Genomic DNA, 144,179 nt, shown 5'->3' with positions numbered 1-144,179 from the left:
TTGGCTAAGGCTTGCGCCAAAGCCAGGCAGAGACCACCACTCTAGTCAGGGCAAGGGAGTTACACCCCAAATATAACCCCTGCTCACCCCCATGGTAGCTTGGCACGAGCAGTCAGGCTTATCCCGGAGGCCATGTGTAAAGCATTTGCGTACGCACAGAGCAACAACATCCTAGGCACGCCACAAAAGGAACCCCACACAAGGGTATATCAAAAATAGCCTTTGTAGTCTCATAGCACATTAGAATAGTAAACACATAATATACATTGTGCCACCTGGCACTAGGTTATATTTACAATGGATTATATACACCTGACAGGGCCCTCTGGACCGCTGTCAGAACCATCACAAAGTGAACTTAGTAAAAGTAAGACATATCAAAAACGTACAACCAGTAATCACTGGTAACCACTGTACTCAGCATCAGCCTGTAACATAAACAACATTATGCACAGTATCACACTAGGCGCGAATTACATTCTGCGCCAACCTCACCAGCATAAACACATTATGCAATCATCTCCTCAAGTGGGCCTGGCACCTCTGTGCCCTCTGGACTCCCCCCATGACTCTAAACACATGCCACCATTGTTCGGGCGGCCCTGTCTCTGGCGGGACCGCCCAGGCAACGACAATGTGCCTCGGTATGGCCCTAAGTCACTGGGGCCCTCTGGGGCTCTCTTATTCCTAACAAAAACTGCCCCAAGCATTGGAGCGGCTCACTGCCAGACGGGGCTGCTTCGACTCTCAGTACTGAGGTGCCAACACAAAGAGTGGTCACTTACCCGCTCTCCAGCTACCTCATCCTGAATCCGCCAGGCTGCTCTTCACCCAGGCCCCGCCTGGGACCCGGGACTCCTCTTCTCTGGCATCCGCCACCGCGGGGCTCTCCCTCTCTCATGGGAGCCCTGCTTCACTACTGGTGCCGGACTGCTCTGGCAGCGCGGGGCTTCCCTTCACTCTTGGGAGCCCTGCACTGCCATCAGCAGCCTCTGCCGTTTTCTGTCTTCACCCGGACCCCCTCCTGGGACCTGGGACTTTGCCCCCCAGAACTCGTGGAGGCGGGGTAGGCTCCTGTCCTCCTCTCCGCATACTGGTACGCTTTCCTTCACTTCCGTCAGTACTTCCGCCTGGCGCTCAGCCCACAGTCAGGCGGACGTCGGGCTTCCTCTTCGGGTGGTAGGGTTGCGGCGGTAGTTTCACTGTTGTGATAGTGCGGGCTGGGCACCCGTCAGGTTAAAATCCGCTCATAAGTGGGATGGGCACCTGCAGACCTAAATATTCAATAAGCGGGGTAGGCTCCCGCTCGGTCCTCACAATTTGGGGAATTCCCTATGCTGGGGATTCCCTCCATCTCCATATGCAGTACAGCACTGCTACCGCCCATGCTCTCCTCGCTCCTGAGTTTTAGAATATAGCGGTCACGAGGCGCTGGCATATCCAAGAAAGTCCTTTTCAAAGATAACGAGGCAATGCAGGGCCCAGGGAGGCAAGCCCTCATGGTAGCCCCCCCTGGGCCCCAGCAGCAGCATGCCCCGGCAGGACTCCGGAATAGAACTGAACATCTTCATGGGGTCACAGCCCCTATATTTTTACTAGCAATCCCTTTTGTGTCACAGCACAGGGCTTGGGGATACCAGTCAGAACTGGCTTAGGGGGGATTTGGAACACTTTGTTTTGCCCAGCTCCTCTCCCCTTTGTCAGGTGGGGGCTCAGTAATCAGACACACCACAGGGGGTGGATCCAGCATTGTACAGCCTGGGCACAGTTCTATTCAGAACCAGGGGATTTCTTCTCCCACTACTCTCAACCCAGGTGTCCCATTTAGCCTAGCTGACTCGCCCTGCTCCTCCTGGAGCCACCTACGCCTCTCAGCTCCTGTCACTCACAAGCCAGACATGCAATTCACATCAGGCAGACACACAGCACACAGAAATGCCAACTTCTAAAAGTGGCATTTCACCACCTGTCACCATAAATCTGAACACACCATTGCGCAGCATTTATTCTCACAAGTTCATACATGTTAAACTCGCCCCTGCACTCCTCTCATACCAGGAATTATCATGGACACACTTATCCCCATGCATTCCTATGGGAGGGCAGGTCATCGCCCCTGCACTCCTCTCATACCAGGAATTATCATGGACACACTTATCCCCATGCATTCCTATGGGAGGGCAGGTCATTTTTCCCACTCACACTCACAGTGCTAAAGTACCCAGATGACTAATACCACTACCACCATGTCAGAGCTTAAAGCAAAAAGTTCAGGGGTGAACCTGCCACAAAGGGCCAAGTCCATCAACAACGGTAGTGGCCGTTCTCAAGTCTACGGGCAACAGTCCATCGGTCTTTGCTTCACAAAACATATGAAGCATATGTGGTGCCAATTGGCCTGCAACACATTTGTACAATTCCGCGGGTAACCCATTAGGCCCTGCTGCTTTCCTTGACTGGAGGTCTCGGATGGCCCACTCAATTTCTTCCATCGTCAAGTCTGAGTACGTCATTTCCCAGTCTTCATCCGTCAAGGTCAATAATGTGTTGTCTTTCAGGAACTCTGCACATTCCATCTCATCCCTATGTGATTGGTACTGGTAAACCCCTTTGAGGCATTTGGCAAAAGTCTTGGCTATATCCGCACCTGTTCCCCGTACCACTCCCTCAAAAGTCCGGATCTCAGAGACCCAATTGCGGCCTATATCTCTCCTTTTCTAGCCATGCGATTAGTTATTTACCTTATCTCCCAGGTCATAGATACAGCATTGTGTGGTGGGCATGGGCCGCCCCCTCCTCTAAGTCCTAGAGTTCTTTCTGTTTAAGTCGGAGGAGATGTAAGGGTTCAGCCCAACCTCCTGACGACAGTCCGGGTGTCAAGTAAAGTAGTGCCATCTCTTGTCCTAGACTATCACAGGCTATTCGCTTTTCTTTTCGCTTAGCCCTGGTCCCTTGTTTTAAAAAAAGTAGAGCTCTGTGCGTTCCCCAAAGCCTTCCTGGAAGGACTGATCTCGAAATAGGTGGGGGTTCAAGCGCGAGGCAGAGACCATTCCTTCTCTGGGTCCCACACAAGTACCTCCACTGGGGAGTGGTCGGAGATGCCATGGGCCCTATGACAGCAGGCCTCAAAAAGGCCTGTCAAAGCTGCCTGCGTAAAAATGTAGTCGAGACATGACCCACTAACATGCGCCGCGGAGATGTGAGTGTATTGTCTAGAACTAGGTTTATGGAGGCACCAGAGATCCACTACCCCCCTTAGTTTTGCAAAGCCATTTAGTGGTTGTGATCTCCCTATCCTGTAGGAGCCAGTGTCACGGTCAAGGGCGATCTCCCTGGTCTCATTCATATCCCCTCCCAGGAGAAGAGTACCGTTAGCATTTTCAAAAGAAGGGATCCCAAACCTGGAAGTTATCCCATGCAATCTGGGGGGACCTATACAGAGCAGATGTTAAGGGTGAGACCCTCCCATGTCCCTGAAAGTGCAGCCCATGAGCAAGTGATCACCATGGGCAGCGCGTTCCTGAGTAAAATTGCTGTGCCCCTGGAGCCAGTCGTGAATCTTGCATGTGCCACCAGTATGTATCTGAATCTATTAAGAGCAAGATAATTGTTCCCCTTCAGGTGTATCTCTTATAAAAGCACCATGTCAGGGGAGTGTCGTCGTAGATACTGCAGCACCATGGTCCATTTGATTTTGTCACCTAGGCCATTCACATTCCAGGAGAGTACCTGCAGGTGTTTGTTACGACGTACTGTCATTTGGATAACACAATTGTCGGATCTCCTCCCTCAGTGCCCTTCCCGCTAGTGAATGTCCCCTCTCCCCCAGCATCTGTGCAGTGTCATGTGTCTCACCACATAAGCTAGCGTAAATATCGGCAATGATCTGAAGTAAATAATCCTCTGAGGCTGAGCAATGATTCTGGAGCCTGCCTAACCTAACTACCACAAAAGGAAAAGTAAACTATCCCCACCACAACACCCCCACCCTGCAACCCTGCCTTGTCAGTTTAGAACTAGCCACATCCCCAATAGCGAGCGCCTGTCGCCCTAATGAATAACTTTCTAATGCTAGGCTGCCCGGCACCACCACCCAAGCGTGCTCTCCCCCTGGACCCGCAACTCCACCCTAGCACCTGTGAGGACTCTGCAGGCCCATGAGGGCGTTGTCCACTCAAGTGTGTCCCGGACTTTTGCATCAGCATTCTAAGGGTGCTAATCCCTATCAACAAAAGAAGATCTATACCCTAGAGTCACCAACAGGCCCATAGCAGTTCACTCGGCAAAGCTGATCTCTCACTCCCCGGATTGTCTTGTGTCTCCCATGGGACTTGCAGACCGGGAGCTTCTGGACCAGGATACGGATCTCATCCTGTCTCCATGGTGGTCTGAGAGCACAGGAGAATGGTGTCTGTGTTCCGGTCAGTTTGACTTCTCTCGCTGCTGGTGTGTTTGGGGAGGACCCCCGTCCAGCCACTGTTGTACCTCCGCCGGCGTCGTGAAGAACCAGGATTTGTCGCCGTCCACGATCTTAAGTTTGGCCGGGAAGAACATCATGTATTTAAGTCCCCGATCTCTGAGGGCATGTTTTGCTCCTTTGAATGAGCTTCATTCTCTTTGGACCTTCAGAGTGAAGTCTGGGAAGAACCTCATCATTGTGTTCTTGTAGTGGAGGTCGCCGTGAGTTCTGGACGCCTGCAGGAGTGCGTCACGGTCCCGAAAGTTCAGGATACGGGCAGTAGTGGTCCAGGGAGGGGCCCCTGGTTTTGGCTTAGGGATCAGAGCTCTGTGCGCCCTCTCCACCGAGAATAGTGGGGACAGTCTCTTAGGCTTGAGGTGGTTTAGCACGAGGTCTTCAATCAAGAGTGGTTTTCCTGTTTTTAGGGAATGATTCATCTGGAGTTCTGGTCCTTCACTTTTCTAGATCTACAAGAAACATCTCAGGCCTTGTGGTGCAGGTTGGTTTATCCCAAGGCCACTCCCGTGCTTTCCATCCTCCCATGACGAATTACGATAGCCGGTAGTGCAGCTACACTTCCACTACCATTACTGAAACTTAAGGTGACAAGCCTCAAAGTTGGAGCCCTTAAATACCCTGTAAAATGGGCAGTGGTCCTTTATCACCTAGAACTGTCATTCAACAACATATGCCTCCTCTAAGAGACCAACCAGCTCCCCAACGATACCCACAGAATGGTTCCTATGGCAACTTTGGCCCTCAAGTTCTACTAAGCAAGGTGGAGTCGCGATCCTGCTGTCCAGGGTCGGATTGGGAAGGTGGGCAGTCGGGCACTGTCCAATGGTCCGGCACCTAAGTGTCACCGGCAGGCCATTTCTTTAAAGCCCAGTTTCATCTGGCCCACAGAGCCTTGCAATCTTTGGCAGTCCCCCAGCCAGGCCCCTCTATTGTAAGGCAGGCTGACTATCAGAGCAGGTACTAGGCCTGCCGTCGCAGACTCCAGCTAAGCCCCTTGGGGGCTCAACACCCAGACCCAAAAGCAGTGCTCCTTCTCCTCTGCTAGGCTGTCAGACAGAGTTGGGCGAGAAGAGTAAAGCAGCCTTGCAGGGGGTTCAGTGTCAGGTGATAACGGCAGATGGTCCATCTTCACCGCAGCCCCCATTGCCCCCCACCTCCGAGGTCGGCCCAGAAGCTTTGTTCTTTACTTCTTTCCACCTCTGCCAGGCCAAAGCTCTGAGGTTAAAGTGAGCTGTGGAGGAGGTAAGCAGGAAACAGCCAGGGGGCTCCCTGGGGGCCAGTTGTTCCTCTGGCTGGAGGGCCATTTTCACCAAACCCCCTTGGGTTCGAGACCAAGCCCAAAATCACTGTCTTTTCCCTGGCCCCTCCCCCACTGGGCCATCACAGCATATTCAAGCCTTGGTAGACGAGGAGGTTGAGAGTATTCAGAGGCTTTCTGCACTGAGAGTAAGGTGGTGTGTTGGTGTGTGTGTGTGTGTGTGGGGGGGGGGGGGGAGGGTTGCATAGGCCTAGCTGTGAGGCTACCTTGACCGGAGCTGCCAACTTTGGAACTATGTTGGAATCCAGACTTTAGCTCAACATCCTGTGATTCTGGGCAAATCCCTTCTTGTCCTATGGCTGAAAAATAAAAATGTATTGCTCATTGAACTAGATACAATGCCCTGGGACAGGTCACACTATATAAAACTACCAAAATTGTTTTTTAAATATGACTGGCCATTGTTCACGTATTCAAATGTTGCAAACGCAAGACCATGATAATTAAATATGAAACTTTAAGTGGAATAAAAAACCTTATTCTTTTTAACATGGCTTTTCTGCCTTTGTTAATTTGAAAAATCAGTCATGGGTCATTAAGGCAGCTTTAGAAATCAATATAAAGTGCATTTGCCTTACCTTTACTATTTCAAATACATACTGATTAGAGGAAAAATAGCGGATTCTGGTGATGTTTGTCATTTTTGTACAGGCCAAGATAATAAAATACCTATCAGAGCAGGCGTTGTGGCCCTTGGCCATTATATAACACCTTGCCCGCCTAGCCAAAACTCAGTGTTCCTAGATTGTACCCACGCTACTGGCTCTACAAGCTATAAAATGTTAAAACTACCAATCATTTCTATAAACATGTGCCCCATGAGACTAATCAATTAAATGGAAAGTCACGATCCGGGAATGTGGACCACTTTTTTTAGGAATGCATGGGCTTAATTGTGATCTCATTCCGAGTCTGCTGCTGGCCCGAAGTTTTTAAAGGTGAGATTCTCTCTAAAGTGGCAGAGACTAAGGGATGACTTCTGGCATCGAGGTTTCGGGTAAGCACTTTTCATTTCACTCTTGTCAACATTTACGCACCCAATGAACACCAAGAGACTTTCACAAGAGGCCTCCTGGCACGGGTGCTCCGCTCTCTAGACGATAACGGCTAAGCTTTCCTTCAGTTCCGGACACACTTTCACCTGGCACCCCGCCCACAGACAGGCGGACGTCAGGCTTCCTCTTCGGGCAATGGGGTTGCAGAGGTAGTTTCTCTGTGGTGATAGTGCGGGTTGGGCACACACAGGTTAAATTCCGCTCATAAGCGAGGTGGGCACCCGCATACTTAACTATCCAATAAGCGGGGTGGGCTCCCCCTCGGTTCTCACAATTTGGGGGATTCCCTACGCTGGGGATTCCCTCATTTCCATATGCAGCGCTGCAACCGCCAACGCTCTCCTCGCTCCTGGGTTTTAGAATATACCGCTCATGAGGCGCTAGGAGCTCCAAGAAAGTCCTTTTCAAATATAAAGGGGTAATGCAGGGTCCAGGGAGGCAAGCCCTCATGGCAGCCCCCCCTGGGCCCCAGCATCAGCATGTTCCGGCAGGATTCCATAACAGAACTGAACATCTTCATGGGGTCACATCCCCTATATTTATACTAGCATTCCCTTTTGTGTCACAGCACAGGGCTTGGGGATACCAGTCACAACTGGTTTAGGGGGGATATGGAGCACTTTGTTTTGCCCAGCTTCTCTCCCCTTTGTCAGGTGGGGGCTCAGTGATCAGACACACCACAGGTGGTGGAGCCAGCATTGTACAGCCTGGGCACAGTCCTATTCAGAGTCAGGGGACTTCTCCTCCCACTACTCTCAGACCAGGTGTCCCATTCAGCCTAGCTGACTCGCCTGCCCCTCCTGGAGCCACCCACACCTCTCAGCCCCTGTCACTCACAAACCAGACATGCAATTCACATCAGGCAGGCAGACACATAGCACACAGAAATGCCAACTTCTGAAAGTGGCATTTCTCCACTAGCCACCATAAATCTGCGCGCACCATTGCACAGCATTTATTCTCACGAGTTCATACATACTAAACTCGCCCCTGCACTCCTCTCATACCAGAAATTACCATGGACACACTTATCCCCCATGCATTCCATTGGGAGGGCAGGTCAATCTAACCACTCGCACTCAGAGAGTGCACACACTTTGCACTGGGCCACAGTGCTAAAGTACCCAGAGGCCTAAAACCACTACCACCATTTCAGTGCTTAAGGCAAAAAGTTCAGGGGCGAACCTGCCAAAAAGGGCCAAGTCCAACACAACCCCCTTCCAGACAAAATGCAGGGCAGACCAATCACCACTGTGATGGGCTTCCCTGCTTTGGGGCGATAGAACACAGACGCGGGCCCGTACTGCAGGGACACCCTCCGGTTCTATGCCACTCTGACCCCACATGGTTCTCTCTGAAAAAGAACTCTCAGGCTCAACTAGGCTACCCCACTGGCACTCCCTAGTTGTCCACGGCCAGGACCAAGCCCTAGACCACCCAGACATCACTGGTCCTTGCCAATCCACAGAGGGGGGGGCAGTAACCCCTGGCATCCAATAGCCCTTCTCCACTCTCCCTCTCAGTGTAGTTCCAAACTACCACTGATCCTCCAACCTAGGGTCCGCACCCAAAGGCTGACCAGAGGTCACAGGTGAAGTGTCTCCTCACCCTACCTCCCTTCTGGGGTTACACCAACCAGAACACAACTCTACCACCAGTCCAGGACCTCTCTCCGTCACTGGTCTATCACCTGGGATTCACATTCACTGGATACACCTGGGTCAGAGGCGAGGACCCCCTCCCACTTCACCCCCTTCCAGAGTTCTGCACCCTCCCACTGTAGAGCAGGGTCCCTTCACTTAAGATGGGCCCCACCTGCGCTCAGTGTAGTACTACCACATTCAGCCAGGGACCCTAATGATCCCGGCTAGGCCTGCACCACCCCTTCTGGGAACCAAAGGGTCATTTCCTTTAAGATGGGCCCCACCTGTGTTCACAGATGTACCCCTAGAAGGCAAACCGGCCAGGACACTGATTACAGCCGCCCTGCTGTCTAGGTCAGGAAACACCTGCTCCTGGCTCCCCAGCCCAGGGACGCTACCCTTTGGTCAGATGCACGGTGAAACCAGGACTTCACGGGGAGTATGCATGCCCCCCAAGGGTAACACATAACTAATGTGTTGTATAACAGTCTGCATGGTGCGGATATCACAACCTCCTGTCAATTTGAAAGTGCGTGCAGATCTCCCAGGACAGAAGTAGCATCACCGTGGCCAATCAATGGTGTCTCAGCCCTTCTCACTGACCCACTGGTTCCCACTGGGGACTTTTTCCTCCTCTCACCCCTCACTCTAAACCTCTGCACCCTCCCAACTGGAGCGGTACTGCTAGACACCAGCACTGCTGGAGCTCTGCTTACAGACACTCCACGTTCCATAGACACTAGGAGATCCTCCATAATTGGCCTATCAGCACAGCCTAGGCTCCCAACCTGGTGTTCCCCTCGGAAACCATCCAGGCCCTGAGTCGGGGTTTCGGGAACCTTAAGACACGAAGTTCCACACTCACTCCTTCTCCTCTGAGACAGGACGTGAGTCCCTACACCCCTCCCACTACACCTGGACCTAACTGGCATACTCTGAACCTCTTCCACCACTCTGGGCTGGAAGACACCTCAGCCCCTCCTTTTGGAATCACTCCCCAATGCCTCTGCAGGACTTATAGCCCACAGCTAGAGGTCTACCTCCCGTGCAAGCTCCTTATTTCAGAGAACTCACACTCAATCGTCCAGTGCAACACACCACTCATCCACAAGCCCCTCCCAGACTAGTGAGACAGTTCCTTACTGCCCCGGAATCTCAACCTGTATCCCTCTTGGTGAGCACCAGGTACCATACTCTGGGAAAGGGACTGAGACTTCTTGCACTGGACTCACTTCTGCTGCCACCACTGGATCCCACCCTTACTGGTGAATCCAGTAAATCCAGTAAACACTGCACTTAGGGGATAATCTACCCTCCCAAGCTATTTATTCCATACCAATTAAGTCCCCACTGTAGGCCAACCAAAGAACCAGCAAACAGCACAGGGGCAGTCACTCCTTCAGCATCAGGTCAACCCTAGAACGAGCACAATGGTCCAAGGGCAGTCCCTCCTTCAGTTTCAGGCCAACCCAATAGCAGTCTGCACAAGGTCAGTCACTCGTCCAGATTCTCTGGTTTCTGTCCTTGGCAGGACACCCAACTCATAATGCACAAGAAACACATTTCAACGAAATGATATTTAAAACAAACTTAGACACCATAATCCCTTTCCATGTGACTATCTAAAATGCTGAGTTTTGTAATGCAGCCAGTTGTCGCTGTGGTACTGCGCAAACGCAAGTCCTATCCTCACCGCTCACAACCAATGTTAGAAATGGGAGTTCTGGTTGGCTAAGGCTTGCGCCAAAGCCAGGCAGAGACCACCACTCTAGTCAGGGCAAGGGAGTTACACCCCAAATATAACCCCTGCTCACCCCCATGGTAGCTTGGCACGAGCAGTCAGGCTTATCCCGGAGGCCATGTGTAAAGCATTTGCGTACGCACAGAGCAACAACATCCTAGGCACGCCACAAAAGGAACCCCACACAAGGGTATATCAAAAATAGCCTTTGTAGTCTCATAGCACATTAGAATAGTAAACACATAATATACATTGTGCCACCTGGCACTAGGTTATATTTACAATGGATTATATACACCTGACAGGGCCCTCTGGACCGCTGTCAGAACCATCACAAAGTGAACTTAGTAAAAGTAAGACATATCAAAAACGTACAACCAGTAATCACTGGTAACCACTGTACTCAGCATCAGCCTGTAACATAAACAACATTATGCACAGTATCACACTAGGCGCGAATTACATTCTGCGCCAACCTCACCAGCATAAACACATTATGCAATCATCTCCTCAAGTGGGCCTGGCACCTCTGTGCCCTCTGGACTCCCCCCATGGCTCTAAACACATGCCACCATTGTTCGGGCGGCCCTGTCTCTGGCGGGACCGCCCAGGCAACGACAATGTGCCTCGGTATGGCCCTAAGTCACTGGGGCCCTCTGGGGCTCTCTTATTCCTAACAAAAACTGCCCCAAGCATTGGAGCGGCTCACTGCCAGACGGGGCTGCTTGGACTCTCAGTACTGAGGTGCCAACACAAAGAGTGGTCACTTACCCGCTCTCCAGCTACCTCATCCTGAATCCGCCAGGCTGCTCTTCACCCAGGCCCCGCCTGGGACCCGGGACTCCTCTTCTCTGGCATCCGCCACCGCGGGGCTCTCCCTCTCTCATGGGAGCCCTGCTTCACTACTGGTGCCGGACTGCTCTGGCAGCGCGGGGCTTCCCTTCACTCTTGGGAGCCCTGCACTGCCATCAGCAGCCTCTGCCGTTTTCTGTCTTCACCCGGACCCCCTCCTGGGACCTGGGACTTTGCCCCCCAGAACTCGTGGAGGCGGGGTAGGCTCCTGTCCTCCTCTCCGCATACTGGTACGCTTTCCTTCACTTCCGTCAGTACTTCCGCCTGGCGCTCAGCCCACAGTCAGGCGGACGTCGGGCTTCCTCTTCGGGTGGTAGGGTTGCGGCGGTAGTTTCACTGTTGTGATAGTGCGGGCTGGGCACCCGCCAGGTTAAAATCCGCTCATAAGTGGGATGGGCACCTGCAGACCTAAATATTCAATAAGCGGGGTAGGCTCCCGCTCGGTCCTCACAATTTGGGGAATTCCCTATGCTGGGGATTCCCTCCATCTCCATATGCAGTACAGCACTGCTACCGCCCATGCTCTCCTCGCTCCTGAGTTTTAGAATATAGCGGTCACGAGGCGCTGGCATATCCAAGAAAGTCCTTTTCAAAGATAACGAGGCAATGCAGGGCCCAGGGAGGCAAGCCCTCATGGTAGCCCCCCCTGGGCCCCAGCAGCAGCATGCCCCGGCAGGACTCCGGAATAGAACTGAACATCTTCATGGGGTCACAGCCCCTATATTTTTACTAGCAATCCCTTTTGTGTCACAGCACAGGGCTTGGGGATACCAGTCAGAACTGGCTTAGGGGGGATTTGGAACACTTTGTTTTGCCCAGCTCCTCTCCCCTTTGTCAGGTGGTGGCTCAGTAATCAGACACACCACAGGGGGTGGAACCAGCATTGTACAGCCTGGGCACAGTTCTATTCAGAACCAGGGGATTTCTTCTCCCACTACTCTCAACCCAGGTGTCCCATTTAGCCTAGCTGACTCGCCCTGCCCCTCCTGGAGCCACCTACGCCTCTCAGCTCCTGTCACTCACAAGCCAGACATGCAATTCACATCAGGCAGACACACAGCACACAGAAATGCCAACTTCTAAAAGTGGCATTTCACCACCTGTCACCATAAATCTGAACACACCATTGCGCAGCATTTATTCTCACAAGTTCATACATGCTAAACTCGCCCCTGCACTCCTCTCATACCAGGAATTATCATGGACACACTTATCCCCATGCATTCCTATGGGAGGGCAGGTCATCGCCCCTGCACTCCTCTCATACCAGGAATTATCATGGACAAACTTATCCCCATGCATTCCTATGGGAGGGCAGGTCATTTTTCCCACTCACACTCACAGTGCTAAAGTACCCAGATGACTAATACCACTACCACCATGTCAGAGCTTAAAGCAAAAAGTTCAGGGGTGAACCTGCCACAAAGGGCCAAGTCCATCAACAACGGTAGTGGCCGTTCTCAAGTCTACGGGCAACAGTCCATCGGTCTTTGCTTCACAAAACATATGAAGCATATGTGGTGCCAATTGGCCTGCAACACATTTGTACAATTCCGCGGGTAACCCATTAGGCCCTGCTGCTTTCCTTGACTGGAGGTCTCGGATGGCCCACTCAATTTCTTCCATCGTCAAGTCTGAGTACGTCATTTCCCAGTCTTCATCCGTCAAGGTCAATAATGTGTTGTCTTTCAGGAACTCTGCACATTCCATCTCATCCCTATGTGATTGGGACTGGTAAACCCCTTTGAGGCATTTGGCAAAAGTCTTGGCTATATCCGCACCTGTTCCCCGTACCACTCCCTCAAAAGTCCGGATCTCAGAGACCCAATTGCGGCCTATATCTCTCCTTTTCTAGCCATGCGATTAGTTATTTACCTTATCTCCCAGGTCATAGATACAGCATTGTGTGGTGGGCATGGGCCGCCCCCTCCTCTAAGTCCTAGAGTTCTTTCTGTTTAAGTCGGAGGAGATGTAAGGGTTCAGCCCAACCTCCTGACGACAGTCCGGGTGTCAAGTAAAGTAGTGCTATCTCTTGTTCTAGACTATCACAGGCTATTCGCTTTTCTTTTCGCTTAGCCCTGGTCCCTTGTTTTAAAAAAAGTAGAGCTCTGTGCGTTCCCCAAAGCCTTCCTGGAAGGACTGATCTCGAAATAGGTGGGGGTTCAAGCGCGAGGCAGAGACCAATCCTTCTCTGGGTCCCACACAAGTACCTCCACTGGGGAGTGGTCGGAGATGCCATGGGCCCTATGACAGCAGGCCTCAAAAAGGCCTGTCAAAGCTGCCTGCGTAAAAATGTAGTCGAGACATGACCCACTAACATGCGCCGCGGAGATGTGAGTGTATTGTCTAGAACTAGGTTTATGGAGGCACCAGAGATCCACTACCCCCCTTAGTTTTGCAAAGCCATTTAGTGGTTGTGATCTCCCTATCCTGTAGGAGCCAGTGTCACGGTCAAGGGCGATCTCCCTGGTCTCATTCATATCCCCTCCCAGGAGAAGAGTACCGTTAGCATTTTCAAAAGAAGGGATCCCAAACCTGGAAGTTATCCCATGCAATCTGGGGGGACCTATACAGAGCAGATGTTAAGGGTGAGACCCTCCCATGTCCCTGAAAGTGCAGCCCATGAGCAAGTGATCACCATGGGCAGCGCGTTCCTGAGTAAAATTGCTGTGCCCCTGGAGCCAGTCGTGAATCTTGCATGTGCCACCAGTATGTATCTGAATCTATTAAGAGCAAGATAATTGTTCCCCTTCAGGTGTATCTCTTATAAAAGCACCATGTCAGGGGAGTGTCGTCGTAGATACTGCAGCACCATGGTCCATTTGATTTTGTCACCTAGGCCATTCACATTCCAGGAGAGTACCTGCAGGTGTTTGTTACGACGTACTGTCATTTGGATAACACAATTGTCGGATCTCCTCCCTCAGTGCCCTTCCCGCTAGTGAATGTCCCCTCTCCCCCAGCATCTGTGCAGTGTCATGTGTCTCACCACATAAGCTAGCGTAAATATCGGCAATGATCTGAAGTAAATAATCCTCTGAGGCTGAGCAATGATTCTGGAGCCTGCCTAACCTAACTACCACAAAAAGAAAAGTAAACTATCCCCACCACAACACCCCCACCCTGCAACCCTGCCTTGTCAGTTTAGAACTAGCCACATACCCAATAGCGAGCGCCTGTCGCCCTAATGAATAACTTTCTAATGCTAGGCTGCCCGGCACCACCACCCAAGCGTGCTCTCCCCCTGGACCCGCAACTCCACCCTAGCACCTGTGAGGACTCTGCAGGCCCATGAGGGCGTTGTCCACTCAAGTGTGTCCCGGACTTTTGCATCAGCATTCTAAGGGTGCTAATCCCTATCAACAAAAGAAGATCTATACCTTAGAGTCACCAACAGGCCCATAGCAGTTCACTCGGCAAAGCTGATCTCTCACTCCCCGGATTGTCTTGTGTCTCCCATGGGACTTGCAGACCGGGAGCTTCTGGACCAGGATACGGATCTCATCCTGTCTCCATGGTGGTCTGAGAGCACAGGAGAATGGTGTCTGTGTTCCGGTCAGTTTGACTTCTCTCGCTGCTGGTGTGTTTGGGGAGGACCCCCGTCCAGCCACTGTTGTACCTCCGCCGGCGTCGTGAAGAACCAGGATTTGTCGCCGTCCACGATCTTAAGTTTGGCCGGGAAGAACATCATGTATTTAAGTCCCCGATCTCTGAGGGCATGTTTTGCTCCTTTGAATGAGCTTCATTCTCTTTGGACCTTCAGAGTGAAGTCTGGGAAGAACCTCATCATTGTGTTCTTGTAGTGGAGGTCGCCGTGAGTTCTGGACGCCTGCAGGAGTGCGTCACGGTCCCGAAAGTTCAGGATACGGGCAGTAGTGGTCCAGGGAGGGGCCCCTGGTTTTGGCTTAGGGATCAGAGCTCTGTGCGCCCTCTCCACCGAGAATAGTGGGGACAGTCTCTTAGGCTTGAGGTGGTTTAGCACGAGGTCTTCAATCAAGAGTGGTTTTCCTGTTTTTAGGGAATGATTCATCTGGAGTTCTGGTCCTTCACTTTTCTAGATCTACAAGAAACATCTCAGGCCTTGTGGTGCAGGTTGGTTTATCCCAAGGCCACTCCCGTGCTTTCCATCCTCCCATGACGAATTACGATAGCCGGTAGTGCAGCTACACTTCCACTACCATTACTGAAACTTAAGGTGACAAGCCTCAAAGTTGGAGCCCTTAAATACCCTGTAAAATGGGCAGTGGTCCTTTATCACCTAGAACTGTCATTCAACAACATATGCCCCCTCTAAGAGACCAACCAGCTCCCCAACGATACCCACAGAATGGTTCCTATGGCAACTTTGGCCCTCAAGTTCTACTAAGCAAGGTGGAGTCGCGATCCTGCTGTCCAGGGTCGGATTGGGAAGGTGGGCAGTCGGGCACTGTCCAATGGTCCGGCACCTAAGTGTCACCGGCAGGCCATTTCTTTAAAGCCCAGTTTCATCTGGCCCACAGAGCCTTGCAATCTTTGGCAGTCCCCCAGCCAGGCCCCTCTATTGTAAGGCAGGCTGACTATCAGAGCAGGTACTAGGCCTGCCGTCGCAGACTCCAGATAAGCCCCTTGGGGGCTCAACACCCAGACCCAAAAGCAGTGCTCCTTCTCCTCTGCTAGGCTGTCAGACAGAGTTGGGCGAGAAGAGTAAAGCAGCCTTGCAGGGGGTTCAGTGTCAGGTGATAACGGCAGATGGTCCATCTTCACCGCAGCCCCCATTGCCCCCCACCTCCGAGGTCGGCCCAGAAGCTTTGTTCTTTACTTCTTTCCACCTCTGCCAGGCCAAAGCTCTGAGGTTAAAGTGAGCTGTGGAGGAGGTAAGCAGGAAACAGCCAGGGGGCTCCCTGGGGGCCAGTTGTTCCTCTGGCTGGAGGGCCATTTTCACCAAACCCCCTTGGGTTCGAGACCAAGCCGAAAATCACTGTCTTTTCCCTGGCCCCTCCCCCACTGGGCCATCACAGCATATTCAAGCCTTGGTAGACGAGGAGGTTGAGAGTATTCAGAGGCTTTCTGCACTGAGAGTAAGGTGGTGTGTTGGTGTGTGTGTGTGTGTGGGGGGGGGGGGGAGGGTTGCATAGGCCTAGCTGTGAGGCTACCTTGACCGGAGCTGCCAACTTTGGAACTATGTTGGAATCCAGACTTTAGCTCAACATCCTGTGATTCTGGGCAAATCCCTTCTTGTCCTATGGCTGAAAAATAAAAATGTATTGCTCATTGAACTAGATACAATGCCCTGGGACAGGTCACACTATATAAAACTACCAAAATTGTTTTTTAAATATGACTGGCCATTGTTCACGTATTCAAATGTTGCAAACGCAAGACCATGATAATTAAATATGAAACTTTAAGTGGAATAAAAAACCTTATTCTTTTTAACATGGCTTTTCTGCCTTTGTTAATTTGAAAAATCAGTCATGGGTCATTAAGGCAGCTTTAGAAATCAATATAAAGTGCATTTGCCTTACCTTTACTATTTCAAATACATACTGATTAGGGGAAAAATAGCGGATTCTGGTGATGTTTGTCATTTTTGTACAGGCCAAGATAATAAAATACCTATCAGAGCAGGCGTTGTGGCCCTTGGCCATTATATAACACCTTGCCCGCCTAGCCAAAACTTAGTGTTCCTAGATTGTACCCACGCTACTGGCTCTATAAGCTATAAAATGTTAAAACTACCAATCATTTCTATAAACATGTGCCCCATGAGACTAATCAATTAAATGGAAAGTCACGATCCGGGAATGTGGACCACTTTTTTTAGGAATGCATGGGCTTAATTGTGATCTCATTCCGAGTCTGCTGCTGGCCCGAAGTTTTTAAAGGTGAGATTCTCTCTAAAGTGGCAGAGACTAAGGGATGACTTCTGGCATCGAGGTTTCGGGTAAGCACTTTTCATTTCACTCTTGTCAACATTTACGCACCCAATGAACACCAAGAGACTTTCACAAGAGGCCTCCTGGCACGGGTGCTCCGCTCTCTAGACGATAACGGCAATGCGAGGCATTTTAGTTGGTGGTGACAACTATCTCGTAATTGACACTGACCTGGACCGATCGGGCCAGCGCTCAGACCAGACTGGGGCCTTCAGTGCCCAAGTCCTCAGGTAGTTGGTGGATTGTGGGTTACACAATGTCTTGCGCCAACAGCCACCCACCGCACTGGATTACACATTCTATTCCACAGCACACAAAACATATGCCAGTGTTGATCACTTTTTCGCATCTCCCACCATGTAGGCCCTTGTAACAGAAACCTACATTGTCCCTCGATCCCACTCTGACCAGGCACCTCCATCTCTAGTGTTCCGCCTAGACTCCCACCAAGCCAATCACAGTTCCCAAGCCCAGTCTCCATATATAGTGGCCTCGCTTCTCAAGGTGATCTCTGACTACCTACAAACTAATGGCAATGGAAAGACGTCCCTTGCCTCTCTTTGGGAGGCTCTAAAGCTAGTGGTTCGGGGAAAACTCAGAGCCATAACGGCAGTGGAAAGTCACTGCCAGAAAGAGAAAAGATAGAGCCTAGGACAAACAGTGTACGAACTTGAGGCTATACACAAATGCACAGGTGAACCGAGAGTTTGGAAAGAGTTGGAAAAAGTGCAACTTTCCCCAAGCGCCTAGATGTTGACAGGGCAGAATATGCTTTGATGCATCTGAAACACGAGCTCTACTTGGGTATCAATTGCTGTCGCCGGATGCTAGCACATCATCTTCGGACCAAAATACCCACTGGGTTGGTTCATGTAATCTGACCAAGTCGGACTAGTGAAGCCATATTGACACACAAATTGCACTGGTGTGCTAGACCTTCTACAGCTCACTGTATGCAAACTCCGATAGCCCTGGTGGCTATCCTTTCTCCTACCTGGACGCGGTTCCCCTTAGCTTACTCCAAGCCCATAAATCTGAAGAACTGGAGAAAACTATCCAGACTGATGAGGTGGTCTCTGCCATCGCTCGCTTAAAGGTTATAAAATCCTCAGGCCCATAGGCTTCTTGTCCTGTTCCTATAAAGTCATTTGCCAGGAATTGCTCCCACTGCTCAAAGGCCTCTATAGCACCTTTGTCGATGCAGGCCCGCTCACTGACCTTATTCTTGAGGCTTCAATCTCTGTCATCCCAAAGCCCAGCAAATACCCTGCTCTTTGCGAGTTTTATAGGCTCATCTCTCTCCTTAACATTGTCATGAACGTTTTCACCAGTATTCCAACCCACTGCTTCAATCCCCTCTGTCTGGGATAGTTGCTCTGGACCAAGCAGGCTTCATCCCCACTCACCAATGTGGGGATAACACCACATGCATTTTGCATGTAATTGATGAAATACATGGGTCCCGGAGAGAAACAATATTACTTTTCATCGACACTGAGAAAATGTTTGACAGAGTCCACTGACAATACCTGTTTGAAACTCTGAAACACATTGGCTTTGTTGATAAATTATGCAGATGGGTCCGCTCAGTCTATAGTGCTCTTAGGGTAGGCATTGGAATCATTGGGGCAATGTACCAGCCTTTCCCCATTCAACTGGGTACTCAACAAGGGTGGCCCCTCTCCCCACTTCCCTTCACGCCTTCTACAGGAAACACCTGGCCTTTAAGAGTAGGGCTAACCCAACCCTTGGTGGAGATACCCATCTCATTAACTTATATGTGGATTACATGATTCTCTCAATTACTGATCCGGCTCCATCCTCGTGACTGAGCTTCAAGCTTTTGGCAACATACCTAGGTTTAAATAAAATGCAAAAACCCCAGATCCTGAATCTATCCATTACCACATCCCAAAAGGTATATCTCTGTTCTCTGTTGCTCTTTTTGAGTGGGCAAACATACCCTGTCTTGGAATCAAGTCGGCACAATTGGTTTAGAAGATACTATCGCTCAATTATACTGCCCTTGCTTCACAAACACTTAAGGATTTAATCACTTGGCGCCAACTTTGTCTCTCATGGAGAATTTCTGCCAAAAAATGACTATACTGCCACACATCCTTCATCTCTTCCTTGCTTTTCCATTGACTTCGCCACAGCACACTCTGCGCTCCCTGAAACTCGAAATCAATAAATTATTTTGGGATGGGAAGAAGTACCACCTCCAGAAACACCTCCTATGCCAACCAACACAGGAGGGTGGACTAGCTGTCACCATGATAGCGCGCTACTTCCAAGCTTCCCAACTTCGCTTTTTAGTGGAGTGGAACCACTCTCTTTCTGAGAAGCACTGGCGCTTCATGCATCAGGCTGTAACAGCCTCTCACATATGGAAGGAACCATGTCTTCCCATAAACACCTAGCATGGTGTCTTTATTCTCCATCAGTGACTAGCTCAGTTTTTAAAGTATGGGGTTACTTTAAATGGGATCGATCGCAAACTAACCGCATATGTGGAGAATATTGCGGTTTTCTCAAGTCAACCGATAAACGCTCTGGCTGCTATAACCATCGAGGCACAGCGATTTGGTTCTTTTCCTGGCTATAAACTCAACCTGAACATAACACAGACATTACTGAATTTCCAACCTGATAATTTCCCAATGGCTTTACTCCGACCGAGACTTCCGGTAGCGCTAGAGAGCCAGAGAAGCCAGAGAGACAAGAGAGCAGCAGAGGACCGAGGACCAAGGACGGGCTGTGGACGGAGCTTAAGCCTGCTAACAAGCGAGCAGGCGAGCAGAGCCACAGGGCTACGAAGCGGGGGTGTAACCGCCCGAGAAGAAGCAAGCGGATCATTGAGGCGGACTAAGCAAGACTCTCGGGACTCCCGGACTTGAAAATACCGAAAGCCTAAGCTGCTCTGCACCGCACCGCACCATACGTGCGAGGTGCCGAGGAGCCGAGCCGAGCCGAGCCGAGAGTCAGGTGCGGGGGAGTGAAAGTGCTTGCTGTCTGCACCGCTCCTCACCACACGTGTGAGGAGTTGAGGAGCTGAGGCCGTGCCGCGCCGTGCCGTGCCGAGCGCTGAGCGCCGAGAGTCAGGAGAGAGGGGTCAGAGGGCCCGGAGCCCCGGACGTTGCAGTGACAGCAGTCTCCCTGACAATCAGTGGACATCTAGCGGCAGAGGCGACAGAGGCGGCCAGACCCACCAGCTGCTACTCTTGCTGTTGTATTCTTATTGTCACCTGTGGCAGCGGCAGCGGTAGTGGAAAAGGGTGACCAGAGGTGAGAGGCGGGCAGCGGGCAGCGGGAGCGTCAAGAAGCGAAGGCAAAGCGGAGGTGGGTGGGCAGGCAGAGGGCCCTCTCCGAAGCCGAGCGCGGCGAGATAGCCCACAGCCGCTCGCGGACCGCTTGTAACACGCGAGACATAGCCCGCAGCCCCTAGCCCGTGAGCGGTAGCACCGGGGTGTGGCAAACAGCGAGAAGTCGTGCTGCTGCGAATCACGGCAGCGCAACGCAACTGAGCATCAAGACAGCGGCCACAGCAGCGAGCAGCATTACAACAGCGAGCAGCACTACTACCGCGAGGAACATAGACGCGGAGATACGGAGGCACAGAGAGACAACAAGGGCTACAGAAAGGGATTCAGTGGACCACCATGAGGTCGGGAAGAGAAAAAAGACCTCCAACAAAGCAACCAGCCAAAAAAAAGAGAAATAACACAACCACGAGTTCAGTGTCACCGGAAAAGAATAAGCAAACATCCAACCACACCACAGAAAAAGACAAAATATTTAGTAACACCATCTTGCCGGAAATTAGCCCGGAAATTAGCATTAACTAAACCAAAATAAGCAGAACTGATGGTCCATCACCCGACAAAGACTCTGACCGGAGTCCTATTCCACTACCGGAACAACCGAGAAGCAGCAAAGGGAAAAATATCCACCAACTAATTAACTTAGAGGGACAGCAAACGAAACCAAAACACAACTTTCAGCCGAAAATTTACACAAAATTCGCCTTTTTAAAAAACCCAGGTAATGCCATCTACTCCACAAATGACTCCATCATAGGCCTTCAATCTCCACTGCAACCTGCCAGTATTAACAATGTTTCGCCTCAAATTAAAAACCACACAGCAGTAGAAATACACAAGGTGCCGACATCAAGGGAGAGAATGGACCCCACCGGAGGCAAGGCAGGCGTTGGGGACCGCTGGGCACAAGACACCAGAAGGCAAGAGTCATCAGAAAACGTCACCAGCCAAGCCCCTTCGGTAGAGGGACCCACCGAGGGATTTACTGCAGGACGCACTGAGGAAATAAATCAAACGAGTCCTCCATTAACGTGGGACATATCAAGAAAACACGCCTTAGAGCTGGACGGGCCCCTGGGGCTTCACAACACCAAAAAATACTATCATCTACCTTCAACCACTCCTTCTCCACACCCTCAGCAGGCGGTGGCAGAAGCAGCAATAAATCAAGAACCCGACGCACACCAAAACATAGAACAAATAACTCAAGGCCACACTGAGGTTCGCGACATACTGGAACCAAAACCCGACCCCGTAATTTCCTCACCAACCACTGGAAGAGGGGACCAAAGTTCCCCAGACAGGGACATGACCTTCCTGGTATCCCAAGAATGGAGCGAATTAGTGGCAGCATATAACATCACGCAACCTTCCAACAGCAACAGCGAAGAAAACTCCCATCTGCCCATAGAGGGGAGCAGAGACTCCGTCAACTCCTTTTGGGTGACCCTACTCAACACAATACAGCTATCATCAACGGCACTTCAGTACCAATCCGATAAGCTTGATCTTCAATTGACAGTCCTACAAAGGCTAGCAGAGGCCACTATGGGGATTGATAGAAAACTTGCCGACCTTAACAGCCTCATAAAAAGAAGACAAGATTCAGCTAAACTAATTCAAACTGAAAGAGCCAATTGCATCTGCTTGCCAATCATCGACAAATTATCATCTCTACCCACGATGCTGGGCAACCTCCTAGAGGACATTAAAATAAACACCACCAGGCCTCCTTCAACAAATGACAGGCCTGAAAAGAACGATACAGAATTAATTAAAACAAAACTCTCACCAACAGAGGCAAGTCCCGATACCCCCTCTAACAAAAGGGCATCAGGAAATAGCAAAGACCCCCAAAAAACCATCATGTAGTGGTGCCAGCCTCTAACTATTTCAACTACATCTGAAGAACCTTCCAAGAACACCCTCACAAGAGGACAAACCAATCCTCCGGAGAACCCATCAAACGCCCGGGCCTGACGTAAGCAAAAAAGAAAGGACCGGAACAAGAAAATAGAAGAAGCGGACAGCAGAGAAGAGAATAGTCCTCTTACCACACCTAGGGACAGGGAGTCGCTTGGCGACCGTAACCACCAAAGGGAACTCATAAATTCCCCACCATCACCTACAAACTCATTGAACACATTGACGTCAACAGCAGTAGGAACAGGAACCCCTACACCCTCAAAAGAGGCTCCCAGCCTCTACCTAGAGCTGAACCCTGCAGGTCAAATAGACAATCCAGCGACCCGAAGCCATCTAGATCTGGAACCAAAAGGGCGACGTCTCTGCCAAGCAGCAACAACGCAATCAATTTTGGGAGCCAGTAAGCAGGCCAGAGAGGAGCCCAAACTAATCCAAATAGAACCCACGTTAAAAAATCTCTCAAAAAAATGCACCTGCGACAAAACTGAGACCACATTTAGCGAAATAATAAAAAATTCCCGAACAACAAGTGATGCCAATACAGCAAGTAGCCAGACGAAGGAGAAATCGGAGGGGCTGATTCCCAATTGCAGATCAAGTCAAGTCAAGTCAGAAACACTTTATTCGATTGTTTTAAAATCATAAAAAGATGCTACAGAACCATTTTCAATCATACAGACAAGATTTTTAAAACAAGTTAAAAAGTTAAGAATTGCTATGCACATAGAAAATTCATTAAAAAATCATCTTTACAAACCTATTTACAGTAATCACAATCTTGTAATCCATTGACAGTATTCAAAATATAAATATAGTGCGAACTAGAATGTCTATTACAGGGATGCTAGCCGCCTGGGGGTAAAGTGCAAAACATGCAGTTCCTAAGTTCATATTTGACACATTTCATGGTTACATAAAAAAATGGTAAGTTATTCTATACAAGCAGTTGAATTACATTGATTATCTGACTTTAATCTTGCTTGCTTTGACCGGATTGACATAGTCAGAAAATTGGCTACCCCATACATTACTACTGAAGTTTCCATGAGTTGTAAGTACAATAAAGCTGGTTTAACCTGCACAAAACCTCTCAGAATTGGTTTAATATATCTTACCCTCCCATTCTTATAAAAGGGACAGAAAAACAGAAAATGTAGTATATAAATAGACAATCCAGCGACCCGAAGCCATCTAGATCTGGAACCAAAAGGGCGACGTCTCTGCCAAGCAGCAACAACGCAATCAATTTTGGGAGCCAGTAAGCAGGCCAGAGAGGAGCCCAAACTAATCCAAATAGAACCCACATTAAAAAATCTCTCAAACAAATGCACCTGCGACAAAACTGAGACCACATTTAGCGAAATAATAAAAAATTCCCGAACAACAAGTGATGCCAATACAGCAAGTAGCCAGACGAAGGAGAAATCGGAGGGGCTGATTCCCAATTGCAGATCAGTAGCTTTTCATATCCACCAGACAGACGGGAACACCCATATCGAGCAACAAATACACCAGCAAACATCGCCTCCCGGGGAACAAGGCTCGGATATAATTTTATTCATTCCCGAATTTATATCCAGGGGGAGAGTGGACACCCTAAACAGGGGCAACATTTTAAAGTTAATCAACTCAATAGACAAACTAAAAAACATAAAAACTTCTGATCTGATAACACTTGAGTTTCAACCAGCCCCTCACCCACAAGGAAACGAAACGACAAAGACCACATGGACAACAAGTGAGGTAGCAAATTTAATTATGAACGAATCTCCCAGATTTTCACAGTGGGGAATCAAGCTCGAAGCAGGTAAAAGGTTAGCCTATCCTACTCTGCTACTTGTAGAAAGCAAACAAGAACGCCCCCAAATGGCAAAATCAATACTGAAAGGAGCACTTAGCTACTCTCCAGGATTGGAAAAACACTCATTGTTTTCTCACAACCCCATCTCTCAGCAACCACTATCAAGCAGCTTAACAATTACACGTACTATACCTGGAGGTGACTTCAACTGACAAACAGCGCCAGCCTCAATCCCCGACACTGTGGTTCCTCACACTAACATCAAAATATGTAGCTGGAGTATCAACGGCCTTTCAGACAAACTGGAGGACCCTGACACATTAAATTATCTAAAATGTTTTGACCTGATCCTCCTCCAGGATACCTGGGAAACAAACGATATTTCCTTACAAGGCTACACAACCCTGACCCATCCGGCAACTAGAGGCTCTCAATATGGTCGAAGTTCGGGTGGTCTGGCAATACTTGCCTCAATATCAACCATTGGCACAATGAAAGCAAAAAAAGCAAACATTACTTCACCAAATGAAATACAGCTTATATCTTTTACAGTTAAAAACAATCAGGCCATTCAACAGTTACAAGTTATAAATACATACATACATCCGAAGCACAAGAAAACTGGGTCAAGGGAACTTGTCAAAGAATTGACAAAGCTCCTGGTTGAAGGGGACATGGAGAACACACTAGTGGCAGGAGATTTCAACGTTACCCTTTATGGAGACAAAACTAAGGACGATATGACAACGGAAATGGACACCATATGGAAAATCCCAAGCCAATCCATCCCCTCCCAACACAAACACACCAAAACCGCAACCCAGTTGATAAAGGAACTTGAACAACTAAACCTAAGAGTGCTCAACGGACGCTTCATAGAGGACATCCCCCCAGCACCAACATACTTCTCCCCAAGCACCTCTTCACACCTTGATTACATGCTCGTGTCACTCCCACTGTTCGAGAAAATAAACTCGTTCAAGATAGGAGAAAGTGCCCAAAGCGATCATTTGCCGCTAGAAGCCAATCTCGGACTGGCCTGTGTGAACGAAGTATTCGAAAGAAGATACATTGCCACAGAACACACAATCAACTATAGAAGAATAAGATGCAACCCAACTGAACCTGAGAAGTTATCAAACAGCGCAAAAACAATCATACACCAGACATCCAGTTCAAATAATAACCCATTTGATGCCTGGGTAGACTTTGTAACGGAATTAGGAGCCAAACACGCTACAGAGTTAAAAGTCCAAAAAGATAACACTACCACCGGGTTCATACATGGCAAACTACCAACCACAGAGATAAAAACCATAAAGCGAGAAATAAAAAAGACTTTCAAACAACTCCGAACACTCCCCAACACCGAGGATATCCAAATGAAACTACGTAAACTAAAAGCACTGTTAAAAAAGAAGACCTGGGAAAGGAAAAGGCAACTGAATGAGGACCTCTGGATAAAAATCCTTTATAACTCCAAACAGAAGAACAGCTTTGGCTTTTGGAAGATCATCCACAGCCTCCAACAGTCAGGTCATAAAGGTATCAACTCCAACATATCAGAATCCGACTGGGCTACCTACTTATCAGACCACTTTAATACAGCTGATACAGCAACGGTCAAAACAACAGGGGGAGACAGGTCAGAAGGAGCGCGACAGGGCTCTGACAACTTCGGCATACCCAACCACAAAGAGAACCAAGCTTATAGGTCGATCTCAACCCAGGACAAAACTCCAACTGAAGCCAAAGGCCCACCACCAACATTCGGCCCACCCGCAACTGGAGAAGATAATTCCTTCCTGGACACACCTTAAGAAAACTAATTCTAAAGGGGAAACTCGAGGGGCCCCCGGTCCCAACGGGAACCCACCAATACTATACAAGCAAGACCCTACCTTCTGGAGCAACATCCTGACACCAGTATTCCACGCAATAAGGGAAATAGTAAAAATACCAACATCCTGGAGTGGCTCGATAATAAGTCCGATCTACAAAAAGGGCGCCAGGAACGACCCAAGAAGCTATCGACTAATAGCCTTAATTGACAAGGAGGCAAAATACTATGCGGGCCTCATCTTGGAGGATTTAACATCTTGGGCAACAGCAAACAACATCATCCCAGCAACCCAAACTGGATTCCGCAGCGGTCAGGGCACCACGACAAACATCATGGCGCTAACCCTTTTGTCCGATGCAGTAAAGGCCTCCAAGAGCTCCCTCTTTATGTGCTTCATCGACTACAGTGCCGCGTTCGATCATGTAGCTCGGCCAAACTGTGGCAGAAATTGGACAGATGGGGAATTCCAGGCCCACTTCTACAGCAGCTGGTAATGCTACACACTGACACCTGGGTCAGGATCAAACTGGGACCCGGCACGCACCTCTCGAGACAAATCAAGACCAGCAAGGGTCTGAAACAGGGCTGCGTCCTAGCCCCCGTGTTGTTCAACCTCTTTCTTGCAGACCTACCTGGCGAATTAGAGACAGTAAAATCCCACGCTTCCTGATTAGGCAACATCACGCTCTCAAACCTCCTCTACGCAGACAACCTAGTCCTTATCAGCCGGTCCCCCGTCGGTCTGCAACATCTACTCAACAAAACCAATGAATTTTCAAAAACTAATTCATTAACAATTAATTTAAACAAAACAAAAGTCATGACAATGAACTATCACAAAAAACGGAAATCTGCATGGTTCCTGGATGGGCAAAGGGTAGACCAGGTCGCCTCTTACAAATACCTAGGAGTCATAATAGACGGTAATGGCTCCTCTAAACACCAACTAGAGGCCATACGTCGAAAGGGCACGACATTTCACCTATCGATAAAACCTCTGCAGAAAGTACTCCTCGATCAGTCTTTGGGCCCTCTACTACAGGTACTAAGAGCTCGCTTACAGCCCATGCTCACCTACGGCAGTGAGTCCATGAGAGGCAAGGATGCAACAACACTAGACAACACCATCAGCCGGGCATACAGGGCAATATTTCATCTTCCCACCCACTCATCGCCCGCACAAATCCGCCTTGAATTCGGCCTGCAGAAACAAGCGGTGGAGAGAAGAGGCGCATATATAAAAAGCTGGTGGAAAATTAGAGACGCCGATCAGGGCTCCCTAAACGCCCATCTTTGGACTGAACAGATCGGCAGAGACAACTCACCTGCAAGGACCTATTTAGAGGAATCATTGAAGACCTTAGGACTAACAGCTTTATGGGAGTCGGCAACCGACCTAGGCACTTTCAAAAAAGTGGTGTCGAAAGTCACCAAGATGGTCTCATTAATTGAGGACAAAGCCACCTTAGCAAAGAGAGCGCACGGATGGGTCGTGCTGAAAGGTTACAGTGCACTAAAAGCACAAGAGTATCTAACAACGGGCCTTACACAGAAGACAAAGAACAAGTTCCTTAACATGCGCCTGGGCAAAATCCCTATAGCTCCGCACCTCGCACCATGGACAAGGGAAAATCCTGCAAATCCCTGTCGTCTCTGCCTTTCAGGGAAGGAGGACCTCATACACATAATCTGCATCTGCACTAACCTCCGGGATATAAGGCGCTCTCTGCTTCGGGCCTCATGGAACCAGAAGGGCATAAGGAGTTGTAGGCAGGCCGTGATGCTTTGTTTTAACCCAGAAGAAACTCAGCTGAATCGCAGAACAACAAAATACTTCCACATAGTGGCCACAAGACTAAATGAAAAAACCAGAGGGATCACTCAGAGTAGTGGCCAAACAACACAAAATAAGTACATCTGCTTATCCTCTCCTTGAAAACTGGAAGCATTATGGCCACGCAAACCTAGTCGAACCCTAATCTGAGACTTTTATGCTTTATAGACTGGAGCCCCGCTCCCTTTTGTTTTAAAAGAAGTACTGATTTTTAATGTTTGTACGTTAATATTGTGAGTTTTTATTAACTGAACAATAAACTAAACTTTCAAACTTTCAATGGCTTTCGGCATCATAAATAATAGTCAATTCAGGGATATTATCTAATTGAACTACGAACATCTGTTGAGGAAAGTAGTTGCTAACTTACGGTGCTGGCATCGGCTCCCACTTAGTATATATGGGAGATGTAACGTCGTCAAAATGAATGTCCTCCCGAAATGTTTGTATTTTGTTTTGTACCATCCCACTGAAGGTGGGCAAAAGTTTTTTTAAGCGCTTGGACAGTGCTGTAGGTAGTTTTATTCGGGGATATCGGCACGCCAGGAGAACTTTACGATACATAAAATTATCATTTAAGCAGAGTGGTTTTAAACTCCCAGACTTTAAGTTATACTTTTCAGCTGCGTTCACTGGGTATATACAGAGTTTAGTCAAAGGACTTGAAGTTGGTCCCGCCTGGCTTTCATACCAGCTAGCTTGTGGATGTGACTCTAGGTATTTGCTATATAAAACATCCGATCCAAATTATTTTAAGAGGGTGTGATTTAAGATAGTAAGGGACATAGCTAGTACATGCCACGAAATCTCTAAGGCATACACATTTCCTGATTTGCACTTTTTTACTGTTTTATGGGGAATCCTCTACTGCCGAATATATTTCACGATCGTGTTGGAAAAGAATGGCAATGTAAGGGTGTGACTCGGCTGGGTCATCTCTACGATGGACAGGGTTTCTGATCATTTCAGTCTCTGAAAGAGGAATTCAGCCTGCCACAAAAATACTTCTTCAAGTACTTGCAAATCAGGGATTATCTTATTCGAGGCCAAGGTCTGTTAGATCTAGAGCTATCTGGATCTTTTACTTAGGTTTCGTTTTCATTTTTTGGGGCAGCCAGACGAGGTGCCATCAGCAAAACTTACCAGAAACTAATAGGGGGGGTTAGTGATGATGGCACACTGATAGCAGCTAAATTAAGTCGGATTTTCAACTGTAATATCATTAGGGAGGAGATTAATGAATCTCTGGAAACAATAGACTCGCCAGTAACTTTAAGTAATTTGAAACTCCAGCAAATCAGACACATTTTTATGCTCTATTATACTCCGGAGCGAATATCTAAATGGGCTATTAGCTCAAACAACACAAAATCATACTGTCTGAAATGTCAGGAATCCACCGCGGATCTATGCCATATGTTCTTTTCATGTCCTAAACTGAAGGAATTTCGGGCTGGTATCACCCTCGCTCTCGCAGTCTGAGCTGGATACGATAAAGTGGTCACTGAGAAAGAGCTGGCCCTGGGAATTTTCTCAGAGTTAGGCTCTCTTACGAAATCCTTTGCTTCTATCGTATCAGCTTGTGCTCGCCTATGTGTAGCTCGCTCTTGGATCCAGAGCAAGGGTCCGAGTGTTAATGAACTCTGGGGTCTATTAAGAGGTATCTATGAAATGGAGTTGGCATTAGCTAAAGCTAGAGGCCCTCGGTCTTGGCATAAATTTGAAAGGACATGGTCTTGCCTTCAATGGGATTGAGAGTATAATCTTTAATTTTTTGTAAATTGCAATGTGGCTATGTCCCTGTTTTCCGTGCATGCTTCTACATGCTCTCTGGCTCTGTTCTCTTTGGTCTTTTTCTTTTTCTTTCCCCATTGCTTTTTCTTTTTTTGTTGTTCATGATCATTATTGGTATAATGGTATATTGTCTACAAAATCTTCTGTCCATGTAACTTGTTTCAATTTTATTTCTGCTTGTGGCTATAAAATAAAACACTAAAAAAAAAAAAGATATGGGATGCTGTGGCTACCAAGGCGGGTTTGACCACCTTTCCCTTCCCCGTGACCCCAATCCTATCAAGCCCAAATTTCAGCCTAGAGATGAGCTATGAGAGTTCTGGTGATGGCAAGTGCCTGTGTGCAAGCTCATTCACAGCCTGTATGATTTTGATTATATCATTTCTTTTGAGCACTTGAAGTCTGACTATGTGCTTGAGGGAGGAGACCATCTCAAATACCTCCAGGTGTGATTCTGGGTGATGCATCCAGCCCTTAAACCACATGCAGGGAGGACCCTTCCCCCCTTGTAGAAATGGGTCATCCTTAAAAAAGACGACACCTGCCTAATCTCTTAGCTCTATGCCCTTTTAAGGAAAAGAATGTCACCAACTACACCCACGCTTCCGACTAGGCGGGAGACAGAACTCTTTAGGACAATCACTGCCAAAGAATTGGAGGACATTTACTATAGAGCTTAACACAATGCCCACAAGATGGCCAGCACCGAGACTGCATACAAAATATTGTCTTATTGGTACCTAACTCCTGCTTGTCTCCAAGTTCGGAATCCAGGAACACTCAAAAGAGTGCTTGCTGGGTGGGATTGTGGAAGTAAAGTAAAGGCACCCTAATTAATCTTATCTGGTACTGCATGAAACTGGGTTGTTTCTGGGAGCATGTATGGACTGGGCCTTCCAAACGTCTATTCCAAGATTCCTGCCTATAACCTCCGGAGTGTCCTAACCCCTTGACGTACCCACTGCGCTCTTTAAGGGGGAAGAAGATGGACCTCGGCCTGGAAAGATTCCATCAGGTGATTCTTTCCTTGTGGGTGCCACCAAGACCCCTGACCATACCATTTGGCTTCATAATATCTGGTACATACTGGGAAAAGAGAGGTTATTGTTAGCTGTTGAGCAGAGGAGTGAGACTTATTCCATGTTCCTGGCGCAATTCATCCAAAATCTCTTTAACAAGCTAACCTGCCCGACATATCTTAAGCTGCTCTGTTTGCTACCAGAGCCCACTTCTACTAACAATGCAGCCCGGTCTGAGTTCGCTGCCCACCAAGCACATTCACATGCCTAGTGCTTGTCTTGACATGCCACCAATATAGACCTCATAGCTATGCCTCAGGAAGGACTTGTGGGAGAGGGGGGGGCACTTGTGTTTGGTTATTAGTGTTCCAATGTTAATAATGCCTCTTAATGCTGCTGACCCAGATGAGAGCAGGCAGCTACATACTCAATAGGCTGCAATTGCTTTATCCATGCTGCCAGCCCTTTGGGTTGTAGGCGAGCAGCTTTGTGTGTCTATGACTCACTGTGGGTTTAATTACAGAATTGATCTTTAAATGCCTTCAGCAATGCTGCCGGCCCGTGGGGTTGAAGGTAAATGGCTGTGTTAATTTATATATTCAGACTGTGCATTGACGTTGCAATGGCAGGCCTGAGACATGTTTAAAGAGCTTTTTGAGTGAAAGGCACAATGAGTGCTGCGGGCCCATTAGTAAAAGATACACAAATGAAGGACAGAATGCGGAACAAATCAAACATTCACCCCCAGTCAAAAGATCTGGGTTAAATCCATGGTTCTTTTGCTCACCATGTCATCCCAGTTTAGAATCAGCCATATGCAAATCTGTCTTGGCCCTGCTCCTCATGGGAACAGTCCAGCCTGAACTGCCAAGCCATGTCCTCCCTGGACCAAAAACAGTAGTATCATTTAAATGACATGCCCTGGATACATGTGTTACCACTTTTATTAAATGTGCCAATTGGAATTAAGCCAATTATACCATTATGGAGTGAGCACACGCCCTTAAGCACTGGTCAGCAGTGGTAAAGTATGCTGAGTCCTAAGGCCAACAAAAACGAGATCAGAAAAATGGAGGAGTATGGCAAAGCTTCTTGGGAAAGACCACCCTAAGGCTAATAAGTCTCACACACACCCTGCCACCCCAGTGTGGAGCCAGTCATATGCAAATCATTTGTGATCCTGCTCCTATGGGAATAGTCTAGCACGAACTTCCAGGTCAGGTCTATCCTGAACCAGAACGAAAGCAACCTAAGGCTGGTTTTGTCCTAATTGGAGCTCTTCAGTATGGTGTAGATTGTTTCCAGTGGCACGGTGAGTAGTGGACCCATGCCTGGGCACACCTGTGGCTACTTTGGGCGGTGCATCAAATATAGAAATTTGACTAATGGTAGATCATTCATTGCATGACATTTTCAGATTGACTCTCCTGAGACAAAGCATCCATTGTACCATTATTATGATGTTTGAACCTAATCATAATCTGAAAACAACATGATTTATCTAGGCCTTCTGGAAGTTAGTGTTCGAGCCAATTTCAAATATTACCAATGTTTGGGATCTCTATATTTCTCTACAGAGTGTTTGGATCCCAACGAGAGAGAGAGGACAGGAATTGGCCTAATAGCTAGGGCGGGCGACCTCAAATTCGCAGACCGGGATTCGAGTCTTGGCAAAGACACGTAACATACTGTGATTCTGGGCAAATCACCACGTGCCTAACAAAAATAAATGTGTCCTCATGTAATGCAACTGATGCTCGTGTAAAGCAGTCTGGTACTCGATACCTCAGTCAAGTCTGTGCTATACAAAACGCTGTAAAAATTAAAAAAATAATGCATCCACCACTCATAGGATCTATTAAAAAGAAAAATCTCTTTTTCAGTGATGGTATAGTGTACCTGTTATGGAGAACACTTTCAAGAAAAATAATCTACTAGATTAACTTGACAAGTGCCTGAGTTTTTTTAATAAAAGGAAAACTCAGAATATGATGTGATATGAAGCATCTGTTAAAACAAATTGGGATATTTTCACTTGAAAATGTTCTTTAAATAAATAAAAGGGCATATATTTTTTGATCCCCTAGCGCTCCTGCAGTGTCACTTGTTATGTTGTTGTTGTATTGCTTTATTTCGATATAAAAACATATCATAAAAGCATTGCATTACAGTATAACAATTTGATAAAAACATTTAACGTTTGGTATTAAAAAAGAAGCTTCGGAAGCAAATTGGCAATACAAAAAATTAAGAAACTACAGATAGGCATAGCTTTACAAGGGTAGGTTATTAGCCAGATCATAAAACTCATGCAAGTAAAAAGGGACTCTACTGAATTAATAGCATCTTTGCAGACCTAATTCGCCAAACCCAACCCAAGAATTTTGCCATACAACAGGCTAAAAAGGGTCTGGCATCAGAACACCGAATGCGTAGGGCTACCAAGTGTGATCTGGTACCCAAGCTCTTACATAGTGGCTTAAGCCATCTCGACCTGGGGGCCGCATACGCATAGCACTCGAACAACAAATGGGCAATAGACTCTACCTTTGAGACACAAAAGGGGCAATATGGTATGGTTTGCAATGGTGGTTTCCAGGTGGAAGTAAACAGCCCCACAGGCAGGACTCCCACCCTGAATTTAAAATACAGTGATCTATCTCCAGGGTTGTGGATCAGGTCCAGGTAAGGTTCTCTAAGTGGGAGCTCCTTAATTAAAAGAAACTGAGCAGCAGATTTGCAGAGGTTAGGGTTGCACCTTCTCACATTAGCCGCCCACAACCAATAGACCTTCTTTAACGTTTGCTTAGGAGGAGCTGTTTTATTAACCCAAGCATCACCTAGACCCAATTCATGAAGGAGCCGCTTAACCTCCTTGAGCCAAATAACTTTATGCCAGCTCGGAGAAGATAGGAGTTCTCGTAGGGCATCGGCATAGCTACACAATTCTGAGTTCAACATGGTGTAGTCTATTCTGGAGGTGTGTCCGATTCTGTTATAGGTGTGGACACCCATAGGGTCGGATTTAGATCGACCATTGGTTGGTCTCAGATCGTGATCCATACAGAGTGCGTTGATGTCTATCGCACTCTGGGACCATTTGCGAATTGGATCAAGAGTCAGAATAGGGATGCCTCTCCTTGTATCCTCATCCCATGAGTCAAGAATGTCCTCCCTCGCGAGTGGCTCAAAACAACAATTAAAATCACCTGCAAGGAGGACATAGGAGTCAGTGCTACAGGCACTTAATTCACCATTTAGCCCTGTGGCAGGAAGCGATGATGCCCCACCCCTAGCCCCCCTTAGATAGAGATTAAAAACCTCTAGCTTCCTTCCCCCTTGGCAGCGTATGGATATCCTCTGCAGGTCTGGGGAATGAGTGAACTTTTGGCTTACGCTTAGACCAAGTGCGATGCTGACCCATATTAAAAGGCCGCCGGACGGGCGACCCTTGCAACCTAGAGGTTGAGATGCTGGGACAAAGTAGGATGTAAATCCCACTCTGTGCCTGGGTTCAAGGCACCAGGTTTCTTGCAAAAGACAGATGTTATAGGAGTCCAAAAAAAATTCCACTCAGGGATGTCGATGTTACGGGCAAGTCCTGCCACATTCCAACGTAAAAATTTTATCAGAGGGTCACCTGGGGTAGGAAGCCTTGGCGAATTATCAACACCAGCCGGAGTGCGTGCAGGGGTGACCGGTCCTACAGCCGCTATGGGTAACCTTTGGGGAAACTTGGCCTGCTGTTGGTTAGGAGCCCTTATAGCACCAGTTGAATTCTTATCTGTGAAAGAGAACTGCATGGGTAGCAAAGGGGTCATAGGCGGTGGGACCAACAAGTGTATTGCAACGTGGGATTCTAGGGAAATCGGAGTAGGCAATCCCTCCTCTATAGATGGGGCGTCTAGAATTTCTTCCAGAACTGGGTATGTAGTAAGACTCTGATCAGACAATGAAGGGAGATTATCAATGGGCCCTCGGGCCTGGGGTAAGGAGGCCTTTGCCAGAACATCAGTGTTAGGTTGCCTTGCAAGTCAATCTACCTCTTCAAGGCCACCAAACCTGTTCAAGGTAGAAAGGCCACTCCAGCACGCAAGAGGACCTTGATAGGTAGTGGGGTGGCTCCTCCATGCGTGGCGCTGCACTAGGGACCAATCATTTTTCCGTGTGTTTTTGGGGAGTGGCGGATAGAAGAAAGACAAAGGCCTGGGTATAACACGAGAACCTTCAGCGGTGGGGCAGGAGCACATGTGGTGTGCTGTAAGTGGGTCCTCAAAGGTCACCACTATGCAGTCCCCAACCACGGTTTTCTTTGTGGGGCCCACCCAGGGGACACGACGCACCATCAGGACTCTGCTCTTCCGACCATTAGGAATTGGGCGGTTCGCATTAAGCCAGTGCATTGTCTTATTCTTCAGGGACCAGTGGTTCTCGTAGTGACCGTTTTCGATCTGGGAAACGCCCGTCAAAACAACCACATAATCATTGGCCTCTGGGGGAAGATCGATGTAGCCCCCTCTAAAATTATTCTTGACAGGAGGGGCCCGAGAGTGTTGGGGGCGAGCTTCACTAGGGAGAGGTCTAAGAAGAGGGCCTATAATAGGCTTTAAGGATGGTTGGGGGGAGGGACGGGCGGGAACCTTAGATTTAGGAACAGCAGTAACTTGGTTCACACCCAGGGTTCGTGGCTTAGGAACCGGGCGTGCAGGCGCTGGTATGGGGGGAGGGAGATGTGATGCTTGTCGTATTGGGTCCTCTACAGCAAAGCCCTGGTTTTCAAGACTTCTCAAGCCAAGAGTAGCCAGAGCGATAATGCTTTTTTCCATCTCCAGCAAGCTGTTTTCGATGCATGAGAGTCTGAGAGCAAGGGGGGAAAGAAGTTTCTTCAGTGTTTCCCAAACTATACCTATAAATTCCCCATCCTGCCCTTCCCGACCCTCACCATGTGTGCCCCCATCCTGAGCAATATTAGTAGTAGGAGCAGGATCTGACCCCTCAATGGCCCCCTCTCGATGTGGCTGTTCCCTGAGAATGGTCCCTTCTGTTGCATTAGGGAGTAGTACGCTGGGCAATTTCGATTTCTGAACCACCGCAACTCTTGCCTTCTTACGATAATAAGTATACCGGGAAATCCTTTTCCTTTTGGGTAGGTTGCCCTTGCTAGTATTGATCTTAGATGAGCCAAAAATTACCGGGGCGGGGAAGTTAGGGCTGGCATCATGTTTGCCTTTGTGTGAGTTTAAGGATGCGGGGTTGGAAAAATTAAAACTGACATTCTGCATGGAAGATAACACAGGTGAATTCGGATCACCTGCGTCGTCAACAACTGGCCCTGGGGCTGGAAAAGGGGGTTGTGAAATCGGAACCTGATGGACTTCTGCCTGCAAGACTAGAGAGCTAGAAGGGGCGGGTGGCTCCGGGGTAACAGCAGAAGCTATGTGGTCCAATGAGGATTTTTTTGAGACTGCAATCACCTCCGATAATCTTCTTGCGGCAGCCAATTCTAGAGAGACACGAGTCTGCAATTTGGAAATTTCTTGGTCAATCGCAAGATTAGTACGAGTGATGAAATCATCCATTGGACCACTAATTGATGGGCCTCCCTTAACAGCCTTACTACGAGTTAACCTGGTACACATAGTGAGACAGGAATAGGGACCGGGGTAAACAATGCAAAAGATGACGAATTAAAGCCCAGTTAGTCAGTGATGAGAGATGGGCGAAAGAGGGTGGGCCAGTCCAGTCCTCTTCAGACCTCGAACGGCCTCAAACGGCCCGCTCTTAGCCCGGTCTTCGCCCGAGCTGCGTCCCGCGCTGCGGGAGTTTGAGATTATGATATAGGGGCGGGTTAGGCGGGGGGGCGGGGCCGGCAGGGAGAGCGGACCGGATGCTGGTACACGGTCTGGCAGGGACTCCTGGTTCTTGGAGTTCCCTGCACGCTCGCAGCCCCGCCGAGCCTCTCACCTACCTTGCCTCACAGGACCTCCCCTTTGGATGCTCCACACACACACCAGGACGCTGCGGCACCCGCGGAGCGGGTGCGGCGAGGTAAGGTCTTGGTCCGCTGGTGTCTCGCTGTTGGCTCGCTGTGAAATCCAATATGCCTCCGTTTAATGAAAAAGAACTGTGTCCCTTCGTATGATATTTCGGTGGGGCAGACCGTGAAATCATATCTATGAGGCCGCGGAAAGCCACTTTACGTGGCTTTGAATGGCCTCATAGATATGTAGTAATGCAAAGAAGCGCAAAACACTAAGCTCTGCTCGGAAGGCATTCCATGGGCATTGCCGTGGGTGTTCCCAGGCAACACCAATGGATTTTGAGACTACTCCAAATTTACAATACCATGTAAATGTACACCTAGAGATGTGCCAAAACCCTATGCCTACCGAGGCGAGGCGTAACGAGGAGAAATAACTTTATTTCTACTAGTTATTTCCTATTTCTATGCATGTATCATTCTGCAGCATACATAGAAAGTGGAAAAAAACCTCCCAGGATTGTTTTTGTGCTAGAATATGTGTTTTTCTGTACAACAAAAATCCTGCAGGCAACACAGGCACCCTTGTACAATGGTGCGAGGGAGCCTGAGTTGGCGGTAGGCTGCAGCAACTGTGCCAATTCCGGGCGGAAAGGACAGGAATGCACCATATTGGATAAATGCAGTGCATTCCTGCCCTTTCACTTTGAAGTCGAGCAGCACAACAAGGTGACTTAATGCGCTCCCCAAAGACAACAACCCCAGAAATGAGGGCCAAATAGTTAAAGTCTGGGATAATAAATTGGATTATTTTTTGGGGGGTGACTACCCACCTCAAGGAATAATCACAACCCTTGTTAAGTTGAACACTCAAAGTCACCAAAGTAACCTGAACTATACCCCCTGGTAACTATGGCACAGATCAGACAGGCTTAACTTAAGGTAATGTGTAAACCATTACTGCAGTACCAAAACAGTAATAAAGTTGAAATGCAGATCTATAAAAATACCAAACTTTATTAGATAATTAGTGCAAAATGTTATAAGTACAATGCCATGCAATTACAAAAATTCAATAAGGAGAGACAGGTATATGAACTTTTAAAGTTTAAAGTAAAAATAGTACCAAGTAGCACAAAGTGCCAATGAAAGTCAATGTTTGGGGTAGACCTCAGCGTAATTAAAAACTGACTCTGATGAGGTGCAGGTCAGATTCACCAACCAAGTTCCCCCTGGTCAAAGATTTTACATTCTGACTTTAGCGCTTTACCTCCCAATCCACCACAGGAGTACACTTCTAAACCCCCCCTTTGCCTCTGGGACGGGATTTAAAAATTCACAGTGAGTCCATTAGAAGCAGAACACCAGGGTCCACTCCAGGTCCAGGTGCCACTGGTCGGCTCGGCAATTGCAGGAAAGGCCTCTTTAGAATGTCAGCCTTATGGCCCATGGAGTCTCTTCTCTGACCACGGTACAAGAGATGGTAGGTCCATTCCTTTAGGGTGTTTCTCAGGCCGCAGACAGCAGGTTTAGTGCAGTGCTTTTCTGATCTTCCTTAAGAGTGTCCTGACAAGGGTACTTAGAGGTACTACATTTATGTTAGGCACAAGCTAGTGGGTGGAAATAATGCCTAGGCACACCCTAAGCAATGGACAAAAGTTCCTGGGGCCAACCTTACCCACTTTAGATATTTTCAAGATGGCAAAAGTCTTTGACCACACTAAATGTGGGCTCTGAGGGCTGGGGGATATGCGGTATTATTAGTTTTCTCCCACATCTAAAACTTAAACCCAGTTTAGGGGCAGTTACTGTACCCCCAATAAACCCAGAAACAGATGTCTGGTAGCACAAAGAAGGGGTTTTCAGCAACCACAAGTCAATACTCAAAAAATATCTGGCTTCCTGTTCTCACCACTTGAAGTGCACACCCTCAGTGTTATTTGTAAAACCAAAGCAGAACGCTCAAGCAGAATTTTTGGTGCATTACGTGACACTTCAAGTAACCCAGCATGTTATTGTTGGCGGTGTAGGGTTTCAGATATGTTAAACTATTTCCTATTATGGCATTTATCAGGATTGAGGGTGAAGGAAATAATGTGCTGATCCTACAACAAACTTTCAGTCTTATGATTAGGGTTGGCAGCTCATTATTTTGATGTTCCAGATGGTACAAAAATAAACAGTCACCTAAAGCCGAATTTTCAGCACATATTTGTGCATACTTCGAACAGCAAATGTGAATAGAAAGCACTTTTAATTGTGTTCTAGGGCTGCCTCAATGATCCATGACTGATAATTAAAGGGAACAAAGACAGAAAAGTCACATTACAAATGAATACATACTTTTTATTTATAAATCTATTTAGTGTCAAGACGATGACTTTGCAGGCTCTTTAAACAACACATGGCTGGCATTTTTCTTTGGCCAATCCAATTTATATTCCTTGCCATGCAATGCATTCTCACATAGCTGCAAAGGAATAGGCAGAGTGAGGACCCAGGGGGTACCTGAACCAGAAAAAAACTAAGCCAAGTTTACCAGTTTACAAAGGTATATAAATATGCAAATGTTCGTTAAATAACTGTGAAAAACTCGAACGTGTCGGAGATAAGAATCCAGACACTGCCCAGCCAAGCCCACAGCAGCTCGAGCTGCAGAAGCCCTGGGTGAGACACACGATGGGAGGGCTGAAGTCCTCTTAACCCTATGGGCATTGCGCACCTGAGTCCAACCCTGATTGGGATTGAATCACTCATCCACTACTGACGTACCTACTAAAGATCTCAATGACACACACTAGGGTGAAACCTAATCCAGCTGGAGCGTCCGCTCCCCTGGTGGCACTCCAGCTGAGCCCCACTAGTATTAACAAAATGGAAAACTCATTGAATAGTGAGGAGATCACAAGAAAGAAACAGCTGTGCAAGTCTGACATGCAACCACAGGCCATTATCGAAAACAGAGGCACCCTGTAATCAGAAAAGTGACTTGTAGCCGAAAAACAAAGAACCGGTACAAAACCCCTATCATTAGGGTGCCCTGGAGTAGGAACCTACAACCACAGAGATTAAGCTGGCCCTTGCTCAGCTAGCCTGAGGTAAAATGCTCGACTCAGATGAGTTTCCTGAATACGCAACTTGCACTCTGCCTTATGGCTAAGAGTGAATTCACATAACAGGAGGGTAGGCTGCCCGAATCGATGAGAGAATCAATTAATAATAGAACTTATGGTACCTGGTTTGGATGCCGTAGACTTTCGATTAGAAAATTAACTATTTCAAACAGTTTTATTTAATGTATTTAAAAACACCTGCCATAAACTATTTTTATAGTGTACTAAAAGTTATGAATAGAATTAATTAATTCTAATTAATTTATATTGTTCTAAAACAATTGCAAGTTCAAAATGTTTTTTTTTAAACTTAATAAAACTTTTTTTTTAATTATATTTAGTTTTTAAGATTTCATAAAATATTCATATAATAATTAAAGGCAAAATACGTTAATTTGTTTTAACAATATTTCATATTGGGATTTATTTTAAATTCCTGCCTCCATTGTTTTTTATCAGCGTGTGATGCAGTACCTGGGCGTTGTCGTGTGCTGTGTTGGTAGTACTCTAAAGCTTGGCTAGAGTATATTTATGACTGTCTTTGCTTCTTTTTCATTATAGCACCTTTGAAAGTGTATTTGTGAATAGATATGGGCTTACTGCTTTTGTTGGTGGGTATGTGTCCTTCACTAAACCCCTCCTTAAAACCCCCTTAAGCACACCCAACCTCTCACAAGACCCTTCCCATTGTGCGGTAGGTATTCCCCATTTCACAAACACTCTCGTCCCTCGCACATTTACTACTAAAGCATAGACCTAAGTATATGGAGACCTCTACAATATGGGTGGTGATCTCCACAGACAAAATAGGAGAGGCGGAGGCAGAGCTTTCTGTACAATGGTTAGTGAATTAAACTTTGTAGTGTGTGAGTAGTGATATTGTGGTACTTCTTAAGCTGCAGCTTGAGAATAGGTCCTTCCATTTTTTAAGTTAAGTGCTGTGCATTTTCCGTGGAATAACGTCTGCATGACAGGCTTCACATCAATTCAATTGTTTCCTCTTGCTAATTTGTATGTGCAGAAAGACTAAAGATTCCTAGGAACTTAACTGTGATTTTCTCTATTATTAATTATAATGTATCTTTTAAAAGTACCGAACAAGTGAGTTCATTGTTTTTAATGGCATGTACCCTTATTGGACAGCACTGTTTGCTCTGCAGCGTGCTGCACTATGCACTTTGCCCCACCCAGAAGTGGGAGAAAAGGAAGGAGAATCAGACCTTCCGATTACAAATTAAGCCCCTCGGATCCCTCTCACCTCACAGGCTTCTGCTGTGCATGCGGTCAGCTCGCTAAATCCCAATAATAATGTCCCCTACATGCAGTTTCCTTGAATCTGCACTTGTGAATTTGTACGTCGTGCATCAGCGAGCATGCACTGTCTGCAAGACCTGCTGTCATCAATAATACCACTCTATTCCCTCCTCCTACTCACCATTGGTCAGACTCTTACGTCGCTCTTCTTTACTGCCTCATAACTGGTACAGCCAGCGATACCTCACTTCCCTTGTTCAGCAGGGGAGCACCAGCTAAGTACAGTATTGTTACCCTTGCAGTGCTTTTCTATTAGTTCAAGAGCACTATTGCTTTTTCACCAGCTTTATTTAGCAACACTTTCAGAGGGACTCTTTCATTTTTTATTATTTTTAGGCATGGGGAGAATAAATAATTTGTCAGCAATCACAGGATGTTTGAGCCTCGTGCTTTACTCGAACCTGGTTCCCCAGCTTCAAAGTCGTCCGCTTTGGCCATTAAGCCACATCCTCGCTCTCCCTCTAAAAAAGCATTTGAAATGCAAAAAGGTCTCGCATTTGCGAGAGTTTAAGCTATTAGCTTTGTAAATGACAATGCCTTTTATTTATGTTTTAAAACCAAAACAAATAAAAGGCATTGTCATTTACAATTCCAATAGCTCAAACTTGAGTAAATGAGAGACCTATTGCATTGCAAATGGTTGTTTATATTACTGTAAGTGATTTCCACATGGATTCGTTGTATAGGCTACACAGTCACAGAGCTCTGGCCACCACATACTAAGATGTAGGTCATTGAAGGAGTAGAAAGCCTTAATCCCCCCATTTCGCTGCAGTATTCGTTATGGTTATTTGTTAGTTTCGGAGTTCTCATTTGTCCTCGGTCACTGTATATGATTAGTCCCAACCAGTATCTCACAGGTTGCTTTTAAACAGGGAGCACTTTTTTCACGGAATTATTTTGTATTACAGCATTTATAAAGAGCTTACTACACCTGTGTGGGGCGCCGACCCACTTGCCTACGTAGATAGCAGCTACACTGTGGAGGGTGTGTGGTTTGCAGTGTCTTGTCTTTGTATTGATCCTGCGCGGGATGTGTTTCTATGTTGTGGGTGATGACCACCGAGGTGTGGTTATCGTGTTATGGAATGCAGTGCCTAGTTGTGTGATGTATGATAAAGTGTTGGAGTAAAGCGCACATTTTTTGATTTCAGAAAGCTGACAATTGTGAGCAGCTCTGCAGATCTCTTAAGGTGTTTATTTTGTTCATAGCAGTTTTAGATGATTACCGCACTAGTATGTTCATTGTGAGATAGTTCGTTATAAGTTTATGCTCCTACACATGCATAGTACGGTGGAAGACAGCTGCAGGTTGCTGCTCTGCTTGCAGCCTAACCTTTCCTTGAGAGGCCCCAGACTGACACATGCCTGACCACACTGGTCCCTCACAGGTCGCTGGACTGCACGGACGGAAAGCTGCTGACGTAAAGGTGAGGCCCAGTTTTCTCTCCATGCAGATTCAAGGAGTTAAAGGCAATAATGTGTGCGCTAGTGGCATAAAGCAAAATGAAGCCCCCACGCTCACACCTCAGAATTTGATGATCGGCCCGTGAAACCCCTACATTTCACGGAGATGTATAGACCTTGGGCAGAAGGGGACCCTGAAGTACAGCTCTGGCTCGAGCATGGTTCTGTTGACAGGACGCAGTGAGGACCCGGGCCGGGTCGGCGAAGCCGGACCAGATGGAGGCCTGGGTGAAACGCCGTCCGGATAAGTAACAAGCTGAAGCCTAGACCCGTGAATCGAAAGCCCAGAAAAGGGGCTCCTCCCCTCCCAGGTTTCTGAGGAGGCTGGGTCCATAATGCAAGAAAAAGTTTAAGGAGCAATAGAAGTGAATATGTAACAAGGCCAATTTCGGTTTGATAAGTGCATCAATGTTTCTAGATGTAAGAGAGGTTAGTGTGTTGGCAAGACACAGAGACTAAGGGCCGGGTTATGAGTTTGACAGTCTGGCCACCTGAAGACCACAGGCTTGCCCTCTAGAAGACCGCAGTGCCAGTGGCCTTTTGACCGGCATATTATGAGTTGACCACAGTGTCCCGCTGTGTGGCTGCAGGGGTCTTGCAATCATGGTGACTAGTTTTCCATACATATTGATGTCTGTGTGAGCAATTCGACTGCATATGTGTCAAATGCCCAAATATGCATATTACATGTAAAAAATGCCACCTATCCATTGCCGGAGTTCAACCATATGTGGGCAGTCCAGGCAATCGCTATATGGCACAAAGAGCACTTACCTGTGCATCACTGCAGACAGGGTCGTATTCCTCGGGGTGAAGATGCTGCCGTGAAGGGGGGACCTAGAAAAAGGGATCCATATTGAACTCTGATGAGAAGAATAGGAATGGGGTGAGTCTGCACCACAAATTGTTAATTTCCACTGACCTTTAGACGGCGGTCCCACTGCCGTGGTTGGCTCATTGGAAAGCTAACTTGTAATAGGGATCGAAGGTACACTCCTCTATACCCCCAAATGGTATTTGAATTTCCCTGACTTTAGTCACAGCAGTCTGCAGATGACTGGCGGTGTTGGCGGTTCGACCACGGTCTTTTGCAAAAGCAATCCGACAAACTAGTAATACGGAGGTCAGATCGCTGAGCTTGCGGCGGTCGGACTGCTGCCACAGTGGTTTGAGGACTACTGTTAATAAGACCCTATGGGTCTGATTTGGAGTCTGGCAGAGAGGGAACACAAACACAGAAGAGTACTCTGTCCACCAAACCATTGTTTTTACCACAGACATTGGGCAGTCAGGTAAGTACCGCAAACAGTCTGCCCTAAATACAGCGAATGCTCTTGTATACTTGTTTTCCTCTTTGTGGCCGCCAAGACAATGCTGAACGTCCTGAGCATGAAATAGTAAAAATGGCTCCACAAGCAGAAAGAAAAGTCCCAGTGTGCCAAAGCCATTACTGAGACTTCAGGGCGCTGTTTTTGAAAAACAAAAAACTTTACTGAACCGCCACATTAAACAAGGTGCCTCCCAGCAAAGCTTTAATCACTTACAATGAGCCCCACAGATCTCACAGCAGATGCAGAGCTCTAAATAGGCAGGGTTAGTTTCCCAGGGCACTTGAGTACATCCATGTTGGAATGGAGTACAGGCCGCCAGGGTCTAAATAAGGCAGGTGAAAATGAATGCACCTTTGCAGGATATAAAGCAGGTCTTTGTTCAAAATAAAAAGCAGCATTATTCTAATTCAACCAGACTAGAAACACAGGCACAATATTCAATGTGATACTTTTTCCAAGGAGTTAACTTTAAAACCTTTTTAAAAACTAGTACACTATTCGTGAATGGAATGGTTTGAAGGTTTCACTTTCCTAAATAATGTTGATAATAGATGATGGTTTTAAGTTATGTTTTTATTCATGCGTGCTTCAAGAAGAAGCGTTTCGAATAACCTAACAACAATCTCCCGGGGCAAGATACACAACATTTCAAGGCACCTTTTCACGCAGCTTAGTAGACGGCCCATGTACTGTTTCTGTGTGAAATAGATGCACACATGGTGTCAATGGACCAATAAGAATAGAAAGAAAGCACATTCTTTTGCATTCAAAAGAAGTCTTTATACATTTGTTTTTCTAAAGACAAAAGCTTTGGCATATAGTTTGTAACCTACGATTATAGCCAAACGAAGGAAGGGATAATTCAATCCTGTCCCAGGGCTCTGAAAGACCTCATGAAGACACTGCTTCAGGAAACGTTCGTAAAGAAATTATTACGGTTAAGGAACTGAATGAAAATCAATTAAGATTGTTCAATGGATTCAATTTATTTATAGAGTTTTATATAGCGCGAACTAGACCCGAACCGAATCAGCTTTAGGCACGGGGAAATTAAGTGATTTGCCCAGATTCACAGGAGGTTTTTTTTAGGCGTCGTTACCGAGACTCGAACCCAGATCCCCAGGTCCGAGGTCGAGCGCCTTAGCCGTTAGGCCAACTCCTCTCCCCTAAATAAACATCTTAGTGAAGACAGTCACGTGCTGGACTTAGCAATCACTTAGTTTACATACATTTGTATGCCATCGTTAATACTATTTTACTCCTATTAAACATAATTGTAATTGCAATTATTTAGCGCTTAATGCCTCTGACGAGGTATTGAAGCACTTTACACCGGTCCAGAATGCAACGTTCGTGATTCATCCAGAGGTTATTGGCTGTTGTTGGTTATTGGGAACAGACTTGTGCTCTGAATGAGACCATTCTCTTCATTTACTCCACTGTTTTTGTGGTGGATCAAATTAGTATCCATTAGCTGTGCTCATTAGGTGAGGGTTATGTGAGTTCATGTAGAGGATTGGTGGGATTAGTACATAAACCAGAGTAAATAAATTGGGCCTAGAGTGCAAGTTGTGACTTTCAAAGGAGGAAAAGTTGTGATCTTTATGTTGAGGTGTGGGCAGGTTGCAGAAATACAATATTAGAAATTAATGCAAACATATACATAACTTAAAGTAGGCTGTATTCAGAGAGAGGAGTCATGCAGATAATGTAATATAAGATGCAGGTAATTCGAAGACAAGAAGGTACAATCAGAGGTTTTAAGTCAGAGTCGACATTTTCATGCAAGGTTTTAAGAACATATAGTAAACTTTAGTATGCATTCTGAGAATGCAAAACTGTAGAAAGAAACATCATTTGCATGTCAGATAGGGCTAGATGAGGTACGTTGGATAGGCCCAGAGCTGGGCAAACATGCTGTCCACTGGCAGGCTGCTGCTAGGCCACCGCCCCTGCAAGGACAGGTGATTGAATGAAGCAGAAACATGACAAAAGCAATATGAGGGAACATGAAAGAATGCACATACCAAGCAGTGCAAACATCTAATGTAAACTTTGAAAAAGAGATTCTGCCAATGATGGCAAGGCTGTCTTTTGATGTGTATCCCTAAAGCTTGTTGCCCAGTTTTATTTACCAAAGCAAAGTGGGATTCATCTGGATGCCCCTAGTTTAGTCTAGCACATGCTGGGGGTAAAATAGCTTCACTGACAGGGTAGGTGTATGACCTGCATTTCTAGATGGAAAAGGAATAAGACACACATTTGATGGACGGAATGCAGAACAAATCAAAACATTCACCCCCAGTTAAGAGATATGGGTTAAATCCATCATTCTTTTGCTCACCATGCCACCCCAGTTTAGACCTGGCCATATGCAAATCAGTCTTGACCCTGTGCCTCATGGGAACAGCTGAGCCCGAACTGCCAAGCCAGGTGCCTCCCTGGACCGGAATCAAGCATCCTAGGACCGGGAGACATAGGCAATGAAGTGAGGAGGAAGAAACCGGGCTACCTTAAGAAATTGCAAGAGGACTTTTGTATGATGAGTTGATGTAAATTAGTCTTTCTGAGCACTGTCATTTAGTGGGTGACAGGGGCAAGGGGTGGGACTTCAGTTTCCAGGCCAGGCATGCCCTTCTTTGCCCCAGATTCCTGCTTCAGGCCGTTCTCACACGTCATTGTGCCCATGTTGTGGGTTCTCCAGCTTGGAGTCCAGCCCTGTGATTCCAACTGTGAAAAACATACTATTCCCACTAGCTTGCATATGTAAGTCACTTGCACACTCACAAAGTAACTAGTTCTCACAAAGTAACTAGTTCACAAAGTCACATATTCACAATACAAAATAGAAATCCCTGCGTAGGGGTGGGACAAGGGCACATCTCCTGCCTAAACAAGTACCAGGTCTCAGTTCTTTGAACATTTTTAAAGGATAAACTGTGCACAGTTTTGCTAGAAGACAAGAAAGGTACAGTGTTCCTACGTGGCAAGTAGACCACCGGGGTGTACTCAATGTAGTGAGGAGGTGGGGAATACCTCCTTTCGGAAATAGGACCCTGCCACAGCCAGAAAGCTACGTGTCATGCTTCATCATATGGGTCTGCTCCTCGTGAAGCTGGCGCTGCAATGCTCGACGGGCACCCATAAAGGGGCTCTTTATCGAAGATCTTTTGTTCCTTGCCGTATAGGTGCTGTGGGTGTGAGGGGCCTAGAAGGATGTAGATGTGGAGTGTGGGTTAAAACAGGTAAGTGAATGCTCTGTATTTATTTTTATTCTGAAGAGGTCACAACCTGGATAAAAAGGAAACGAGGGGGGGAGCGAATATTTTGTTTTAATATGACACAAAATACGCTCTACCCCCGATGGTCAACATGTTTCTCACCTGAGAATGTCTCTAATAGATCAGTTGGCGATTCCTCAGGACCAAGTGGCTAAACAAACTATCTACAGTGAGTGGTGTCAGTTCTGCTAGCACACATAAAAATATGCAGCACAAACACACCCCTACAGTCTCTTGAGCTCTCACAGACATATAAACTCACACATGCATAAGCACCATAGAAATGCTCAATTGATAATACAAAATCTGCTTTACCTTCTGTCACTATGTGATTCTGATTCATATGGAGATACATCATTATATGAAGAACGAGGTAGGGGGCATCCCGTGGGCCCGAGCTCCTGCTGCCGCTTTCTTCCCGCCTTTTTATGCCTGTGGTTGGCATGAACCACAAATTTGCAAATCTCTGTAGACTTCAGGATACCATTCACAATACCCTACTGTCAGTCCCTTGACAATATATAATTGGTAATATGGCAATTGCAAAATGAGTGGTTTGTTAAGAATAGTAATTGGAAGTGTGTAGCACAAGCTATATGTTCTTGTTTTTTGTGTTTTACTCCCTAGGTAGTGGTGGAATTGTATGTCAGTTAATATACTGGTTATCAATTGTAAGCATATAATAGAAACCGTACATTAGTTGTAAGGAAGATAAAGGAATGTCACAAGCATTGCATGTTGCTTGCAGTAGATGTGCAATCACACAAGAGGTACAATAACACTAATGTCCAGGCAGTGCTGTTTCATGATTTAAAGAACAGGACTTTTAATCACTTCAAGGTACAATAGCTCAGCAAAATGCATCAGCTCAGGGTCAAATACTTTGTACCCCAAAAAGGGGATAATCTGATGTTTGTTGGCTGCATGTCTGATTAATGGGATCAGTAGTACAGATGGGTTCTGCAACCATATCTTAGCGTTCTCACCTGTTTTGGCAGAAGCACTTCAGTGTCATGTAGCTGGTGTGAGACTCAGTGTTTGCACTGTTCAGTGTTGGGTGCTTGTGGTGGAGTATCAGACAGGGGAAGCATTGTGTAGGTGCGATTAAGGCCAACAGAGACCCTCTCATCTGACGGCACTCAAGGACACACTTCTGGGGCATGGTGACCTTTCAACCTGGTCAGGACAAAGGAAGTTGCATAGTCTTAAATCGCCAATGCAGTGTTGATGTAACAGTTGTGGTTTTCTTAAGCTGCAGACAGCAGGAAAGGGCGGGAATGACCCGTAGATAGCACCATAAGGCATCCTATTAGGGTCCAACGATGACTTCACTCTGCTAGATTTAAACCTTGCAGATCTCGGAAACAAAATGGTTTGATTATACATAAAGCTCCTTACTGGTGCGATTACTGAAAAATGTAGCCCTACACTCCTTTAATGAAACGTTCTCTAAGGTTCATACCCCTCTCAGACTGGTGCTCCGTCTCATGAATCTCTTGCTCCAACATGTAAACCTCACTTTGATATTTTCCCTCTTAAATAAGTAATGAACAAGCAATACAACATTTAAGGAAAAACGCATCCCTCATAATCTCATTGGAAACATTCGATCTTCACTTTTTTAAAAAAACCTTTCGCGCCTGGCTGCCAAGCAACATTGTTCCCTGAGAGTTCTTGTTTGAGGATTTTGAGTTTATCATAACAAAGTTATCAGGGTTGACTGTAGTTTATGCTCCTTACGTTCCTGCACTTTCATTATCACCTGTGATCAGTGAAACACTGTGGCACAGACCCGGTAGGGCTGATCGGACCGATCCAGGGACATCCACGCATGGTGACATAAAGAGGCGTTGTGGCTTTTTATGGAGTACTCAATAGTGGACCACTGCCATAGACCACTGCCTATTCTTAATAAATGAAATGTTCACGTTGTATTTTCCTTTAACCCCACCTCTTTTTCCTTTAACCCCATGGCTGCTCAGCATATTCCCCTGCTGTGCTGAGAAATCTGAAATCCCACACAAGATGACGAGCTGGGCTCGTCATGAGCGTGCGAGGAGGCTACTTCATGACGAGCCCAGCTCGTCATGAGCGTGGAAGGGGTTAAAGAAAATGGGTTGCGTCACAACCAAAATTCCTTTATTTTAAAACAATTAAAAACATGGTGGCCTGCTGACTTTTACAAGCCACCATCCCTGTGATGGCTGCCAATGAGTCTTTACAATGACCACCCTTTACAACGAAGTCAGTACCCGCATGCGACGTTACCACATGTTACGGTACCGCAGGAGTCGATACAACAACTTGCTGTAGGGAGCGTGATCTTAAATAGGTGTTAGATTTTTAAGTCCAACACTTTCCTTACTGTTGCATAGGTGCACAGACATAATATCGACTCCAAAATATCGTTTGGACAGAATATCGAGTCAAAAATATCGTTTGGACAAAATATCGACAGGACAGAATATAGACAGCCAAAATATCGTTTTTAAGGTAAGTGAAGTAATATCGACTGTAAATAATATAGAAAGTGAAAATATGTAAGTATATAATATAGATAGTAAAAAAAATCGTTTTTATTTTTAGGGTTCAGGGTCAGTTTTGGGTTTTTGGGTGAAGGGGTATTTTTAGGGTTCAGGGTCAGTTTTCAGTTTTTGGGTAAAGGGGTATTTTTAGGGTTCAGGGTCAGTTTTCAGTTTTTGGTTAAAGGGGTATTTTTAGGGTTCAGGGTCAGTTTTCAGTTTTTGGGTAAAGGGGTATTTTTAGGGTTCAGGGTCAGTTTTCAGGTTTTGTGTAAAGGGGTATTTTTAGGGTTCAGGGTCAGTTTTCAGTTTTTGGGTAAAGGGGTATTTTTAGGGTTCAGGGTCAGTTTTCAGTTTTTGGGTAAAGGGGTATTTTTAGGGTTTAGGGTCAGTTTTCAGTTTTTGGGTAAAGGGGTATTTTTAGGGTTCAGGGTCAGTTTTGGGTTTTTGGGTAAAGGGGTATTTTTAGGGTTCAGGGTCAGTTTTCAGTTTTTGGGTATTATTTTATTATATTTTGTTACTATATATATATGTTTTAATAAATATGAAATAAAAAAATATTTATTTAACTTTCATTAATTATTTAATTATTATAAGTTAATTTAGGTAATTGTAAGTATATTTTAGTTAATAATTATTAATATTACTTTAATTTAACACTGTTTTTAGTAAATACGATATTTTTTGCAACTATATTTTTGTAAACGATATTTTTAACTCGATATTTTTGTACTTACCTGTGTGAAGATAGCCAGTCGATATTTTGTCCGTCGATATTTTATCATCGATATTTTTGTATCTCGATATTTATGTGGTCGATATATTTTCAGTGATCCACTTGCATGTTAAAGGAACATTTGGTAATATAGCACACCCTGTACTGACTGCATTGTAGAGGGTGCTGGTTAAATGCCTGCGGGTTTCCGTCATACAACCATTTCAGAATCCTGACAACAACCTAAGGAGGTAAGATCCAGTTTTTTGTCTTAGTTCTCTGACAGTTTGGAAAACAGTAGAAGTACACTCAGGGCCCAATTCACACAAGGCCTCCACACTCTTGGCGGAGGCGCCGCAGTCATGGCGGGGTTCCCACACTTGTAGCGGAACCTCCGTACTATAATTACCCATTGCGGAAGTCTCGCTATGAATGCAGAACCCTGCCATGACTGCAGGTCCTCCGCCATGAGTGCAGTGGCCCTATGTGAATCAGACCCACAATTCTTAGAGAGTGGAACTTTAGAATAAATGTCAACACCTCCTCCAATAACAAACAGATTAACTATGATTTATATAAGCACTGAAAATCTCACAACCAATATTCCTGTTAAACGTCCACTTCCTCTTTCACCTTATGGCCCTATGGGTCTGCCCCAGGACAAACTTAAGTTCACAACTTGTCCTTGTGAGTGTTTGATTGATTCAGATGCTCCGTCCATCACCACCCCCTTTTGTACCGCTTTTGGCCGCCATAAGTGTGGCAGGGTATGCTCAGACGTGAGTCCCTAAATTTAAAGACAGTGGTCCTTAGACAAAAACAGGAATTTCGGGAGAATGAATATAGGCCAAATGGAACTATATTTTTATAAGAAATGTCCAGCCGGACAATTTATTATCTTGATAGAAACAATCATGAGGCAATAAAACACAGAGTGTGATAGAAGCAGGACACCAGCCGATGTCCGACTAACACACTGAGGGAACACAAACAAGGGAAAAAATAGGATGCAATATCAGGTCATCTGGAAATTGTAAATCATGAAGCAGATAATCCACAATATACACATATGCATGTAAAATTAGTATCAGCTATGCATTTAGTGCATTTCAAGTCGACGACGTTTCGAACCTTAAACAATATTGGTTCATCCACAGGACAAAGAGTAATTGCCTAAAGAGTTCACAATCAAAATTGTCCCCACAGTGGGGGGAGGCTGAAAGAAGTTTCAGCACAGACCACGAATAGGGGCTGTCTTCGATTAGGTGAGTCCAATTCTACATACACATCGATCGGTCGGGACGATGCCCTCGTTTAAATTTCGGAAAATAGAAGGAGCAGGTCCGCAATGGGGGTCCTTGCAGGCGTGCACAATCAACACGACTTGCCACTAATCAGACGTGAGTCCCTTGCTCACTTTGCCACTGGATTCAAGCAAGCCGGGCTGAAGACGGCTGGAATGCCAGAAACCGGTCCTCGGAAGCTTGTTTCTGGTCCAGGGAAGGCATGGCTTGGCAGTTCGGGCTGGACTGTTCCCATGAGGCACAAGGTCAGACTGATTTGCATATAGCCATGTCTGAACTGGGGTGGTAGAGTGGGCTAAAGAACGGTTATGGATTAAACCCAGATCTTTTGACTGGGTGTGAGTGTTTGATTGATTCAGATGCTCCGTCCATCACCAACCCCCTTTTGTACCGCTTTTGGCCGCCATAAGTGTGGCAGGGTATGCTCAGACGTGAGTCCCTTGCTCACTTTGCCACTGGATTCAAGCAAGCCGGGCTGAAGACGGCTGGAATGCCAGAAACCGGTCCTCGGAAGCTTGTTTCCGGTCCAGGGAAGGCATGGCTTGGCAGTTCGGGCTGGACTGTTCCCATGAGGCACAGGGTTAGACTGATTTGCATATAGCCATGTCTGAACTGGGGTGGCAGAGTGGGCTAAAGAACGGTGATGGATTAAACCCAGATCTTTTGACTGGGTGTGAGTGTTTGATTGATTCAGATGCTCCGTCCATCACCACCCCCTTTTGTACCACAACTGACTGATCTCAGTTGCAAAATTCCAATGCTCTGACACAAACACAAACGCACATACTGAACATGAAGTACAGATTGAGCAAGATACATGGTTAACTGTTGGGGATCCCACATAAACATTGGGGGGCCCAGATCCATAACAGTGTCTGAAATAGCTACAAGGCATAGAACATTCCAAAAACCACAAGTGCATGAATAATAAATGTAGTGTTTCCTACTACTTTAAAACTGCTGATTGAATGGGAAATTATCTTGCTTGTGTTAACAAAGCATTAGGATGTTCAGGATCAGGTGAGTCATATGATAATAACTGTGCACAATGGAATGATTTGTCAGCTATATATAACAAATTTCCACCATTCAGCTGTAGGTTTAGTAAATGATCCAAAGCAAACAAGCATACATACAATCGTCAGCATCTTCATTTATTTTTCATAGCTAACTTTGATTTTGAATTTATATAGTCTCGAGTGTTCCTCTCTGGCCTCCAAAATATTATGAATATTTTTGGGGCAAATATACAAAAGAGAAGTCCGGCACTAGAGGACAAAATAGCAAATATCTCAACAGCAACCAGATACTTTCCCTTTGTGCTCAAATAAGCTGGAATGAATGATAACCAAACACTGACGAACACAAGCATGCTAAATGTGATGAACTTGGTTTCATTGAAGCTGTCAGGCAAGTTCCTAGCCTGGAAGGAGATCAAGAAACTCATACTGGCCAAGATTCCCATGAAGGCCAACATGCTGTAGAACCATACGATGGAGCCCTCATTGCATCCAATAATTATCTCTCTCATGGCAGGGCTAGTGATGTGTTCTGGGAAAGAAGGAGATGTTGTCAACCATGCTACCCCAATGGTAATTTGAATTAATGTGCAACTCAGAACGATGGTGTAGGCAATCTTTTTCCCTAAGAACTTCTTGAGGTTGCTGTCAGGCTTTGTAGCTTTGAAGACCATCACAACAGTGACAGTTTTGGCAAGCACACAAGAAACACACATGGAAAAGACGATCCCAAAGACAATTTGCCTCAACATGCAGGTTTCTTTCTTCGGATGGCCGATGAAAATCATGGCACTAAGAAAGCACAACATGAGTGACACCAGTAGGAGATAACTTATGCCACGATTGTTCGCTCTCACCACTGGAGTGTCTCTGTACCAAATGAAGACTCCAAGGACATAGAAAGTATTGCAGAAGAACAAAATACACATAAAGGCTAATGTTGAACCCAGAGGCTCCTCAAAGGACAGGAAGACAATAGATTTTGGTATGCATCGATCTCCTAAAACACTAGACCAGTGATCATCAGGGCACTTCATGCAGTCTGCAGAATCTGGAAAAGACATTGAAACCTAAAGTCATGCAAGCATCAATACATGGAAAACTATCAGTGTAATGGATTTCAAAATAATAGGTACATTTAAAAAAGGAAAGGAAGGCATTGTGGGCAAAACATTTTAAAATGAAGATGTATCCTTCATTGCTTGTGGCATTTAATTATAGATGTTGCTGGTAAATAAGGCTAGAACTATACATTGGCAATTAACAAGCTGAATTCTATTGCACTAGGAACAACCAATCACTAAGGAAAGAGAGATAAAATATGATTGTTAGGCGTAGTTTGGAAGCTTGCAGGGCATATTAGATAAATGGTTGTTCTGGGATCCATATAAGACGTACCACCTATGACTCACAAGATTGTCTAATTTTTAGAAAAAGACCAGGATCAGTACGTTTGCCTGGGCCAGTATACACAGCTACCAAAATCTCAAGAATTGAAGAGTATTCAAAGAAAACACTTGATATTTCCACGTTGCGACTTTGGGCCTTTCTTGTCCTCAGAGACAGGCCTCTATTCTAAGATTACACATAAACGGCACCTGGTTGATTCAATTTTCAACGTAGTGTCCCAGATCAATGATTATCACCAAATTAATTCAGTGGCTACGCAGCTAAACAAAACAGTACAATTAGTAACCTCTGGCTACTCTCATTAGCCATCCACTTTTAAATTAAGTGTATTTTCTAATGTATTCACATTGTTCCTGATGAAGTAATCTCCAGTAGTTTCTAACTTCGTCTGAAGTCTTGGGGGAGGTCGAGTTGTCCTCACATCTTTATATTAACACAAAATTAACTTCTATCCTAACTAACCTATAACCCTTAAAATTATAGTTTGTGTACTAGTTCACCTGCAGGCGTTTTATAAATATTCGATTGCAGAGCTTCAATACAAAGTTTTGGGAGAATTCTATCAAAAATTCATCATTCTCAATTCTAACTATTTCCTCCTTTTTCTAGGTACTAACTTTTTGGTTGACTTCGGGTATCCAGTAGACTTTCTCTCAAAAGAAACAGATATGTGCTCTCAAATCTTAGATACTTGACTGTCCTTGAATAGGAGATTCTCTTCTAACTTAGGAGGGCCTGGCGATGTTTGCAAAGCTTAGAAATGACCATGCAAACTGGTCCATTGCCATTTGGGTCCGGTCTTCTATACCCGATGGCACCCAAGCGCCGGATGTCTTGTGTGATCTTCAAGATACAAAGGAACCAATGCTGAGGAATCTTGAGCCATTAAGGTAGTGTTTAGGATGCCTTACTCAAGCACTGTACCCTTAATGTAAATCCACACTAAAGTGGCAGTGGAAAATACAGAGAGCTGGTCACCAATCTGTTGATCAACAAAAAGGAAAAAATTGGGCATAACCATTAAGTCAACGGAGGGCACCAAGATGTTGGGTCAACTATTTGCGTGGGTGGGTGTGTCCATGGTGGTTCGCGTTCATGGTGTTTCATGACAGATTAAAGCATTTTTTGAGTTTTTCATCTCAGGAGTTTTAGCCCCCCCCCACTTGTGAGGTACCATTTTTATTGGGAGAAGTCCACTTGTGGCGGTCCCTACAACTTATGACATATTTTACCAAAGAAATTAGAAGGAAATGTTTTTTAGAGCATAGTTTGTTATGTGCATGGCATTGTGGTGAAGGAAAATGTTGGGATCAATTCAGGCCACACAACTCTACTCTCACTGTGATCTCTAGTTTTCAATAATCTCTGGGGCTGGTAGGTTTCTTCGGATGCATGTGGACCCCAGGCCCAAATATGGGAGCCAACTGCTACCATAAATGTCTAGCTTATCCAAAGGCTCACTCACACTAGCAAGATATGTGTCATTGGAAGAAGTGTGGGAAAGTAGCATTCTAAACCAGTGTGCCAAAACATAGTTCGAAAAAACACCATCAGAATCACATTGCATTTCGGCTAATGTGGGTTTTTAAGGTCAACCAACAAACACTACACACCTCCACGTACGGTAGAGTCCGGCAGCGATGGGTTTTATGACTCTTTCCCTCACAAGCAGCAAGTATTTAGAAGTTGCAAAAATAAGAAACACTGACCACTACTTAGAGAATGACAACACCTTTGTCAAAAAAAGAAAAATGATTGTGTTTGCACTCTATCTGGAAAGATTGCAATCGTAGCACAGCAGGCCTTTTGTTGAGGACATTTTTAGAAAAAAACCACGCTTTCTAGCACAGCCTTTTTTTCCGATTTTTCAGAACATTTTTAATTCTGGCATAGTCTGGATATTTTCTCAGGACTACCACTAACACTAACCGTTACAATTCATAATATATAGGGACCAAAGGGCGCTTATTTAGCCTGAATGTCATTGGAAGAAAAAAGGTTATGAAGGCTTAGCTACGAAGTGCCCGAAATGTCATAAAGAGGGCTCAGCTCGGAGGGAAGGGGGAACCCTCAGTATGTAAATAAGTAAAAAAAACGTTGATGTGAGCAATTGACAATAATGCCATGGTTGCATAGGAGAAAATAAAGGAAAAGAGAGCTAGAAGCAACTAGGTTAAAGATTGATTTGGTGTGTTGAGGTATCTCGAGCTTTGGGTCGTTGAGATTAATGTTGATGAAGTATTTTCTTTTTTTAAGAGTTCTATATAGCGCGAACTAGACCAAGACATCTGGTATCAGAGCGCTTTACACGAGCACCAGTTTTGTTACAGATGGACATTCATTAGGTCTCGCCTTCACAGGGTGCATGCGTTGCTTAGGAAAAAGACCTTTAGTCATCTGTACAGCTTTGCGGGCAAAAACGTGCACGCGTTGCATTGCTTTGAATGGCAACGCATGCACGTTTGGCGATTCCCTTGCAGGAGAAAGCTTTCAAGCCATATGTTTGTAATTAACTCGCTCGCTCCCGCAAGGGTAACAGGCCCAGGCTCCCTCCTCTATCCCCTCCCCCTACTGCTTTTTACTTTCAGCGCGAGGCGCGCGCTGATGTTTTGTTACTGCTGAGGCTTAGAGTCGTCCATTACTTGTCTATAGGTGGTTGTTACACTTCAAGGCGTCTTTGCGCATCACATGCTTTTGGTGTGGTTGTGCACATGTTGCACATGTGTTTGGTCTCTTTTAGTTCTCTTGTACCAGATCGTTGATATGCAAATTGAAAAAAGACAAAGATATGCAAGACAAAAACATCGCTTTAGGTGATCTTATAGCTTCTTGTCAATGCTACCAGCCCAGCCCCCAGGGGTTACGACTGAACAAAAATGTATTCTTTTTGTGTGCACAGCCCATCTATATGTATAGGGTATTTGTATAATGCGAACTTAGGCGCATGGCTGCGGAGTGCTGTACAGGGTGTCATCGAAATGTTGCATAATGATTACACTGAATTTAGTATAGGGGCCAGTGGATGGGTGTGGTGAGGGGGTACCAATAGCGCGATTGTACAACATATCCTGTTTGTTTTTAAAAATAACAAAACATCACATAGTGTATTGTCAAGAAACCCGTTTTTACTAAGATTGAACTCGGCGGTACAGACAGACAACAACGGAAACTGATGACAGTTCAGACATTTGAGGGGAGAACGTTGTGGCCGATAAGAAAGACTTCAGTGTAGTAGCAGTCAAACTGACCAGTCTCATAGTAATGGAAGCTTGTTTTTATAAAACTCTTAACTCCACAATTTACACCGTGTCTCATCGCTGAAAAACTTGCCCACTTTTGAGGTTACTTCATTATTTATTGACCCATGAAGGATGAAGGCTTTGTAACTCTCCCAGACTTCAAACTGTGTTCTATAAAGTGGCTCATTAGGATAATAATATCAACAGTTTGCACAATACAGACAAGCAGTAAACTTCCAACTCTTTGGCATGCAGACACATATTAGCTTGTTTTAACGTAGTGCGCAAAAATTTTACCTACTGTTAAAATCTTCAAACTCCAGGTGTCAATTCCTTTTATTGAAGGATGTGACACCAACATATGAAGAGAGTGCAATGTAGACTGTGCTGACGTCTTTGTCTTACTTTGTAGAGCCTATGGGTTAGAATTGAGGATTCTGGGCACATATATTTTAGGCGTAAAGATAATATTGTGCAGAGTAAAGGATGTATTGTCTCAGATGCAGAGTGAGAAAACAAGCGATCTGAGGTAAAACTTTCCTTCTTAACTAAATAAACGTGATACTGGGTATATCAGCATATCCTTTTCTGGTGCATCTTATTGACTCCTGATACACTTGGTCAAGACACACTTTTCTGTTCACCCTGTAGCACCAAGAGGCAATTTCGTTTGCAGTAATTGCGCCTTTCGGAGGAGCTTTCCAATGGTTTTCACCACTGATCCACACTCTGTAGTGGGTTAAGTTCTGTGCTACTGACCTCTCCTATAAAAAGCGTCCAATAAGCCACTAGATCTGATGGGGTGCTAGTTTATTGTGGGAACTAAGTGCTTATTTTTTTAAATAAAAAGTGCCAGGGTCCTTTCCCGGAGGCCACTGCAGCTTGCACCACCCATTGCTCCTCCAGTGCAGCCAGTGCCAGTAATAACACAACTATTAACCATCACACTTTTTCAGGTGTGACTATTCTAGGCCTTCAAAGCTATAAGATCGGCTTGGGGGGCATGTATTAGTCCATTTTAATGTACATTGAACTAGTAAATAGCTGTTGTTGTACTCATCTCCTCCAAATTACACCATGTGGCAGGCTGTCATAAGTGGCGGTGTTGACAATTAAGTGCTGGTAGTGAGCACTTGAAACCATCTGCTCAAATTAAGCACTGGAACTAATGCAGATGCTTGAGAAGCAGGTGTCAGAAGTGGAGCCACAGGGCTGTAGTTGTAAACAATCCCTCATGCAGCGCAGTGCAGGCCCTGGAGTGGAGGCAGAAGGATGTACCCAAAACCATTAGGTGAGAGACGAATACTCCATGGCAAGTCTCAAGCCAATGGTTGGAAGAGGCTGGTTGAAGAAAGCCAATGGCTGAAAGGGACAGACACAAAGCCCACTGAGTGTTTATTGTTAGCAGTAGGTCTGTCTGAAATATGGGCTGTGAAAACACAGACATAAGAAAAAGCATTGGCATAGCCAATAGGTCTCGCTTTTGGGACCTTATAAGCATTTAGTTATGCAGCACAATATCCTTGGTGCAACAACATTAACTGTTGCATCGCTAAACACTTATAAGGTCCCAAAGGCGAGACCTATTGGCAATGCCAATGCTTGTTTTTGTTAGGCACGGGGAGATTAAGCGATTTGCAGATAATCACAGGATGTTGAGCGTCATTGGAGAGACTCGAACCCGGTTCCCCACCTGTGAGGTCAACCACTCTAGCCGTAAGGCTACATCCTCTCCGTGGCAAAACCATGGTGTTTTTCTGATAACGCCTGGTGTTAAATAAAAAGTAAGGTGCTAATGGTGACATATAACTGTGAGCAGTCAGTGAGACATGTAAATGCATGGGGTAATGATGTACATGATATAGGATACTGCGGGCACCCTGGGTGAAAGCGAATGTGTGTAAAGGTAGGGTGGATGCCCTGGGTCTCTCCAGCCCTATCGATTTGTGGACCTCTCCGGTCCTGGACCCCTGCTGGGCACGAGCTGCTCAGGAGCTCGGCAGAGGTTGTAGGGTGCTGATGCAGTGGACAAAAAGCAGAGACACACACAGCTTAAGGTCAAGCAGGGCAGCTATAATCCTACACACGGAGGAGCAGGTTAATGCTGGCAGAGGGGACAGCTTACCGAGCGAAGGTGAGCAGGCACTGGTAAATGATATAGTAGCCTCAGCTTCAGCTGTGAGAGGGGTTGATTCTGGGCCTCAAATTGCCCCTGAAGGGGTTTCAAGCGTCTCTTGGGGAAGAAGAGGAGTAGGTGGGAGCTTAAGGGCAATTGGTCCTAGTTTAACTAAGCAAGTGGTAGGCAAGCGGGTACAAACTGAACAAAACCGCTATCACCTAAGGAGTAAAGACTGTGTAAAGGGGGGCAGAGCTCTCTAAATCTAAATAATCAAATAAAACTCTTGCCTCCATCAAAACAAGGGAGTACAGCTACAGGAGAGTGGGTGACACTGAAAAGGGTGAGGAAATCTAAAGTGAATAGAGAGACCCAAACATTTAATCTAAAAATCACCCCTTCTTTCAGAACTTTCTTTAAGGTAGCGCCTAAAGCACTTCTATTGAAAAAAAACACCGCTGTTTCTCCAAGGACAGATTTAATGAGTGGGGGAAATACAGTGAACAACAACAGGTTTCAGGTTCTGGCAGGAATTTTGGACTTGCAGGAACCTCAGCACTCTAGCAGTGGGAAAATGGAGGCTGAACCTGTGCAACCCCAGTTACAAGTCCAACTACAGGCAGCAACCCCGGTGATTCTATCTGGACCCCTCAATGGTCCAACTATAACTATAAGAAAAACGATACTTCGGACATAGACGGCTGCGAATCTCGGCATTTCCTGACTTTGAGACCCGATAATTGGCACACTACGACCTAGAAAAACGGGCTGACACAGGCTTGGAGAAAACTAACAGAAAAATTGTACTACTTGAGTCCCTAACACATATAATAATGGACATATGACAACATATTCTTCCTCCTCGCTGAAAAGCTATGGGAAACTTAGACGCTTGATTGACCCTAACAAGACTTTATGACACAGCCTTCAGCCCTCTATTATACTTATCTAGAAGGACGCCCCTGCCATCTTTTATTTATTTATTTATTTATTTTAACGACTTGTAGAGCGCCTGGTGACCCGAAGGCATCCCCGCGCTGTAATGATTTTGATATCCAGATGAGATGGAGGAGAGAAAAGGAAGAAAAAAAAAAAAGGGGGGGGACGTTATTTCGGAAATAGAAGTGTTTTCAATTTTTTTCTAAAAATAAGATAGCTGGGTTCCAGTCTGAGGGAACGGGGGAGTGAGTTCCATCTGGTGGAAGCTTTCACGGAGAAGCGTCGGCCACCAGTGCGTGTCTTTTTAAATTTGGGGATGATGGCTAGATGTTCATTCTCGGACCGCAGGGCTCTGGGAGCTATATAAGGCGTTACCAGGTCGCTGAGAATCGGGGGGCCAGCTCCATTAATCAGTTTGTAAGCCGTGCACATGGCTTTGAATTCCACTCTTTGACGCACCGGGAGCCAGTGCAGGGCTTTGAGGGCAGGTTTAGCTGACACTCTGGAGGGAAGGTTCATGAGTAGTCGGGCTGCAGCGTTCTGTGTTCGTTGTATTTTGAACTGGGACATCTCATGATCCCGTACTAAGATTCATTTTTTGATTCCTCTACCAGGAACCCACAATATATTTAGACTCCCCACCTTTTTCTGTGGATATTGTTTCTTTTTCTTCGGCCCTGATGAAGGTGATATAAATATCAAGTCACCGAAACGTACGTAGGCCACTTCTGCACATCTGAGAGACACATCCCAAGAAAAACAACCAAAAGAAAACCCCAGATAAACAAGAGGATGAAATCATGTCCCTTATATGAATATGACTATTCAGTTTAGACCAGATCAGATGTGCCTTTCTATTGTTTTTTCTTTTTCCTTTGAAAAAGTGTTACGTGTGAGTTAGTGAGCGTGAGTAGTGTGATTGATAAGGTAGTGTACATGAGAGTATGATTTGTGATTACAATTTTACTGTGACTTGTTTTGTTTGTGGGGCTTTTTAACTTTTGATACTTATAGAAAATTATTGTGATATTTGAAAACAATTATGTTTACTGAAAAATGAAAAATTAACTGTTCTTTCTTTCTTTTTTATGTATCAAAAAAAGTTTTTTATACTAAAAAGATGAAAAAAAAAATGTGTACAAAATAAATTACAATCATTTGAAAGATATAACTTATGTTCTTATTTGTTTTTGTGCTGTACACATAATGGACTAATATAGAGCTATTGCCTGATGTAAATTTATTGGGTCTGACAAGAGGTTTTTCTTATAGTTGTCCTTGTTCTTTCCCCCTCCTCTTGAACCCTAAGGTAACCAGGGGGTGCCTTAGCTTCACAGCCCCTCAATGGTCCACCCACCAACGGAGCAACTAAAAAGGGGGAGAATAATGGTGCAACTGAGGCCGTCCAAGCTGAAAATGATTTGCAAGTACAAATACAGCTCCAACCTTTAACCTAGGTTCAGGTTCAACCTCTATCATCAATACAGTCTCAACCTCAAGCTCAGGTGCAATCAGTCACAGAGTAGATTCACTTACTGACAGTGGAGGTCAAAAATAGGTTTGAAACTTCTGAGTTAAATTAGAGAGAAATCCGGTCTGTCTGTGAAAGTTTAGGACAGAAACTGAATGATGTAGCTGAGAGAACCGCACAGCTGGAGATCGGACTGAAAGATTTGATATATCAGGTGGCAGAAAATACAAAGGAGATCAGTGAACTCAGGGGCAATGAGCAGCAATTGAAGGATAAAATAGAATCCCTGGAAAACAACCAACGAAGATGTAATCTCCGAGTGCTTAAGGTCCCGGAAGGATCAGAGGGAGAAGACATAAAAAAATTAATGATACATCTGTTTAGGGAAGGGTTACAACTAAAATGGTCAGAAGAAGAACTTAGTATGGATATTAAAAGGGTCCACAGAGACCCATATAGAAGGAACGTTAATAAAGTTACACCAAGGAAAATATTGGTAAACTTCCATACATATAGTTTTAAAGAAGAAATACTTCTCAAGGCATTAAAGCAGAGATCCCTGATAGTAGACGGTATCAATTTTGAGATCCGGTCAGATATCTCTCAACTGACAGCAAACAAGCAATGGGAACTGGGGAATTTGATTGAGTCCTTCAAGAGGTTGGGTGCCACAGCTCAGTTAAAGTTTCCAGCTAGTTTACGGGTAATGCATAACAATAAGATCGTAGGATTGAGGAGGGGGAAAAGTTTCTGAGATCCATATCAGGAGCTGGAGTTGGATAGATGGGATCACTTAGTTTGATATGGCATACAGGGCTGCTAGTGATGAGTCATAGGGTCCTTAGTGGCATGTTACCATTATTATTTGTGTCAGGTGGGGTATGTGGATTTTTGATTTCCCCAAACCAGGGCCTCCCCAGGCCTAGGCTTAGGCCTTTAGGAAGATAAAGGAGGGTTTTCCAAGGGGTGGGAATGGGTGGGATCACAGGTAGTTTTGGTGCACGGGTGTGGGAGCAAGGGGAAAAAAACCAAAAAAAAGAAGTCCTCTTTATATATCGAAATCCCGGTAGCAGTACGGTTATCAAAGACAAAAAAGAGAAGGAATGACAGCGAATCAGAAACCACCGATAGAACTTTTATCATGGAATGTTAATGGATTAAGGTGGTGTTATAGGCGCGAGAGGATTTTACAATATCTAAAAAAATCCTCTGCTCAAGTTATTCTACTACAGGAGACACACCTAACTGGGGATGAGATGAGAGAGTTGTTTAAAAGTAGGAGATGGGTACAGTATATGGTATGTACAGAGCAGCAACTCTATAAGGGGGTGGTAATTTTGATAAAAGTAAATCATCAGATGGTGGTACTTGATAGCAGGGTGGATAAGACTGGAAGATGGGCAATCACAAAAGTCAAATACTACGATCAAATATATACAATAGTGGGCTATTATGGGCCTAATATTGATGACCCAATGCCATTCAGTAACCTGCTAATTGTTGGATTTCCCTGATCCGGTCATATTGGCAGGTGATTTCAACGTGGTTTTAGATGGTAATCTTGACCGTACGACTAAGAGTACCAGTATAACGCATAATAAGTCTAGAGCGCTGATAAAAAACACAATAAAGAATCTAGGGTGGTGCGATATATGGAGAGAAAAGAAGGGAGCTCTAAATAGTTTTACTTTTAATAATAAAAAATACAAGCACCAGCCTGGAATAGATTTGTTTTTAGTGGATCATAATATAAAAGATCAGGTTTGTGACTCAACCCATGTGACAGCACACCTGTCTGACCACTCTGTGATAACATTGGCTCTGGTCCCTTCGACTAAAGCGATACAACGATGGTGGAATATGGATCACTCCATCCTTTCCGATGATTAGGTGATAAATTAACTCGGTTTGGAATCCCTGGAATTTGTTTGTAATAATCGGGGAAGTGCCTTGATAGGGATTGTCTGGGATTCGTACAAGGCCCTTTTGAGGGGCAGGATTACATCAATTCAGTCATACAAAAATAAACAACGCAGGGCAGAAGTTCTTAATATAGAAAATAAAATTCAGAGCGTGGAGCATAAAATACAGTATAATAAAGTAGGGGATGAGGTAGGGAAGGCATTGATTCAAACACTTAAGACGGATCTGTCGGCGGTAGTAGAAAGGCAGCTGCAAGAAAGGTGGCAAGCCAGTAAACTGGCTCCTTTCAATTATGGGGAAGGGTGTGGCAAGCTACTTGCCTGGAAGGCAAAGAGTGATCAGGCTAGCAACTTCATAAAAGAGCTGAATTTTGGGAATGCTGGATGTCCAATAACAGCAGGGGCCAGCATTGAGGATACCATGCTATAATATTATGAAGAGGTATATAAAGAAGATCTATTTATGATAAGGACAGAAGTCCTAGATTGGTTAGAACAAGAATTACCTCAAAAAGCATCCGAACCCCAGAAAGCTGCTATAAACAATTCAATAACTGAGCAGGAAATAGAAAATGCCATAACTTCGGGGAAATCCAGCAAGGCAGCAGGTCCTGATGGTCTGCCCTTGGAAGTTTTTAAGAAGTTAAGTAACTATTTGATGCTTTTCATTAGTGAGTTATGTACAGCTATTTTTGATACAGGAGATGCGATTCCCCCTTCATGGAATGATGCTATAGTGACTCTGATCCTTAAGGCCGATAAGAAACCAGACTGCTGCGACTCATGCAGACCTATATCTCTGCTAAACGCAGATTATAAGATTTATGCAAAGATACTAGCAGAGAGGTTGAATGGGGTGGTGGGAACACTCCTTCATGAAGATCAAAAAGGGTTTGTGTGAGGCAGGAATATCAAGGATTTAACCTATAGTCTCATAGGTGCTATTGACCCAGCCTCTGTACATAAGGTCCCATTAGCGGTCATTACAGTAGATGCAACTAAAGCGTTTGACCGAGTAAATTGGTCTTACCTGCATGAAGTTTTGAGATTATCCAATTTAGGGGAAAATTTCTGCAGGGCAGTAAAGCAGATTTATAACACCCGACTGCAAACATATTAATAAATGGGAGGTTATCTGAGAAATGTAATATCCTTAGAGGGACGAGACAGGGATGCCAGCTGTCCCCACTGCTCTTTAACCTTAATATCGAACCCCTGGCAGAACAAATTAGGAAACATATGGAGATACTTCCCTTTCAGACCAGGTGTTGGCAGAAGAAAGTGGGATTATACGCGGATGATTTGGTAGTATATACCTCAAATCTCAGTTTAGCACTACCCAAAGTTTATGAGTTGGCTACAGGGTTTGGGAAGATATTAGGATATGAAATCAATCAAGGGAAAACGGTTATTATGGCTTGGAACATGACCACACAAGAGAGTTGTGTTAAGAAAGAAATGAGATATCTGGGTATTAAAATTACAGAGAAAATAGAACAAATTCCTGAAAGCAACTTTCAAAACATATATAAGATTATAGGGAAAGTATTGTTGGGGTGGTCTCACCTGCCCCTATCCATTTATGGGAGAGTTAACATCATGATAATCCTCCCGAAAGTCACGTTTTTATTCCAGAATATTTCGCTGGCTTTTAAGGATGAGTGGCTTAAAAAAGTACAGTCTAAAGTAACCAGTTTCATTTGGGCCTCTAAAGGGGTGCGTATTTCGTGGAAAAAGCTTAGACGACAATACGAGAAAGGGGGTCTAAGGTTGCCAGACCTATCCTATAATGCCTGGGTGTTTTTGTTGAAAGGTGGGAAAGGGTTAGTTAGAACACCAGATGAATCAGAGACAGGAAAGATGTATATAGCAATGTTAAAAGACATAAAAGGGGAAGAGTATGGTTTTACCCATAAATATGGAGATCCGAGATTGTTAAAACAAATACGTCTAAAAATCCTACAGAGCTTAGTGATAACTTGGATCAAAGTTAGGAGAGAGTTGAAAATCAATTACTACAGTGGGATGGTGTCTATTTTCGACTCTCCAGGAGGTTGTATGATGTTACAACGCATTCCGTTGCAACGCATGCCTTTTCCACACATGCGTTACAACGGATTGCCATTACCACGCATGTGGTGTACCACAAAAATGCCTTTACCACGCATACCTTTACAACGATTTTTGTTGTTTAACTATGCATGATATTGGCATTTTCATGGTAAACCGACTGCATGGCTGATTATTTAGTTCAAATCTATCTATATATATATATATATATATATATTTTTTTTTAATTAAGCCTAACCGAAGAAATTATTATAATAAAAAAATATACTTACATTTTATATGGACGGAATTCTCCTTCTTCTAACTCTGTTTTAAGTGGTCCTTTCTCTATTTTAGATGCAGTACGTAGAAGCATGTACGTAATCACGTCATTAGGGAGGCTCTTTCCATGAACGACAAGAGGCACAGAACAGCGTTTTTTAGGTACGTTTTCTTTTCCATTTTTAAAACCCGCTTGTTAGTTTTTTTTTGGAGGGGAGACCCCCCGAGCCCAGCCAAGCCCCCTTTTTTATTTGACCTTTAACTCACATTCCTTTAGTACGTATTTCGTAGTAAAGGAATGCGTGGTAAAGGTTATAGTGGGAACCACGCATGCATTGTAAAGCATGCGTGGTTAGTGCATTGGTGGAAACGGCCGCGTTGTAGTGGCTGTTTCCCCTCCAGGATCTCCAGAATGGTCGAAAGATTGTCTAGTGCGTCCATTGAAGGATATAGGAATCACTACCGGGAGGCAACTGATAATGGATGGCAATCTAATATCATGGGAGGAGTGTCAAATATTGTTCGGTGGCCAACTTTCGAGATTCAAGTATCTGCAAATGCTAAGTTGGAGCCGTACTGATGGCCTTGGTGCAGGATTGTCAAAGAAGCTGGAAGAAAGTTTGGTAGCTGGAACTACTCACAAAAAAGAGGTGGCAAATTACTACTTGCTATTAGTGGAACTGGCGGATAGAAATTTTAACCTGCCTATGGAGATGTGGGAGAGGAGCTTGCCAGGAGAACAGATACAAGAATTATGGCAAGTATCCTTTGACATTCCATACTCTACAGTCCGACCCGCAAATTTAAGGCAGAACCACCTTTTTTGTCTCCGCAGGGTTTATTGGACTCCATACAAATTATCTAAAATGGGGAGTGGAGTTGTTCCTAAATGTCCAAAATGCAACAAGGAGAAAGGTGATGATACGCATATGTTCATGTCTTGTCTGGTGATTCAAACCTTCTGGCTAGATGTGAGTAATACAATTTGATCTATTCTGGGTGAACCACTCCAGGTGAGTGGATTGCTGGTCTTTTTTGGGCTTATAAATAATAATGAATTTATGTCAAAAAATATGAAAAAAATAATTTTTTTACTTAATACTACTTGCTCGTAGGGAAATATGTAAGAAATGGGTTAAGGCTACTCCCCCTAGCAAATTGGAATGGCTGGCCTCGATAAAGTATACAAATTCTTTGGATAGAGTACATAAATGTAGGCAAAATGCTTTCTGGATTCCCTATGAGGTTTGGGTACAGACATTTATGAATGAGTCCAATGATTAGGCCTCTATATCATTTTGCAAATACTCGGTGGTAGCCGATGGATCTCGGGCGGAACAGGCACCAATGGTTGAGCAAGGTTGCAAGGTATAGAGTGTACCATTCCAGGCTCCTAATAAGATCACTAGTGGTACCTACTGGGAAGTGATCTGGGACAGCTTTCTGCTTACCTGGGCTATGAGGACTTAAAAAAAAAATATATATAGGAGTGGGTGGGAGAAATCCTTGAAGGGGTCCTTGAAGGAGTAGTTACCAGCATATATTTGATGGTAACTGGTCAGTTAGGAAGAACTTGAAGAAGTGGAAATGCAACACTTTCATCCACAGTTTGGACCGAGGGAAACTCTGTTTTACCGTATCAGAGATACCAACAAATTGATTCCACAGAAATGACAGAATAGACCTTAGTTACCTGTTTACCATGAGTCTGCTCTATGTCCTGACTCTCCTGGTCCTGCCTGCAGTAGGGAGGCTGTGGTTTGCGGATAGCAGACAACAGTACGTTTCTCCAATCCTATCTCCCACAACACCAGCTGCACAATGTTGGGCAAATGCCGACTGGACTATAACGTATTCCACTGGGACATCTTGTGGCTCAGCAGAAACAAGATGTTGCAGAGCAGGCCCAAACAGGCCCGAACAGGTATCACCGATGCGGGCCCGACTGCAGGTCCTCAGCCAGAAGTAGGGTCTTTTGGCTACCTCCCAGTCAACGAGGGTAAAAGGGACTCATGCAGCACCAGTGTTAAGGGCCTCACCTCCTACCTTGCTGCTATGGCGACATAACCTTTGGGTGACAGGCACTCCCTGATACGATCACTGTAACCATTGATCTTCGTTCCCTTTCTGCCTCAGTAACTGGCTGTACACTCTTAGAGTTATCACAGAAAAGGTTTCTGCCTTACAAGTCATATTGTAGGGTGAAAAGAGAAATAGTTAGGTGAGGTGATTCACAATATTAGATAATCCAGTCTAGTTAAAATAGAACAGATGTCTTTTTCATAATCTAAGAGTAATTACAGCAATGTTAAGATCTTTTTGAGATCCTAAAGGCCTGGCACAGTGTATTCCGCTCATCGACTCCAATGTCCAATCTATTTTCCAGAGGATCCTCTGGTTACTAGTCAGAGCTGACTAGAAGTAACTTGTGCATTTTGAAACATTTGAATTTAGGTTGATGCTCAGGTAGGTAGGTTAGTTAGTTTGAGAAGTTAAGTGAAGTGCTGAAGATCCACTAAATATCATAAATCAATGAGGGGGAGAAGAAAAGAGTTAGTAATGTAGTGAAAGGTGCTCAAGTGAAGTGAAATTTTTAAAAAAACTTGTATATCCTTGACAAAAAATTTTAAGAGTCAGGAATCAAGTACTAATAAAAAACAAAGCACTGCGTATGTGGACGAGTTACTTGTCCTACGCAAAACTAGTGTCCAGTGAATAGGTCGACATGTTTCAGCCCTGTGTATACGCCTTGATGGTCGGTGGGGTTTCTTCAGGACCTCAAAAGTGTGCAAGTATCTTGCGTATTGCACAAGTAATTAATTGGAACTATACTGGTTCCATTCTATGTGGAGAGTGAATTATTTCTTTAAGCTCGACATTGCGCGCTTAATCAGGGAGGCCGGCAGGCACTTTGTACCTTCTGATCGGTAAGGTGGCAGCGACTTGTGCTCACTCTTCCCTCGGCGCCCTGGGTTACATTTTAAAACATTTCACTTCACTTGAGCACCTTTCACTACATTACTAATCACTACTGCAATAACCAGTGGTACTCCTCCTGGTGGAGGTAAGCGAACTACAAAAAGGGAGCCCAATGATGACGCTAACACGTTTTTAGACTTGGCGGAGGACCAAGATATACCGACCCACGACCTTACTAAACGTGATCGAGGGCTTCTAATTACAAAGTTGCTAGCCCTGGTTAGTCAGGTCGAGTAATCCACTAAATATGACAAACACAAAATTGATGTAGCTGTCTAATTTCCAGGGCGCATTTAGTTGCTACATTCGATTTTCAAAATGGCCCTCAAGAGAGATTTTAGAAGCATTTAGTGGAGACCGTAGTGATGTTGGTCCGAGGCCCACATGCTACTAACACACCTGATGTATGCTTAGTAAACTAGCCCCAAGCATGTACACTCTGGGCCTTTTATTAGCAGGGCCACGTCCCTTGTGATGCTTGTGATGAATGGGTGTGGGTGACAGTGTGTCCAGCCCTTGAGGTAGTGGCTGACAAACTAAGTGTCTGCTGAGACACCAGAACGTCAAAACACACAAGGTGATGGACGGAATGTTGCACATTGGCAAAACATTAACCCCCAGTCACAGATCTGGGTTTATTCCATCGTTATTTTGCTCACCACGCCACCCCAGTTCAGACATGGCCATAGCAAATCAGTCTTGACCCTGTGCCTCATGGGAACAGTCCAGCCCGAACTGCCAAGCCATCTCTTCCCTGGACCGGAATCAAGCATCCTAGGACTGGTTTCTGTCTATCAGCCGTCATCAGCTAGGATAGCCTGACTCCAGTGGCGTAGTGAGCACAGGACCCACATCTGGGCATACACTTCCCACATAGGGCGAACAGCAAAACACACAAGGCGATGGACGGAATGTTGCACATTGGCAAAACATTCACCCCCAGTCACAGATCTGGGTTTAATCCATCGTCATTTTGCTCACCACGCCACCCCAGTTCAGACATGGCCATATGCAAATCAGTCTTGATTCTGTGCCTCATGGGAACAGTCCCACCCGATCTGCCAAGACATGTCTTCCCTGGACAGGAATCAAGCATCCTAGGACCGGTTTCTGGCTATCAGCCGTCATCATCCAGGATAGCTTGACTCCAGTGGCGTAGTGATCACTGGACCCACGTCTGGGCATACACTTCCCACATAGGAGAACAGCAAAACACACAAGATGATGGACGGAATGTTGCACATTGGCAAAACACTCACCCCCAGTCACAGATCTGGGTTTAATCCATTGTTATTTTGCTCACCACGCCACCCCAGTTCAGACATGGCCATATGCAAATCAGTCTTGACCCTGTGCCTCATGGGAACAGTCCAGCCCGAACTGCCAAGCCATGTCTTCCCTGGACCGGAATCAAGCATCCTAGGACCGGTTTCTGGCTATCAGCCGTCATCAGCCAGGATAGCTTGACTCCAGTGGCGTATTGAGCACGGGACCCACGTCTGGGCATACCCTTCCCAAATAGGGCGAACAGCAAAACACACAAGGTGATGGACGGAATGTTGCACATTGGCAAAACATTCACCCCCAGTCACAGATCTGGGTTTAATGCATCGTTATTTTGCTCACCACGCAACCCCAGTTCAGACATGGCCATATGCAAATCAGTCTTGACCCTGTGACTCATGGAAACAGTCCAGCCTGAACTGCCAAGCCATCTCTTCCCTGGACCGGAATCAAGCATCCTAGGACCGGTTTCTGTCTATCAGCCGTCATCAGCTAGGATAGCCTGACTCCAGTGGCGTAGTGAGCACAGGACCCACATCTGGGCATACACTTCCCACATAGGGCGAACAGCAAAACACACAAGGCGATGGACGGAATGTTGCACATTGGCAAAACATTCACCCCCAGTCACAGATCTGGGTTTAATCCATCGTCATTTTGCTCACCACGCCACCCCAGTTCAGACATGGCCATTTGCAAATCAGTCTTGATTCTGTGCCTCATGGGAACAGTCCCACCCGATCTGCCAAGACATGTCTTCCCTGGACAGGAATCAAGCATCCTAGGACCGGTTTCTGGCTATCAGCCGTCATCTTCCAGGATAGCTTGACTCCAGTGGCGTAGTGATCACTGGACCCACGTCTGGGCATACACTTCCCAGCTAGGGCGAACAGCAAAACACACAAGGTGATGGACGGAATGTTGCACATTGGCAAAGCATTCACCCCGAGTCACAGATGTGGGTTTAATCCATCGTTATTTTGCTCACCACACCACCCCTGTTCAGACATGGCCATATGCAAATCAGTCTTGACCCTGTGACTCATGGAAACAGTCCAGCCTGAACTGCCAAGCCATGTCTTCCCTGGACCGGAATCAAGCATCCTAGGATCGGTTTCTGGCTATCAGCTGTCATCAGCCAGGATAGCTTGACTCCAGTGGCGTAGCGAGCACGAGACCCACGTCTGGCCATACCCTTCCCACATAGGGCGAACAGCAAAACACACAAGATGATGGACGGAATGTTGCACATTGGCAAAACACTCACCCCCAGTCACAGAACTGGGTTTAATCCATCGTTATTTTGCTCACCACGCCACCCCAGTTCAGACATGGCCATATGCAAATCAGTCTTGACCCTGTGCCTCATGGGAACAGTCCAGCCCGAACTGCCAAGCCATGTCTTCCCTGGACCGGAATCAAGCATCCTAGGACTGGTTTCTGGCTATCAGTAGTCATCAGCCAGGATAGCTTGACTCCAGTGGCGTATTGAGCACGGGACCCACGTCTGAGCATACCCTTCCCACATAGGGCGAACAGCAAAACACACAAGGTGATGGACGGAATGTTGCACATTGGCAAAACATTCACCCCCAGTCACAGATCTGGGTTTAATGCATCGTTATTTTGCTCACCACGCAACCCCAGTTCAGACATGGCCATATGCAAATCAGTCTTGAACCTGTGCCAGAACGTGTCCAGCATGACACTAGATTCCTCCCAAACTCTATTAAAATTAAAACCCACTCCAAACTGTGAAAATGAACTACACACAGAAGACATCATTTAGTCTCTCAGTCTTTAGAGGCAGTACCTGGGACACTAGTCGACAAGTGCAGCTGGGAGTACCCAGGCATCTCGGCACATGTCCATAATTTAACCAGCTTCTACTGGGCACAAAGGATGCGTTGAAGGAGTCAAAATTCCTTGGCAGTCTTTCTGTCAGATCGATGTCAACTTACACACTGTTGAGTGGACCTGTGTGCTCTGGGGGTGATGCTGTTGGTGTCTGACAATTCGAACATGGTGCATCAGGACTGTCAGTGGAGTCTCACTACAGAGTCTTCTCCAGGAGGCATCCAGGTACTAAGATGGCATGACTTGCCAGTGGCACCTCAGCCTCTTGGAACTTTGCAGGTGCAAGGCTTCACCTTGTGACGAGTTGCTCCTTGGTTGGATCGGGCGATGCACATGGAAGTGATGTTGTGGTTGACATTAGACCTGGACGACAGGTGGTGATGATTTGCCACGAGAAAGGATGACTGGAGGAACTTCGCAGCCACGCATCTTTGCTGGTGCTGTTCTTCTCCCATTGCATCTTCGATTGGGAGCAGGGATGCCATCTGACGTAGACAGTCAACACTCAGGATCAAACGGGCGCACTGGGAAGCGTTGGGGAAAGACGTGATTCAAGCTTGCCAGGGCTTACATTTAGTTCTCCCATTGAGCTGTCTCCGGGGACGTCGCTATGCCCTGGTGGCTGTCTTGTGTCCGCGGGTGAAATCTCATCTTGCAGTATGAGTCCTCGTTCTTCTCCCTTCGCTGGTCGCTCCAAGCGCACCTGTGTTATTCTAGTTCTCCAGGGTGACAGGTGGTGGCAACTTGTCACTTGGCGACGTGCAACTCTCTTCCTGACAGTAATGGACCAATGTCCGACGCAGGCCTACAGAAGTGTTGGGGCACTCCTTTTTTGTCTCTGGCCTACTGCGTGGCAGTGCTACTGCAGGTGGAGATGTAGAAGCTCTCTCTTCTGCATTAGGACCATGCTAGGCCTGTCCACATGTTTTGGCTCTGCGGAATTCTGGTGGTGCGTCATGACTCATGTCTGCACATGCAGAGACTCCTCCGAGGTTCACCCGGCTGGCTCCCTGTATGCTTACACAACTTGCCTTGTGGAAGCAGCAGACAGACGCTCGGGGGGCTTGTAATGCTCTCTTCCATGTATTGATGCTGCCTAGGGCGAGGGATTCGATAGGCTTTTGGTGTGCCTTTCTCTTGCAGGGCATCAAGGTGTAACCAGTGCTCTCGTTCCACTGCCACTGTCAGCAGGTGGCCACTAGTTGTATGTATTCCTCTCATGGGCAATCTCTTCATGTGGGAGGCCGGTGATTGGCATGAACGTTTACTTATTTTCTCTGTGCATGTAAGCTGGGCTGCTGTTGTGCTGCTCGAGGAAAACAGTCTCTTCATGGGGCACAGGGTACAGTCAACGCCTGTCTTGGCTGTCCTTCACAGCCTCTGTCTCTGTTGAGCAAGATGGATGGAGAGTTGTATATCCCCTGTTTGTAGCTGGTGAGTTACTGTGGGGTAGTGCATTACCAGAGGCATGGTCACAGGGTACTGCTGGGTCTCCTGCCAGGGCCAGCGTGCAGCACAACATAATGGCCACTAGGTGGCACCATTACACAAGGCCATAGCATAGCAGTCTTTCTTGAAATGTCAGGCTACAGTAGATCTGTATTTGGGTGATGAATGGCTTCTGCTGGGGTAGACAAAGCTGTTTTCTGGGCTATGCCTTCAGTGTGGTGCTTTCACGCTTTACCCTCGTCTTCCCTTTCATTACCGCCAGTGATACGGTCATCAGTCTCCAGTGTATGCACCACAGCAGCACCGGAGGCTGTGTTGGCTGGTGTCCTCAGAGAGGGGTGGGAGCCGTGAGCTGCTTATAGTGCCTTCCCTAATCTCCAAAGGCAGCTTCCTCTGTTAAGGGAGTTCTGCCCTTGCTCCCGCTGCAGGCAGGTCCACCACAGCAGTCTTGGACTGAAAGTATGGTGCACCACTTTCTTTCAGTCGCCGGCCAGGGTGCAGTGTGGCAAACCACCGCTAGGGGCTATGCAGACGCTTTAGGAGGAGGCCATGGCTCTCTTCGGTGAAACCGCAGGCCACCTCTACTCAGAGGTGCTGATGTGGGAGAAGGAACGCAGTGCCGCGAGGTCCTTATCGTAACCCTGGTCGTGGTCTAATGGAATCCCTCTGGTAAGTGTTATTTCTTTACGTACAGGCCATGGCTGCTTTTCCAGGATGGCAGGCCATGCCTAATTATGCAGGTATTGTAAGATGGTCGCAGGGAGCATTTATTGCTCCTGGGTACCGTGCGGCTGCTCCAAGAGGCGCCATGGGCTCGCTCTACTCATGCTGAAGGGGGGTCTCAGTCCTTTACCTTGCAGGCACGACGATGCTGATGGCTTGAGTCATGCGGTGCAGGGAGGGTGCAGCCTCAGACCTTGAGCCTCTCACCTGCAGGCAGATACTGTCTGGCTGACAATGCACATGTCACAGCACTTCTCCTCGGTGCACTGTAAATGTAAATGTACAGGAATTTATATAGCGCAAATCACCGAGCGGTTTCTAAGCGCTTGCTTAGGGAACCCGTCCTGGTATTCCCCTGTGAGATAACCCCGGCAGGGTATCCGCAAGGTGAAAGCCAGGCATCCCGCCGCGAGGGGCCGATGTGGAGATTAAGCAAGCTATTGCCCAGAGTCGCAGAGTGTGAACCCGTGAATCGAGTAGGCACCGGAGCGAGAATTGTCGAGTCCATGGACATTTTTTTAGGACTCAAGACCCCGCCGAGCCGGGAATTGAACCCTGGTCCCGGGCTGACCTCTGCTTCCAGGTCTGCCTCCTCTAACCAGTGAGCCACACAATGGGTGCTGTAGAACCGGCATTCGAAGCAAATCAGTGTGTGACTCTCCTCTCACATTTGTGCTGCTGTCTCCCCCTCTACAGCATTCTGTGGACTGGTACCTGGCTGGGGCAAACCAAATCTTTTGACTGGAGGAGAATGTTTGCATTGTCAGCATTCCGCCCATCATTTGTTTGCTGTAACACTTTTTGCCCTAAGTGGGATGGGTGTGCCCAGACGTGGGTCCCTTGCTCACTGTGCCACTGGATTCAAACTAGCCTGGCTGAAGAAGGGTGAAATACCCTGAACCCGGTCCCATGGTGCCTGTTTCCTGTCCAGGGAGGACCTGGCTTGGCAGTTCGGTGTGGACTATTCCCATGAGGCACAGGGTCAAGACTGATTTGCATACGGCCATGTCTGAACTTGGGTGGCGTGCGTGTGGGATGCGAGGTTGTCCAGCCCACGAGGGAGTGGCTGGCAAACTAAGCGTCTGCTGAGACACTAGAACGTGTCCAGCACTAAACTGCAGAGCTCATTTTCATGAATCCAGTTGTTGGAATGGTGGACTGTTGAAAGCAATGATGTTCATCTAGCACACAGTTCACCAGCAGTGATCATTCCACTGGGATTTGCTGAAAGCGTACAAACACAACATGTTATTTTGATTGGTCTTGTAGGTAGCCCTAGTTCATTTGGCAGTCTGCAGTCATACTGCTGCACTCAGGGGCAGCTCTGGAAACGGAGGTTCATGAATTTGCAAAAAAACCATATCCTGGACGTTCATCTTGGCTCTGTTGAGGGTGAGGTTGACAGATTCCCAGCTGGGCGGAGTGTGACTATAGGAAGTTTTCAGTTTGCATACAGGCTCAACTGAAGACACCTGTCATCAGGTCAGTGTATGGGAAGAATCACTGAGACTCGTTCCAAGAAATCTTTTGTTTTCCACCTAGCTTTTGGTCTACATAATGAAGAGAAGGCCACCATGGACATGTATTATGTCATGTGGCCATAATGGGATTGTCTACCATGAAGACAGCAGCTCTTCTCTTGGATTAAAAGCCTTGGTCCATTTAGTGGATAACGTGTAGGCCATAAGGTACCAGAATGATAATGACTTGATTAGCATGGCCTGTGGATAACCTGTAAGTTTTGATATAATGATAACAGGGTTTGTTGATAAGTGATACATTCTCGAGCAGTCAGATGTCTGCTGTAGTCAGAAACCCCAGATAAGTGAATAGGACAAATGAATTGAAATGTATTAGATTGTGTTATATCCACTGTTCTGAACATGGGCCTTAGGGATGGCCTATTAAAAAAACAATGAATTAGTGTGTTCACTTACAAAGTTGGTACATGAGTTGCTGTGGTCAATATCAATTTCACTGGCTTTACATTTTCTTAAAATTCTTTAAACACAACCTTACCCACCTGTTTGGTTGGTAATGCTCCCTTCTGAACATGGGACACATTCAAAACAACATCTAGGCTTCCCTTCTATTGCTGATTTTCTATAACCGAGAAGGCACGGTTCACTGCAAAGAGAGACGGGTACCTGAAGGACAAGGAAATGAAAAAAATGATGTAAGAAGAATATTGAAAATGTCTGAAATGGAGGCATCTCTAAAGTGCCAACCACAAACAACTTTCAGCAGTACATATATTGGGGTAAACTGTTGGGCCTGGAGTTTTTTTGAAATCTATTTTCTTACTAGGATTCAGGGGAGGGGGGGCTTACAAATCAGCACACTTTATTTCTCATTCTTGTGTAAGATATATTATAAAGGCTCACTACTCCCTTTTATGATGCAATCTTATACGCCATGTTGCTCGAAGGTCCTTTGTCGTCAGAGTGAAGACATGTATGTACAAAACTATTGACTGTATGTCATTAGATTCTTCCTTTTCATGACTTTATTCTGATAAAAACATATTCATAAAGGGTCAAACTCATCGCAAAATGAAAACATACAAAATTGTGATATGTTAAAAAAGTAAACACATAAAAGGTCAATATGATGCCAAGCTGTTAAATACAGTCATACAGTGTTCATCAAGTTACGAGCTCTAACAGCAGTTTCAGAAAGCCCCCACACGAATTATCAACTCATTATCCTCCAATTTAAGAGGGGTCCTATATGCCTCTCTATAATCTACATAGAAACGCCTCTTAAAAAAAGGAAGTAAGAAGTTTTGTATATTGCGTATGATACTTAAAAAATCATAAGACGTGTAATAAGGATTGGCCTGAATGCCCATCACATTGAAAGGGAGCAAGATCAAGGTTATCTAGAAAACCCAGGGGAAAGCTTAATAAGTACTTAACATTACATATCCTTAAACGAAATGCTCCCAGCTGCCCATAGGTTTAGGCAGGTAGCCAGCAAGGAGATGGTCATTCTCAATATTTAAAAACAAGGCCACACTCGGTTTACTGGTCTCTTTGGCTAGTCTATCCTCAGAATAACACTTGCATAGGGCCTTCTGAAGCCCATTTATACTTACAGTGTCAAGATCATTTGGTTTGTCAAAAACATGCCCATAGCTAATCCTCCGTAAACTGGTTCGCACTCCTGCTAACCATGGAATATCTATACCTTTCATTTAAGGAACACTGCTATATGTCTCTACTAAGGGCAGCTGCCTTATTTTTCCATTTAGCGAGCCAAAATAAAGCAGGGTGGGCTCTAATATAATCTTCAATGGAGTGTAATTTTAGTTCACTATGACACGCATATTGGGCTGAAGAGACTGGGGTGCCCAGGAGCTTGTGGCAGACCTTGTTCTCTTGATTCTGGATATTACAGCAATTGGAAATGCCCCAAACCTCTGTCCCGTAGGTTGCTGTGGGTGTGCACTGAGCTTTGTAAAATTTTAAAATAGATAAAATGCACCCATTCCTCGGTTGGAGTCATGGAGTAGAGGGAAGGCAGGCAAAATTACCTAATAATGCCCGGAATCCCCCAACGACGAGAAAGATAGGAATTGAGAACACAACTCCAGCTCAGACACCAGCTCTCCCCCCCCCCCTTCATAAAGACCTAATATGGAATATAGAGATCTTAGTTAAATCCTTATTATTACCTCTTGTGGAAAGAGTTAAAAGGTTAACAACTCAGCTCGAATCAATAAAGGAAGCTATCACCTCAAACACAACTCTAGTAAAAGGTTTGCTAGCAGACAACAGAGAGAAACCTGGAATACATAATCTAAGTAAAGGGGATAAAACTGCAAAACCGATACCTTTAAGTAAAGGGGAGAAAACTGCAAAATCAATACCCCAGGTATCGGAAAAAACACAGGCCCCCTCCAAGTCTAAGAGCGACCTACAAACATCTAAAACATCAAGTTTGAAAGGATCCGATGCACATCTAAGTAAAACAGTGGACATGCGTGGAGTAAGCAATGGGGAGAAGCTGGATCCCAGGAACTCAAAAGGCTCTAATGTACAGATTGATTTGCCCCCAGAAGCCGCCCCATATGTGGCAATATTGACAAGGGTCCCAGAATTGAAAGCAGGGCAAAAGGAAGGGTACACTGACCTTAAAAACAAAGTAATCTACTGGTTAGTGAATAACAGACCATTATCTCCCAACATTAATGGGGAAATCATAAATGTTAGAAGGCTTGGGTGGGTAGGTCAGAGGCCAAAAGACACACAGTGAGATGCAATAATCATTAATTTAAGGGACCGACGGGTCATTCCGTACCTAAATGATTGGTACCAGGAGTCCGAGAGCGGAGGGGAGGGGATAAGGATACATGACTTGAGTTATTTTTATCCCAGGTCGCTAATACCCCGGCAACAAAGGATAAGTAAGCCACATTATGACAACACCTTGGGGGGGACAGTTTCCAACATCCAAATTTCAAATAGATTTGCTCCCTTTGCAGGGTTGGATGGGGTTGATTGACTTACCAATGTATTACCCACGGCTCTAAGTTGATTAAGTGTAGCAAATTTATCAAACGCTCCTATGGGCTCATTATTACCCACTTCGGAATTAACAAGCAACAGGACTGTCATTGACTGGAAGGGCTTCCCAGAAGAGGGGGCTATTGAACAGTCCCCCTTAATTGATACACCTAAGATAGTCCCTTCTCCAACTAAAACTGAACTACCAACGGAAGTAGATAAAAAGAAGTCGATAATAGAAACTGCCCTCTGGAATATACCTACCACATCCGTGGCCCCTAAGACCCCCAAAATACTACCAATAGAAGGAGTAGAAAGTGATAATTTAACCTCACCTGCCCGGGACCTATCAAGTGTTCCCCATAAAACAACTATAAAGCCAACAGCAGGATCAGGACAAAGGGATAAGATTATAAATCTAAAAGAACATAATCTAAATGTAGAATTAGAACACTGGACAATACCCTGTCTACAAAAAACTAGTATAAACCTCGATCAAACTAGTAATCAAACTACGCTTGACATTACTTTTTGGAATGTGGCAGGGCTACAAACTAAAATAGCAGATAGTAATTGGAGATTAATAGTAACATCATTCAACGTAATTGCTTTACAGGAAACTTGGCTCCGCTCACCCTCCCATCTCTTGGGCTACAAAACCTTTTTCTCAGAAGCAATTCCGTCGACCTCGGGTAGACCAAAAGGAGGTCTTATAACGTACATATTAAATACTCTCTCCCTGGGTAAAATTGAAGCCCTGAAGCTAGATTACAACTACCAGATCTTTATGATAACTGGTCCCAAAAAGTTCATCTATTTAGTGATTAACTTCTATAACAATCTTGGGACAGTCGACTTAAATGAGATTTTAAACAGCATTCTGGGATTGCTTCAAAAGGTATATACTAGATACTCTAATAAGTCCATTATGCTAATATGGGGAGGTGATTTCAATCTGAATCTATGTAAAAATAGTGATCATGATAACTGTGGCATACAGGATGAGCTTGGCAATAACCTATCACATTTCGTACACACAGCCACAGGAAATCGAATGAACAAGATCATGGCCATTGCAGATTTGGGTTATGCTAATGACTTGGTCAGTACCCCAGTTCCCTTTTCAACCACCTTTAATGGTCGGGGAGCAAACACGATAATTGATTACATATTAGTTTCTAATTGTACAGCATCAAGAATTTGTAAATTCGAAACCTCTGTAAATATATTTAGCGATCATTATTCTAATAGTGTTCGAATAACCATTCCCCCCATTCTAACAAAGAAGGTTTACTGGAGCCTCTTGGATCAAAAAACCCTTAATTTAGATAAGCGAAATGGCTTCACGTTAAAATGGGCCAACGTAGATCAAAAGGAAGTTTTGGCAATTATTCTAAAGAAGGGTTTGCCAGCATTAATCGCATGTCTAGATCAGAATTCCAGTACAGAGACAATACTTTCTAGCTACGAGGATATCACTAAAGTAATAAGAGATGAGCTAATTATCACTAGAAAAACGAATAGGTCCAACTCAAAGGGGTGGTTTAACACTGAATTCACTAAAGCGCTAACTAAACTGAAGAAGGCATTAACTAAAATCACAAGGGATAGGCAAGAGATTGCAGACTTGAGGAAGGCCTATCAGTTAGCCCAAAAGAAACGTAAAGCCCAAATTAAAGATTCATTACGGAAACAAATTCTGCAAAGTTGTATTGTGAAGGATTCCGTCACTTTCTGGAGAACAATTAAAGCACCGTTTCTCTGTGTAGAGAAGGAACTCCCAAAATTAGAAGTAGCTGTAGATCCCGATGCTTGGGTGGACCACTTTTCAAACATCTTTAAACAAGATGAAGAACTGATACTGGATCCAGCTGATAACTCCTTACAACCAACTTATCCCATTCAGATAAGCTTTGAACATAATGAAATCATCAAAGCTCTCAAAAAGTCAAAATCTGGAAAAGCCCCAGGTCCGGACGGGGTCCCGGTAGACCTATTCAATTCTGAATTGGGTCTATGGTCCCCTGTTTTGACAAGAGTACTCGAAGCGACCACCCAGGCAGGACTAGTTGAATCGAGGTAAACATCGATTTTGGTACCTATTTTTAAAAAATGTGGTGTTATCGGCCCATATCGCTTTTGGATACACTTGGCAAGATAGCAGGGCGTATCCTTCTGGAACGCCTCCAAAGTTGGGCAGAAGAAAACAGCATAGTCTCAGACCTGCAATATGGTTTCAGGGAAGGACTTGGGACAGTCAACCAAGTATTAAACCTTACTCTGTTAATGGAAAAATATGTGTCGGCAAAAGGTGGGCCACTGTACATGGTCTACGTAGACCTTAGTGCAGCATTCGACTGCGTAAGCCACTCAAAACTTTGGGCAAAAATTATGGATATGGGAGTCGAACCCGCACTGGTTAATTTTTTAAGAGAACTTTACTCCAACGCAACAGCAAGGGTCAGATTTGGGTTAAATGGAGACCTCACCAAGTCATTCAAGGTACAGAGGGGGGTCAGGCAAGAGTGCGTCCTGGCCCCCTTCTTATTTACTTTGTATACCAACAGCCTTGAACAAGAAATGGTGAGAGACAGTAAAGACCTGCCTGCCATTCAGCGTCCTCCAATACCGGCATTATTGTATGCTGACGACGCTGTCATCTTGGCGAGAACCCCTGTCCAACTTCTGCGATCGGTGGACAGATACTGTGAGTACATGTCCTCTCTGAACTTAAAAGTAAATATAAAGAAAACTTTTACTATGACTGTGGGGCTAAGGAAAAAGAGCAAAAAAAAGGATATATATATTAATAATTCTGTCCTAGATACGACGACTTCTTATCCTTATCTAGGAATCCTGGTTGATAGCAAATTAACATGGTCAAAAGCCATCGACACAAGGAAACTATCCTTCCTTAGGGCCACAGCAGCGCTAACGGTTTTTGCCCAAAAACTTGGGAAGAGAGCACCCGAGGAAATGTTAAAAATATTTCAGGCCAAATGTATTAGCGTTGCCAGTTGTTGCGTGGGTGTATGGGGATATTCAAATACAGATGACTTACAGAGAGTTGAGAACTCTTTTCTTCGTTATCTCCTCTCAGTCCCCAGAAGTACAACGACATACGGGTGCCACCTAGTACTAGGCATGGACTACATCACGGACATCTTAAAAATCCAACCTATAATGATGTGGAGGCGTATCTGGACTAACGACCAATGCCTACAAACTAGAGCCCTCATTGAGGATTGTATGTCATTAGATAAATCGCACAAAATAAGATGGCTGGAATACGTAAAATTGTTTTACAACGATTTGGGCATCCCAAGCTTTTTTTCTGACCCGATTACGATTTCCAAAATTCCCCCCAAAATTTAAAAAGGTCATGTTTGTCACACATGAGAGACCTCAGATTGGTTCAAGAAGCTGGTAAAAAATCAGTACAACACCTACTGTCTGTTCAAACCACCTTCTCGTTACAGCCATATTTAAAATACGATCTGAACCATTTTGAAAAATTCCTATTGACTAGATTTAGACTGGACAATTTTTACAGGCTGATCTCATTTCCAAAACAAAATGACTGGTCGACTCATCTTTTACCCCGTCCCTGTGATTCTGTTTCCATTCAAAGTAATATTCACACAGTATTTTTTTGCAAATTCTTTGCAGCTCCCCGTACTCATTGGATAATTCCAATAATAAAGATTATGGGACTTCGAACATGCCGTCCAGCCTTCCTAGCTTTGCAAATGCTGGAAAATGAAATGTATTCCAAATCGATTGCTTCCTTTTTAAAATTCTGTATTAATCATCGCGCTAATCTCAATACTGAGTGATTATTATGTCTAAATGAACGTAACTAATGTGTAAATCAATCTTTTAATATTTTTTATTGTATTTTAATTGGAAAAAATGTTTTTATTGTTCTTTTATGGTCTTCTTCGAAAACCGAATAAAGATGATTTTGTTTTGATTTGATTTGAGTCATGGAGTAAACTAAATACAGCCATAATTCACTTAGAGAACTTAGTCCTGCAGTAGACAGGATGGTCCATCAACAGACCATTAGCAGCACAAATCAATCCCAGATAAGGACAAATCTTTGTGCTTTGTAAACTTTGATTGGCAACAGAGAAGGCATTTATTGTGTGCTTTCTCTGTCCATAGGTCAATATAAAAGATTTAGTAAAATTAGTGAGTAAATCTAAAGAGGCCATAAAATCCACAAAGCCTCAAACTAAAAGGCGCAAGGCTTTTGGAGCGCGGCCCATCAAGACCGCATCATCTGCATATAATAGGGATGGGAGGATAGAGCCGTTGATTCGTAGGAAGTCTTTAGTAAGGGTTGTTAAAAACGCATGTACATTTTTAATATACAGAATTAAAAGTAATGGAGCTAAAACACACCCTTGCCTTACCCCTTTAAAAACACTGATATCATTAGATACTTCCCCATATGTGTTAATTCTAATCCTGGCCTTCATGTCTTTGTGTAAACAGGCACAAACAAAATGCACTAGTGTCTCATCCAGTCTGCTCTCTAAAAGGATAGACCACAGCAATGATCGATTAACATAGTCAAACGCTGAGGTCAAATCAATATATGTAAAATAAATCGGTGAGCATTGGGCAATAGTATATGTCCCAAATATTAAGTTTAGAATGGGACACTGTTCAATTGTGCCCACATTGTTTCAAAAGCCATGTTGACTGGGGTGTAGAATAGAATTCTCCTCAGTCCAGACTTTAATATTGTTGTACAAGACCCTACCCTAGATTTTCAGTGTGGTGTCTATCTAAGAAATGAGCCTGTAACATCCAGGCTGGGGGCGGTCGCCCTTTTTAAAAATTGGTACAATAGCAGACGTTGACCATGTGCTTGCTAATGGGGAGCAAGCTAGGTTATTAAAAACATTAAGCAAAAGCGGGGCCCAAATATCTGGTTTAATTTCATGAGATCTATTGGCACCCCATCAGGTCCTGAAGCCTTGTTTATGGCCACCTCCACTTCGGCCAGAGACATCATTACTCCCTTAAAGATGGGCAGCAGGGATGAGACGACAATGCGTATATCGCTGAAAAATCCCCCCCCTCCTCTGTTGGAGTAAACTAAGTACAGCATTAATTCACTTAGAGAACTTAGTCCTGCAATAGACTGTATGGTCCATCCACAAACCATTAGCAGCAACAACCAGTCCCAGAAAAGGAAAAATCCTTGTGCTTTGTAAACTTTGATTGCCAACAGAGCGGGCATTTATCGTCTGCTTTTGCGGTCCACAGGCCATTATACGAGATTTAGTAAAATGAGTGCGCAAATCTAAAGAGGCCATAAAATCCACAAAGCCTCAAACTAAAAGGTGCAGGCTTTTGGAGTGAGGCCCATCAAGACTGTATCATCTGCATATAATAGGGATGGGAGGATAGAGCCGTTGATTCTTGGGACGTCTTTAGTAAGGGTTGTTAAAAGCGCATGTACATTTTTAAAGTACAGAATTAAACGTAATGGAGCTAAAACACACCCTTGTCTTACCCCTCTAAAAACACCAATATCATTAGATACTTTCCCATATGTGTTAATTCTAATCCTAGCCTTCATGTCTCCATGTAAGTAGGCTAAATAAATACACTAGTGTCTCATCCATTCCGATCTGTAAAAGGATAGACCACAGCAATGATCGATTAACATAGTCAAACGCTGAGGTCAAATCCATGAATGTAAAAAAAATCGGTGAGCATTGGGCAATAGTATATTTGCCAATTATTAGGTTTAGATTGAGACACTGTTCTATTGTCCCCACATTGTTTCAAAAGTTATGTTGACGGGGTGCAGAATGGAATTCTTTTCGCCCAGACTTTAATCTTGTTGTACAGGACCCTGCCCAAGATTTTCAGTGTGGTGTTTATTAAAGAAATGGGCCTGTAACATCTAGGCTGGGGGTGGTCACACTTTTAAAAAATTGGTAATAGCAGAGGTTGACCATTCGCTTGGTAACAGGGAGCAAGCTAGGTTATTAAAAACATTAGGCAAAAGCAGGCCCAAATATCTGTTTTAATTTAATGAGATCTATTGGCACCCCATCAGGTCCCGGAGCCTTAAAGCACATACTCTTGTTTATGGCTACCTCCACTTCGGCCAGATACATCATTACTCCCTTAGAGATGGGCAGCTAGGATATCTCATTTTCATGAGACGATGAAGCGTATATCGCTGAAAAATGTGCCTCCCACACATCGCTAGTTATAGTGCAACTAATTGGTGTTAACATCTGGCCCATCGTTTGCATATTTTTTATGGCTGCTCAAAAAGATTTACTATTCTTTTGGCTTGCCGTATTAGCAAGCAAATCCCATCATTAGACCAATACCTCTTCCTTCCTCAGTGAGGTAACCAGCTTGTATTTTTTCCTTAATGAGGTCACGACTTCTGGGCTCCTGGGCTTGGCCACAAGGGCCTGACGCAACTGACAGTTCACTGGTGAGCATCCATGGTTAAACCATTTAGGGCTGTGGGAGATTGATCGAGTAGCTTTAATTAATTCCATCTAGATATTTAGACAGACATCATAGAATGCGGGACTACATCAGGATTGGGTCAAACAAAATCTTGAACTCCGTGAGATTCTCCCTGCTCACTTTTTAAAATAATTAGGCAGCATCAACTCCACACCACACTAATCGTAAATTATGCATGGAGGGTTCCATGTTCCTTGCACCACACTCACTTTTGTACTCAGGCTTCGGGCACAGTTTGAGTGCCATTTCAATTGGGTTGTGATCCCCATGATGTGTTACAACAACTTTACCATACAATAAATATTCATCTAAATTGGAAGAGTTAAAAACATAATCAATTAAGGAAGCGCGATCCCTACCTCTAAACGTAGTTGTATTATATCATTATTGGGAAAAGCAGCAATGTCCATAACATCAATCAAATTGTGGAATGTCAAACATTTCATCAGCTCTACACCCCATCACAGGCTTGAGCTCTGCTGAGATTGAAAAAAGAAGTGTCCTGGGGGCCAGCTTAGCATTAAAATCACCTCCCTGGTTTAGAGTGCTAATGACAGTAATGTAATTAAAAGGCCAATACATTTAGTGGTAGATTTTGTATAAAAAAATCATTATTATAAAAATGAATCAGGTATAGGGGTATGCACCTTTTGTATCTTATAACCTGATAGTTATAATTATGAGTTGGTATGGCCTTGACACATGCCCACGCCGCAATATTCTCCCATATGGCTAGACCACCAAAATCCTGTCCTGTTTTGGGTGATGGTGCAAAAATATTATGACACTCAAACCCCTCAAGGTATATGTCTCTGGTAGCCCAGGTTTCCTGAAACTTTAAAATCTCATTTTGCCTGATTAACGGCAGCCAGTTAGTGACTGTTTGTTGGAATATCATCACACAAAAATATCATGCTACAAGAAACCTGGATAGCCTAAATATCCATGCTAAAATTAGGCTTGTAAAAAAGCTTTAGGTCCCCTGAATATGCTTCAGACCCTGCAGAATGCAGCTGCATGTTTTCTTTTTAAAATTCCTAAATATGAATCAGCCCGGGGAGCCATCAGGAAACTCCACTGGCTACCAGTCTGACAACATGTCAGGTTTAAGGCTCTTGGCATGGCATACAAATCACTGCACGGACTGAGACCAGTCCGATTCAAGGAGAAGCCCAAATGGTATGTCCCAGGGAGGACGCTTCGTTCAGGCTCTGCAATGTACCTGACAATCCCCCTTTTAGGAGGACTACCTGGGTTGGAAAGAGCTTCTTCAGGACCACAGCCGTGCTCTGGAATAGCCTACCACTGATACTAAAAGCTGATCCCTCTTCACTTGCTTTTAGAAAGGCCTTGAAGACCTGGCTCTTCTCTCAGGACTAGGAGATATCAGGGTATCTGAAACAATTCCCAACAACTCCGTAGCTATAACCGCCTCTACAGCGCCAACACGCCCTCAGGTAAGAGTTTGCGCTTTACAAATCACAAATCAATCAAAAAAGAATGTACGATTAGTATACATAGGTAAGTTTCCATTCAACATTCTTGACATCTACATACCTGAAGATATATACATATTCAAGGTACATATATGAAGCTACGTACAGTGCATCAATACTTATCTGCATTATTTTCGAAGCAAATCAGAGGTGGCTAAATACCTATTTGACCACAGCCCTAAGGAAAAGGAGGTACAAAGACTAATTCGGCAACTCACTGTTCATACTGTACCTTAGTCTGTGGCCCAAGAGATTGACACATACACCATGAGGCCCTGGTCATTCTTTCTAGTCCATCAGAAACAGGAGTAACTTCTTCCTCTATTTTCGATGCTTAGGGCCTCATTTATGGGTTTTTGCCATAGGGCAGCACAGCAGGCCTTCCTGCTGCAATGCCCTACGGCAAAAGTAAAGGGCAGGAATTTGCTGTATGTATGAGCTACAGTGCTTTCCTGTCCTTTTCCCCTGCACTGTTGCACAATGGGCTGCTGTGCACCAACATTGGCACCGTTGTACAATGATGCAAGGGTGTCAGCGTTGCAGGGATGATTATTTTTGTACAGGAAGAGAATACTTCCTGCAAAAAAACAATCACAACAGGCTTTTTACTCTTTCTATGTGTGCTGCTGAAGGTAGCACACCCAGACATAGGAAAAACTAGGAGAAATAAAGGTATATCTCCTCGTTGTGTCTCACCTATGCCTCCCCTGGGGAGGCGTACGTGTTTGCCACTGCCTCAGAGTTACAATTTCTCGTACGTCAGGGGCAGTGTCAAAAAGCCATGGATGTTGCTGGGAACACCCCAACAACACCCATTGCCCACTCCTTTAACGCAGAAAAGTGCATTAAAGGGAACAATCTTTACAAGGCAGCATTAAGCCAAAAAAAAGTGGCTTAGTTGCTGCCTGGAAAATCTGGACCTTGATCCTGTGCCATCAGTGCATCACAAAAAGTGATGCATCGTTGGGGTAATTGGCTTATAAATAAGCGCCTATGCTCTTAGAAGAATCCTATGCCTACTTAATGTTAACTTAAAATGCCTAAACGGGACATGGCTAGCAGCCAACGAGAATGGCTGCTGCCTGAGAGGGCTCCTGAAACCCCGATACAAATCCTTCAATATCTGCTGCCATCCACACCCCGAAATTGAAGAAATGAACAGAATCTCACTCCTTACCTCCTAGGAAAGACTCGACAGGAGCAGTGACTCGGCGGGTAATTCCGGCGACCCCTTTTGATGCATCCCTGCTGGGGAGGCCATGGCGGCAATGGCGGACTCCCACAGAGTGAAAGCGATGATAATGGCCGAGGGACGTTGAAGAGGCCTGGCAGCTGGTTGGTCCGGAAGGGATCCTGAGGTAACTTAATCCTGAAGAAGCACCCGGTGACGGTACAATGATGCAAGGGTGTCAGCGTTGCAGGGATGATTATTTTTGTACAGGAAGAGAATACTTCCTGCAAAAAAACAATCACAACAGGCTTTTTACTCTTTCTATGTGTGCTGCTGAAGGTAGCACACCCAGACATAGGAAAAACTAGGAGAAATAAAGGTATATCTCCTCGTTGTGTCTCACCTATGCCTCCCCTGGGGAGGCATACGTGTTTGCCACTGCCTCAGAGTTACAATTTCTCGTACGTCAGGGGCAGTGTCAAAAAGCCATGGATGTTGCTGGGAACACCCCAACAACACCCATTGCCCACTCCTTTAACGCAGAAAAGTGCATTAAAGGGAACAATCTTTACAAGGCAGCATTAAGCCAAAAAAAAGTGGCTTAGTTGCTGCCTGGAAAATCTGGACCTTGATCCTGTGCCATCAGTGCATCACAAAAAGTGATGCATCGTTGGGGTAATTGGCTTATAAATAAGCGCCTATGCTCTTAGAAGAATCCTATGCCTACTTAATGTTAACTTAAAATGCCTAAACGGGACATGGCTAGCAGCCAACGAGAATGGCTGCTGCCTGAGAGGGCTCCTGAAACCCCGATACAAATCCTTCAATATCTGCTGCCATCCACACCCCGAAATTGAAGAAATGAACAGAATCTCACTCCTTACCTCCTAGGAAAGACTCGACAGGAGCAGTGACTCGGCGGGTAATTCCGGCGACCCCTTTTGATGCATCCCTGCTGGGGAGGCCATGGCGGCAATGGCGGACTCCCACAGAGTGAAAGCGATGATAATGGCCGAGGGACGTTGAAGAGGCCTGGCAGCTGGTTGGTCCGGAAGGGATCCTGAGGTAACTTAATCCTGAAGAAGCACCCGGTGACGGTACAATGATGCAAGGGTGTCAGCGTTGCAGGGATGATTATTTTTGTACAGGAAGAGAATACTTCCTGCAAAAAAACAATCACAACAGGCTTTTTACTCTTTCTATGTGTGCTGCTGAAGGTAGCACACCCAGACATAGGAAAAACTAGGAGAAATAAAGGTATATCTCCTCGTTGTGTCTCACCTATGCCTCCCCTGGGGAGGCATACGTGTTTGCCACTGCCTCAGAGTTACAATTTCTCGTACGTCAGGGGCAGTGTCAAAAAGCCATGGATGTTGCTGGGAACACCCCAACAACACCCATTGCCCACTCCTTTAACGCAGAAAAGTGCATTAAAGGGAACAATCTTTACAAGGCAGCATTAAGCCAAAAAAAAGTGGCTTAGTTGCTGCCTGGAAAATCTGGACCTTGATCCTGTGCCATCAGTGCATCACAAAAAGTGATGCATCGTTGGGGTAATTGGCTTATAAATAAGCGCCTATGCTCTTAGAAGAATCCTATGCCTACTTAATGTTAACTTAAAATGCCTAAACGGGACATGGCTAGCAGCCAACGAGAATGGCTGCTGCCTGAGAGGGCTCCTGAAACCCCGATACAAATCCTTCAATATCTGCTGCCATCCACACCCCGAAATTGAAGAAATGAACAGAATCTCACTCCTTACCTCCTAGGAAAGACTCGACAGGAGCAGTGACTCGGCGGGTAATTCCGGCGACCCCTTTTGATGCATCCCTGCTGGGGAGGCCATGGCGGCAATGGCGGACTCCCACAGAGTGAAAGCGATGATAATGGCCGAGGGACGTTGAAGAGGCCTGGCAGCTGGTTGGTCCGGAAGGGATCCTGAGGTAACTTAATCCTGAAGAAGCACCCGGTGACGGACGAAGGCCAGCTGAGGGATCTCACGCCAAGCGGTGCTGCCGAGAGGGAGAGGACCCAGTGAGTGGCTCAATCACTTGAGTCTCCGGCTTTGCGGCCTTAGCACGCAGTGGCCGCTATCATAGGACTTGTGGTGCCTGAGGGGCTGAGGCATGGACGGATAAGAAGCGGGGAGCAGTGTCGCAGTGGAGACTTGGCACCTGGGCTCACCCGCGCTGCGAGGCCTGGCGCATATCTGAGAGACTGCATAAAGGAGGGGGCGTGGCGGCCCCAGGGTCGAGGACATCAGCGTCTACGAGCTGCTCGACACCCCGGCTTTGCGGCCTGAAGTGGGGAACTGACGAGAGGCGGTGCGGGAGGCCTGGTGACTGCCGGGGTGGTGGCGGCCTCTGTGGTTGGCGTGGGGCACGCAGTGCGGACCTGAAGGTCCAGAAATGATCCCCCTTTCAAAAATAATTTTCCACCTGCAGTAAAACTAAGGCCCAGTCACAGGCATATATCCAACACTGTCACATATTATGATGTCCCCAGAGTGCCCATTTCTCGCTACTTGGGAATGATGATAATGAAAATGATGATATAAATTAGCAATGTGCATTGTTACCCAATAGGACATCCTGGTACTGAGGGATAATACAGATGCAATCAACATACAACAGAATTATAACCGAAATAGAATAGTCTTAAGTTGTTTATAGAAGAGGAAATATTTGAAGTGTGATTGAAGAGAAAATTAAATTTGATTATAGGCTTTAAGGACAAGGAATGAAAAGGATCATTTGCCATCACGAACAGAGTGGATAGCAGAACATTTAGCAGAAGGCAAAATGGTGGTGGATGATTAGAGCTCTCTAGATGGATTTGAAAGCCGAACTTTGTTGTGCATCATACAAAGCCCCTGAACACAGGTAGAGAGTAATAAAGACTACGTTTTTCAGTGGGAGACAGTGCAAAGAACCAAGGCTGGTAGAACTATATGAGTGGAGAGGAAGTCCAAGAAGATGTGGTCCTGATTAACTTGAAGTCTAGACAGTAAGTACTGAGAAATACTAAAGTAAAGAGAGACAGAATCATAGTCATCAAAACAGATTGCCACAGCTGTCTGGTAGAAGAAAATTACTGGAAATTGTCAAAGATATACTTAATATTGTTTTCCAAAAGTTAGACAGGTATGTGCATAGAGTGATGGGTAGATGCGTACAACCAGGGAGATACGCCTTGCTTGTCTTGTCTTAAGTCTGCATGATAGCTGTGTAGTGCTGATTTATATGTTCTCCTGTCTGGGTCTGAGTAGGAGCATCAATAATGGGATTTAAGCTACTTATAATGGTGCTTGAGCAGTCTTGGGTCTTTAATGCACCTATTCTGGTGCAAGTTTCTGCAGGATTCCTGGCGGTCTCTTAAAGGGACAAGGGTGTTGGCTGCATTGATGAGCCAGGTGTTGAAGTTGCTGGTGGCAATCGTAATTTAAAACATAAGGCTTAGGGCTATTTGCTGATCTCTGATTCACCGGTCTCACTTGTGGCTGTTTTCCAGGTTCTTGTCTTGGTGCTTGGAGAGATGATGGCCTCGGGAAGTAGTCAAAAAGCAGTAAGCGACCAGGTCGTGGACAGGCCAAGTTTAGTAGAAGGGGGTCTCCATCCTAATGTGGTCAAGATTGGTAAATATATCAAGTCCCTCTAACAAGCTCCTAAAAATTCAAAACAAATCATCCCACCAAAATATTTAATAAGTCTATAGAAATAATATTGTTTACCACAATGTCCTGATTTCCTTTTCAAATGAAGCACGTAGTCATTTTAGTGTGGTGGAAAGATAGAGAAGCCACAAAGTCTGGCAATAGCAGACAAATAAAAAAAGTATTGAATATGTTTTCATCTTTGCACACTGTCAGCCACAATGGATCAGTTTTATTTGCTTCTTCTCCTCAATTCATTAGTCAAACTCATATATTAATAATAATTGATTTTATATAGGTCTTGATACCCCACCATCCTGTTGTGTTTTCAGAGTGACATAAGTTGGTGGCAGGAATATGAAAAAAAACAACTTTGCAGTTAGTCCAGCCTCTTGATTGTTCTTACCTTATGAGAAGGTCCACTCCATTCAATGGCACTGCTGTTGATGATAAGCTTCTGGCCTCTTCGTGCACTTGAATCAAAGGTGCCCACTTTCAGAAACCTGCTTGTGTCCTTTGAAGTCATCTGCCAGTGTACAAAATCCAGGAGTGGTGGAGCATCTCCATTTCTGTCAAAGGACACCTCTTTGCCCGCTGAATTCTTTGTGCGAACATTTTTCAGATGGTGCAAAAGCTAAAACAGGAATAGAAAATCTATTATTTTATGACAGTCTCTTCTTGTACATTAGGGGCATATTTATGAAAGTTTTGCGTCACCCTTGCATGTAGGCGCAAGAATGAGCAAAACCTAAGTCGGATTTATCCAGCCAACTAAGGCCACCTTTCGTTACCCTGCATGGCTTGATAAATCCAGAGTAATGCAATGCAGTGGAAATCGCAGTGTTGTGTTACTCAGCCCTGGGAAGGTGTTACATGGGTGGAGCATGGGTGTTCCCACTCATCCACCCATAGATTTTGCCGCATTCCTAGATTTACCGACACTGGTAAACCTGGGAAAGCATCAACATGCTACACCTCTCAGGTGAGGCATAACGAGGAGAAATATCTTTATTTCAGCTTGTTACTTCCTTTTTATATGTGGTGCATTCTGCAGAGACAGGAAAATGCCTCAGGGGATTGTTTTGGTGCAGGATGTTTTCCTTATGCACAAAAACAATCCTGCTACAACGCAGGCGCCCTTCCACCATGGTGAAAAGTTGCCTGCATTGACGCTAGTTATCGGGAAACATCCAATACAATGCAGTCATTACATTGCACAGCTTATACAACTCAACTGTTACAACGCAACAGCCTTTACATCGCATGCCATTACATAGCATGCCATTACAACGGATGTCACTACAACGTATGCCATTACAACTCATTATAAGGTAAGTAATGGAGATTGTTTTGTTTTAGGGTGGGTATGGGTATTGGGGTAGATGGGAATAGTAAGTTTTACCCCTACCCTATCCAACCCTTACCCTACTGTTGTACTCACTGGAGTGGGAACAGTAACTTACCCCTACTCTACCCAACACTTACCCTACGGTTGTCCTAATAGTATTTTACATTGTAATGGTATGCATTATAAAGGTATGCATTGTAATGGAATACGTTGTAAAGGTAGTTTTTGAAAATGCATTGTAATGGCATGCGTTGTGAAATCATGCGATATAATGGTAGTTGCGATGTAAAAACCGCAATGTAAAAGCATGCGTTGTAATTGTTTGTGTTGTAACGTCATATATTCCTAGTTAGCATATTGTGCACCAGCACTAGTATATGACAGGAATGCTTCACATAATCAGTGCTTAATTTGTAAAACAATAAGTGCCAGAGCCCTTGTCAGTAGGCCTTCAGTTTGCACCACCTGTTGCCCCGGCCCGAGTTGCCAATAAGCGCACCAACACACTACTAATCATCACACTCTTAAAAGTGTTACATTTCCAGGTCCCCAAAGCTATAAAAGCGGCCTGGGTGATAGGTATTAGTATTTTTTTTGTGTTTTGAATTAATAATGTATGTATGTATTGCGACTTATATAGCGCACGTATCACCCGAAGGCATCAAGGTGCTTGCCTTGGGGACCCGTCCTGGCTTTTCCCTGTGAGATAACCCCTCCTGGGTATCCCCAGGGTGAAAGCCAGGCATCCCGTAGCGGGTGGGCCGCCGTAGTGGAGATTAAGCAACTATTGCCCAGAGTTGCAGCGTGGGACCCCATGATTAGAATAGGCACCGAGGCGAGAATTATCGAGTCCGTGGACATATTTGGGCTCAGGACCCTGCCGCGTCAGGAATTGAACCCTGGTCCCGGGCCAGACCTCTGCATCAGGGTCTGCCGCTCTAATCAGTGAGCCACACTCCTCCACAGCTGTTGTGCTGATCTCATAATTCGAGAGACAGTTCCACTGTGTTGCAGACTGTCGTTAGTGCCTGTTTTGACATTTAATGGCAGTGCCGACCACTAGAAACCACCGCCTCAAATTAAGCACTGTGTATAATGTTCAGTATGGCTCATTTCTGTCTTTTCCTAATCATGCAGCGCAGCATGATGACTTGCTGCACTATCTTTATTTAAACCTACTAAAAGAAACATCTTTCAAAATCTAGGTTTCTAAAAAAATAAAGAGTGCAACCACTAAAAAAGTTAATCGCTGGTCGGTATTGTAAAGGCTCTTGGCAGTTAGACATCTTAATGTTTCTGCTCTTAAGAACGGTCATAAAAGAATCATTTTTCACTTCAAAGATGGTGGCATATGGAGGTCAAGTAGTCCTCAGCTGCTTTCTCTACAGACCTGAAACTCAGTGGCTTATTTATGAGCACCCTGCGCTGCCTGACATCACTTTTTGTGCCGCTCCGGCGGCAAAGAATACAAAATCATATCTATGAGGCCACACAAAGCCACTATGAGTGGCTTTGAATGGCCTCATTGATAAAGAGTAAGGTATGGTAGTGCAAAATCGCTGCATTGCCTTACTCTAAACTCAGGAGGCGTTCCATGGGCATTATGGTGGGTCTTCGCATGCAACACCCATAGATTTTAATACTGCAGCAGATTTGCAAGAGCATGTAAACCCGGGGAAGCGCCAGCTCCTTATCCCTCCAGAGGTGAGGCGTAAAGAGAAGAAATAACTTTATTTCTCCTCATTATCTCCTCTTTCTCTCTATGCTGCATTCTGTAGCACACATAGAAAGAGGGAAACACATCTTAGGACTGTTTTTTGCAGGAAGGTGCCCCTTCCTGCACAAAAACAATCTTGCTGACGACACAGGCACCCTTATACCATGGTGCAAGGGTGCCTGTGTTGGTGCTAGGCAGCCAAAATTGCACCAGCGCAGTGAGAAAGGACAAAATCGCACGTATTGCATTAATACAGTGCATTCCTCCCCTTTCACTACATCAAATCCTAGTAAAGAAGGGCTTCAGAGTACAAATTCTCCCTAGAAGTTCCATCCCCTTTTCCAAAAGAGCATACAATATGCGGCAAGCACTATACAACAAAAAACGGAATCCCAGAAGTCAATGAATTCAAAAACAGACCTAGCAGAGTGGCTGCTGAGTGCTTTGTTGAGCTGGTATAGCTCTGAAACAAGAAATGCATGGTTGGGCTGGATGGCACCCAGGTAACCTTGAAGATGTTCACGCTTAAAAATGATCAATAAATAGCCCTTTCACATTTAGCCTCATACAATTGACTGTGTTTGAAAGACCACAAATGCCTCAACAGGCAAGGCAGGCATGCACTGGAAGAAAAAAGGTCCCATACTCCCATTCTCTAAGAGAAATAACCTAGCTCATAAGTATCTGGTTTTGTGGCAGTTTCAAAACCTGTCCTTGTCTGCATAGCTGTGATAGTGGCCTTGGCATACACTGACCATGGTCATTCACAATTCATCTGTTAATCGCTATGTGCATGGCTTCATACCTTGCAGATCCCTTGGAACAAACACAAAAAGAGATGTTTGAATACCTCACTAGCGTTCTCAATGATGCACCATGTGCAGACATATGTACAGTACTATCTGGTCAGCTTCCTGTTGGCTGGCTGAATTGGTATAATGTGTCATCAACTAAGTCTCAGTAAATTACTGCGGCAATTTTTTGGAGGGTAGTAGGGAAGCATGAAAGTGTCATTTAACTAGCAGAACAGTTTTGGTATTTGTGTTCATGCATCCAACTGGAAAGCCAATGGGCACCCAGGATAGTAATATCATGCTGCATCACTGTGAAGGATTTGTCCAAGCTGTTAAAAGTAGGTGTCAGTTGCAATAGATGTTCAAGCTGGTGTAAGCCTTTTGGTTGTAGTATACAGAAAGGCGTCTGTAAGACTTATTGATGGTGGCGCGTGTGTGGTTTAAAGGGTAAGCCACTTATGTCATAGAAGTCTTTCTGAGCTAGTAAGATATCCTGTGGTGTGCAGGGAACTGGTTTTGAGTGCACTTGTGATGTACCAAAATTCCTTTCAGATGGATGGCAGTGTAATTCCAAGTGCCTATTTAGTGACTGTAATGAGGTAACTAAGGGGAATATTTATGGGAAAGTCATGCAGGACAGCAAGTCACCTTGCTGCGCTGGCTCCGTTTTGGCTCCCTAGCGCCAATGCAGGAGCCCTTGCACAATGGTGCATGAGTGCCGATGTTGCATGTAGGATTGTTTTTGTGTATGACGGGGCACCTCCCTGCACAAAAACAATCCATTGAGGCATATTCCTCTGCAAAATGCAACACACATAGAAGGAGGAAGTAACCAGAAGAAATAAAGATGTTTCTCCTTGTTATGCCTCTCCTGGGAAGGCGTAGCATTCTGACTCATTCCCAGGTTTCCCGGTTCAGGTAAATCTGGGAATGCATCAAAATCCACAAGAGATGCATCGGAAAACCCACGCAATGCCCATGTAAAGTCTTCCCAGGCCAAAGTAATGCAACGCAGAGATTTGCACTGCCTTGCGTTACTTCACATTTATGCAGCTACTCAGGGCCATGCAAGGTGGCCTTGAGTAGCTCCATAACTCTCATTTTAGCTTGCATCACACATGCACCATGTTTTGTGGTGCAAGTGCGACACAACTGTGCTCATGAATATGCCATAAGTGTTGGTGGCCCTCTGGTGGTCAGGTCACCAGCTGAAAGTTTCTGATGGCGGAAGCCAGCTGAAGCTCTACTGTCAGGAAGATGCTCCTCAGTCTAAATGATGCAGGGTATCTGCAGGTTTCATAGACTGGGATAGCCACTGGCAGGATGTCCCTCTGTTCCAAACTCTAAATCACTCCCTGAATCTTCAATTTAAATAAGGCTCACCAGAACGTTTTGATAACCATAATTGGCCTTGTGGTTATGGCCTAATACGAAGGGCGAAGACCATGGTTCTGCATACATTTTAAAAGGACATACTTCCCACCAAGAAGACACATTTAAATAACACTCCAGGGGCATGGATTGTACACTAGTATCCTAGGCACCACTTTGACTTGATTCAGCACCCAATTTGACAGGGTAAAGTGAGGTATTTATGGAAACGTGCCTAGTGTTCTGTATGACTACCTTATCCCATAGTCCAATTACTCCACGTGCCAATTTTTAATGATAGCTTCAAACTAGTTATGAATAGAGTTTGTTTTCTGGAATTGTCTTGCACAATCTACTTGCAATCTACAGATAAAATCCTCTCACTCCCAGTGAAAGGTATTGTAAAGTCATGAAATCCCTGGGACGCTGTAGCTGTGTAAAGGGGACGCTGTAGCTGTGAATCTCAATTGTGCCACTTACGGATTGCCAACCTTGCTGAAGACCGCCGAAGGGGCCCGTTGTCCTTTTGCAGCCTGCCGATCCACGAGCCCACACTGCCAACAATGAGGAGCTGGGACTACATTTCCCAGAGGCCCGGGGCGCTGACTGAGCGCGTCATCACTGGGCGCCAGGAGGGCTTTAAATTGCAGCCAAGCCCCACACAGCGCGGGAGATGCCCGGGACAAGGGAGGGCCGTCTGCGGCCGTCAGAGGTCAGAAGAGGCCGGGCTGGGCTACCTCACTGACATCTACACTGCCGAACTGTAAGTTTTGTATTCCCTGGACTGTTCTCACTGGTGCTGGGGTGTGAAAGGGGAAAATAGTACTTGTGTGATTTTTCCTGCCATGACTTAAAGGAAAGTGGGGGACAAGGTGGTGGGCACACTTGATGCCTTCCTCATAAGAGGGGAATCGGTGTTAATTCATGAGATTGCGGCTACTGAACGTAGACTCTCACTTGATCCCAGGCTCTTGGGGGGGTTCACTGCCATGTGCCCAGATACCTGCTAGAAAAAATATATAGGAGGCCCCCTTGCTATAAAAGGTCTGGGACCAGGGGAAATGTATTGAATAAGCTATGTCCCTAACACAACCAGGCTTACAACCTGAGTGGTACCACCAATTTGGAACAAGAGGTCACAAGTTCTATAGTGGCAACCTGCCACACAACCACAACACACGGGCGGTGAACTATGCTAATGTTAACAGTGTTGATAATATTAAAACAGAGATGCTTTATACAATAGGACATGAACTAGATTCAAAATTTGTTGTAACACAATAATAAGGTAAGGTTGTTTTTATCGCTGTAGACACGCTTCCATATATAGAGAAGATTACTTAAACATAATTAATTAGTCTTAAACATGTCATTCTTGCAGATAGTGCACATGTACACGTACCCATAACGATTAGAACTTGGGACGTCATGATATTCGAGTCTCTACATCAAGATCCAGAATAATTTTTTTAAACCTTGAGGGAATCCATAGTGTTAATAGCTGAGGTAAGGTAACTACCTGCCAGTTCAAGTGTTCAGCAGTTAATTGATAATCACATTTTTTTAAATAGCCTACATAGGGAGAATAGGAGTGAAAAAATGCAGTGTTGATTTTGAATAAAGGTTTTTTTTATGCATAATGTACATCACATAACAAAGGAACTAATAGTAACTAAGACAGAACTAAGATTTTTTTGTTGTATAACTACGATTATTGTTTGGTAACTTTGTGTTTCTCCATGTAGAATCTGTCCTGAAGAAGGTGAATACATCCTCAAAAACCGAAACGCTGCGTCAACACTTGTTCTCTGGAACAATTTTATTTGTTCTGTGTAAAATGTTTTTAAATAAAAATTTTTGTGTATTATTCATTAATTATTTCCTATGTGATTCATGATTTTAATGTACAAATAAGATGTCAATAGTTTTTTTTAATTGTATGAATTGAAATAAATCATGTATATGCTTTGTGTTACAACAAATTTTGAATCTAGTTCTTGTCCTATTGTATAAAGCATCTCTGTTTTAATATTATCAACACTGTTAACATTAGCATAGTTCACCTCCCGTGTGTTGTGGTTGTGTGGCAGGTTGCCACTACAGAACTTGTGACCTCTTGTTCCAAATTGGTGGTACCAATCAGGTTGTAAGCCTGGTTGTGTTAGGGACACTAGCTTATTCAACCCAGTTACCTGCTACCCAGTTATCACCAGATGCAGCCGTATCCAACGCTCACCCGCTGACTAGGTCCCCAAGCTTGTTCCCCAATAGCCCAGACCCACCGATCTCTCAGTCCCAGAGCAATGTGAGTAGCCCAGCCATGGTTAGGACAAGAGGGATGAAGGCCTTGGGGATATAAACCAAGAACCACCAAACAAAAAAAGGAAGGGGTGTGGCACTAAGACACATAAGACACCACCACTCCGCAGTGGCTCGAGTGGGGTATTTGTTTTCGGTAACTCAAGTTCTACTACTGATAATCCCCCCCCTGGTTCTTACTAAGCCCCCGTTGGATAAAAGTGATATTTGCTCTATATTTAAGGAGCAAATAGCAGTCCTTCTTGAGCCGCTCCTAAAAAGATTAGATTCTGTTGATCTTATACTGTCCAAGATTGAAGTTGCATTGGCAGGCTCATCCCAAGTGATCCCGGTTCAGCCCAGCAAGCATGCTATAGAAGGTGTCACTCCAGCCAGTGTGGGGGATATTCACAGGACCCAGGGTGGTGTGAGGACGAGTGCCCAGATATTGGTGGGCGGGGCCCAAACAGAAGGGAGCGCTAGGAGTACACCACCTACTGGTGTCAGTAATGATAAGATTATGTCTAACCAAAGACCCCTAGCGACAGAGAGATTATGGAGGCAGGATGACAACTGCATTGATGCTCGGCCAAAGAAACAACCCGATCTACACCTGCCACCCGAAGCAACACCTTACACTGTTATTTTAGCAAATGTCCCCCCTCTCCCCCAGGATTCACATGAGCACGGGTCGACCATTAAAAACAAGGCCCTCCATTATTTGAATAAAATAACCGGCATTGGGGATGGCTTATATCAGGAATTTAAAATTGTAAGACACATTGAATGGGTCGGTCACTCCACCAAAACCATTCCGGGAGACTGTGTGGTTTTGAGCTTCAGGTCTCCGGGGCTGGTTTGTTATATTCTTGAGACAGTGGGTCACACTCCATTGGATAAGGCTTCCATTGGTATTCTCCCCCTGTTTTTTTTTTTACAAACACCACATGCCCCCCAGACCGAGGGATGTTCGAGGTGTACAGGGTGACTGTCTTATGCCTGATTTCTCCATACAGTTACATAATCGTTTTGAGCCCTTCTCCACTCTCGTAGAAATAGACTGACTGCGGGTGGATGTACAGGGAGGATTAGCATTGGGTGAAATCAAGGCGGGTGTAGGCGACCCTATGACAACTAATTGCCTTCACAAGTTGTACCTAATGCACAAATCTTGACCCCCATTGCCGTGCCGTTGGTGCCCGTTAGTTGCCCATTGGTAACAGCAGCAGCCTCTGGTCGTTATGACCCAGCACCGCCATGGAAACCCCTGGCTATATCTTCTTGGAATATAGCGGGCTTGGAAACAAAGGCTGCATCAGCTGATTGGTCATAATTTATTGATGGGGTAGACATTTGGGCCTTTCAAGAAACATGGGCAACTGCTGATATGTTTCACGCTGGCTATTTAAACTTCTCCAAACCAGCATTAAGGGGCCTTAGGGGAAGACCAGTGGGAGGGTTGACATGCTGGCTTAGACAAGCTGAGGGGATAACCGTGGACGAGGTCCACTTAGATAATCCAGATATCCTGGTCATTAGAGTCAGATCCACAAAAGGTCTTGACCTACTCTTGTTTAACATTTATGCCAGGGGCCAACCGGGTGGTAGGAGCTCACAGGTCATCACAGCTCACGAGTCCTTTTTGACCGAGGGCATAATTAATGCAAATTTGATTATTGCAGGTGATTTTAATACTTGTTTTGAGCCTTTGGACACTGATGATGGTAGGCTCAGCGACGAGGTGGATGTGATATGGGGTGTGCACAGTTGGGCCTCAAGCCCATAAAAAAATGGACCGAGGCTGCCCTTCAGGTTAAAGGGTTGTGCTTGGAATGAGGCCTCGGGGCTGTAAATGGAAGGACCAAGTCCGATGCCCTGGGTGCGGTGACCTTTGATAACGGGCGCTCCAAAAGCCGAATAGACTACATCTTAGTGAATGTGGAAATATGGCCCCTAGTCCTATATATGGAAGTTCATCCTTGGCCAGAGAGTGACCACAACCCTGTGGTCCTTTCGCTGAATGATGGGAGTTTCTGCGGCACACAAACCCCGGTGGCTGTCATTAACCCCAACCAAGTCATTCTGGCAAACGACTTGAGAAGGGTACGATGGGCTAAGGTTGTTCTCGATGAAAGGAAGGTGGTAGAGATTAGGGAACTAGTATCAGGGTCACTAAGGAAACTTAACGAATGTGGCTCGCAAGAGGTCCTTAATGCCGAATTACCTGGGATCCACAATGAGCTTTTTAGTGGGCTGAAAAGGTTCTTCATTAACACTAAGCCAGCAAGGAAGAACCTAAAGCTTAAATCCAATTCATGGTATAACGACTTATGTAGGTTGGCACATAAAGCTCTTGTGGTATCCATCAAATCAAGGGATCACCCCAACATCCAACAGGCTAGAGTTACTTATAAGTCTACCCTAAGAAAAGCAAAGAGAGACTGGGATGAGGAGCGATGGCAGGACCTCCTACTAGCATGTAAAGGCAGGAATATGACACAGTTTTGGGACCTAATAAAATGGGGGAATGGCAGAGGTCGATCATTCCAAATAACAATGTGGACCCACACATTGGGTCACATTCTTTGAAGCCCATTTTCAGCAGGGCACGGAAAGTGAATCCCCTGCCCCGCACATTATTACAGATACCCCCTTGCTATTCAGCACCAAAGAGGTCGAGGTAGCCTTAAAGATCATTCCACATGGTAAGGCGCCCGGGCCTGATTGTATTCCGGCTGACCTATTCAAGCAGGACTCCAACCTTTGGACCCCATACATTACCAATTTAATCAACTCTTTAGCGGGGGATACCCAATCCCTGCATCTTGGGCCGGAGCGGAAATTATCCCGATCTATAAGAAGGGGGATCGCTCCGCTCCGGCCAACTATAGACCCATTAGCCTCATAGATGCACTACAAAAACTCATAGCACAAGTGCTTCTGGGTAGGATACAGAGTTGGATGGGTGAAGAGAACATCTTATCCCCATTACAGGCAGGGTTTCGAGCGCACATGGGGACCCTGGATCAAGTCTTCAGATTTGTCATGCTTTATTGGAAGGAGGTTCTCTTGGGCAGGGGAATGATCTTCTCAGCTTTCGTGGATTTAAAATCCGCGTTTGACCTAGTCCCGAGATCAAAACTGTGGGATGTTCTCCTAGGATTAAGGATGCCCAAGAAATTATTGGCCTTTGTAGTCAGACTTCATACCTCCAACTATGCCCAGGTTTGATGGGGAAAACCGGGTGAGGTCACCGAGAAATTTAAAGTGGGGAAGGGCATCCGTCAAGGGTGTGTGCTGGCCCCCACCCTATTTTCACTATTCATAAATGGGGTGGTGCGGTACTTTGATATTTTCCCTATGGACGCACCCATGCTAGCTGGCCAAAGGGTGCCACTGCTTATGTTCGCAGATGACACCCTGATTCTATCTAAAACGAGACAGGGACTTCAGCTAGCACTGTCCCGTTTTGAGGAGTTCTGCTGCGACCATGAACTAGTGGTCAACGTGGAGAAGACTAATTTCATGGTACTCCACGGGGCCAGGTCTGTTATATCAAGAGTTTTCATGAGCGGGAAGCTCTTGGAGCAGACCAATGTCTTTACTTATCTAGGTGTCACCTTTGGTGAAAAACTGAGCTGGACCCCTCAGGTGAAGTTACTTGCGCTGAAACATGCACAGCTTGCGGGAGCACTGATAAAGGAACATAGGCTGTCACAAACTAAGCCTATAGCCCCCGCAGTCAAAATATACTCCTCGTAAATCACTCCGGCAATTTTATACGGCGCTGAGATCTGGGGATTTAGTAATCTAGCCCATTTAGCCTCAGCCCAGAATAAATTCCTAAGATCACTTGTGGGCCTCCCCAAATCCACCCCCGTATCCCTCTACTGTTAGATCTTGGATGCCATGCAATTGAGGATATTGCACGGTATAGGATGCTGGTGAAGGCTTTGGACAACCCAAGAATTACATCTATTCGCAAGGGGACTGACTGAAGTAAGGGGATTGGACAGCTCGAATAAGATTCCATTGTTAAATAGCATCAAAGCTTTGCTCTTTGACATAGGGGTGAAGGACCTGTGGGACAGTCCAGTGTCTGCTGAATTCCCACCAAAAGCAATCTATAGAGCAGCTTATTGGAATCATATTAAAGTTAGGAGATTTTCCACTTTGACTAGTCCATCAATGTCTAGTGTTTTCTGGGAATTCAAAGACGAAACATGTTTGGAAGGCTATTGGGATGTTATAGCGAAACCTAGAGATCGCAAGCTTTACCACCATTTCCGAGTTGAGACCCTTCCGCTTAGGAAGTTTACATGTAAATGGAAACCTGTTACTGGTGATAAATGCCCTTTCTGTCCGGAGTGCACAGAAGACATTGACCACCTACTATATGTTTGCCCTGCATACCAACAACCGCAAAGCATGTGGCTCAAACTCCTATGTAGATCCCTGGGAACTAGTTCAGCGTTAACTGCTAAAAGGCTACTGAAAACTAGTTGTAATGATACTGTAGTGATGGGGGTAGCTAAGTTTCTGAGCTGGTCTTGGGCCATTCGGGAGAAAAATGGAGGCTTTATTACTTAGTCTTGACACTCCAGGGCTTGGCATGTTTAAATTGGAATTTTATGGGTTTTTATCTATTGTCTTGTAGACATTTGTAAAAGTCTTTTTGCGTAGGATATATTCAATTCTGTTTTAATGAATTTGATCTTTTTATAGATATTTATATTTTTTACGGTAACTTGCAACGATAACTGTTATGTGTATTTATGACTGCCCACAGTTGTATTTTGAATTTTATTAATCTTTTCTGTCTTTTATGATGAATAATCGCAATAAAGACCTTTTTTGATTGATTGATTGATTGATTGAAATCCCTGTACTCTCAAGGATAGAATTAATCTGTCACACATATTTAGACCAGTTGTTTTCAAGGCATGAAAAATCAAATTGTCCATCTTTCCTACCCCCGGAGACCAGAGAAGAGAGCACTAAATCTCATTTCTTCGTACAAGCTGACTAGCTTTTCCCAAATATATTTGTATTACAACTGAACAGAACTCCTTGTATATCTCTAGACTAAGACAAATAGCCTGGTTTAGATTTCGCTGGATGAGTTACACCGTCACAATGGTGACAGTTATCCAGTCTGCTGAAATATAAATCCATAGTTCTGCTCTTCCTTCTCTTGGCATAGAGTGGAGTTGAGTATCATAGAGCGGAGTACAGTGGCATATGGTGGACTGATATAGAATGGTGTAAAGTGGGGTACAGTGTGTAGAGTGGCGTAAAGTGGCGTGGCATAGGGTGGAGTGGCGTAGACTAGAGTAGAGTGGTGTATAGTAGAGTGGCATAGAATGTCGTAGAGAGGAGTGACGTATGGTTGATTGGAGTGGTGTAGGATGAAGTAGAGTGTTGTAGAGTAGAGTGGTGTAGAATAGCATGGAGTGCCGTAGAGTATAGTGACCATCGAGGGGAGTGGCACAGAGTGGGTAAAGTCACGTAGAGTCGAGGAGTGTCCTAGACTGGAATGGGATAGAGTGGAGTGTCATAGAGTGGAGCATAGTGGAGTGTCATAAAATGGAATTTCATAAAGTGGAGAATATTTACATATGTTTATCAAAACTCAAAGAAAACACCTCACCAGTCGCTCGCTCAACATCCTTGCCAACTCAAGCTGGGGGAGCCCTCTGACAGCCAGGCCGGGACTCGCGGCCGGGACTAAAATCCCTGATTCTTTTTGGTGACGATAAATCTGCCCCACAAATGAGCTCCCACTGGCTGCCAAGATCCACCGCCTTAATACCTTTTACTGAACCTAATGCCAAGGTTTTAGAAACCTCACCCCCTTTCTTCTGTAATGAAAAACCGAGCTGTCCGTACTAGTCTGTGTCAAGGTCGAGACAGAAGCTGGCCAGGCCCCTGTATTTTGACTCCGAGACAGAGCTGTACATTACACACATTTCTCTGGCAACAACAATCTCTGCTCTGATAGGCACTAAGCACACTTCCCGCACATTAACTCAGAGAGGCTTACGAAAGTCTCTGAGGGTACATTCAACGATCTCCTCTCCAAAAACAAAGCAACCTTGAACATGAATAACTCAAACAACTTGAACACCCTGGGGCCCTGCCTGCCTGTGGCACAAAAAAGAGTCACAATTCAGGATGACAGGAGGCCATGTCAAAGCCAACAGAAAGAATGTCATAATACTTCCCAATGTACAACACAAGGCACATTTGTGCACCACTGCCTATAGCATCACACACATCCTCTCTCAATGCACATTTGAGCACCACTGTTCATAACACTACACTTCGAGACCAAACAGTACATTCAACACCTCTCTCCCTCTCGTGCTTTCAAATGCACATCCCACATGTTCTGTTCCTCACAATGCTGTTCCACTCTGGGACAGCTCCGAATTTTCTAAAACTGCAGGATAACATGAAAGAAACATTCAAAGGATACAAGGCATATACAGGACTTACATTCATGCTAGGGTAAAATGAAACACCAAAGTCAATTAAAATCATGGTAGTCAAAGGTCATCACATGGTGTCAAACCATGAGAGTGCCTCTAGCACTACACATCCAAAATGGTCAGTCTTCAAGACCACTCACCCAACTTTGTGATGCATGCTTCATAATTGTCAATCCATAGTTATACTCTGCCCTTTTTTCCCTTGCACAACATTCATCCATTTATGTAGTTGAGCAGCTTGTGAGACCATGACACTAATAATAGAACAACAATAGATTGCATGGTTGTTATTGAACATTACAGAATGATCTGCAATGGCTCCCCATTGATGCAAGCGTCTAATTTTAGGTTGTACGCGATACTCATCTAGTCCTCCTCTTCTTCTGTCTCTCCTCCTGGTTGGAAAATTTAAGGACTCTGGAGCGTGAGACAGGCATTTACTGGTAGAGCAACAAGGCCAGGTAACTCCCTCCCACCAGCCGTTCACACAACCTCTTGTATGTTCACATTCAAGAGGGAATTTAAAATCCTCCTATTTGAGAGGCACTTGGATTAAGGGTGGATTGTCGTTTGCATCTCCTTTGCTGACTTGATCTGCCAATTCTGTTGCAAAATGTTTGTTCTCCTTGATCTCTTGGGGCTTGGCAGTGATTTGTTAACCCCTTGCGTGCGGCACGAATTTTCTCGCTGTGCGTGGGTTTCAATTCGGTGGTGGGATTCAGGTGGCTGTGGGCCGTCCTCTGCACACGCCCACTGTGACGCGTGATGGCTCCCAGCCATCATAAGCATGCAAGGGGTTAAGATTGTTAGCTAACTACTTCTTATCCTGTAGCATCCTTGCTGTTAAGAATGAACTGTTCCTTTGCTTTCCTGGAGTTAAAGGTTGCTTTGTGATGTTTGTTAACCGGAACGTACTTACTACTCTTCAGTAAAGTGCTCTAATGCCTCTGGGCCAAGGCCACTCTATCTGAAAATCACAAAAGTAGATAAAATAAAATAATTCAACATTTCCAAGTTATAAATGACTTTTTTTGCAATGTCCTCTTCAATGTATGTTCTGGCTGTGTGTCTACCACTTCCTCATGCTTTGCTCCGATAGGCTGCATTCGTATATCCGTACCTTACTCCGCATGCTGATGCTCTTCAGGGAATTAGCCGGGGTTCTAGCCCCCTCTAGTCGACTTGCCGGTTTTTTGCTCTCCTGATATAATGTATTATATAGTTTATCAATGTGCCAGATGGCTCATGTATACTTCTGTCTCTAGATTGTGAAGGTGTCTGTCTTAGACGGATGACCCACTTCAGTGTTCTAATGATTTCTTCCCCTGCTGACATCCCAAGGGGGGTGTATGTTCTCCAGATGTGACATTTGGTTGCCGATAGTGTCCGGTTTCCTGGGTGGGTTTTTAGGTGCCTACTAACTTGGTATACAATTCCCACAGTTTCATGCAGCTTGGGCTGAATATGGGATGTCTCACTAATCACTGGGTGGCTCATAGCTTTCCTTTTGTTAGGTTACATAAGTATTACATTGCAATTTTGCATGCATTTCTCTTTTCCTTATCTCCTAAACTACTCCCTTGGTGATTTAACATAGGCAGTTCAGGGATATGTATTATGGTTTGTGTTGTGCCAATGGGCAAGCATTCCATAGTCCTTCCCAGTCTTTTTTAGAGTATGCAGGAGCACCTGTTAGCAGGGAGCTCACATGACCATTTCTCTTGAATTAGTACCCCTTCCTAAGACCATTTGGCTTGTTCCCCAGGCTTTCCTATGTCATGCTTGGCTTTGGTAATTTCACTGCCAGTTGGAATTAGGGTGGGAGTGTCAGACTTTTAGTATGTTGGTGTCAGACTTTTAGGATGCTGGTACTTCTTAAAGGTTTTAACAGACACTCTCACATTCTTACTGCTAGACAAATGAGAGGTAATTGTGCATATCATTAATTTCAGTTCTGGTGAAGTGTGGAGGGCGTGAGGTTTTTCCTGGCTATATTCTGACATAGCTGTGGAACTAATGGCTCCATCTACACAGAGTGCAGTGTAACATTCAGTTGCTAGAGTTTATCCTTGGGTTATGGGTCACCCATCTTCTGGGTTCTTAGGTCATTGCATAGTTCCAGCATTTGTTTTCTACAGTTCCATCCACTGAGGCTGATGTTCTTGAATGTTAAAGATTATAACAACTCCAGCAAAACAAGGAATGCCTTTTCCTCTGCAAGTTCATATAGTCTTACTGCATGAGATGGAAGCAGCCTATCTAGGTGTCACCAGGAGTAGAGGTGCTTAACTATTCTCCTCCTATTCTCAAGATGTCACCATAATGACCCATAAGGAGGTAAATATTATCTTTTAAACCTCTAGTTTGTTGACGGGAGCTGATGAGTTTATATGTCTGGCGTTTGGCATGGGAATAAGAACATAGTTATTTCACGAATGTTGACTCCCCTGATTTCTTTGACAGGCTCAGTTTTTCAAGCTTGAGAATATTGTATTACCTGTGGGGGCAATTTTATTGTGATGTTGGACACAGAACTTGACAAATTGGTAGCATCTTTCGACATATCAATTATTGACCGCTAAAATTTTTGATGATTTTGCAGTATCAGGAATTAGGTGACTCCTGCCAGCATCTCAATCCAGGTGTTCAAAGTAATGTTGACTATTTTCAAATGCTGATGCTCACCTCCATGTAATATGCTGCAATACTGAAAATGATTTTAGATCATTCCAATGGTGTTGCTAAAATACAGTAGTGCTTTCCAGTTCGTCTTTCTCCTTATTTTATTATCACACCGTACATAGTGTGAGTTTTCGTACAGTGAAGTAGTACGGTTGGATTGGGTAGGTAGTACCCAAATGAGACCCTCCCCTGGTGTGAGATTTTTGATTTTATCATTCAGGATCTATACCATTTGTCTGCACCTGTTCTTTCTCGCTGGCACCTGTACTTTGAGACTCTTATCATTTGTCTCAGCCCGTGGTCAGGGTTGGTCTTCACACCATTCTAGGTAACTAAAAAGTGTGGGTTTGTCATTGTACTGTTTCTTTTCCCCTTCTCTACCCACCCTTTGTCTAAATGCTTAATGATATTTCTTTTTAAATAATTGCATATGTTGTTTTAATTTTCACCATTCTAAATAGAACAAGACATTATTGAATTCAAACATTTAAAGATTTACTTAGATAAAATAACTTAAACCTTTCCTGAGTTTGTGGTTATTTATGAAATGCTAAATGTCATTATACTACCTATTTCCTTGCTAACTCCCTTGATCCTCTAGGACTATAGGTATCAGTGGTTTGGATTGGTAAGACAAATGGTATAGATCCTGAATGATAAAATAAAAAATTGATTGAGTGTAGGTTTACCTGTTTAAAGTGTATATAGTTTATGGCCTAGGTGAGCCTGGTAAACTGAGCAGGTGAGCCGCACTCTATCAGTTAATTTGGTACTAGAGGTAAGGTTAGGGTTTAGGTAAGCTAGGTAGCTAGTTATGTATTGATTATCGATTGATTGTTGATTATTGATTGTATTATTTTTATGTATTAACCAGAACTGTTCGTACCTGTTATATGTTTTATTTTGGAATCCCCGGGGGCAGAATATCAGGTGGTAAATGGAAGCCACTCTGTAGTGAGGTTACTTGTCTGAGGAAGTAAGTGCATGGTTAGGTAAAGCCAGAAGCACTGTTTTAGGGATTTTCTGTATAAATGTGTGAATAATTGATAGCAAAGGGTTCGCTATTAAAACTTTGGTGTGATATCACCTGGAAAGGGTCACACTAAAGAAGTAACAGGTTCTTATGAGCTTGATTGACAGCAAAGGTGTTCGCTGGTGAAACTTTGGCCTTATAACACCTAGAAACGGTAAGCCCGAGGGAGTAACAGGTTCTCCAATGCTAGCGTGAAAGGTAGACGGAAGGGATCTACTTGTAGTGTATGAAGAGTAAATGGAAGGGAGTTATTCGCAGTGAACATAAACTATTCTTTTCTTTAAATTAGTTACTCAAGCACAGTGGCGAATGTTTTTACGTCGTTAATTAATGAAAATGAACATTTAAAGTGAATAAAAGGAAGTTCTCGTATTACCTTGCAAAGGAGGGAGTCAGTTGCAGAGTTGCGCTGACGTCACTCAGAGCCGAGCTGGTATTGGTCAAGGCAGCGGGTGTGTAGTTGAGGTAATATTGCAAAAGGAGGGGTGAGTACAGGAGCGTGAGAACTTGTCTCACGAGATAAACCGAACAATTATTGGCTGAATTTATTTGAATTCTAATTATTGATTGGTCATTGAAAAATATGAAATGCATTGGTATTGGAGGTTTTTTCGTAAACAACTGAGTATTATCACAAAAGTAAAACGGCAGAAAATATATGTGGCAGTAAGATCCAAAATTCATAGGAAATAGACCAGATAGAAAATATCTATTGCTAAAGAACAGATGATTAGAGGGAGACCTTATATCATGTACGGAGATAAAAGAAAAATGCCATTCGTCAAGAAAGTTAAGAATTTCTTTATAAAGGATAAACCGATAAAAACCAGAGAAGGAATTATTATTCCACCACCAAATACGCCCGCATCATACATGATGGTTGAAAGAGGCTATCACACTTGTATATGGTTAAAAAACTGGATAGAATATACATAGGATGATGGAATTTTGGCATTTCCAGAAAATGGTGCCTTCAATGGTAGAGTTTTGTACAATTTAAGAGCACGTATGAATGAATTAGATCCAAGACCTAGATTAACCCAATACGAGGCATTAGAGGAATGAGAAACAGAGGCTTTTGAACGAGATAGATCACAAAGTGATAAAAATTTAAATACATTTGATCCCAAATTTCCTAAAGAGACGAAAAATAAACAGATGAAACAATGGAGGCCTTACATGCTAGTAGGAGGATTATATCCTGTCCGAGCTTTAGAAGAACAAACAGGGAGTAAAAGTACAGAGAAAACTAAAAATCTAATGACAAGTGCATATCCAGAAGATGATTACTTGGAGGATTTACTAATGAAAAATCCGCCACCTTATAATGAAGAGCAAAACCAAGTTAATCCTAATGCTCGGTTCTTAAAGCCACCTTTAGTTCCGCAAGTAATACATGAGGCATCATTAGAAAAAGTGTTACAGGAAAAGGAACAAGAACCAATAAATAAACAAAGAAATGAGTTAATTCTGAAAATTACACAGTTAAGTGTAAGTCCTGAAGCCTTAACAATTCCAGTAACTATAGGTCCTGTTGTTCCTTTATATGGAGATAAACAAACCAGTCCTAGACCTCCTGTTCTAACTAACATTAATAGTGGATGATCAAGCAAGTGAATGTAAGTCAGAAATTTCTCCGATGGATTTACCTTTAAGGGAACCAGTAAGTAGCTCAGCTAGGAAAACTACACCTGTAAATTCAAGGGTAGTACAAATGGAAACGTCTTCAGGTACAAGAAGTGCTACTGTAGTTACCCCAGAAGAAATTGAAAGATGGTCTAGAGAGATAGAAAAACCAAAATCACAGCCAAAGACATTGGATATTTTAAAATTAAGAGTTGATTGTTGTTTGTATGTCGAAGTATCTCTCAAAATACAAAAACATTTCATGAAAAATGAACGAGTTTGGCAAATGAAATGGGGATTGATATTGGTAAATCAAAAGTGTTTCAGAAACCATATCGAGCTAAATTTTCTGACAAAGATTTAGAAAACATGAATGTGTCAGGACGTAAATTGCAGATCAAAGAGTTATTATCACTATTGCAAAAATAGGGTGATTTAGACAAATGGAAAGCTAGATGGATAAAGAAAAAGGAAGAAGCTCAAGTGAAAAGTACTGCATCAGAGTATATGTTGAAAGAAACAGAAAAAGTGGAAATGTTGTGTCCAAAGAGAGAAGTGCCAGGTGGAGGGTATGTACATGTCCCATGGTCCCGACAAGGTATTTTGTCATTTACAAATGATTTCCCAAAAATCAGAGAGAAACCTGTAGAATGGTACAGGCAGGTCAAAAGATTTGTAAAAGTCTCAAAAGTGTTGTTAAAAGATTTGGATGGGTTATTCGACATTGTTTTTCCTGTTAATGTATGGACAGAATGTAAAATAGCAGTGGACTGGCCAAGTGATGAGTATCCCAGAAACTCAAAAACAGGAGCCCCATCAGATGAAGTCATGAAAAAATATAATCAGGTAATACTGTACTTGAAAGGGAAGGTACCTCCTAAAGAGACTGACTGGACTAGGAAAGACAGAACTACACAAAATAAAGTTGAATCTGTGCATGCATATTATGAATGCCTCTTAACAGTTTTTTAACAGTATAGTGGTTTAGAAAACATTGATACCAAAGACAAGACGCATTTCATCTATCAGTTTGTGTCTGGGCTAAGACCAGAAATTTCGCAATGGATTAAAGATCATAAGATCTGTTGGCAGGCCAAACCCATTGATGAAATACTCAAATATGAAAAATATTGTGAAGATGAATTGGACAATGAGCGAATGAATTGAGAAGAAAAGTAATGTGGGCACAAGTAAAATTGGCAGAGCAACAAGAACTTCAAATGAAAAATATTCAGACCCAAGGAGATGGAAATGGAAATAAACCTAGGGGAAAGTTTAACCGAGATGAAGCTAAAAAGAAATTTCCTTGTCATGGGTGCGGCAATTTGGGGCATTGGAAAAACAAGTGTAATGCTGTATTAAATAATAATATGCAAACTAACAATTTGAATTCACAGACGCGGAATGTGGTATCGAAAAGGCAGGAACAACAGGTAATACAAAACCAGTTACCACTGGCGCCTATGCCAAACCCCGGGAGTCAGCCCACATACAGTGTGGATACCACAAGTTAGGAAGGAAGTGGTAAAAGGGACACAGTGACACCCCAATTTCTTTTAAGTGACTCATACTGTGATGAAGACAGTTTCTGACGCTGCCTGAGAGGGAAGGATGAGGCGTGCGTACTTGGCGCATCCTTGCAGGTAGATCAGTCAGGTCCATACATTGAGGGAAAGGTTGATGGAAATGATGTTACCTTACTGTTGGATACTGGTGCTACCCATTCTACTGTGGGAACAGCAGATGCTCCAAACCTACCCCTCTCGGGAGAAGCAATCCAAGTAGTGGGAGTTTCTAATAAACAAATTAGTACCCCAGTTACAGAACTAATGGAAGTCAAAATAGGCAATTTTAAAGAAATGCACAAATTTGTTGTATGAGGCTCTAGTCCAGTAAATCTGTTAGGTAGGGATTTGCTGTGCAAAATGAACTGCACTATCTTTTGTACACCAAATGGTGTTGAAATTCAAACCCCAGATGAAGATGGAATTTATAAAATTATGTTAGCAAAACAAGGAACTGAAAATAAAAAGTATACCTTAGAAGATTTGCCAATAGAATTACAACATACGGTTGATCCTAAAGTGTGGGATTTCACGGGAAAAGATGTAGGATTAATGGCGGATGTTGATCCATAAAAGTGACAGTAAAAGAAGGTGCAGTTTACCCAAATATTCGATAATACAAAATGAGCCCAGAAATAAAAGCAGGAGTTGCACTAGAAATAAAACGTCTCGTTGAAGCAGGAATTTTGCAGGAAATAATGAGCAATCCATGGAATCCACCCATAATTGGCATAGAGAAACCGAGCGGATAGTACAGTGTCGTACAAGACCTCCGCAAAATTAATAAAATTGTTGTCCCATGTTGTCCATCGTGCCAAACCCTGCTGTGATTTTGTACCAAATACCGTGGGCAGCAGGCTGGTTTACTGTAATAGATCTATGCCATGCATTTTTTTCCATACCATTGCATCCAGATAGCAAGTATCTTTTCTCATTCAAATTCGACGATCATATCTACGTTTGGAATCGTGTCCTGCAGGGGTACATGGAAAGTCCATCGACTTTTAATCAGATTTTGAAAAAGTGCCTTGAATCTCTAATATTGCCTGGACAATCAGTCTTGGTGCAGTATATAGTTGACTTACTGATGGCATCTAAGAATCGAAATGACTGTGTTACTGATACTAGCGCTTTACTGAATCATTTAGGTAAAGGGGGACGCAAAGTATCACCTGAGAAACTGCAATATTGTACCACATCAGTGAAATATCTGGGGCACCAGATAGAGAGAGGTGTAAGAAGGGTTACTTCTGAAAGAATCAGAATAATCCAAAATATGAATCTACCTCAAATGAAGAAAGATATCCGAATGTTTCTTGGAGTTTTAGGTTACTGCAGGCAATGGATTGTGGGATTTGCAGTCCTAGCAAAACCATTGATACAAATGACAAAGAAAAGATCAAAAGACCCAGTAGAATGGGATGATGAAAGCATGTCATCTTTCGAAATTACGAGATTGTCTGTGTTCAGCTCCAGCATTGGGGATGCCTGACTATTCAAAAGATTTTGCATTGTTTTGTGATACACAAGACAATTGTGCACTTTCAGTTCTGACTCAGACCCATGGTCTGATGAGACATCCTGTTGCATATTTTTCCTCTACACTAGATCCAGTGGCAGCTGCATTGCCAGGATGTTTGAAAGCAGTAGCAGCAACTTGCATAAGTCTTGAGCAAAGTGAGTCTATTATTATGGGAGATCTGATAACCATATATGTCCCACATGCAGTTGTGATTTTGTTGACCAGGACTAAAACTCAGTACTTGACACCTAGTTGGATGACTAAGTGTGAACGAATTCTTGTAGGTGCAGAAAACGTGACTATTGCTAGGTGTAATATTCTGAACCCAGCAACATTATTGCCTGATTCACATTTTGAAGAAGTTAAAAATGAAGTTGAACACAATTGCATTGATCTTACAGAATACTGTACTAAACCTCGCCCAGATATAAGAGAAGAGCCATTAATAAATTCAGAACATGAGCTATTTGTAGATGGTTCATGCATGCGACATGAGGAAGGAGGTTTGAGTGCTGCTTATGCTGTTTGTACTCTATGGGGTCCAGTTGAAACATCCTATTTACCTGGAGTCAAATCTGCACAAGTAGCTGAATTAATTGCATTGACAAAGGCTTGTAAAATTGGGAAACATTTAAAAGTGACTATTTATACTGACAGCCCATAAGGCTATGGAGCTGTGCATGATTTTGGCCAACTCTGGATGCAGAGGGAGTTTCTGACTTTATCAGGCACTCCTATTAAAAATGGAAAATTTGTGAAAGATTTACTGAAAGCAATCCAATTACCAGAAACAGTAGCTGTGGTCAAGTGTGCTGCTCACCAATCTGGCAATCACAGAGTGACAGCAGGTAACCGATATGCTGACCAATTAGCTCAATATTGTACCAAAAATAAAATGGCAATAAACAAGAAAATTGAAACAAATGGAAAGTGCTGTCAACTTATGTTGTTTGAAAGAGTGAAAACATGGGAAGAAGTGAGAGACTTACAGAATGATGCCGAACAAAAAGAAAAGAAAGAATGGGCAAAAATAGGTTGTCAGAGAAGGGCTGGAGATGGTGTCATTGTTTACCTTGATGGAAGGCCTGTGTTGCCAGACTGTATGCTTGCTCCTATGGCTAGGATGTACCATGGTGATTCTCATCTGGGACAGACGCCATGATTAGATTGTTCAGACAAACTTGGTTCAATGCAAAGTTCAGGAATGTTGGAGAGAGTCTTTGCCATAGGTGCTTAATTTGTCAACAAATGAATCCTGGGAAGAAAACTGTAGTGTTGCCAGGTAAAATTGGGAAAGCAGAAGGTCCTTTTGTTCGTCTTCAGATTGATTTTATTCAATTACCTCCTTGCAGAGGAATGAAGTATGTTCTTGTCATTGTCTGCCTATTCTCAAAATGGGTGGAAGCTTACCCTATACGCAGGAATGATAGCATCACAGTAGAAAAACTACTACTCAGAGAGCTCATATCACGCTTCGGTTTTCCAGTAACAATTGAATCAGACCGAGGAAGTCATTTTAATAATGAAATAATTGGTTTAATTTTCGAAGCATTCAAAATTGAGCAAAGACTGCACTGTGCATATCACCCAGAGGCTTCTGGGGTGGTAGAACAACTGAAGGGCACAATCAAATCAAGATAGGGAAAGATATATGAATCTACTTGGTTAGATTGGCCAGATGCTTTTTTTGATGGGACTCAGAAGTATTCCGAACAGAAATACAGGCTTGAGTCCTAATGAGATACTCATGGAAAGAGCAATGAGGCAAGCATGGGTGCCAGGACACAGGCTGATAAATATATATGATGACTTAGTACTAGAGTACTGCAAAGAACTGGCTGACCAAGTGTGTTCTATCTCTCACCAGGTTGGAGAAGACGCTGTCACGAGACAATCAACTCTAGCACATGATATGATTCCAGGTGACTGGGTTGTGATAGAGAGACATACACGAGAATTTTGCCTAGCTCCGAGGTGGGCAAGGCCAAAACAAGTGATATTGGTCACCACTACAGCAGTAAAATGCAAGGGAATTCTGAACTGGATCCATGTAAGTCACACTAAAAGAGTGGCTGAACCTGATGAAACTGAAGCTGAAGGTTGTGCAGCTGAGGAGTCCCAAGAAAGTGATTCCGAAGTAGTTGATGATGAACAACCGAGCACCAGTCAGGATGAATGGATTCCAGTAACTGACATTCCTGCAGATGTTGTGAGAACAAGAAGTCAGACCTATTTAGATAGACAGAGTGATAGTGAGGATGAGACAGGAATTGAAGAACATACTCAGATTACAGAAATCAAAGCCAATAGTAATTCTGAGGATGAACAGATAAGGAGAGATCAATACACTCAGACAGTTCAGATACCTGTCACAGTTCCAGAGTCGGAGGAGGGACAGATAGGTAATAGGGTGAAGGCTCAGGAAGAAGAAAAACAAGAGATCAAGATACCTGAGCAGGATCAGATAGATGTAGAAAAACATGTTCAGGAAGAAGAAAACGAAGAAAATCAAAGTCAAATACAGCACATTCCTGTACAAGGTCAGATTAGCATCCAGGCAGAAGAAACAGAAGCAAGACCTGGACCAAGTCAGAGAGAGAGGGATACAGACAACGAAGATGTACAAATTGTGCCACAACTGAATGAGAATAAAAGAACAATTGAAGAAAAACAAAGCACAGTGCCAGCTAAAAGACTCAGAAAGGGATATAAGAGGCCTGGTTTTGTCAAAAGATTGAAATTTCGCCTTAAAACAATAAATGAAGAACCAGAGCAAGTAAATGAAATATCAAGTCAAACTGGGCTTTCCACAGAACAACCAAGAAGGAGGAGTCCACGACTGAAAAGACTGAATAATAAGTTCAGAGGCCCTGAATGGACTCAAGTCATCCTTGAAGTTTTTAAAAATCTAGAACTGAGTCATGAAAGTGATGACAAATTAATTGATGATCCAACAGACGAAGAACTGAGAGCAACTTGAAAATTTCACAGGTTAAAATTCTGTGAAAAGTCTCAAAGAGGGGCTAAGTCTCCTTAATCAGGTAAAAAAATGGCTGATCATACTGTTAATGGAAACCGAAAAGAAACTGTTTAAAAACATGATGTAGAATATGCACATGTAGTATAGTAATAATACTCATAGTATGGTTAGTACTGACGGTAGCTGTTCCTTATCTAATGAGTAAAAGTGAAAAGAATGACACTAACATTCAAGGAAAAGTAGATGCACCTGAAAAGTTTAATATACATGGAAGAATAGATTATTTTAGGCAGCAAAGAGTAGAATTAGAAGCATCTGATGAGGAAGGATTACATTATAATAAAGTTAAAATAGAACACACTTGAACGTATTATGTAGAGGCAATAGAAATAAGTGATTGCTATGTTTGCCCTTGACCTATGGTATTTCATGTAGTACTTTAGCTAGTTTATTTTATAAAAAAGGACCCTTGCAATATTATTATTCTAATTCAGACGTGATTTTCTCTGAACTTCCTATTCACAGTAACCTGAATCCTGTATATACTAAGAGTGACATGACTCGTTATATGGGTGAATAATTTCTAACACTAGGTACAATAGATAAAGCTGAAGCACACAAGAATAATTTAACATGCATTTTACATGAAGAAGAAAATGTATTTTTGAATTTAGTTGAGAAAAGGATTTCCAGAGAAAAGCTACAAAAAATTCCCAAATGGGCAGAAAATAAAGAGTACACCTTGAATGGCAAAACTCATGCTGCTATGATGCTGGACTTTGAAAAGAAAGGGAAACTTTGTCTCCACAGGGAAAGAACGAGTTATAAAGATATATTCATTGGTTCTAGTGAATGTGAACACAATTATAAAGTAATTGGGGGTTGGGGTTTCAAAGATGGAACTGAGCCAGTATTTCCTGGAATTTATTATATATGTGGTAACAAAGTATATTATAAATTGCCTGATCATTGGTATGGGAGTTGCTATTTTGGAATAGTATTCCCAAAAGTATATCATGTAAACACAATCACTGGAAGCAATGAAGAAACAAATGGATTAATGCGTAGTAAAAGAGCTAGTTTTGCAGAAATCGTAGATTATATATTTAGTGCATTGATACCTTCAGTGGGAGTGGTTCTGAATACTCAAAGAATTTGCAAATTGTCAACAGTGGTAGATCGTTTATTTAACTGACACTGCTGGAGGTTCCTTAATGATCAATACTGCACTAGTTGGGGTAAGGTCAATGGTTTTACAAAATCGACTTGCTCTTGATACATTGTTGGCAAAAGAGGGCGGAGTCTGCAGAATGATGAAAGTGCAACATTGTTGCACTTACATACCTGACAAAAGTGTAGAACTTAAGGGGTATGTAAGGAATATTACTCATTTAGAAAGAGAACTCAAACCACTGGAGGTTGATAGTGCATGGAAGAGACTTACAGATGGTCACTCCTCTATAGGTAGTTGGTTTTCTAACGTAGGGAAAAGTTTTGTAGATAGGATACTGATGCCAATGGTGGGAATTGTTGCGGAATCACACATGAGGCACTCTGATGTTTGCTTCTTGATGACGCTTAGTCCTAACCCCCTCGAGAACCAGTTGCCTCAACAAGGATATCAACTCTTGATGAACCAACTTGTCCCCAAGGGAAAGAGGAAGTGGAGTGAGAAACAAAACAAGACAAACACTGGTCCTTGTCTCTGGGAAGCCAGGTTCTGTTTCTCTGTTGAAGTGTTCTGGGTCTTGATCACTCTTGTTATCAGCAAAGTCTACGTGTTCTGTTATAACATAAACAACCATACATCAGTATTCTTTATGTGTGATAACTGTGTACAAAAGATATATATAGAGCTTGACAGTACACACCAGTAATCTATAGACCCATGCCCATACTTCTGTACTTCTTGAGTCTCGTAGGAATGACACTTGACTGAGTTCTGCTTACTTAAAACACAGAAACGTTATAAATACAGCATTTGTTTCACCATGTTAAGGGTTAATGAAGTTAGGGATTAGTGAAAACATTTATAACAAGCAACCAGAGTGATACCTGTAGTAGACTCCGAAGTAGGTCTTCATTGGGGTTCTTTTCTACAAAAGAGAAAACACACAATGCACGGAAAGGCACCTAAAAACTCTGTAAGGGGCCTAGAGTACTGTCGCAGAATGTATCAAAATGTACAATAATAGAATGACACCTATAACTAGGTTGTATAAGCAATGTTAATATCTATTACACATTGCAATGACCAATGCTTGTTAAGACAAACTGCCCAATACCTCAAACATGGACAGACCATGCTCTAGTACCATTCATGTTCCCTATTCAGAGCCCTAAGGAATGAAATAATAAGGTTAAGTACGACCAGGCTGGCCTACAAGAATGGAGGGCCTTAATGGCAAATCCAAATCTGATTGAGATAGCTAGGGATTGTAAGCCTACCGTGTCAGGCTCAGAGTCCTCAGACCCCAGCACTTTCAGAGAATGGATGGTTGAATTAAAAAATAGGGCAGGTCGGCCAAACAGGACTCGAAAACAGAATACTAAGAAAAAATCAGCTCCATGGTACAATCAAGAATTAAAAATAGCACAAGGGGAGCTCCGTAGAGCAGAACGCAGATGGAGAAAAAACTATAGCATGGAAGAGCGGGGTAAATATAAAAGGGTTATAAGTACCTATCATGCTCGAATTAAATCAACAAAAAGGAAATTTTACGAATCTGCCATAGTCGCTGCAAAAAACAAACAAAAATGTATTTTTAACATTGTAAATGATTTTAATAAACCCACATTTTTAACACATGAAATTCCACCCTCAAAAGACTTCTGCGAAAATATAGCTGATTATTTTGAGGACAAAGTACAGGGTCTAACTAAAGATTTTGAAATTCCCTCTCTGGAACCTAGTAGAGAAGGTGGAAGTGCTGATGAAATTATGAACCAGTTAGCAACCTTCCACCCAATTACCCTGCGACCCTCTCCAATCTGCGACCTATCTCACTTCTCCCAGCATTATGTAAGATCGCTGAATCACTGGTTAACAAACAACTGACCAGGTTCTTAGAAGTCAACGAGATATGGCATCCTAATCAGGCGGGGTTTAGAGCCCAGCATTCAACAGAATCGGCTCTACTGTACACGACAGACACCATTCGTACTGCCCTAGACCAAGGAAAGAAGGCCGTCTTGATTTTATTAGATCTGTCGGCGGCCTTCGACACGGTCTACCATGCCATCCTATTAGATCGGCTAAAAACATCTGGCGTGAAGGGGACGGTACTAGAGTGGCTGGAAAACTACCTAAGGGACAGGAGACAGGTGGTAACCCTGGGGGAATTTACCTCCACGGAAAAACAACAGACGATGGGAGTACCCCAGGGGTCCAGCCTTAGCCCGACATTATTCAATGTCTACACTGCGCCCCTGATTAAACTAATATCATCTTTTGGCATAGATGTAGTAGCATATGCCGATGATACTCAGTTAATACTGGTTACGGATAGGGAAAACCAGTCATGGGAAGAAACATTCAAGGAATGTTTAACTGCCACTTTCGTTTGGATGCGGAAGAATCACCTAAAATGTAATACAGGAAAAACAGAGATCATTCCGCTAGGCCCTAATAATGACTTTATTCCCAGGCAATGGTGGCCAGAAAGGGCAGAAATACCGCCTCATACCACCATAGTTGCTCGGAACCTGGGGGTCACGTTTGATTCCAATCTTGCCTTCAAGCAGCAGGCAATAAAAGTGGCAAGAATGTGCTTTGGCTTAATTAAAAGCCTGAGGAAATTCTTTGACATACTCCCATTGGAGGCGAGGAAAACTGTTGCTGTAGCGCTGGTAACGTCTCGCTTAGATTATTGCAACAGTTTGTATGCTGGCACAAATAAAGAAGTAACTTACAGGCTTCAGTTGGTGCAAAGCGCTGCTGCCAGATTGGTGCTAAAATGGCCAAAAAGATCGTCAGCCTCAGGGGCATTAAAAGCTCTTCATTGGCTTCCCATTGTAAAAAGGATCCTTTTCAAAGTTCTGATTATAACATTTCGAGCAATGCACAAAATAGGACCACTATATCTACAGAAAAAATTCAAAAGATACTGCCCAACCAGAAGCCTACGATCATCAAATTCCAATACTTTGGTGGTTCCTAGGTTTCGTTTAAAAACCCGTGGAGGAAAGTCCCTGGCAGTACTGGGTGCAAAGGCCTGGAATATTCTGCCCCCCGCCCTGAGAACTCTGGATAAAGAAACAGAGTTCCGCAAAGAATTAAAAACTTGGATATTTAAACTGCAAGATAGCATGGCCAGAACTCTAGTTTGATGCATGCTTTTATTTTTGGTCCAACTCTGAGTCACTATGTCATCTGGTAATTTGCCGGAGGTAGCGCCTAGATGCTCCATTGGAGCGATTGCTGTGCGATATAAATACAATTTTACATTACATTATGATTTTAGCAGATGATTGTATCCTCATCAACTGCAACTCAACCAAGTCCTTTTAGTTTGTCATGTGCTTGTTGATCGACGTGTTTGTGAATTGTCCAAGACTTCTGTGAGCCTCTTTTTACATTGTCCAAGGCTTGTTTCTTTTACAGAAATTAAACAAACTATGACCAAGTCCTTCGCAAACAACGTTCAATACAAGCCTGTTGCTACGTAACAAAAAACTTACTGTCCTCTTTTCGATTTTCAGGAAGTGTTGCAGAAGACGGGGGCTGGTTCCGGTGAAGTCCTGAGCCTCGGCGCTTGTGGAGCAATCAGGAGAGCTGAGGAGAACAGGATAAGGTACGGAGGAGAGCGAAGAGGGAAGGAACGAAGGAAGGTACAGGGTGGGATCGGAGAACACTTGCGGCTGGATCGGCTCCGGCGCGCTCGTTGTGCTACGATGCAAAGAAGCGAAGCATCGGCACGTTGTCGAGCGCTCCATTTATAATATTCAGTGCGCAACGGTTCCTCATTTGCATGCGCTGCACGAGCCTCATTTACATGCGCAGCACGAGAAACCCACAATACAAGGTTACATGTGAATCAACACGTTTGAGCAGGGAGCCATGCACACAGTCCGCAACAAGCATAGCTAACTGCAACCACAAAAAGAGCAAACAAGCATTGCTAACAGCAATCACTAAAGTCTATGTACATGGAATATTGTTACACAGGTTCAGCCAAACAGGTTAAGCCAGGGAATAACCAATCTAACCAAGAGCAGCATGGATTCCCCTAACAGTTCCTCCCCCCAAAGGTCGCTTTACTGGATGGGGTTTGTCCCGATGCAAAGCATGGAATGATCTGACTAACCGTGGAGCATGCACATTGCTTTCTAGTTTCCATGATCTCTCAGAAGGATCATAACCCTTCCAATCAATTAGATAGTAGAGACGGCCTTGAACACGTTTGGAGTCTAAAATCTTTTTAACCTCGTATTCAAGGTGGTCTCCGTCCACAATTGGGGGTGGCGGATTGTCAGGTCGTGTGGCCGGGTCATGGAGTTTTAGAAGGGAAACATGGCATACCGACCGGGTGGATGGCATAATCTTCAGGAAGAAGTAACTTAATAGAAACTGAATTCAGGACCTTTTTAATCGGAAAGGGACCAATATATCTGGGTTTTAATTTCTTGGGACCTTCTATTTGAATATTTCTGGTAGACAACCACACTAATTGTCCTTCTTTATACGGTGGAGCTGGAACCCTGTGTTTATCAGTTGAGACTTTCATTTTATCTTTATTTGTACTCAGGTTCTTTTTCGCTTGTTCTTGGATGTGTAACAACTTAGTCAATCGTTCAGTAACTGCTGGCATGTCATGTTGCTTATCTGGTATTAGTACTGGAATGGATCGTGGATGTTGTCCAGTTAAAAAATAAAAGGGGGAACAACCTAAGGCAGCATGAGAGGTGTTATTATATGAAAATTGTACACAAGGTAATACTTCGTCCCAGTTGTTGGTCATTGTGGATAGCAAACAACGTAATCCGTGTTCCAAAAACTGATTAACTTTTTCAGTTTGGCCATCCGTTTGGGGATGGAAGGAGGATGATAAGGCTAACTCAATCCCAAGTTGTTTACTAAGCTGAGTCCAGAATTTTTAAATGAATTGCGGGCCCCTGTCCGAAACAATTTTACTTGGAAGGCCGTGCAATTTTACAATATTTGCTAAAAATACATCACTGAACTCAGTTGCTGATGGTACTTTAGGTAAAGGAACAAAATGTCCCATTTTGGACAACAAATCCACAACCACTAGTATCGTAGTGTAACCATTTGACCTAGGCAAATCAGTGATAAAATCCATTCTTATTGTGTGCCATGGATAAGGGGGAATAGCCATAGGTTGCAGCAATACCATTGGGGCTGTATGTAAGACTTTCTGACGTGTACAGATGGGGCAAGCTTTTACATATTGTCGAACGTCAGAGACATGTTTTTCCACCAAAAATCTCGTTTACACAATTCTAGTGTTTTGTTAACCCCTGGATGGGCTGCTGTGGCTAAATCATGGTTCCATTGTAGCACTTGATCCTGTAATGCTTTAGTAGGGACAAGAATTTTATCCTTATGAAGGAAGAGGCCTTTGTTCACTGTGTTATGCTTTTGTGATAACCATTGATGCTGATCTTGAGTCTCAAGTTCCCTTTTCACTGGCTCAAAGAAAGAGTCAGAATGGATTCCAGCTACAATTCGTTCTTGGGGAATAATGCTTTGTGATTCCTTCGTCTGGTCCTGATGTTTATTATAGACCAAACGTGACAATGTGTCTGACAAAAGTTGTTTGTTTCCGGGCGATACGTAATTATAAAATCAAATTCACTAAAGAATTGCAACCATCTCATTTGTCTTGGTGGGAAGGCCTTCACAGTGGAATAAAATTGTAAATTCTTGTGGTAAAAATAAATAGTAATTGTATGTTTAGCTCCAAGAAGATGGTGTCTCCATTCTTGAAACACTGCCTTGATTGCTAACAGCTCACGTTCTGCAATGGTGTAGTTCTGTTTGGCTATCAGAAGTTTATGAGAATAGAAGGCTATAGGAAGTAAGTGCCCTGTCTCAGGATCTTTTTGCATTAATACACCTATGGCCTAATGGCCTATCTGGATCAGGATGTACTAAGATAGGGGCAGAAGTAAATGCCTTCTTTAAACTGCCAAAGGCCTGGTCAGCCTCTTCTGTCCATTGAAACTTTTTTCCTTTTTTAAGTAACTGTGCAATAGGTGTCACTATTTCAGAAAAGTTTGAGATGAACCTTCTATAAAAATTTGCAAACCCCAGTATTCTTTGCGTGCATTTTATGGAGGTTGGTGCTGGCCAATGAAGAATTGCTTCCACTTTTTTAGGGTCCATGATGATCCCTTCTGGTGACAGCCAGTATCCCAGGAACTCAACTTTTGATGTGTTAAAAACACATTTTTCTAGTTTCACGAATAAGGAATTATCTCGTAAGCGCTGCAGAACTTTTCTGACGTGTTGCACAAGATCCTCAGTGTTTTTGGAATAGATTAAGATGTCATCAATGTATACAATACAACAGACAGCCAACAAATCGTGTAGTACCTCATTTATGAAATATTGAAACGCGGCCGGGGCGTTACAAAGACCAAACGGCATAACCGTGTATTTGAAGAGGCCAAATTTTGTTCTAAAAGCGGTTTTCCACTCATCGCCTTCCTTAATGCGAATGAGGTGGTAAGCTCCTCTTAAGTCTAGTTTTGTGTAAATACTGGGTCCTTTGACCTGATTTAGCAATACTGGAATTAATGGTAAAGGGTATCTGTTTTTAATTGTGGCCTTATTTACCGCGCGATAATCGATGCACGCTTTCAAATCACCAGTCTTCTTATCCATGCAGAAGAGGGGAGATAAGACTGGTGATGTAGAGTGGCGAATGAATCCTATTTCCAATAACTCATCCAGGTATGATCTTAAATATTGGTTCTCAGGTTCCGTTAACACATATATTCTGCTACATGGTAAAACAGCTCCAGGAATTAAATCAATTCTACAATCGTAGACTCTGTGAGGTGGTAGTGTTGTGGCTTTCACTGGGTCAAACACATCAGAGAAATCTTGATACTCTGTAGGAAGCGTTGTAGACCCAGATTCCAAGGCAGCACAAACTAAGGGCATTATTGGGTCTTTTGCCTCCTGATAACAGTGTAGTTTACAGTAGGAGGATTCCAATGAAACTATACGTTTTAGCCAATCAATTTTAGGGTTGTGTAATTCTAGCCAAGGAATACCAAGTATTACTCCAAAGGTAGGAGTATCAATCAGATCAAAGACATTGTTCTCGGTATGTCCATTGTCAGCTACTATGGTTAAAGGTTCAGTATGAAACCGTATTAGACCAGAGGATAGAGCCGAACCATCCACAGCCCTTACTGGTTCTGTTTCCTTCTTAGGTACTTGAATAAGTTGTAGCTTACGGCTAGTTCTAGATCAAAAAGGTTAACAGTGGCTCCAGAGTCAATGAGTACTGGTATGCTATGTCTTTGTTGTGTAGAAAGGATAAAAATTACTTGAATGGTAAAATGCTTGGGGATTCGGTTAATCACATTAGGAGAATACTGAGAGATCTTGAGACATCATGTTTTCCGAAGAAACAATCTCTTCTTTCTCTGAGATAATTAGTTTTCCGACAACGCTAATGAGCTCTTCTCAATTACTAAGGCTTTTTTCTTCACTGGTTTCGCTGAGCACTCTCTGGCAAAGTGACCTGCCTTTCCGCAGTAAAGACATACATTACCTTTTCGTCTCCTCTCTTTTTCTTCTGGGGTTAAAGGGCCCTTTAACCCACCTATTTGCATAGGTTCTGACACTGACGTTTTATCCTCAGACTCCTTCCTGTCTGTTTTAAAATGTAGATTTCGTATGTCCCCTCTGGGCCTCTCATTCTTTCGTTCCCCTAGTCTATGATCCAATTTTACTACCAAATCTTGGAATTCAGCAAAATCATCAGGTAAATCAACTATGTGTGCCAATGAATCTTTCAGGTCATCTTTAAGACCCCGATAAAATAGAGATACTCTTTTCTCTTCAGGCCAATGAGTTTCAGCCAAAAGCCTGTTAAAGGAAGTGCTGTAAGTGATAAGGTCTTTTGATCCTTGATGGAGACCAAAGAGTTCATTTTCAGATGCTTGAATAAACACATGTTTAGCAAACAGGTTTGACATAGCCACTTTGAAATGTCGTAGATTATGAAGGATAGGATCGTTTGTATCGACTAAAGGCATAGCCCAGCATGCAGCCACGCCTCCTAAATAAGAAATTATAAAAGCCACCTTGGCAGTGTCTGAGTCAAATATCTGTGGTTTGCACACAAAGTGCAGTTGGCACTGACTCATAAACGTATTGAACGTATTGCTATCTCATGTAAACCTCTCAGGGTTAGCTAAGGGGACTGAACTAGGAGTAACTGCCGTAACCTGTACAGGCTGTTCTGCTGTTTGACTAACATTTGACCGTGACTGAAACTGAGTAGTACCAAATTTAGGAGGAGCTAATATGGGCTTTCTTTCCTCTGTGGAGTCTCTCCATGTAGTAAACCCTGTTCTGGTGTTGTCTAACTCCTGTCGCAAGGACTGGTTTTCTAAACGCAATTCCTCCATGTCAGCATTTAGTTTGTGAACAAGTTGCGTTAATTGAGGTATATCCATTGTGCAGGGAGGTGGAATAAACGGAATCAAGAGGAAACAAGTGTGGCTTCTCTTTCTGTTGCGGAATCACACACGAGACACTCCGATGTTTCCTTCTTGATGACGCTTAGTCCCAACCCCCTCAAGAACCAGTTACCTCAACAAGGGTATCAACTCTTGAAAGGGGAAGTGGAGTGAGAAACAAAACAAGACATACACTGGTCCTCGTCTCTGGAAAGCCAGGTTCTGTTTCTCTGTTGAAGTGTTCTGGGTCTTGATCACTCTTTTTATCAGCAAAGTATACGTGTTCTGTTATAACATAAACAACCATACATCAGTATTCTTTATGTGTGATAACCGTGTACAAAAGATATATATAGAGCTTGACAGTATACACCAGTAATCTATAGACCCATCCCCACACTTCTGTACTTCTTGAGTCTCGTAGGAATGACTCTTGACTGAGTTCTGATTCCTTAAAACACAGAAATAAATGTTATAAATACTGCATTTGTTTTACCATGTTAAGGGTTAATGAAGTTAGGGATTAGTGAAAACATTTATAACAAGCAACGAGAGTGATACCTGTAGTAGACTCCAAAGTAGGTCTTCATTGGGGTTATTTTCTACAAAAGAGAAACACACAATGCACAGAAAGGCACCTAAAAACTCTGTAAGGGGCCTAGAGTACTGTCGCAGAATGTATCAAAATATATAATAATAGAATGACATCTATAACTACGTTGTATAAGCAATCTTAATATTTATTACACATTGCAGTGACCAATGCTTGTTATGATTTTAGCAGATGATTGTCTCCTCATCAACTGCAACTCAATCAAGTCCTTTTAGTTTGCCATGTGCTTGTTGATCAACTTGTTTGTGAATTGTCCAAGACTTCTGTGAGCCTCTTTTTACATTGTCCAAGGCTTGTTTCATTTACAGGAATTAAACAAACTATGACCAAGTCCTTCGCAAACAACGTTCAATACAAGCATGTTGCTACGTAAAAAAAAGCTTACTGTCCTCTTTTCGATTTCCAGGAAGTGTTGCAGAAGACCGGGGCTGGTTCCGGTGAAGTCCTGAGCCTCGGCGCTTATGGAGGAATCGGGAGAGCTGAGGAGAACAGTATCAGGTACGGAGGAGAACGAAGAATGAAGGAACGAAGGAAGGTACTGGGTGGGATCGGAGAACACTTGCGGCTGGATCGGTTCCGGAGCGCTCGTTGTGCTACGATGCAAAGAAGCGAAGCATCGGCACATTGTCGAGCGCTCCATTTATAATATTCAGTGCGCAACGGTTCCTCATTTGCATGCGCTGCTCGAGCCTCATTTACATGCGCAGCACGAGAAACCCACAATACAAGGTTACACGTGAATCAACACGTTTGAGCAGGGAGCCATGCACACAGTCCGCAACAAGCATAGCTAACTGCAACCACAAAAGGAGCAAACAAGCAGTGCTTACAGCAATCACTAAAGTCTATGTACAAGAAATATTGTTACACAGGTTCAGCCAAACAGGTTAAGCCTGGGAATAACCAATCTTACCAAGAGCAGCATGGATTCCCCTAACAGGAATAGCCCTACTGATTTTAGGGATAATAACTTGTTGCAAATATCGCAAGCGTAAAAAGATATATACAGTGAATAAGAGAGGAAAGAAAAGAAATATTAATGAAATTGAATTAGAAGAGCATAATGGACATTTGTTCAAGAAAGTGAAAGACCTTCACATGAAAAATGAAAAGAATTTTAACAGAAAGTTTGAAGAAATTGAGTTGGGTGAAATATAAAGTTGGCATCTGTTTCATTAATTAGTGATGATATAAAATATCATTAAAGAGGGGATTGATGGAGCAAGGTTGCACACGTAAAGTGACTTGCTTGTATTCAGCCCTCTCGTAAATAATATATATGTACTAACTAACATGTTTCGTTATATTAATATTGCATTACACGACAATTCTAGTATCCAGGGGAAGCTTGTCAATGTGCTTTTACTAACTATAATCCGCTTGCATTAAAATGGCTGCTGCTACGCAGGATTTTCTATTGCGCATGCGTCTGTCACACTCACGTGACATGACGTGTTATTTTGCTTGGTAGGAAACTTTTGCTTCTGCACACTAAAACTAAGATGGCTGTTCTGTGTCCTGACGTGCAAGAAGCTTGCATCGCTGCTTTGCTAAGCTGTTCGTTCTGCCTAACCTTTAATGCAATAGTTAAATACAATAATGGGGATAGAATAGAGATAAGTGGTATACAGTGCATTCATTTATTCTGTGCCTCTAAAACTGTTTCTCTTCTATTTTTGCAAGTATTGTATTTGGGCCTAAAATGCACCTCTGAACTCCATCTTTGGAGAAACTGCGCCTGTGCATAAGAATCCCAAGCTATTGAGGCTGTGACATTGAACCAGTGCCAAATCTGACATGGATTGAGAAACTATGAGAAGAAGTGACCTCCTCACCCTGCCAGAGGAAGCAGAATTGAATAATTTGTTAAAACATTTTATGGTATTGTTACAATCACTGGCAGGTGGAATAAAAGTACATGGGAAGAGAAAGTCATGGGAGGGAACATTTAAATACATGATTGACAAGTTACCTCATATCAATATGGTGTGATGATTTCTCCTTGTCTTTTGTTCATTAAAATTGTGGGAATCACACATTTGCAACATTGGGGGTGGTACATTGACCCGGAAAACAGTATAACTAGGGTAGGCTTAGTTAGTTAGATTGTCCGACTTGTCCGAATAGCTGACCTGTCACTGACCCAACGTACTCAATAGGTGATCGAGAGCAGAGGTGCTGGCGGAGCACTCTGACAGAAGATTCAATAACCCAATTGGGGTTCTTGAGAGGAGTTCGATGACAAAATCGGGGTTCGTCTGTTAGCTGCAGAGAAGGTTTACAATGCTGGCGTTTTTAACTTTATCCGTGGTGCCGATCTTAGCCTGTGGTGGTCCTGTCCTGATCCAATTTGATCAGTAACCTGTCCTGATTTTGGTCTGCACCTGTTCTTTCTCGCTGGCACCTGTACTTTGGGACTCTTATCATTTGTCTCAGCCCGTGGTCAGGGTTGGTCTTCACACCATTCTAGGTAACAAAAAAATGTGTGTTTGTCATTGTACTATCTCTTTTCCCCTTCTCTACCCACCCTTTGTCTAAATGCTTAATGATATTTCTTTTCAAATAATTGCATATGTTGTTTTCATTTTCTCCATTCTAAATAGAACACGAAATATTGAATTCATGGTTTCAAAACATTTAAAGATTTACTTAGATAAAAGAACTTAAACCTTTCCTGAGTTTGTGGTTATTTATGAAAAGCTAAATGTTATTATACTACCTATTTCCTTGCTAACTCCCTTGATCCTCTAGGACTATAGGTATCGGTGGTTTGGATTGATAAGACAAATGGTATAGATCCTGAATGATAAAATCAAAAATTGATTGAGTGTAGGTTTACCTGTTTAAAGTGTATATCGTTTATGGGCCCAGGTGAGCATGGTAAACTGAGCAGGTGACCCCGCGCTCTATCACTATCAAAATGATTAGTCTTTTTTGCCTATTTTGAAAGCAGCTACACTGATTCTGCATCATGTTGATCCCTTAATTTAAGTTGGTGTCAAACGTTTTAAATCTCCTACTATTTGGCATAAACCTTCACTCAAATTCAGAAAGGAAAATCTTGGATTAATGCTAGAATGGTTTATGTATATGATATTTGTCAGTTTTTTGTCATCTTCAGAATTTGAAGCAAAACTTAAAGTACACCCTTGAGAACTTCACAAATATGAAAGCCTACGTGATATAATCCTAAAAACTTTTATTTCATTTGTAAACTTTATTTCGATTTAAAAGAAAATCACAAAAGTCAGCGCAATATAAAAGATACAGGGTCAAGAAGGTCATCGGCGGACAGTTCATTACCTTGTTCCAATACCCGTGACTGTGGGATAATCCTCTAATACAACGTTAAAACTATAAATATGTAAACTGAATTAAAACCCACCTACAAGGTTGGCCAGAAACAGTTCATAGTTAAAAAGAAATACTTTTAAACAATAAAACATATCGGCAAATAACACACAGAGAATAAAAAAGGGAAGGTAAAGGAAATGAAATACCAAAAAACAAAACAAAAAAAAAAACCTTCCTTCAGACCAACGGATCACCCACACTCGGCCCAAAAACTTCGCAAGAGCTATCACAAAGGGGCCTTCCACAGCGAGTTTAAGTAATGTAAAAGCTTCGCGGTGATCCCTAGTCCCCATCAGAGTGCAAATAGGTTTATGCCAATATCTCCTCGGATTATGGTAAACAGGACATGCAAATAAGATATGGCCCACCGATTCTTCCCTATCAGGGCAGAAAGGACATTTGTTATTACTGACAGGAGGACCAGACCACTTGGATGTAAAGGCCTTGGTCGGTAGAGTACCAACTCTAAATTGATTAAATAGCTTGTGGTCCCGTGTTGAGGTGATAAGGTCCCAGTACTGTTCGTAAAGTGGTTCAGATTTAATAAGTAGAAAGGTGCTGGACAATGTGAGACTATTCAAGGATGCATACTGTCGTGTGTAAATCCAATCCCAGTATACTGTCTTTAGCTCTTTTTTTGTGGGGAAGACACTGCCCTCAGGAGAAGACCACAACCGGGACAGACCCAGCTCGATAAGAATAAATTTAACATCCTTAAACCACACTATTTTCCTATTCAGATCCAAGTCCCCAATTTTCCGAACCGCCAACGCAGAATTGGTTAATTTGGGAGTCACCCAGAGTCTTCTCCAATACAAGACTGATCTTAGTTGGGCAACATCTCTTAAGGAGTGACACCCCAGATCCATATAGAGCGGAATGAGGGGGGTTAATTGTGGCAAATCCGTTACAGATCTTAGAAATGTGTTTTGTAATACCACCAGAGCATCCAGATTCACATGCGCCCACATCTCTGAGCCATACAAAATTGCGGCACTAACTTTCGAATTGTATATCTGTAGCACTGGGGCCAAGGGTTTAGTGTAAGAACGACTAAATTCCCTGAGCAACGCAACCGAGAGTTGGGCGTGTTTAAGCAAAAGACAATCTAGTTGGGGCTTCCAAATCATCTTTTTATCAAGGGTTACCCCGAGATATACAAAAGTCTCAGTTTGTTCCAACGCACCTTCTCGCATCCTATCTTAGACGATTTGTTTCACAGAGTTTTGGAGGACCATAAACTTTGTTTTGTCAACATTGACAACAAGGTCAAAATCCTCACAGAACTCTTCAAATCTTATCAGGGCGCGTTGGAGATCCTGTCTTGTTTTGGAAATGATGAGGGTGTTGTCGGCAAACATTAGGAGTGTTATCTTTTTTCCACCCAAGCTCGAGGCATCTGTTGGGCAGTCTTTGTAGTATTTCAGAACCCCATTGATGTAAATGGAAAATAGGGTGGGTGCAAGGAGGCACCCTTGCCTAACCCCCTTCTCGACTGGAAATTTGTTGGTAATGTGACCGGCCAAGTCTCACCTAACCTGGGCATAGTTGTCTGTGTGCAATTTGATTACAAAGGACAAAATTTCCCATGGCATGCCCAACTTTAACAGGGTGTGCCACAGTTTGGGACGAGGAACTAGGTCGAATGCAGACCTCAAATCCACAAAAGCTGCATAGATAGCACCTTTACCCAGTGTGACAGTGCGCCAATAGATACGAATAAACCTAAGCACCTGGTCCACTGTACTAATGCATTGTCTAAAACCAGCTTGGAGATCTGAAAGAATGTGACAGTCCTCCAACCATGCCTGAATTCTCCCCAGTATCACTCTAGCCACAACTTTTTGAATGCAGTCGATCAAACTGATCAGTCTATAGTTTCCCGGGAGTGACCGATCACCTTTTTTAAATATCGGGAGAATAACAGCGCCAGCCCAGGAACTAGGAACCGATCCCCCCTGATCGATGGCATTCATTAAAAGTTGGATATATCTAGCCCAGGAAGCCAGGTCTTGAATGAGTAGATCTGAAGGAATGCAGTCGAGACCCGGCGCCCTCCCTTTTGGAGCTTTAATAAGTGCTACTTCCACCTCCTTGCTAGAGATACTTAATGGGGGAAGGGATAGTGGCACTACAAGAATATCCTGTGTACACGTGTTAATTGCAAATTGGCCTTTGAAGTGAGAGACCCACAGGTCCGGCTCCACATGGTTGGTAGGAGCTTTGCTTTGGTCCCCACTCCCCCATTTCACCAGATGCCAAAAGCGTGACATGTCCCTTCCAGAACAGGCATGGAGGAGTTCTGCCCAATGTGCCTCGTTCCACTCCCGCTTTGCCCTGCTTTTCGATAACTTGTAACCCTTCCCCATTTCTCTTATGGAGTCCTGGTTCTTACTCCTAATCGCGGCTGCTAATAATTTATAGGCAGCACGACATTTGGAGTTATACCATGGTGCAGCTGTACACCTAGGTGGTGCAGGGCCATTTGATTTTTGTGTTATAAAAAAACCCTTAAGTTGGTTAAAAAGATGCTCATGTGTGTGTGCAGCTCCATCCCTAGTAGACCCAGATACTACCTCAGCCTGAAGGGTAGCTATAGAATTTGCTACCAGATGGCTCATAGCTTGCAACTTCACCGGGTCAAGCGTGACCTTACACCATTTAAGGAGTTTGGTATCATTGGTCAATTGGCCCTCAACGAAGTCTAATCTGTTAAGCTGTACTTTCGATTTACTAAAAGCAGTTTCCCGCATAGAGGCAACAAGTGGGTCGTGGTCGCTTTCAGGTCTAACGACAACCATCATGTCGAGTAATTCTGGCCAGAGTTCCAAATTTACCATAAAATAATCTATGCGACTGTGGCGGTGCCCATTGCTAAATGTTGCCGTCCCCTGCTTATCAGACTTCGTACGGCCATTGGCAGCTCTTAACCCATGTTCTAAGCACAGGGCTTTTAGCTGGAGAGCTGATCTAGTCCACTCTTTAATGGGAGTAAGGTCCAATGAAGGGATTAACCATTGGTCATCCTCCACTGAGCTAAAATCAAGATCGTCACAGTCGCGGGGTTCAAAGGTACAATTAAAATCCCCTGCGATAATAATATTGCTAATCCCTTTGTGTTTAGTTAAAAAAACATCAAGTGCATCTACTGTGTCTGTTGACTTCCCCCCTATCAAACCCCTAGAATAAACATTGATAAGTACAATATCCTGAAAGGTACCGTGAGATAACTTAAGAATGATGATATCCGGTGAATCAATGTCACTCTCCTCAAAATTGTATAAAAGGGACTGTCTGGACCAAATAGACAGTCCACCCTTGGGTCTGCCCCTTTCTCCCTGGACTGCTACTTTGGATAAGTTGGTATATACCTCATAGAACACCTTATCAACTGCCCAAGATTCTTGAAAAAATAAGATGTCCTGCTCTTCAATAAAAGCAGTCCACTCCGTGGAGACAAGTTTACTTGTAAGCCTCACAATTTTCCATGATGCTATTCTAAGGACTCCAGGTGGCTCATTAGTAATACAGGGGGGTGGACCTATGTCAGTAGTTGGCAAGAGTATAGATGTAACATTTACCCTAGGAATTCTAGTACTAACCAAATCAGTAATATGGGGGAAAGGTGCGTTCTGGCTACCCCAACTGCTACAAAGGGATAAATTAGGTTTCCTACCACTGGTGACATGCACACCATTCCTGTTTGATTTCTGAACCAGTGAAGGGGGGCAATTATTAGCTGTGGCGCAAAGCCCAGTCAGTCAATGTCCTCAAGATTATTGAAGGAGTCAAACCTATTAAACGTAGGGATGGTGTACTCATATGACCCCTGAACTCGAGGCACCTGATTACTAATGGCCGTTTGTTTTAATATCGGCCGATTGGCATGATAAAAGAACCCCAGGGGTAGAAGGTTTATACATCCCTCACTCAGATGCCATGTGCCGGCCCTATCTAATATCGTCTTAACTAGATAGGGAGACCCAAAATTGACGACCACACAATCAGCTCTGCTATTTTTTGGGGAATTGCCTATCCATGCAACCCTACGTGCCATCTTGAACCCCCTGAATAACTGAGCCCCCAGCCTTGTTTTGGAATCTATGTAATGGAGTGCCTTGTTCCTCAGCGATACCCAATTTTCCTCAGTGCCAGATTGAAGGTGGGACAATGGAATAGGGTGTTGACTCTGGGGGTAAATTCAGAGTTTCATTGCATTGTTAGCTATTAAAACCAACTGGTCTAGCCCTAGAGTGAGAGAGACACCCCAGTGTAGCACTTCTACCAGATAATGAGGAATCATGAGTCAGTGCATTGCCCACGGGATGATGAAGGGATTCGACCACATTTGTGCTTGCCATCGCATTAACACTGCTTGGTAAAGTAGCAGGAACAATTAAAGCACTTGGAGTTGGGGCTGGAACTTTACTGGGAACTGTTGAACAACTTGGGGTACTAATCAATAAATGGTGCTTGATCTTGGTGAATCTCTGGCTAATATCTAACAGCTTTGAAGCCAGATAATCAAACTTAGCCTCCAGTAGAACTTCAAACTTGGCAATAAGCCTTGCCTCTACGTCACAGGACAACTCACTAGAGCAGGTTGGTGAAATGTTAGGTAAGGGGATTGTGATCTTAGAAATGCCAACCTCTTGGGCACTCCCTTTCTTCCCGCGGGGAGGCCCTTTAGTTTTGGCCACTTTGGCAGTCTGGTGCACTGTCGTAGGGAGCCCACCCGCCTTCCTCTTTCTTGATACAGCTGATGCTCGACCCTCATGTTTTTTGGCCTGGGATTGTCGCTGTTGGCGGGTTAACATCACATCAGGGGAGGAGATGGTAGAATTTTGGTCACTTACTAACAAAGGGGTACAAGGGGTAATTAGCAATGGTGAAGAAGGGGCAGGAGATGGGCATGATGCTGATTCCATTGCCACACCCACTCCAACTTGCGTTGAAGAAACCGCAGTCCCAGCTGATGCTCTACGTGGATCGGTTGAGAGCCATCTTTGGGTGAGCTCGATCTCCTTAATGAGTACCGACTCAGCTCTCAAGAAAAATGCATCCAAAGTACCTACTACCCCCTTTTGGGTGGACTTACTCATGATGAACTAGGTTAATGTACCCCAATTATCCAAACAATAAAAATAAAAAAACAAAAACAAAGTACTTCATGCGGAAATAGTCACTGATCAACAATAAAGAGGTCACGATATAGGATGAAAGGGGGTTGGCCCAGCCCAGCTTCCTCCGGGCTTTGACTGGCGCGGGACGGGCCCGCCCTTGGCCGGGGCTTTGCCCGGGCACGCCCGCTCACGTCCCGTGCCGCGGGAGGCACCTGCGTTGTTTTAAGCGCCTCCGGGCGCTTGATGATGATGGTCAAAGTGAGTGACCCCGGGCGTGCTGGATATTGTAGTCCTGGCCCCCAAGAAAGGGAAAGATGCCTCCGTTCAGCCTCGCAAGAACCGAGAGCTGCGCCGCCACTTCCGCCGCTTTCACAATGCCCCTGACAGTCAGGTAAAAGACCCCTAAAACATTTATTAATGTGTTGCCCATGACGACAACTGCAGAATCCATATTTTGCTTACAAACTTGGACATGTTCCTTCTAAAATGAATACAATGTGTATTGGTTATATTAATAGTTTGGATAAATTGACTACTACGGAGAACTGCCTTCCACCTTTTCCTAAGAACAATGGAAATAATGTAATGTTTGTAATATTTTAGATTAGTTAACATTTACTCTGCACCAGACTAATTTATATGTACTATAAACTGTTTGTGTGTTTATGGACACTATGTCAATTCTTTAAGGCTAAATTTCCTGGCACTCCGATATGCTGGCATTTTACATTAGATATTTGTTCATTGTAACATTTAATTCATGAATGTCCAATTGTATTTAGGTTCTTGGAGAAGTACTTGGATGCAATTGGTCAACACATCAAAGACGCTATTCATATACATTCATTATCTTAAAGGCTTTTTTTGCCTTAACCTTTTCATTATCATAGTCTCAAATTAAATTATTTGATTTCACTATTTTATCTGCTATTAAGTCTATTATTTAAACTTTTAAATAAGTCTGTTCCTTATCCATTCAGTACTGGTGGATATAGATTACTTTTTACAAGGAAAAGGGTAAGCTTGTTACTTAATTACAAGTGACATCTTACCATCAAAATGATTTATTACAACCACTTGATTCTTAAGTTTCCAAGGATAAATTGTTGACTTCTTATATTTTCTGTATTTCATAAGGCTTTTTGTATTTATGGTCATATTTATAATATATCAGAGCCCTGCATGTCATTTGTAGGTCACATTCTTTTTTTCCCACTTTTTATTTAACTTTGAGAATGCTAGTATGTTGTTATAGGTAATTCGTTATTAATTACTCCTTTTCTCTTGTTAAGTTTAATATTATGCACTATTTTGGAAATAATGTTGTACGTGTATCATTATATAATGCAATAGTATATTCTGAATAGAGTCCCTCTGTGTTAGTGGTCATGGCTGGGCCTGACATCACACTGCGTTGATACCACATAATGATAACAATGACTAATTTCCGGATCTGCTGACACAAGCTCATCAGGTGTTACATTGAAAATATTAACTGAATGAAATGAAACACAATTTAAAAAATGACCTTGCCTCCTATTTTTACTCCTAACAGTACTACAATCATTTATGATTATAAAAATATTTCTGTCCAGCTCCTACATTTACAGGCGCAGTATGATATTAGTCTAGTTTTATTTGTCTTGGATGACTTACAGTAGGTTTAATATCAATTGTTATCATGACACTGAATGACTAACAACTGTAAATCAAATATTTGTGGGACCAGCAAATTGTTGCTTTGGGGCTCCTGTAGCAAACAAAATAACAAGTTGGATATTGGCAGAGATTTCCTAATGACAATTACAACTTCTAGACATTACCACCATCTGTATAACAGTGTTTTAAAAACTATCCAAATGCTCTCTTTTTCCCAAATCTTATTTTTGCATTATTGTATGCAGCAGATCATTACTCCGTGTTGACTAAATTGATTCATTATTCAAAGCATCATTCTCTTTCACTGTAAGTTTTTTTCAGAAAATGATATAAATCACTGAATTGTAAAACAAGATAAATATTTAAGAGATTCTCACTTGCCAAGGCTGAAATTCGGGATACTTTGCACATGTTCTGTTGGCAAATGGTCCTCTTGTAGGTATGCAATACTTTAAATCATGTAGGGCCTGTGCTAAGGCATAGATGGCATTATATGCCGCATAGGGATATCTGAAGTTATTCACATCATATGCTGACACATCAAGCATTTCCAATTTTTCTGTTTGGTTACAAAATCTCTTTCCTGGTGTCCCGTTTTCAGTGACTGGTCTGTTCAATTCCTCCAGCCATTGGCAGTCAAAGGCATGCTCCCAGAACAACTTCATGAAGATGTCATTGACAAATTTTGATGGATGTATACTATAAAGGAATTCCTTAAACATCGGGATCTCTCCACTATATACTGCAAATCCAATTGTACCATGCAACGTTTGCCATAAATCTTTTATGGAAAATACAGGAGAAGGAAACCAACTTGTGTTTGCAAGCCAAATTTTACCAACAATCTTCTTTGCAGAGATTTCTTGAAAAAATTGAATCATTTGCGGGGAAAAGGTCAAGCAAACTATAACTTTTACTGTACACTTTTGTATAATGTTGATGGTATGAAATAATGATTTCTGTGTCATCTTTGTAGCTAGTGTTTCAAAAAATTCAATACAGATGCCATTCTTGGGAGCTTCGTCCATTAGCTTTTGACCATTCTCAAGACCATAATCATTGTCTGAAGCCAGAATTCCAATCCACTTCCAACCAAAGTGAAGACACAGCTCAATAAAAGCATTGGCCCGAGATCCTGCATTTGCAATGGTCCGGAGAAAAGATGGAAACTGTGCTTTATCACTTAGTGCACCCAATGCTGCACCATAGCTTATCTAGAAAGGTGGAAAACACTTGCATTATGAATATGTAACACATTATTAATACTTGATTGTCTAATGTGAGTTATGGAATACTGGTTGGTTGACATAGCAGTATCTACTAGAGAATCTAAAACCTGCAAAAGACTGGAGAAAAAAATCATAATTGTAGGATCTAAAATGTTGAGAGGTTCTTGCTGGTTGGTTTATATTTAGGCACTCCGTTATCAAGACAATAGACTGTATCAATTTGACTGGTAATATGTGTGCAGTCTGGTTATTAAAAGGGAACCTTTACATTACATTTTCCGACTATAAACATTCCAAAGCATTTTATAATTATATTTACTTTCAATTGTTTCCAAAGTTTGCCAGATGACTTTTGATTCCAGCCAAAGTGTGTTTTGCACACAAATTTGGTTTATGGATTCTCAAACAATATAACAAATAGGACACTTTACATCGCATGTGTTTACAATGCATGCGATAACAACACAGTCGTTACAACAACCATGTTGTTACATTTAATGTCTTTAGTGTCCAGATTCCATGCCATTAGCTCTGTTTTACTCTCGTTAATTTCATACCCTGAAACCTTGCCAAATTCTTTAGTGAGCTTAAACATGTTTCCCATTGACTCTTTCAAATTTGAAGTGAAAATAATAATATCGTCCGCATAAAGACCAATCTTCTTATTCCACTCGCCAGCTCTGAAGGGGGCTATTGTATCCATATCTCTAATCCTACTGGCTAGTGGCTCTATATATAAATTAAATAATAATGGAGAAATCGGGCATCCCTGGCGCCTACCCCTCATTACCCTAAAAGAAGGTGTCAGAATGCCGTTAACAAGCACCTTGGAGGTAGGGGAGCTATACAACGATAACAAGGTGTTAGTATAGCTTGGACCTAATCCTAGATGCTGAATGAGTTTCTTCAGATAAAGCCAATTCACACGATCAAATGCATTGGCGGCGTCAAGGGCAATAAGAGCAAGAGGGAGATTAAAAACTGTTGCCATGTCTATTGCGCCAACCACTGAGAAGGTGAGTTCTTTTAAATATCTACCCTTCATGAATCCCTTTTGGTCCTCATGAACTAAGTGCGGGATGACTTGACTCAATCTATCGGCCATAATTTTGGTAAACAATTTATAATCATTATTTAATAATGATATTGGCCTGTGTGCATCTAAGTATTTAGGTGATTTGCCGGGTTTTGGGATCAAGACTATTACCGCCTCATTCCAAGACTCCGGCATCATTATGTCTCCTCTAAAGATATTATTAAATACTCAATGTAAAAAAGGGGCAATTGAGCCAATCAGTGTCTTATAGACTTCCAGAGGAAGACCGTCTGGCCCTGGGGCCTTACCTCTCTTACCATTCTTTATGGCTTTTTCCACCTCCATCAGTGAAATTTCTGAATTCAAAACCTGTTTGTATTGGATTGGGAGTGGCTTTATTAACTGTGACCATACTGTCACCTCTTGTGGGTCTGGTACTAACTCCTCCTTATAAACCGTAGAGAAATGTTCAAAAAAAGCTTCGGCAATCTCTCCACTGTCTGTAATGGCTGTGTCTCCTTCAGACCCATCCACTCTGATTTCCTTGATAAAGTTTCGAACCAAATCCTTTTTTGCTTTCCATGCCAGAAGCTTGCCACACCCCTCTCCATAACTAAAATGTGCCAGGCTGCTGGCATCCCATCTCTCTTTGTTTCTGGCTGCAAGAACTGTGACTAATTCAGCCTTCAGTTTTAAATTGTCGGAAATGGCCTGGTCCCTTAGCTGCTGCTCATTTTCCCCCATAATCCTTGCCTCATGTTGTCTAATTTTTTCTTCCAAGTCAGTAATGCTACTATAATATAACCTTCTCTTCTTTGCCCCTAAGGCCCCCAACCTCCCCCTCAAAAAGGCCTTACACGTGTCCCAAACCACATCTGGCTTGGCAGAATCTGTATTCGCAGTCAAAAAAACCTCCAGTTCGCCTTCTACAGTTTCCATGGCTTCCTGATCTAACAAAATCGTACGATCTAATCTCCAAACCGGCTTCTGCGTTTTTTGACCAAACGTCAAATGTAAAAGGATAGCAGAATGATCCGATAGAAGTACACCTACATGACTGATACTTGTAACATGTTCCGCCATCCTTAGATCTAACAGAAAGTAATCTATCATTGACCTATGTCTATACTTTTGATTATAGTATGTGAAGCCCACCTTCTGGCCTGATTTGATGCGCCAAATATCGCACATTCCATACTGTGTTAGCAGCATCTTTAGTCTGTTAGACATCTTAACATTCCTCTGCGCTCATTAAATGCAAGAAGGAGATGAGATACTTAGGCGTGAGAATAACGCAGAATATAGCGGATTTAACAAAAATTAATTTTCTTAGGGTGAAGAAAGAAATAGGGGCTATATTGCGTAGTTGGAGTCATCTACCTCTCACTCTGTTTGGCCGTACTAACCTGATTAAAATGGTAATTTTACCAAAACTAACTTTTTAGTTTGAAACAATCCCCTGGGACTTTGATAAGAAGGGGCTTAAAAGATTACAAAGTGAGATTTGTTCTTTTATTTGGGCCTCTAAGGGATCTCGCCTATCTTGGAAGAAAATTAGAAGAAGATGGGACAAGGGCGGGCTATCAGCCCCAGATTTTTTGTTATATGACTGGGCTTTTCGTTTAAAAAATTTGAGAGAGTTTATGGGAGCACCGAAGGCCTATCTTCTTGGCTATGTTAAGCTTGAGCAATTATGATCAGGACGGATTCATGTATAAATTTTCAGACCCAAAATTTTTTTTAAAAGTGAAACTGAAAACTCTACGGGAAGCAGCAGAGCTCTGGTATAAAATCAGGAAACTAGCAAAGCTGAGTTATTATGGATATAGGTCTTCCATTTGGGACACACCAGGAGCACCGTCTTGGGCAGAGGATGCATTGGCTGTCCCGTTGAAAATAGCAGGATTAAAAACTTGGGGAGACTTATTTCCAGAGGGAAAGTTGATTGGCTGGATACACGGGGCACAGGTGTGGGGTAAAGGGTTATCTAAATTTAAATACTTGCAGATGCAAAGTTGGGCAAACAAGTCGGACACTGTTATTGGCCTCCAGAATGACTTTGGGGATAAAATATTTTCTCAACAATCACTCAAGAATGAAGTTGCGATATGGTATTGGGCAATGGTGGAGATGGAAGATGGCCCATTCACATTGCCGGAACTGCTATGGGGAGATTGCGTGCCGGATATCGCTACAGGAAATCAATGGCAAGTAATGATGACTATACTCTATAAAACAGTAAAATCTGCAAATTTAAGGCGAAATGTTCTGTTTACTATCCATAGAGCCTATTGGACTCCCCGTAGATTATCGAAGTTTAAAGTTGGTGGACGGGTTGAATGCCCAAAATGCAGAAATATAAATGTGGATGACCTGCACATGTACGTGGAGTGTTTGAACATCAGGGAATTCTGGGAGGCGGTAAGCAACTGTTTGTCACAATCGATTGGCTGCACGATAGAGGTAAGCCCTGAATTAATTATTACTGGGAGACACGATTTACATGATAATAGAATGAACGACAAAGCAAAGCTAGTCTTTTATGGGGTTCTGCTAGCTCGTAGGGAAATCTGTAAGGTATGGGTAGAAGCTACGACACCGACACTTATGGACTGGCTAAAGAGTATGAGATACTTTGCGACACTAGATTCCAAAGGTCAGGTGAATAAGAAGCACAGATTTTGGTTACTTTTTCTGCAACACTATGGGTAAGGAGTGGGCCTTCGCCTTGGTATAGTGTAAGAAATTTAGACACAAAATGAAAAATCCTATGATTAAGGCCTTGGCCTATCTCGCAGGCGTGTTGAACAGGTCCGTCCTTCGTGAAGGCGGAGTCGGAGGCCGGGCTGCGGCCTCCGGTAGGGCTGTGCCATTGTCTCTACAGAGTGGTACAGAGGATTTTGGCCCAGTGCTGGCTGGAGAGCCGCATATGCCCGTGTCTATAGCCAGCATAGGAGATAAAAAGCCTAGGGCGGAAACAATCGAACAATGGGTGGCGTAAAGGCTAATGAGGATTAAAAAAAAAAAGAAAAAAAGTTTTAAAAAAAACAACCATGTTGTTACATTGCAGTACATTACAACGCAACTCGTTAGATCGACTTGCTGTAGGGGGCAGGCTGGACTTAGGAATAGTATAATTTACTATTACAACTCCAGTGTGCACAACAGTAGGGAAGGTGTTGGAATAGTAAATTATACTATTCCTTATGTTACCGGGCCCCGTACAGCAAGTCGATGAAATGACTTGTGTTGTAATGTACTGCAATGTAACATTGTGGTTGTTGTAATGACCGCGTTGCAATGCATTCATTGTAACGCATGCGATGTAATGGCTCTTTCCCCAATATAACAGAAATTGTTAATTTTGTAAATTGTATCCTAGGAAATTGAAAGTATATGAAAAAGATCCATTTTGTGATATTGTATTTACATAACAGTTATCAACTATTTGTAAACGACAACAATTGATCAATTGCACACTTGACGTATGAATTATAGTTTGGGAAAAGAAAATGTGAATAATTTTACACTAACAAAGGAAATCCTCTAGCTATGTTTTTAATCCTAAACATATACTTAATTTTGTTTTGTTTGTCTTGTTTGGTACTATTGTTTATAGTTTTCCATATATTATTTTGTTTTGGTTTATCAAAAGCATCTTTTTACCTACACATTGCAAATTATTTCTTGTTCACAGTACTTTTTCCTTGTGTCATCAATCAAATTCATCAGGAAAAATTGCATTATAAATGGTGCATTCTTTTATAGTGTCCTACCTACACAGATCATCTGTGTTTATTATAAAGAGCTACTTTTTGACTAGATTCCATTTTAGGCCTAGATATTCTCAAAATAACAGATTATGTGGACTATGCAACATGACAGCAATATTAACTTGGCATTAAGAAAAAAGCCATAAAAGCACAATTTATAAATCTACAATGAAATCAGCATTAAAACAACAATTTCACTGCAATTAAAACGTCCAAAACTGGTGTCAATCAGTACCTATAAAACATAAAGGTGTGGGCAGACATAATCAGAGAAACACTGTTCACAAGTGTCCTAAGAGAAACATCAAACATACCGATCATTATTAGTAAAAACATAAAAGGCTATACCACTTCTGGTCCTTTGAATGTGTTTAGATAAAATCATAAATTTGTGAGTTCATAAAGCATCACATAAGATTACGATTTTAAAAACAGTATCACTTCATCCCCTATTGCACAAGGTCAGGCCATTGGTCTCCCATAGATCTCCTATTTCACATACTGCACCATAAATAGGATGCTACAGAGGCACATATTAGAGGGGATTGAAATTGTTGCAGGAAAGTAAGGGTCAGACTGATACAACTCTTGTTATGCTGTTTAAAAATGGGTCTCAGAAATAATAACCTAGGCGCCTTAGAAAATCTGCAACACA

The 144,179-nt window shown here is 43.9% G+C and overlaps 1 protein-coding gene across 1 annotated transcript; it reads right to left on the bottom strand.

Moving 5' to 3' along the window:
• Positions 1-52,718: 52,718 nt before the first annotated feature.
• Positions 52,719-140,690, bottom strand: LOC144769166 (extracellular calcium-sensing receptor-like). The gene is made up of 5 exons (XM_078653180.1): positions 140,166-140,690; positions 137,864-138,700; positions 92,054-92,281; positions 76,331-76,454; positions 52,719-53,638 (listed from the first exon to the last, which is right to left on the bottom strand). Exons 1-5 carry the CDS (start codon positions 140,688-140,690, stop codon positions 52,719-52,721), a joined length of 2,634 nt encoding a protein of 877 aa, XP_078509306.1.
• Between the last annotated feature and the right edge of the window lie 3,489 nt (positions 140,691-144,179).

The sequence above is a fragment of the Lissotriton helveticus genome, chromosome 7 (assembly GCF_964261635.1).
Source record: "Lissotriton helveticus chromosome 7, aLisHel1.1, whole genome shotgun sequence".
NCBI lineage: Eukaryota > Metazoa > Chordata > Amphibia > Caudata > Salamandridae > Lissotriton > Lissotriton helveticus.
This window is presented reverse-complemented; position numbering and strand designations above follow the sequence as displayed.

What these genes read in the sequence shown, in the direction of transcription:
- LOC144769166 (XM_078653180.1), bottom strand. Translation starts at nt 140,690, where the DNA reads ATGGAAACTGTAGAAGGCGAACTGGAGGTTTTTTTGACTGCGAATACA. An exon ending in CCGAATTTCAGCCTTGGCAA is followed by an intron (nt 92,282 to 137,863) that starts GTGAGAATCTCT and finishes TTCCTGTTTTAG; the next exon opens with CTTTTGCACCATCTGAAAAA. An exon ending in GAGCATTACCAACCAAACAG is followed by an intron (nt 53,639 to 76,330) that starts GTGGGTAAGGTT and finishes TGTCTTTTCCAG; the next exon opens with ATTCTGCAGACTGCATGAAG.